General features: G+C 42.7%; 7 protein-coding genes across 7 annotated transcripts; 4 read left to right on the top strand and 3 right to left on the bottom strand.

Moving 5' to 3' along the window:
• Positions 1 to 1,148: 1,148 nt before the first annotated feature.
• On the bottom strand, positions 1,149 to 54,176 carry DNAH3 (dynein axonemal heavy chain 3; the record flags this gene model as incomplete). The annotated part of the gene is made up of 61 exons (XM_084271016.1): positions 1,149 to 1,559; positions 1,741 to 1,878; positions 2,678 to 2,882; positions 3,689 to 3,831; positions 3,999 to 4,166; positions 4,762 to 4,916; positions 5,728 to 5,844; positions 7,242 to 7,486; positions 7,786 to 8,011; positions 8,949 to 11,090; positions 12,012 to 12,210; positions 13,103 to 13,285; positions 14,158 to 14,374; positions 14,674 to 14,839; positions 14,957 to 15,623; positions 16,174 to 16,317; positions 17,234 to 17,390; positions 17,482 to 17,605; positions 18,442 to 18,621; positions 18,906 to 19,200; positions 20,206 to 20,309; positions 20,670 to 20,906; positions 21,406 to 21,535; positions 22,081 to 22,186; positions 22,275 to 22,375; positions 22,963 to 23,204; positions 23,749 to 23,860; positions 24,298 to 24,432; positions 25,050 to 25,269; positions 25,709 to 25,800; positions 26,441 to 26,617; positions 27,262 to 27,375; positions 27,666 to 27,774; positions 28,742 to 28,940; positions 29,275 to 29,389; positions 29,915 to 30,025; positions 30,308 to 30,400; positions 30,892 to 31,093; positions 31,755 to 31,891; positions 33,028 to 33,207; positions 33,630 to 33,746; positions 34,455 to 34,569; positions 34,991 to 35,082; positions 35,400 to 35,611; positions 35,900 to 36,044; positions 37,705 to 37,858; positions 38,415 to 38,538; positions 38,966 to 39,150; positions 40,402 to 40,580; positions 41,123 to 41,228; positions 41,378 to 41,514; positions 41,871 to 42,050; positions 42,582 to 42,777; positions 43,468 to 43,593; positions 44,565 to 44,760; positions 46,458 to 46,647; positions 47,187 to 47,373; positions 48,355 to 48,424; positions 49,893 to 50,118; positions 52,500 to 52,601; positions 54,144 to 54,176. The coding sequence occupies 61 exons, from the start codon at positions 54,174 to 54,176 to the stop codon at positions 1,206 to 1,208; spliced, it is 12,213 nt and encodes a 4,070-aa protein (XP_084127142.1). The 3' UTR covers positions 1,149 to 1,205.
• A 3,911-nt stretch (positions 54,177 to 58,087) lies between these two features.
• On the top strand, positions 58,088 to 62,584 carry LDAF1 (lipid droplet assembly factor 1). Its single transcript, XM_084271097.1, has 5 exons — positions 58,088 to 58,171; positions 58,912 to 59,047; positions 59,926 to 60,094; positions 60,494 to 60,632; positions 61,801 to 62,584. Exons 1-5 carry the CDS (start codon positions 58,149 to 58,151, stop codon positions 61,892 to 61,894), a joined length of 561 nt encoding a protein of 186 aa, XP_084127223.1. The 5' UTR covers positions 58,088 to 58,148; the 3' UTR covers positions 61,895 to 62,584.
• Positions 62,585 to 63,937: 1,353 nt separating this feature from the next.
• LOC311197213 (melanin-concentrating hormone receptor 1-like) lies at positions 63,938 to 65,979 on the top strand (the record flags this gene model as incomplete). Its single annotated transcript, XM_084270943.1, is given in 5 exon segments — positions 63,938 to 64,010; positions 64,750 to 64,841; positions 64,843 to 64,866; positions 64,869 to 65,701; positions 65,703 to 65,979. Coding segments are annotated over 4 exon segments (1,194 nt in total). The 5' UTR covers positions 63,938 to 64,010; positions 64,750 to 64,781.
• A 6,701-nt stretch (positions 65,980 to 72,680) lies between these two features.
• ZP2 (zona pellucida glycoprotein 2) lies at positions 72,681 to 77,825 on the bottom strand (the record flags this gene model as incomplete). Its single annotated transcript, XM_084270942.1, has 18 exons — positions 72,681 to 72,826; positions 72,914 to 73,000; positions 73,087 to 73,183; positions 73,265 to 73,400; positions 73,670 to 73,859; positions 74,123 to 74,247; positions 74,333 to 74,424; positions 74,503 to 74,684; positions 74,866 to 74,995; positions 75,400 to 75,581; positions 75,662 to 75,758; positions 76,122 to 76,283; positions 76,530 to 76,568; positions 76,920 to 77,078; positions 77,203 to 77,297; positions 77,389 to 77,472; positions 77,626 to 77,699; positions 77,779 to 77,825. The coding sequence occupies 18 exons, from the start codon at positions 77,823 to 77,825 to the stop codon at positions 72,681 to 72,683; spliced, it is 2,124 nt and encodes a 707-aa protein (XP_084127068.1).
• A 5,028-nt stretch (positions 77,826 to 82,853) lies between these two features.
• ANKS4B (ankyrin repeat and sterile alpha motif domain containing 4B) lies at positions 82,854 to 87,194 on the top strand (the record flags this gene model as incomplete). The annotated part of the gene is made up of 2 exons (XM_084271225.1): positions 82,854 to 83,017; positions 86,129 to 87,194. 2 exons carry the CDS (start codon positions 82,854 to 82,856, stop codon positions 87,168 to 87,170), a joined length of 1,206 nt encoding a protein of 401 aa, XP_084127351.1. The 3' UTR covers positions 87,171 to 87,194.
• Positions 87,195 to 91,206: 4,012 nt separating this feature from the next.
• CRYM (crystallin mu) lies at positions 91,207 to 98,807 on the bottom strand (the record flags this gene model as incomplete). The annotated part of the gene is made up of 8 exons (XM_084270886.1): positions 91,207 to 91,490; positions 92,128 to 92,212; positions 93,057 to 93,178; positions 94,353 to 94,536; positions 95,068 to 95,169; positions 97,255 to 97,317; positions 98,264 to 98,414; positions 98,635 to 98,807. 8 exons carry the CDS (start codon positions 98,805 to 98,807, stop codon positions 91,426 to 91,428), a joined length of 945 nt encoding a protein of 314 aa, XP_084127012.1. The 3' UTR covers positions 91,207 to 91,425.
• Positions 98,808 to 99,289: 482 nt separating this feature from the next.
• On the top strand, positions 99,290 to 110,805 carry UQCRC2 (ubiquinol-cytochrome c reductase core protein 2). Its single transcript, XM_084270813.1, has 14 exons — positions 99,290 to 99,421; positions 100,678 to 100,770; positions 100,884 to 101,033; positions 102,005 to 102,069; positions 103,011 to 103,067; positions 103,316 to 103,440; positions 104,831 to 104,928; positions 105,346 to 105,403; positions 105,568 to 105,663; positions 106,543 to 106,742; positions 107,014 to 107,094; positions 107,570 to 107,646; positions 109,599 to 109,752; positions 110,560 to 110,805. The coding sequence occupies exons 1-14, from the start codon at positions 99,386 to 99,388 to the stop codon at positions 110,641 to 110,643; spliced, it is 1,374 nt and encodes a 457-aa protein (XP_084126939.1). The 5' UTR covers positions 99,290 to 99,385; the 3' UTR covers positions 110,644 to 110,805.
• The last annotated feature ends 862 nt before the right edge of the window (positions 110,806 to 111,667 follow it).

Below are 111,667 nucleotides of genomic sequence, written 5' to 3'. Positions count from 1 at the left end.
AACCACAAACCAGTGGTTAGTAAAACAGCAGTGAGGGCTGTTTTCATCTGTAACAGCCAAGCACAACACAACAGATCAATTCCAGCATCACTTAATGACTGTAGCAGGATACCAGGGTTGCAGGATTAGAGCTGCAGTTCTGACTTTGGGAGGCCCCAAGTGAGTCATTAAAATGCAGCGATTTGGGCAATGGAAGAGAATAAAAGACCCCAAATTAGTGGATGTTTGTGCAGTGGGTTTTTTTTAAATGTTTGCCTTGATCTTTGTGCTTCTCTTGTGCTGTGCACACACCAAGGCTAATGATCTGTCTGTAGTACCCTCCTGGCATGCTCTGGGGATTTGCTAATGACTGCAGAGCTCTTTGAAGACTGTCAGGCTATTTTAGTTTTAATTAACGTTTGCAAGCTACTCCCAGCTTCTCTGATGAGAGGGCTTGAACATGTACACAATTTCAGGTGGCTCTTAGTCCATCACACAGGAGGGCAAGATGAGGAAGGAAAATGCAACTATGGGAGAAAGGAAACAGCTCCATTTATCAAGCACCTGGGACACACAGGTGAGTAATACTGAAGAGTTTATAAATTATGAGAGAAGCATGCTGCTCTGGGAAGTGGCAGGCTCCCAGAACGTGCTGGCTGGATGTTTTCCACACAGTAACTGTGAGGCACACCTTCAAGGGGTCTCAGTTACTAGAGTTTTACAATCCAGCCCTGAAGTTCCCTCTAGCTGAGGACTGGGTTTACATGTTAACAACAGACTGCTCTCATCTTGCTCCTTGCCATACATACTCCTGGGACACAGAAGTGGTAGACAAATCCACAGAGCCCTATTTGCAAGTGTTGTGGATTACATCCCCATTAAAATCAGCAGCAAAACTCTTTGGGCCCAATTTCAATAAAAATAGCCCTATGAGAGCAGCCTGGGGGTAAAACTAGGACTTCATAAGATTTATAAAGAGGAGAGGCACAAAATTTGATGGAAGTTCTGTTCATTCTGATCTATCACAAGATAAAGTCCAGGCCCTCAGAATAAACTTCTGTTTGCTGTTTTCTCTTGCTCAGTGGCTGATAATGGCTAAAAACCAAAGGAAACTGGGAGCTGCTTGGGAGTCAGCAAGAAATCCTGAGAGTAAAAACCATAAAAGCAGCCAATGGGGAGTAAAGTGTATCTTTTAATAACAACATGTGCGTGGTTTGAGCATCCTCTCAGTCATCTAACTGGCAGAGTGCTGCCACACCTCGATTGATCCAGTGTTTCTGGGGCTTGTCTGAAGGGAGCTCGATTGAGAGGACATAGTTGGTTGAGTGGCCAGTGGTGGATAAGACACCTCTTCTCGCACTTGTCTTGTACACAGGGCATGAATAGATGTTCTGATGAAGGAATCTGGAGCTTTCTCCAGGTTTCAGCCAAATTATAGGCAAAGAATCATAAAGGACCTTTGGAAGTGATTCTCCAATTACCAAGGATTCTCTGTCCCATCGTGCACCTTCCAGAAAAAGGCCTCTCACATAAGCCCCATCTTCTGGCATGTTCTCCATCGTGTGCTCCTCTTTCATCACCTAGAATGATTAAACCATTGCTGGGTTTTATGTTTGTCTGGAGTATATTAAGTCCTCTAAGTGATACTCTAAAATGACTCCTTTAAATACGATGTCTTTTCATTTGAAACTCTATCCCTTGCTGCCCCAGAATGTGTTTCAAGCTTTTCAAGAAAAACAAAACTCCCCTGAGTTTTCTTACCTCAAATTCAAATCCAATATGGTCAATTGGGATGGTGTATTTTCTGGCATAGTTCTGTAAAACACCGGTCAAAAAAGACTGAGTGAAGAAGAATCCTGAGAGCCAAAAGACTGTGGGTGGCCCATTGATGACCCAATCCTGAATACAGAGAGAAAAAAAAAAAACCATAATGATTAAACACAAACTTTTTGTGGCTTCCCTGTGCCAATTCATCAAGAAAGGGATGTCTTTTCAGGTACACTTGAAGAGCACAATGTGATCTAAACCTCGATGGGACCCTCTGGATGCTACCATTTGGTCTGTATTTTTCAGAGACAATAAATCTCAGAAGCCATTACTTATGAGGGCAACAAAAATAATTATTGAAACAACCAGGAATCAGTGCTACTGAGAGAGAGATTTCAGAAAGTAGTGTGAGTGCATTTTGGTAAGTCTAGATACTGGCCAGAAGGAAAAGGAAAAAAGAATTACTGAATTTGGCCACTTCTATCAATCCGCCCTCTCTTACAGGCTGTAAACATCAATCTCCTAAGACTAAAAAGGCCACATTTTCTTACATGGTATCCTCACCCATCCCCATGAGGGCACTCACTACAGCCAGAGCATCAGGTCCTAGCAGAAGAAATTATTCCACTGCAGAGACTCCTGACAAGGAGAGTGTGGTCGGTATCTCTGTCAGATACCACAAAGGCAGCAGGAAAACCAAGGCAAGGGCTGCCTGTCCTCCCACCACTCAAAGCCATTTGGAGGCAGAAGCAGCCCATGTGGTGCTGTGATCCAGCAAACCGCTGCTGGTACACAAGCCTTTCAGACACCTCTTTCTCCTCCTCTGACTTGCACGGGGTTCCACTACACCTCAGCTATTTACAACACCTCTGCAACCTTAAGTAACTTCACCCATTCAGCGCACCCAGTCCTTAGTCTCAGCTCAGCCTACCTGGAAGAAGACCAAGCGAGAGAGGAGATCGGACACATAACTTCCCAGTGGCTTCAGTGATGGATAGGATTTGGCAGCCCACATTGATGGAACTTTGCCCATCAGGATGCTGTTGAAAACCTCTTCAAGTTCAGATGACATCACCACCTGGCCTTTAATGGCTTTGCCTAAATTAATGAGGCTGCTCCGAACAACTTCAGTGAGCCTTAAGAGTAAAAAAAACCCAAACAAACAAAAAAATTGTCATCTCAATTTATTCCTTATTATTTGGGTAAAGATCTGAGTCCAGCTTGAATGAAAGGCCAGTCACAGCCAGTAAGTGTCATGGAATCATAGAATCACAGACTGGTCTGGGTTGGAAGGGACCCCAAGTATCACAGAGCTCCAAGCCCCCTGCCACAGGCAGGGACACCAACCTCCAGGCCTGGAGCTACACAAAGTTGCCCAGGGCTCCAGCCAACCTGGCCTTGAACACCCCAGGGATGGGGCACCCACCCCCTCTCTGGGCAGCCTGTTCCAGCCCCTCACCACTCTCTGTAAAAAACTTCCCCCTAATATCCAATTTAAACCTGTCCTGTCCTAATATCTAATTTGACCTGTCAGAAATTCCTTATCTCACCAATACTTATCAAAACTCTTACTTAATTTCAGAAAAGCAAAGAAAAAACACAGAGAAAAGTGATAAATAGTGAAAATTCCCATTCTAGGCAAGGGAAATCAAGTGACAGGAGCTTTGAAGACTGTAACACTCACTATCATAATGTGCTGTAAAAACTGGGGCCTGGGTATGGCTTAAAAGAATGATGTTGGCTGCCCTACCCCAACACAACAAACTCAAACCTCATTTAAGGTCACACCCCACAAATACAGGTATCATTTTTTAAAATGTTCACCCCAAGAAGAACCTTTCCTGTTAACAGCAATGTACTGTGAAAGGCTTGCATGGTTTAAGGCTTGGGGGTGGCTAATGCTGATGGACAGACGTGGTGCACAGGAACCCCTGAGCGTTACCTGTTAAATCGAATCAGTTCTTGCCTAAGAACTGTATTCATGGACTCTTCATACAGCACTGGGTATGCCTTCATAACCTCCTCAACATCAAAGCTGCTAGGGAGTTTGGATAGGATGTCCTGTGCCAAATCCTCAACAGTTTCCTGAAAACACAAGTTTGCAACAAATGAGGAATGTCCCCTTTTTACACCTAATTTTATTCAGCAAATCCCACAAAACACCAGATTTTATATTTTTTCCGTGCAACCACGTGGGTATTTTAGTCCTTTTTCCCCAAAGAAAGGATGCAATTCATCTTTCTTCCCATTACCTGAGGGGACTTGCCACCTCCTCCTGCTTCTCTAGGCAAAGTCAGGAGCACTCCACTGAAAAGCTGGTTAGTCTCCTGGTTATCCTTGGTAATGTCTGCATTTTCATGAAGTCCAAACACTTCAGGATGTGTTGTAATTGGTAAACTTCGTAAATATTCAATGTAAGACTGTAAAAGAAACATTTAGATACCATAATCATTCAATGATACATTAATTAGTGACCAGTGAACCCCACTTGGACAGAACCATCCCATTTACAATCAAACTCATAAGTTCCCAGTTAAAAGCACCCAGGAATTGACTGGATGTCACAGAAGCAGGGAGGATACTGCATATGCCACCCCTGTAACTGCAAGCTATACAAACAGGCAGGATTTGAGCACGTCTCTTACCTCTATGCAGCTGGTAGAAGGGAGAAAGGGGATGAAAACTGAGTGAGTACCTGCCATCCCACCCCCTCACCCTGATCGCTGCTATCAAGGCAGAAGTGGTTGCAAGAGGGTGCAGAAGCAATGCTGGGAATTCCTGAAGCCTGACTCCTGTTGGCTTTCCAGAGCTGTACTGGAACCAGCACAGGGTGGCTCTTTGTATCAACTAACACCAGAATGATCACTAAATACCTAACTCACCTCAATGAAGTACCAGATTCAGATTTCATACCTAAGATGCATTCTGGCATGGCTTCGTGATCTTAGGGGCATCTCCAAGTACATAGACTTCCCCCAGTAATCCAGAGAGAACGTACATCTGTTATCTTCTCACCTCATATGGACCATGTGGTGGTATGTAGTAGTCATCTCCAGGTGCAAGCATGTACCTGTCCTGTTCTATATCCTTGCTGTACACTATGGAGAGAAGGGACAGGAGCAGGCGCCTGTCTTTGTCATCTGTTACTCTACCTCCATAGTTACATTCCCCTGGGAAAGGACAAAGAAAATCAGGATGAAAAAGCTGAAAGTTAATGAACTAATTGTTTTGCAATAATGTTTTAGCTCCAGTAAGCTGAAGTTCCAAAGCTCCAGATCTTCAGAAGTCCCTATAGTTCAACTAACTCGATGGAAATTAGGCTCTTCAACACCTTTGGAACTGTGGGCCAAATTTGTGTGTCTTGATGATGAAAGGCTTAAGGAACAAGCTCTGAGTAGATCTGAGAAACTGCTACTCGTGCTGGAGTAAATCTCATGTTTTAAGTGACAGCTGTCTTGCTGGAAATTCTTGTTAGTAAGAATTTGTAGAGTTATCAAACCCTGAACAGTGCCATAGAGCTGATCCTCCTCTTGTTCCTCCCATACAAACTTAACTGGCTTCTGTATGTACACAGTAGAAAACAAGAGTTCAGAAACACACAATGCCCCTGCCAGAGGGGGTTGGGGAGGTTTAAGCAATGAGGGGAGGTGTACAGTGACATGAAGCACAGAAAGCAGCTAAAAGCCCACAGTTACTGCTTTCATCCTGACTCCTGAGATTATTTTTCATAAAGCTCATAATATTAACAAAAATCAAGGCCAGGCAGGAGGTTTGCTGGATCATTAGTAATTCTTGTAGCTATATATGAGCCTAGAGAGAAACGACATCTGAGGGTCCAGGATCCAACTTGTCTGCACATGGAAGGCCAAGAGAGTAAACCTGAATGGGATCCACTCTGTTCATCCAGCCTTCATCAGCTGATCCCTGCACCAGCTGAGGGTACAGAGCAAAGGCAGCACGTGGGAGGGTGCAATCCTGTACCTGTTAGATAGGTCAGAGCGTCGAAGGGGATTTCTTCATACTCATTCAGAAACATCTGGATCTGGCGCATGCTGATTCGGAGGTCAGAGTCGTTGAACTCGTAGGGAATATTCCAACCTGTTTGGTTCAGAAAGGACACAGGGGCAGTGCTGGGCTGTACTGGGAACCGCGCTCGGGAACGATGCGAGTGACACGACACCACTGCTGTGGAGCCGACAGCAACAGCTGCCAGGCAGAACCTGGGCACAGCCCTGGCATTTGCCAGGGGTGAATATGACCCCATAACAACACCGTACCCTAAGGCACTGTCACCATCCCTCTATGGAATTAAAACACATGTAGCATTTTGGCATCCCACACTCCTGAAAAAGTCTGTTTTGCCTGACACAGAACACAGACCTGCTCAGCCCCTTCAGCTAACCTGTTGCTATCTGGAGACTATGAGAACCAGAGCTTTAATTCACTAACTGAATTGAATTTTTAACTAACCTGCCCATCCTATTAATGCTGTTTGTATATGACATTCAGAGGAACTATACAATAAAAAGCAACCAGGAGAAGGCTTCTGGTAAGAGATTCCTTCAGAAAGCCTATACCACTAGTGCAAATCAAGAAACAGAGCTAGTGCTGCAAGTCTCCTCCTTCCCCCAGAGAGCTGGTCACAGGAAGCAAGAGATGTTGCTGTTGAAAGTGACCTCTGTCACTGTATAAAAACTGTATTTTTACTTTAAAGCAATAAATTAGCATCTTCATTCTGGCAGCCCAGTCTTTATTCAAGCAGCTGACTATTAAAATAAAGACAGAGATTTTTGGTCAAATCACAACATTTCCTAACTGTCTCTGTTGTGACAAAGGCAGGCTTGGATGGACTGGAAGGCTGAGAACTTCAGCGAGTCTAAGCTCTACACAGTTATAAAAATGGAAACTATAACTCAAATTTCTGCATTTTATGAAAAATTTCAGAACTCTATAGTTTTCTAAATATTTCAAGCTTATAGAAAAAGCTCAACCACAAATCTTCTTGTGAGACATCTCTTTTCACCTCTGCATTATGAACAACACCCTGCAGCTCCATGAATTTCCGTTTCACACCAAACACACACACCAGCTTTGCTAAAACAAAGTGTAGCCAGAAATAACAAAAGCAGAATGGAAGACAACACATCATTAATTATGAAAATTTTAAATGGAACTAGATTTGATGGATAAATTACTGTAGCTAGTATGAATAAATTACTAATTTTGTAAGCTATAATTTGATGTAACTACTCTACAATGTATTTACTTGGAAAACTGGTACTTTCTAGTTCTCCCCTGGGGTAACACTCTGAGTAGCTTTGCCTAAGAATCCCTGCAAATAACAGCTTTTAAACTTTATTGTGTTCTCTGCAATACAGACCACACTCTTGTAGCACCGCTAATAGTAATGCTGCCTCTTTACAGAGAGGCTCCAATAATGCATTTCAAAACCAGTAATCTTCTTGAAATAACCTGCAAAATAACCTAAGCCTTACCCAGTGGGCCAAAGTTTCTCCTTTCCTGCACAATAGCATGAAAAAAGCAAAGGCCAAACAGCAGCTTTTGCCACATTTCTGGTTTTTGGGAGCTGCTGAAGAACACAGGGTCAGAGATGGGGTCATTGAGGTAGGATCGAAGAAGGTTTGCTCTGACTCCCTTGGGAGGCTCGTTCGTCATTTTGATGCCATTCTGGAGGATACTAACTGGAAACTTCTCTGAGGGGTAACTTGTTAACCACAGTCTGAAAAGAATTGTTAAAAGCACATTATCAAACAAATCCTCAATATTGATCTGCAGAAGATGAAGCTTTGTTACTTCCTTAATTATAATGACAACATCTAAATTTGTTCTAAAATGCAGGCACAAAGTAGGTTATACAGGACAGGCAGAGAAGATGACATGCTAATTAACTATCTTTATTTCATCAATGTACCACACTTATGACATGAATGTTACATGTAGCTGTTCACACAAAAGAAGCTGCATTTCTTTTCACTGGTGTACAAATACTCCCATTAAAGAAAGCAAACCAACTCCTACCTGAACTTATCACTGGTATTCTCAGGCACTATAACTTCCTCACAGATTTTTTCCAGATCAGGCATCCAGCTAGTTGCCAGGTGGCAGTTCTGCAACACCACCCAGGTTCCATCCTTAAGAGCCTGATCAATCAGTTTTGCTGCTATGGGCCCCTGGCCCTGTCCAAGCGAAATAGTCTGAGTGCTTGAGCCTCCCATGCCAACATCATCAGCAAATTTTAGCAAACCTAGGATGGCAATTTGCACATGCAAACAAAGACTAATTAGAAGGTAGATCTACATCATGTCCATCATTTTTGTAATGTAAAACAGAATTACAGAGGCAAAAGTCAGCAAGTATTTTACCCAACTGAAAAAAACCCAACAGCCCAGCAGTATCAGACGCTGTACCAGTCACTGTGTTTAAGGCATATATAGAAATATAGGTGCATAAAGTAATACGACAGAAAAAACCACACAAGTCCAGTTAAATGCCTGTCCTCTCCTTCAGCCCTAAGTGCTCCATTCCAGCCTGCACTTCAGCTCTCTCTTGCAGGGGTGCAATTGTTTATGGGGGTTGAGCTGTAAATTGGATCTTTAGATCTGGTTAAAAATAACCCTCCAGCTTTGCCATCAAACCCAGTACCTCCTGGAAACACATCCTTACAGTATGGCTCCACACTATAATTCTTTTGGCAGAAAACCAGGTTTAAAAATAATCTAGGTGGTTATTTTTTAAAGGACATTTACCAGATGTGTTTTTAAGTGTGGTTGTATCCACCATTTAATTAGTAACCAAGAGGGAGGAAACTTTCTGGAGGAGGGCTTGTGACAAAGACTGGGGCAAGTCCCAAACACCCACTGGAAGAATTGTAACACAAGCATAAATTAGAAACTGGTCTGGATCTCACAGGCTGTTAGACCCCTAAATTGCTGCTCAGACCTAGACATTTTATCACCACTACATTCATTCCACCCTCTGGCAATTTTATGATCGTTGGAGATATATATATATATATATATATATATATATATACACGCAGAAGCAAATGTCTGGTATTCTGTCACTGCTGTACTGTACTTTAAAGACAATTTAAAAATGCAATGCAGGGGCCTCCACTATTACCTGTTTAGTCACAGTGACATTTAGCCAGATAAAAAAAGATCTCTGAACACCAATCTCACCTGCCATAGGATCAGCACCTGGTGATAGCACAAAAATCAAAGGAGCACAACAATTTGAATCACTGTAACTTCTTCCAAGGTCAAACGTTGGTGATTCAATAAATGTTCTTCCCATATTTCCCACAATGAACTCCTGCACTGCTGGGATAATTTTGTCAGGTCTCAAACATCTGAGAATAACCAAGCGATCTAACCCCATCAGTGTGTTCCATGCATCTGGGAAGGCTTCTTCATGGGGTCTTACAGAGTCATATATCATTTTCCACTTTGACAAATTCTCTCTCACGTGTTCCATTAGCCCGTGGAGGTTTGTCAGATGAGATGCACGTACGAGCTCAGCCCATGATTTGTCAGACAGCCAATCTGGAGCTGGATTGGGGTGAGGATTATCAAGAGCAACACCACCCGTCAGTAGGAAACGCCAAACCTCATCATCTATCTGGTCTTTGCCCTTCATAATGCCTACTGTTAGAAGGAAGGAGAATAGCAGCTTATGCTTTTCAAACAGCGATCGACAGACGTTATTATAGATGCTCTCTGTGAAATGCTCAGTTATATTTTTAATTCTCTCTTCCAGATCTTCACTCTTTTTGCTTTCAGCAATAGACTGAACGTACAGGTTAATGAACCAAACCAATGAGTACTGGTACATAGGCTCAATGTTTGCCAGATCAGAGATGCAGAAGAAGACAAGGGCTGAATGAATAGCAACTGGTTTATACCCCATTCGAGTAGAATCTATTTGCATCTCAGTTACAGAGGCAGTTTTTTGCTTCTCAGAGATTTCTTCAGATAACACTTTGGATGAAGACAAAATATTAATTGCTGTTTCATCTTCTAAGATGTTTCCTTCTGAACTGGAAAGGACCTCTAGGATTTTATCTTCTATTTCCTTTAGCTGTTTCTTGTTAGCTGCGCTTTCTATGATCAGTTTATTTTTCTTTTCTTCTAGCTCAGGCTTTTCCTTTGCAGCTACAATTCCAAGAAGCTGGTCCTGAAGACCCAAAGGTGTAATCATGAAGTTGAGCAGACAAACTTTCACAGCCACCTCAGGAAGATAATGAGGATTTCTTAAGCGGGTTGTTATGTAAAACCTGAAATCTCTTGAATATTCAATTATATTTTCCCCTAATTTAATGTATTCTACTCCTTGTTGTTTGAATGTTAGCTTTAATAAAACAGGTTCTATGAAAGCATCTAGCTCTTCACCAATGTTTTCTAGCAAGACTGGTGTCCCAAGCTGAATAGCATTTTCTAATGTCCTCACATAATGTGTGTCAGATAATTTGATAACTGACAGCTTGTTAGCCTTCTCCATATTTTTTACCCACTTGTTAGCTTGCCTCTGAGGATCTATCATCAGAGCCCATCTTCTGGAGTTACAAACAATTATGCCATTGTCAACAGAAAAAGAATCAATTGGCAATCCAGCAATCTGCCACGCACGGATTTTGACTGGATCCCCTAATGTGTTGCTTAAAGTGAAGTCCGCAGAGCACGGGATGTTCTTCTCATTGCACAGGATGTGCCATTGCTTTTGGCACTGCAGACGGTAATCCACAGTAAAGGCTCCCAAATAAGCCACAGTTCCTGATGACAGCAACACATCTCCTATAAGGTCTCTGTACCTGAGTCCTAACAATCGTGCAGCTTCTGTCCACCTGTCTTTCTCTCCACCAAGACCACTGATGAGCTGTTCAGCTCTCACAAGCTTTTGTGAGCAGAGTTCAATATTATTTTCTAATTCTCTCTTCCGGTCATTCATGTTGTCAAACTCATCATTCAAAGCTTGGAGACGATCCACTACCTCCTTCAGTTCTGCTTGCTTTGTTTTTAGCTTCTGCATCTGAACCTCCAGGACTGCTTCTGCACCTCTCAAACGTTCACGCTTTGGGGCAACCACCTTTGCAACACGGTCATACACCTCCATGGCTCGTACCCACTTGCACAGTCCTTCACAGGCAGATGAGACGTTTTTTATGACAGCTGGCTGGAAATCTGGATGATCAATAAACCTTTCCCTAATTCTCTTCATTATAGCAGGAGGAATATTATCTTTATCATATGCCTTTAAGCTGTCAAGGAATTTCAGATCTCCAAGAAGTTTTCTAGATGGCCCCCAGTAGTCTTCTACCATTTTACCTATGTTGCAAATAATAGTAAAATCAAGCTTAAAACATGTGAGCAAACTGAAGAAATACTTGAAACATAACATGAGGAATTAACATCAATGATTTTGCAACAGAATTTTAGTATGCAACCACTGTTAACTAGCTTGGGAAAGTCATTACCTAAAGAAATAGAGCCAGGAACTTCAGCATCACTAACCTATGTCATGTTGATTACTTATTAATTCTAAATCAACCAAGCAAAATAAGGTGGGTGTGGGTGTGTAATCACTATACAGGCTCTCTCAGCACAGTTTATTAGATGAAACAGTAACTATGTGAAAGTATTCCTTCCTGATCTAGGTAAGACAGTCTGGGATGAAAGACATTTATAGAATTCTTCTTTTCAATGATGAAGGGTTGAACCATGGGGGCATAAGGTAGAAGAAAAGCAAAAGAAAAAGGTCTCCTCACCTTTCTACTCCTCAAATCCTGTGCAATCCCACAATAACAGCAGAACCCATGCAGAAAGAGCTTGTTGGAGTAATCACTATGGCAGGGCTACAGCTAGAATTCTGCCTCCTGGTGTAAGTGATAATTCGGTAGCAGGGATTAGAGGGGGAAAATACAGGTGAATGGTGCACAGCACAGCTCCAGCTCCCAGAGCTCCTTGGGGCAATGCAGCTCTGGAGACTGGGTCAAAGCAAGCTGAAGGGATGACTTTGCACTAGGAACTGGAATCGTATTTGCAAAGCTTGTACAACAGTGTCGAGCAAGTGCACTCAGTTAAGAGCAGCAAAAGCAGCTCTTTAGCTAGTCAGTGCAGGTATGAGTCATTGCTAGAAAAATGCACTCTTGGCACACAAGGCTGCACCCACCAGAAGCATTTCACTAGTACGACAGAGCAGCACCCTGAGCATTCCTAGAACAGGGATAACAAACACCATATCATTACCACTGCCACTTGGGTCAGGCTTTCTTTCTGGTTTAGTTCCCTTCATGACACAGATACTCTCCATGACGAGCTTAACAGGACCAGGTGGATTCTGCATGGCTTTCACAAGAGAGATGTCTGAGGGATTCAGGGTATCAAGAGCTGCCAGTGCTGCCTCCAAAGCTGGCATGGCCTCAGCAAGGTCTCCTTCACACTCATCCTGTTAAAGACATTGTGCAGAAGTCTGTAAACCTCCATACAACACCTGGTTGCCCTGCTCCAGCACAGCCTCAGAGAACCTTCTCTGCTTATGAGTGCCTAATAAAATGACTCTTCACAACACCATGTTTCTTAAGAGAAAACTGCTTTTGCAATTTGTCTGCACAGTTTAAAAAGAGGCAAGGCTTTTAGAGAAATTAGTAACTTCCACAAGCAGAACTGTTAGTGGAAAAACCCAGACGAGCTTTCAAGATCAAAGTCTCTCTGTTCTGACAGGGAGAATTTGGAAGCCAGGTTAGATACAGTCATTTTAAGTTAAACCTTACAGTGCTGATCAGGTTATAAATATAGACTGTGCAGCTTAAATGCTTTATTACGTACTCAGATCTCAGTAATTATCTATCTTACCTCTCACTGACATTTCCAACTAGTTACAAAAAAAAATACTGAGGAATCCTGCGGTTTCCCACGGGAAATTCTGTGCTACAGACGTCTGGCTATGGCAGTATCTCTTATGTTATGCCTAATAGGGCTTCGTGCAGCACTATGCCAAATTACCTCAGCTAACTCTAAACCAACTGTCTTTAGGCCTGGAAACAGCATAACCTCATTACTCAATCTGTTGAGAAGGAGAAAATATTATTACAGAAATAAAAGCACTACAGCTTTTGGGATGTGAACTAGAAAGGGAAGTTATGCAGTACAGTGAGACACAGTCATATCCAAACAGCCAAAAATTAACTTGTTTATATTAGGAACACCTCATTCATCATCTCTTGCAACTTTATTACCTTAAGAGCTTGGATCATACCATTAACACATCATCACAGCTCCCATTTACTTGGAAAGACTTGGAACCCATCATACTCCAGGCTGAAGCCTTGGTACGCTACCTTAATAGCTTGAGCAACGGCTGCTGCTTCATTGGCCTCCTTTTCATCTGCTGACACCAGTTCCTTCTTTGCATCTACTTCAGTTGTTTCCTTTTCAATCTTGATCATCATCTTGTCTGTTTCTGCTGAAGTTTGGATCAGTTCGGGCTGAAGGTCAGTCAGTTCCTTCTGCATCTCTGCAACCTGATGAACATCAGCCATCATCAAGAAATTTGTCTAAACATCGTGTGCAGATCAGAAGACACCAATAAAGGCAATCTAAACAGGGACATTTGATTTAAATAATTATTAAAACTATATTAATTTTTCATAAGAACTGAATAGATTTTTTTAAAAGGATTTTTATCATCCACACAATACACTTCCTTTTTAAGGAGAGAAATAAACGGATTAATTGAATACATTTTTCTCACAGTCGGATTTGGTTTATAGAACCCCAAATAGTCCTTTACTGCACAGCTGGAAAATGAAACCCAGAAGAAACTCGGAAGGAAACATAAAATTGACAGCAACAGCTGCAAGCTGGATATTCTTCTTCATCCAGCAAGTATTGGACACCTCTTTACTTTGTATCTTGGAAAGATCAACCTCTGGATCATGTGGGTTGAAAAAGAGGGGTGTTCACCTGGAGCCTGATCGGTTTCCTACTGGGACTCAGGAATTAATGTTTATTGTTGACTGACAACATTCTTCAAATTCTCCCCTATTTTGAAAAGGGCCATGGGTACCAGGGTGCTGAGGCATGGATTTGCCATGTAAGGTTTGGAGATAATAATGAAACCTGCAAGGTTTATTCCTTCACCATTTAACTTCTACCATCAATTTCATTCAGCATTCTATTAAATATTATAATCTGAATTTATGTACTATAATTTCTTAAAATGACTAAGCAGTCATCTAACTGTTCCTGCTTGCTTTCTATACACAATTGTCAATAGCATCAGGAATATAGCAAAGAGGGAATTTAATAAGTTTTATTGTTATATGGTTTAAGGGGCTTATACATACCCCACACTAACGTCCACACGTGGTCAGTGTTTGCATCCAAAACCTACCTGTGAAGATGCAAAGTCAAGTTTTTGAAGTCCCCCAAGATAACGAGTTCTCATGGTGTCGACTTCTTGCCTTTTGCTATTCAGCAGAGTCTTATAGGTTAGGATCAGCTCTAGGTATGACATAGGGGTCACGTAGTTGTGTCTTCGCAGCGCAGAGTAGTAGCTGATGGAGAGCTCTCTCACGCTTTCTTGGAAATACTGGCACATTGACACAACCCTAGGGAAAATTTTTCAATATTACTATAAAAATACAATCTGTCTTTACGTTAATTATGAGGAAGTTACTCTATGTTAATGAAATTATATTAATGTTAGTGAAGGCAGAGTTTTTTTCCTCTCATAAGAAATATTTTGGCCTGATTCTCAGAAACAACAGATACATCTATCTAGGTATCTCTGACTTGCACTGAAATCACAGCACTGGCTTAGCCAGTCTCCTGATCAAGTATGTCAGGGGCAAAAAGAGGAGGAGAATGAATATTTGCTTCCTATGTTTCTTGACAAGTAAAGTCATACTCTTTTCTAACACCATCTTCAAGTTCAACATCCTCTAAAAATTTGTTAGCAACCATCTCCAAAGCATCTGTAGGCCAGACTTGGAACCAATCAATGGTGCAGCAGTTTATTAGTGAAGGGAACATCCGTAATCGATTCCGAAATGCGTCTCCAATAGGACTCATGGCTGGGGGGAAAAGAAAATAAATCACAACTGTTATCTAGGTGTGTCTGCAGTCAGGAAGCAGAAAAACAAGTAAGCCAAGAAAAAAACATTCTAAGAAATAACACCTTGTATACAGACCTAAGACAATATGCAAATTTTTCTTCACCCTTTCAGTAAAAAAATTGTACATAGCAAGGGGAGTGGCTTCAACTTTCCTGTTCTCCATCCTTGCAGCACCTTGCATTTTCTCAACAATTTCAGCTTTCTCATCTGCTGCAAAGATATTAGGCACATCACCAGTATTTAAAAGCATGTTAATATCTTCTACAAAAGCTTCATCCTTTATCTGATTATCACAGAACAAAAAGGACACGTTCCTGTTACCAACCCCTGCTCTCCGCATGGCTCGTTTAACATCATCTTTCCACTCACTGATTCCATAGGACTTGGTAATTTCAATTTGAAAGAGTTCAAAGTTATTCATATGGGTGGCAAGCTTGGTGGCACTTTGTCGACCGCTCCCACCAACCCCCACCAGCAAGAGATGTCCGTTATCCTGCTTCAACACCCTGCATATCCTTGAGATATGCTCAATAGCAAACTTGAACATGACTAAGGACATTGGTGCTTTGCTGATGTTGTTGTATTCCTCAAGGTAATGTTCCATCACTGCTGTCAGTTGCTGCAGGTCTGTGATTTCATCATACGCTTTGACATTACTGTCCGGCTTCAAATAGTCTCCAAAGAACAGGCTGCGAATATTGTCATCAGAGATCTTTCCAGTAGGTGAGAGATGACTCAGTACCTAGAGAAAAGACATGAATCAACAGATAATTAAAACTATTAGACAATTATTTTCTTTAAGGTCATAATCACTCCTCCCTACCTATTCTAGGTGTTACCTTTGTCTGGGGAAAACATCACCAAAAATCCCACCTGCATGAGAACACGCTATGGGTTGACATACACGTTTCCACATAAGCATACTTCACAGAGCTTGCTGTCAGATATAGGACAGATTCCCAAAAGGCTTCCCAGAAAAGTACCCACTGTTCCCATTGGCTCATCCAAACATTTAAATAAGGAAACACACAGATAAATACCATGCAAGACGTTTATTCCAGATAGTCCTCTTCCTTCTGAAGTTAAGAATCTTTCTGATACAAAGTAATTTGTATCACCTTGACTAAGGATATGTGTAATGCTCAGTACTGAGTAGAAGACCATCTTTACTTTTTAAATACACTAATTAAAATAATTTAGAATCTATCCAATACTAATGTAATCTCAATGTCCAAGTATTTCTGAAAATGCATCAATCTCATTCTTGGTTCCAGCACATTACCCAAAAATACCTTATCAAAGGTCTGCTTGAAGCAATTTGATGTTGTCTCTTCCACCATCTGGAAGAACACCTTCCTGTCCTCCTCATCAACTAAGCGATCATGGAAGACTCGATAAACCTCATGAATCCAAAGCCTAATCAGTTTGTCTCCATCCTGGAAATGTAAATGCAAGAAAACAGGTAAATATAGCTCAGACAGGATTTGTTTAAAAACAAAAGGATAGAAATGTCCATCTGGACCCAGCTATATCTTGTACTAAACTCAGTGGGAATCTTTCAGTTCCAAGCCATTCAACACATGGTTCAGCATCTGTTAACTGGCTCCCTCAGCTAGTTACCAGCTTGTCCTTCCTGCCAGCACAAACTGGGACTCTTATGTCAAAGCATTTTATCTACTGTACCAAACCTCTGCACCCTTCCAACATCAAGGAAAGGATATACCTTTCAAGATATGGCTCGTGGACTCTAACCCTGGTTAAAAACTGTTGCTGGCTAAGATTTCCCCTGAATAACTTGTAGCTGCTTTGTTCTGTTTCTGCACCAACAACATTCTCTCAACAGAAATAAAAACTTTAATACTCCTTTAACCTGACACTTTACTTAAAATGGATGTAAAAAAGAAAACTAAAAATCATATCCATCTATCAGTATTTATTTGCAGCGTGTGACAAAACTCAGGGCCAAGTTATCTCATCTTGTTCACTGATGAGTTTACCATTTGTAGAAGAGAGAATCTGAGTCTTTTCCATGTTTGATTCCTTTCTATATTTAGTTTGCAAGTTCAAGAGAAGGGACTGTCTGACATGATGTACAGACCTTAACAGATGGGTCTTGGACCTCTGGGCCCAACTGGAATACGTGTGAAGAACATTAACAAAAATGACAGTGCTCTTTCAGAGCCAGAAAATACACAGCAAGTAGGTATTCAGGGACTGTCCTGACTTTAAACCTTTTAACTCTATTGAAGTCACAGCTGATGTATTTTGAGATGTTTACTTATTGATATTATAAAAATAATTTACTTTTCCCATTGTTCTTTCTTACAGCAACATAATGAAGCTACAACTTACTTGCAAATGAGTGTGTGGACAGAGCAGGACTCCTTTAATAACCCTGGAGAAATCACGTAGGTTAAAGACATAATGGGATTTTGAAGGAGTTGGAAGAAAATTATCAACTGCCATTTTATAAATCACCATTGTCGCTTGGACCATCATCTTGCCCAGCCTCAAGAAGGAAAAGAGACACAATTTTAAACCCTGCAGCTAAATTGCAGGAGAAAAATCAACAAAGGTGTTTCAGGAAATAAATCTCATACCTTAGAAACACAGGCTCAAAGCCTTGGCTGAAGTGCCAGTCAGCAACTGCAGTAAAAATCTTGGTTAGAATGTCATCATCAAAGGAACAGATAGACACGATATTCAAGTGCCGTGTGAAGCGCCCTGTAGCACAGACAGAAAGATGCAGAAAGATTTAGGAATGTCCAGACATTCTTCTGCCTTTCAGCTAGCATATTCCAGAACTGGCTGTCACTCACACAACAGCACTTGAATCTGGCTTCAGCTCTACAATTTTGTTTCTGGCAAATTTCTGCCCCAGCAGCTGTGGTTTATATTTTAGATGAGTATTTCACTTAGAATAACTGGTTTTAGTATGAAAATATCAATCTCCAGTACAAGGAGGCCACTATTCTTATCAGATTTCATCTAAAAATATACTTATAAATTTTAAAATTTAGCTGTATCAGAAGAGTATTAGAGCATTTATATGAAGCAAAGTAGCATAGAGTGCTTTGTAAAGGTGTAGCTCTAGCTACATCAGGGCTTCTACTGACAGAACTCTTTCATCAGAAAATAAAACCTCCCTTATGGCGGCATGACAGGAATCATGGACTTGCAGGCAACATGCTTGTAAGAAAATGCAGGCAGCCAATCTTAGCAGCAGATGATGCAATTTCAAAAGAGAACTGCCAGAAAGAGTTGGCAATATGCGTTTCCTCCCTTTTCCAAATAATAGAAAATGGAGAAAGTGTCCAGTTTTCTAGTCTTAGCATTAATTTAACTATTTAATGTTTTTAATGTTGATTAAACTCCCTCTGGAAAAGGTACCTACTTGACCTTGAGCAGAGAGAGCATTTAGTTGGAACGACCCAGACAGAAAATGCATCTGCAGGTTTATAAGTAATAGATAAATGGAGAATTTGTCATCAGCAAAATTGAACCTGCCTCTTGACTTCAGTCAATTAGATAATTACTTGCCATAGCAGTGCATCTCCTACCTGTGATATCATTCCTGCCTCCCCCAGGTGGACCCATAGCTGAAACAAGCAGCACATCTACGATATTAATCTTGGATGTATCTTTCTTGTCATACCAGTGACCATGATCAATCCATTGCCTGAGAAGCTCAATAGGTGGCTGGGCTCCATACACTTCCTTTGCTGGCATGTTTAGGTCATCTACATAGGATGTTGAGTAAAAAAGTCTCAGTGTTTAGGAAATACAGTTTTCTTTAAAAGCTAAGAAGGAAAAATAAGTGAACTAGAGGCAAAAAAAAGGTTGTGTCTTGTTATTCTTGCTTCCTGTTACACTAACCAGGATCAAATGACATGATACAGTGTCCTCAGAGGTGACACTTTAATGTAGCGTGGTTGATGATTTTTTTACTCTACTCTCAGTGAATCGCTTCCTTTGCCTAAAGCCAGAATTAAAACTACATAAAAACCCTGAAAAACTGTCTTACCCACAAACATTATAGCTTTTTTCCCTGAAGGAGGTCCAAATAATCCTTTTCTTCTTCTGTCCAGCTTGGACATAATAATATCCTGGGTTTGGTTAGCGGAGGTTCTTGCAGAGAAGTTGATGAAGCTTGGGATGTATTTTTGCTTTGGAAGTTGTAGCAGAAAATTGTTTGTTATGGCTGATTTTCCAGTGCCAGTGGGACCCACAAAAAGCAAAGGAACATTATGCTCCACATATGTTTTAAGAAAAAACATTTGTCTGGCAGTTTCCATTGTTGGAATGATCAGCTCAGATACCTGTTCACAGACAAGTCAAACAGCACATGAGAATCCAGCACCTAATACCTTAATCAATGTGAGTATTTGCAAGCAGCTACAAGAATCCTGGAGCAAAAATACTTTTTTTTTAAATTGCTTTTCTCTGAAAACTAAGACTACAGCAAGGTTCTGGTAGACAGCATGGCCCCATTTCTTGGTCAATGTTTATACAGTAAATAGCACAACTACTCTATGTATTTTATGGTTCACAGACACTAGTAAAGCCCAGAGGAGGAGCAGAGGGTGAAATATGGCTTAGGGCTCTTTCCCTACTGGAGCAGTGCTATGAACATTTTTTTCTCATCATCACCTTCCACTTACCTTTAGCAGCTATGCCTCTGATAGCAAGGAGAGATTTCAGACAGCAGAACAAAATGCAAACTTACATGTGTCCTGTACTTAGTAGACAAGACTGTATTTGCAGCTATAATGGATTGAAAAGCTGAACAAACATCACTTAAGTTATCTTGACATTTCATCTGCAGAACAGGTACTTCCTGCAGATCCCTGCTGTGCAACACTTCCCTTGAGTTTACAGCTGCCATTCAAAATGTGAGTGCCCCTACTCAGAAATGAGAGATCCAGGACTCTGAGTACTGCTCTCCACACCCCAAAGTAGCAGCAAGTCTCTTTCCTTGCTTTCTCTGACTAGCTCATGCTATAGTATCATGGTATCACCCACAGAAAACAAAACCAAAGGAATGGAAATTCAGGCTTTGGCTTTTTCCTACCAGGATTACAGAGTCAAAAGCAAAACCAAACAGTTTAACCATCAGCAAACTCAGAGCTCCACATTCTCCTGCAGTGCTGAGCTTTCAGTATTAGTGGTACATAAGCATGAAAAGGAGCCTACAGATTAACGAAATGTTGCAGAGTAAACATTAAACAGTCTAATACAGCAAAATTAGAGCGACCTAAGGTAGTTAATTTATACCTCTACACTATTTAGTCAAGTAATTATTTTCTGTAATGAAATATATCAACCTTAGCCCCTCGAGGGATGACTTGATCTTCTGTTGTGATGCACTCAGTCCATGTGTTCCACTGCCCACTGCCATGCTTGTAAAAATAGAAGTCATAAACACTCCCTGTTGATTGAAAAGCACAGCATCAGAAAAAACCCACTGATTCAAGAATAAAAATAAACATTTCAGTGTGAGACACCCAACACTGAGATAATGAAGGCTTTCTAGTATATGAGATACCCAAAGTAATATGGTGATGGCAGAGGCAGAGGAGGGTCAGATTTAGCTATATTGTTTGAGCACAATGAGGCACAGGCTGCTCCTGGTTAAAAGAGACAGGAAAGAACACCCAACTGTGCAGCCCAAACCTCGGCAGATGGTGGCTCTGCTGCAGGCTTAACATCTGCCAAGCACTCTATTCCCCTGGAGGTGCTGAGTTTTCTTACTGCTTTATAAAAGGCCTGGCAAGTTATGAAGAAGCACCTCTTTCTGGGAAGAGACTGTTTCTGGTGAGCTTCACACTCTTAGGGCATGGGTTTTCCTCATTCGTTCCCATTAGCAAGTTGCGGTAAAACACATCAAATTTCCTTCTGCTGTCTGCATCAATGATCCCACCAACCGTCCAGACCAAAGCGAAGAGGAAAAGCCCTTGCAGCCACAAGATGATCTGCTGGCTTGTCATGCTTTCCTTCTCCTCTTCCCCGGATTGCTTTATTTCATCTAAAACACATATTTTGAATTTCAGTTAAATGTCAGTAATAACCATAAATCCCAACTCAAAATTCATTGTTGCAGAAGTGTTCAAGACAAACTTAGAGCATTGTCTTCAGTGGTACAAAGGCAATCTAGAGAGCAAGGGTCCTGTTTGCATAAACAACTGTTTACAAATAAAAAGAAATGAGAGAAGTTGCTTAAAAGGGTCCTAATTCTTTTCTTCAGAGACTAGCAAACAGCAAGCAAAACATATGGGATACACTCACAAGATCATGTTCTGTTTTGTAACAACAAATCTAATTACAAATATTAAAATATGGAAGTCCTTATGCTAGTCAAAGAACTTAAATTAATGCTGATCAGTGAGAAAGGACTTGCGTTGTGTGACCTCAACAGTACAGAATTCCTTTGGTACTTCCTTGCAGCAGAGAACCTGCATCTTGTCATGGGCCACAGCAGGAAAAAAAAGAAAACTGAAACAAAGAGGAAGGCTGAGGGTACTTACCAAGCAGACAGGTATAGAGTTTCATCAGGCTGTAAGTCAGATGAATAGAGGACGTTTGTACAATGGCTTTGCAATGATGGTGAACAAACTCTAAGCAGGGTTGGACTAGCCACATAAACAAGTCATTGACCTACCAGAAGAAAAAGAAGTGTCTTTAAAGCAATGCAGGAGAAGCCACATTTCCCACTGTCCCTCAGTAAAACGTAAGGCATCAGAAATTCTCCAAGTTGACAGAGGGACAATCAGAAAAGGACCTGTGTGATGGCTGTCATTCACACAAGCAATACCATACACCAAAGACTATTTAGCAAGGATTCACAAGGTGACTAAAGCTTTGAAGATCAAACTGGTAATTATAATATTATTCTAAGCATTTCTCAAGATGAATTCTACATCTCCTAGAAAGAATGAGTTCAAAACATTTTGAGTCTTCCAGTTTTTCCCACACTGGATTTCCCATACTCATAGCATCCCCAGCGCTCAGGCACTTTCCTTGCAAAGACATTTGACATTCATCACTACAGAGTAATTTCCAGCAGCCTCTAAAGATATCTGGAACCCTCTAAATCATGAAAGCACTACAAATTCTTCATGCCCACCTTCAAATGGGCAAACTGTGAACATCAGGTTAAAGTTAATCTAAATTAGAGCTATGTGAAAAATGAAGTCTCGCACCAGCTCTCGGTGTTCTTCCTGCAGGTTGGGAGGCAGCGTTTCCAAGTAGGAATCCTTCAGTGGCTCCCAACCTAACTGGTGAGGGTCCATATAGATCATACCACACCTGGGAAGAACAAACAACTGTGGTACAAGAATAGATGTGCAAGGTGGGACAGTTCAATGGTGGGACAGTTGGAACGCTTTCACGTTACCTGCTGACAGTTGCTGGAGATGCCTCCTCTAAGTCTGCCGGCTCAAAGATTAAACTCATTTTTGAATTCATCTGAATTATCTCACCACTCATTAAGCACAGCTAGAAGAAGAGCATCACATAAATATGATCTAGTCATGTCAGTGCTAATCACCCATTCAGAGGAATGCCTGTCATAAACTTCCTGAACATTCTCGTTAGTGTCACTCCTCATTTATATTCTTACGACACGTGGTCTCTTCTGACCTTGTCTCAACTTTTCCATGTGTTACTGTAATGGCTTGCAGAGCCATAGAGAACAATGCTCTATCTTTAAATAACTCCACAAGGAAAAGCAGTTATGACCTGCAGGCTTTTTTTTTTTTGGTTAATTTATTCACTAAGTAATTAAAGCAAGTTCAGTTTTCAGTCACAGAACTGAGTTTATGTATTTCAGTTTCCTAAAAGGGTCAATGAAACAAGCCTCAGTGACCAACCTCATTTCAATTAAGTAGGAGAAAGACAAGGCTTCTAGGGAGAAGTCACAGCTTAATATCATCTACTAAACCCACTCAAAAAAAGCAATGCTTTTAAGCACATCAGGCTTTCCTGTGTCCCACACCTCCTTGGACTAACATGGTATCAATACTGCTACTACTAAACAAAGTGTGTATATTCAAGGAGGAGGTCACTCACAAAACTTAGGCTACCTTTTTATTATCATCCAGCACAGTGTTCATGTTCTCTATCCAAACTGCATCCACTGGGCCATCAAAAATAATCCACTTCCGATCATCTGTGGTAGAAGATGCTTGTTCCCTGAAGGCATTTGCAAGAACTCCATCTGTCCACTCATGGCTTACAGGATCAAAACTGCCATACAGCTGTCCCATAGTAATTGCTTTGGGATTAATAACTTTGTATTCAACAGCAAATTCATCCATGGATTTTGCTGTATAAAGAGACAAATAGATGATCTTGAGAATTTCATGGGTTAGTTTCATTCCACAACCGAACTATGGAACAAGAAGGTACTTGAGGATCCTACTTTAGCTGCCCAAGGCAAAAAAACCCAGACATCTGTCAGCTAGGTAGCACAAATAAGAAATTCCATTACTTGTATGAGGAAAGTACAAGTCCTACGTGCAAAAGCACATGAAAACAACTGAGCGGAACAGATTTTGTATGTTTATGGGAGCTACTTACACTCTCCCTATGAGAGTTAGGTTTTTTCCAAGAGTATTATGCATAAATACAATGCTTAACAAAATTCATAGAAGTGTAAACTCATTAGTATGTTTTACTATTCCATTAAATGCAGATAAAAATACTTCCAGAGAAATATACCCAAGAAAATTAGTTCAACAAATAGAAACTTCCCAGTGAAAAAGCAGAATATAGGACAACTTGCAACCTGGGCATTGCTCTTCAAAGGAGAACCATTAGTCTTAGAATTACCTTCATTTAATGAGAAGGCTGTGGCTGAACAATATTACCTGCACACAGATCACCAAGGGCTCCAGCCAGCACTTTGTACGCACAGGTCTTCCCACTCAGAGGATCTCCAACAATCATGAAACCGTGGCGCACCAGCATCATTTCATATATCTGTGTCAGTGAGGAGATTGGCTCTTTAACACAGCACTGAAGCAAGTATTACATGTATGAAACTAGAGGCATCTCTCCTGCACTCAGACACGACAGGGCGATACATCAGCCAAGTATCTGCACTCTGTTAAGCCTGACCAAAGCCGTCACCCAAATCAGAAAGCAGCCACATTATTATGGCAGTTGCCACTGACAGAATTTAAGAAGTCAATGCCCCAGACATCCTCCCTTTCTCCTTGCTAAATGTCATCCCTCAGCTGCCATAGCATCATTGCAGGCTTTTACACCATGATTTTTACTCTGTAAAAATACACCATTTGTAATATTCTATTAACTGATCGTGGAAACTATTAGCTAGTCATACATGACACAAGGCAGTGAATGAAGAGTGTCTCTGTTCCCATGCTTTCCTTCCCCAGAAGTATGTGAAAATAAACCTGAATAATTTTCCCAATGAACCATGGAACTGGTTGAAGATCCATTTTTTTAATATTTTCAGTTAGTGCCTTGACAAACAGGTCATAGTCTGGTGTAGGAAGAACCACTCCAGGAAACAGGTCAGATATGATGCCCTGTCAAGGAAAGATGGGATCAAACACTACTTAAACACAGATTACAGAAAGGAAAAATTCCCAAAGCATTAAAATATCTACAAGTAAAACAATATGCACACAGGTAACAGGAGCTTAAGAGGAAGCTTAAGAGTTTTGGTGATTAAACAGAAGGGTGTACATTCTGCAACTTCAGGGTCCTGACTCTATGCATGCTTGTACCCTCACTTTCAGGACTTCAATATTCATCACTTTGTAGCTTAACATCGTCTGTATTTTCTAATAAAGCAGCAAACAGAAACTTCATCACTTTAATTCTGACTGAAAATTTCCAATTGGCCATAATTTAGCTGTCCACAGCTCTTTTGCAACACAAAGCCAGAATGCAGACTTCAAAGAATGGCTACCACAAATGAAACAGCACGAAAGGACTTCTAGCACCACTGAAAGTTCAATATTCAAAATAATACTAACAGAACCAGAGAATGCATCCAGACCAGTGGACTGAAGTAATGCTATACTAATAAGAAGGGCATCTAGATCAAACTGTCCTAAATTAAACATAATGAGCCATTTCTGTAGGTTCTTATAATGGCCCTCATCATCACAAAATTAACCACACCAGCCTGACACTTTACCTGAAACAATGGCACATCCTGTGCCAAGAATTTGGCCAAGTTCACATCCAGCAAAGCCCGAAGTAACAATACACTTTCATTTTCATCTGGGTACTTCAGTTTTAAGTTTCCTGCTGCTGTCAGGACAGATTTCACAGCACGCATTCCATAATCATAGTGATGCTGAGATGACAGCTGCTCGGAGCACAAACGGTAAGTGGCAACAATTTTCTGGGCAAGACTGTGGGTATTAAAATATCACATTTAGAATGAAACTAGCTCACCATGCAAAGAAAATAACTGAAGTGCCTATATACATGAAGTAACTACAATGACTGTCAGACATATCAGCTGACAAGATGGCCCAAAACACATAGGAAGCAAAGCTGTGGATTAGGCCATGCCAGAAAATGCGTGCTCCATTCAGGAAGTCTGTTCAATATTCTGATATGTTTTCCAAATGATACTGTGTAGAAGCACAATTCCATAAATATGACATAGTAAATCATCATATATTACACAAAGCAGGAAATTAAAAAGTACTTTCTGGAGAAACACACCACGGATGGCCTTCCAGAGTTACATGTCTCATGCAAATATAGATGAAGCATGTAGATCTGCCTTATAGATGGATGAGGTACATCAGACTCAACTGAGGTGAGAAATTCAGCATGTCTTACCTCCGAGAGTCCAGAAATCCCATTGAATAAAGTGAAATTTCCCCAATCAAAGCATAGTCTGGAACCATCATGGCAACTGTTCGGAACAGGGCCTGCAAGAACAAAAATAAGGTATAAGCTTAGACTGTGGAATATAAGTCACTTGTGGCTGTTTTCTTAGAACAGTATCTCTCAAGTTCCTGAACTCTTCATTTTCATGACTTCAGGAATCAGCTAAAGTCTGAGACTGTATCAGAATTCTATTCTATTCCAATCTTATAAAGAGGTTCAAGAGGTCTGTGCTAAGCACTGTAGAAATAAAGGTTTAGAAAGAGTCACAATTCTAAAGAACAAATAAAAGAGGAAAAGAGAGGTGTCATTCATCTCACTTTCATAATAGAGAAACTAGCACATGGTGAGGTTAGTATCTTGTAAACAGTCGTGCAAAAAACATGGCAAAGCTAGAAAAAGAACTAGGATGATGTCAGCCTATGCAGAGCCTGGGCAACTTGGGAAGTTATAATACATTTAAATAGGGATCTGGCTCACCAAGCCATTGCAAACCAGGAGAATAACTGCTTAGAGAGACCAGTTAAAGCTGTGAACTGGTATCAGCATGATTAGACTGAGAGCTTAACAAAAAGAACAGAATATGCTTGAATGGGTTATTTGATTGTTGCCTTCCTTTTCTTATTCCAACAGAAGTGGCAAATTCTATTTAATTTCTACAGGAAACCAGGCTTCCAGATTTACCTTGAGATTATCAGGCAGCTCTGCCCGTCCTGCATACCCAGGATTCATGGTGATAAACACAGCACAGGTGGGATTAAGGGAGATCTCTGTCCCTTCAAAGATGAATGTTTTGAGTTTGCGAATAATGGCTTGCTGGATGCTAAGTATCTGTTGGGCAACTACAGACAACACTTCAACCTAATACAGACAGAATGAAATGTAAGACACTCAGAGACAACATAAAATGCTTCTGTTTATACATTTTGATGGCTCTATTTACATTCCTTCAGGTGAAAAACACCCTACGTCCAATACCTGAGCCTAAATATTCGCTATTGAAGCAATCCTCTGAAAGTCACTGCCACCATCCCTACCCAGCCAACACAAACAGACCAACTGAGATTTCTGAAAGCCTCCAAAGGGAAATACCATCTGTTAGGTGGACAGGAACTCCCTCTGGAGGCGTCCAAAAGCATTCTCCTTTCACCTCAGCTACAAAATTTCTCTTAATGCCCTAAATGGAGAGTAATGTAAAGAATAGGTAAAGCAGCCTAGTCCTCAGTGCTTTCAGGTATCAGGGTAACAGAGCATTGTAAAATGAGTGGAAATGGCACCAGAACAGTTCTCAGCTAAAATAACCCAGAACACAAGACTTCTGCAACACAGCATAGGCAGGCACGTACAGCAGGCATCTGGGCACCTATTTCTGTGCCAGTGATTATCGAAACAAAGAGGCCAAGACCACAAATAAAAGTAGAAAATTGGCAATAATGCTGTTGTGTCTAAATCTGTAACTTCTTGTGTATTAAAGCTTTATAATTTTGTCTGAGTTAAAGTTTTACCTCAATTCTATTGAACTCATCAAAGCAGGACCATGCACCAGACTGTGCCAGCCCCTTAAAGAACTTCCCCATTGCCTTGTAATCGAGACCATCGGAGCAATTGAAGACCACACACTACAACAAAAACACACAGAGAACATCTCAGTATTTACAGAGAATATCTCTCAGTACACAAAGTCCACTAAAAAATTCTTAGCATCTAAAACGGGAAGGGATTATTATTATGGCTGATTTTGGATTCTAACACTAAGATGCCATGTAGGCACAACCCTAAAAGTGAGCTTCTCACCAACTATTTCTGCAAATAGAATGGGAACAAGCAGCACTTGCTGAAGAATGGTGTTTCAAGAAATATCTACATATTCAAACAAACAATGCAAAGAAAAAAGTCTGAATTTTGGTACCTGCTTAGCCAGTGCTTTGGCTAGATCTTTTGTTGTTTCTGTTTTGCCTGTCCCGGCAGGTCCTTCTGGAGCACCACCAAGATTTAATTTCAAGGCACCCATCAGTGTCCTACATAAACAGGAACACAAGATTGCTGTTTCTAGTGCCTGAGTGGCAGGTTGTTTCTGAAGGGATGGACAAGGATTTTCCTATACATGTTCCCTAGGAACCAAGTAACTTGCTCCCTACTCATTCAAAGGCTTTGCCGCCAAAAGCTCTTATTATGTCGTACTGAATAGAAGCTGCTTGCTCACTGCTTGCACTGAAACTACAGCTGGAGAGCTGACTGTGGAGTCCTAGTTTAGCCTGAGCTAGTGCTCACGACAACCACCCCAGCTTACAGTCAATGCACCAGGTACAGGGCTCTCAACACCACTGTAAATGCCACAAGATGAAGCATTTGCCACTCCACTATGAGTGCCTTCTACACAACCATGAGTTCACAGCTTAGTGCTGAAGGAAAATCTACACATCCTCACCACCTATTTTCCTAGAGGTACTATAATAAAAGCTCTTTGTATCTTAGACCTAAAATTACCTGCTGAGGTGACCTGAGTCTCCAGGGCTCACAAGAAGTGAAATACCAAATGCCCTTGAATACCTCAGCCTTGGGGCATATAGTATTTCCATTTTGATCTCTTGGAAGCAAGTGGTGGAACAGGAAGCTAACTGCAGCCAAACATCTGTGAAGGGCTGTCTAATCACCTTTTATCCCACAGGCAGGCAGACCCTACCCACTTGTCCTATTTCAAGGAAATTGACTGGCACTGTTGTACAGTTCTTTACAGTCCCAGTACCAGGAGCTACCAGCTTTTTTCAGAAGCATGTTCTTGGGTATAAGAGAGACTGTTATTCTACTGGTGTAGAAAGCTGTACCTTGTAAATATTCTATCACATCTGGGCAAAGAAGATGTATAAAATTTGCCTCAAAATATTAGTTGCTGAAGTTCCTGCTATTAACAACTATAACAAATGAAAGTAAACAGAGATCAATCAAAAAAAATTAAAAGGTTCTTCATAGACAACATGGCTTTACCTGTAGCATCGATCTGTCAGTGGGGTGATAACCAGCCGTAGAGAGTTGCCCAGATACTCATAACCATATTTGGCTTCTGTCGTAATCATTCGCACGATGACATCCTCCTCCTCCCAGTAGTACCTGAGCTGAGAAATCCACTGGAAGTCATTCAGATCTGAGACTTTGTCTTCAGCCAGTTTTGCAACCACATCACGAGCTGCAGAGTAAGAGACAGCTTATGTGAAAAAAAATCTAGACACTTCATACTGAGAGCTACATAAATCAACGTTTAGAGGAGTAGGCTGGCTTCCATGTTAGGGATCTCCACCCATTTTGCACAGGGAATCAGCTTAATTTACAACAGTAGACAGGAGGTAGTTGTGCAGGACTGAGCAATCTCTACTTGTCCAAAGACACTGTGCAGTAACTTTGTAATGGCTGTTTCAAGTTAGAGAAAGGACTTCAACTGCCTCTTTCCAGTAGCCCACCCAAGTAAGGGCAGCAGCAGTGCCCCAGTTGAAAACAGTACCAGCATCTGCACATGTACCTACCATGCACATCAATGACAGTAAGAGCTCCAAGTGTCAGCCGGGCTCCACTGGACAGCTTTCCTCTCACCAACTCAACTATGTCCCCAATTTGTTGATTACTCTTCTCCAAGAAATCCTGTCACAGGAACAGAACACAAGCAGTAACATCACGCTGTAGCTAGCAGCTCCTAAACTCCAGCAAGTGCAGTCATTGGAGACAGCCCTTCCAACAACCCATCATCACAGAAGCCTTGGCACTACAGAAACATTTTCAATTCTCTTCATATACTGTTATTTTGTTCTGCTATGAACACTTCAAAAATCTTTATGGCCTGAAAATAGTGTAAGCAAAATCTTTCTTCCCAATAGAACTGACACGATTCTATGATAGGAAATGAGCAGATTCTCTGTTGGGTAAATTTGGCTTATTTTACTACCAATTTACAGAAGAAATCTATGAATTAATAAAATTAAGATTGTCCTAACTTTACCATACATATTTTAAGAACATTTACCCCCTGCTATAACACAAGAAAAAAGGAAATAGAAAATAAAGCACTCTGCATGAGTGATTTGTAACATGTTGCTGATTGAGGATCTTTGCTTTTTATTAATTAGTCAGAGTTTAGTGCTTAGAAAGATATATAGAAAAAAATCTTACTGGTAAAGCTCCTTTCCTTATAGCCTCAGACACTTCTTCTGTCCAGTAAATGGATGAAACACAAATAACCACCTGCCCAGGCCACTGAAGTACCCATGCTTTCCGAGGAACCTTATAAAAAGATCCATTCCAGACACAGAATTAGATTATGACACTGATAAAAATTACTTTCTCCAAATTTCTTTTGCCTCCTGCTGTAAATAAATGAGAATCAGCATGAAAAGCTTTGATGCTTTTTCTTCAAGAAATTCACAGTTAAAACTTGAGGCAGGTACTAAGAGAGCTGGATTACCCAGGGAAACATGTTGGAAGCTAAATGTAAGAATTTGAGCAACCTGTTGATGTCCAGTTGCTTACGAAATCTATGTTATATTATAATTCAGGAATAATTACCTTGCTATATCCTCTCATGCTATCTTGAAGAACATGTTTTACACTGGCCAGCATCATCTCCTCTACTTGCAAGAGCCATTTTTCTACCATACCCTTCAAAAAAGAACACCAATGAAGAGTCAATACACACTTCCAATTATATTCCTCTTAAAGGACAAACACTTTTAAATGCGTAAGGCTTAAATATAGTTCCTTCTGATCTAGGTGTGGTACATGAGAGGAATAAAGGTTGAAATGCCCCAAATTCTGGCAGGCAGTGCTGCAGTTTAACACTGTCTGGAGGCAGGTAAATCTAGCTAACTCTAAAGACAATGCAGCTGAAGAAACAGCTGGGTAAGTTTCACATAACCATAAACAAAAAATGCCAATCACAGCTTGCATGGTCAGTTAAACTCACTAAGTCTTACTCCTTTTTGTAAGAAATCCTCTTTTTCTAGAATATCAGCCTGGACTCTCACTTCCTAAACACCTTTCATGATTTGAATCTAAATGTTTTAAACCTCATTCTCCCAAAAACATTCACTGTAGGCAAAGTATTAATGTAATGTCACATAGTTTAAAAAAAAAAAAGGGAAAAAAAATACTTTTGCATTTGCTGGATAAATTTTATCAATGAAAGGAACAATTTCCTTCTCTGAACTGATCATGCCCACTATCTCCAGATCTTCTGTGAACTCCAGTTTAGCAATTCCTTCAAAACACTTCTTTAAGTGTGGTTGCACTCGAAGGGGATCCTTTGTTTCAGACAGTATTTCAAGCAGCTCATCATTAGACAGGAAAAAGAATCTGTTAGAAAAATACAATTAATCAACATACTTCAATTAGGCAAATCATCATTGCTAATCAATTAAAACAAGACAGACGGATTTGGTTTTATTGTTTCTTAGGAAACTGGTATAAGAGAGAGGAAATTATCACCTCAAATCCCTTTTCTTACATAATTTTTAACATTACAAAACATCACAGCTTTTCAGAATTTCAATATGACCATCCTTTTCTGCAGAGGAAGAAATAAGTGGTCTCCATCTGACACAGAGAAGACCATGTGTACAGATGCAGCCAATAAGCACCTGTTTCTCAGGTTCATATGTAACTCCTACATACCACACACCCCTGCACAACTAAAGAGGGTAGGGCTGAGACATAATTGCAAATCAGCCACGGGAAGGTAGCAAGTTCCTTCAAAAATACCCTATAAGTAATAATGTCTTTCTAATTATAGGTTTATGCTGTGCTAGACAGATTTTGCATCCCCACCTCTGCCTGTCCCTGGCACTGCAAATTTAACTGGAGCTGAGGAAAATGAATCATGTCTGAGAAAAGAGAAGGTTTTCAGTTTTGGGTGCATGGGACTGTGTCCCACATGCATTGATAGGACTTTTCACTTCAGTAGAAATGGTTTGAAAGGGCATATGACTCCTTGCCTTATCAGGCCTGTTTAATTTACCTTGGGAAAAATAATCTTTTCTTCTCCAAGTAAGTATTCAACCCCTTTTGAATGTCTTCTAAGAGGGTATTTGCTTCCTGAAGTCTGTCTAACATCTTCGGTTGTTCAGTTGCTACAAGAACCTTTGTGTCTTTCACCTTTGTAAAAACAAATACACAGCACAAACTGTGAAAAGCTGTGACAGGTTTGTACACTGAAATGATCATCAATCACACACACTGCAGCAAGCTGAAAAGCTACATGCTCTTCTCTGCAATGTGCTTTCATGATGTTTAACATGTATGCATTATTTGTTAGCTCTTATGTGCAGACTGTCAGTTTTACTGAGTTGAACTTTACAGACAATAATGCAACAAGAAAACACCCTCAGGAATTAAAACCTTTGGCACTTGGTCCTGTGTCTAGGCTTGCTACATTTTTTTCCACTCACAAATAAGTTCTGTCAAACAGAGCCACAGCACCTGACATTATTCTCTGCTCTTGCTATCCAGGTCACATTTCTTTCTGCTAACACTCCAACTCCAAAGCATACACCTATTTCAGAACAGGCTTCATCATTCACAGAGTCTGAGCTGTTAAGACAGGTCTCAACTTCTATTTCGTCACATTGATTATTTCAACATCTTTATCACACAATCACACGTTCCCAGTGTTTTTGTCAAACAGCTCAGCTCACATTACCACTAAATATCTGGCCTCTTACCCAACTTTTTACTTATAGGGCACTGAACAGGATACCAAATTGCACTTCCTATCCCCATTATCTTACCCTGACATACTACCATCTCCATACATATTCTGAATAACCAAACTACCACAACAATCATATGCAAAAAACCTCATTAGTTGCTCTAATAATGCATATGCCTGAATAGCCTCATGCAAAATCTAACCATAGCCAGGGAAGACTTTGTATGGATTGTCAGTGAACTCTGAAACAGACCCTGAAAGCACAGATCACTCTTCTTTCTACCTAATTCTGATCATTTAACCACAAAAAAGGCAGAAAATTTAGAATTATAGTGTTACTTGAGTTCTAATTCATCGCCCAATATTCAGCCTTTACAGAAACCTGAAAGCAATAATGATATAATCTACCACTTTTAGTGCAAGACTAGATTTTGGTGGGCTTTAAAGGATCTTCTACTCTGTTATACCCTCTTGTAACTTAAATACAAATATCTAACTCCAGAAAAGCTAGTGTATCTTCATAATAGTAACAATCATGTTACCAGATGTGCAAAAAAATATACTATTAAATGCAAGCACTTACCACCTGTGCCATAATGTCCTTCCAGTATGCATCCACAACCCCAAACTTTCTGCCCTCTTCTGGCATTTGAGCTATAATGTCTTCTGAACTAAAAATTGGTTCCAAATACAGCCACGTTGCCTGACATGTTAACCAGCTATCTAGAATATTCTGCATTAAACACAGCTTATCTTCCCAAGCCTGTAATGAAAGAAATTCATGTTTAAGGAAAATTGTATCAAGAATTAATCCACACTGAGGAATCAAAGAGCCTGAGTTATTAATGAAAGGATAAAAGCTTAGTAAAGTATTCAGCACACTGAGAAAATGTCAGTTCTTATACAGAAATAGGCTTTATACAGAAATAACTGACCCATTTCCAAGTCGTTTGACTAAAGCCCCATGCTCATACAGAGAGATTAGCAATGCAATTACAGTTAATTTAGCTGTAAAGCAAGTGTTGCATGCCTCAGTCTGGAAACCATTAACTCAAAGCTCTTGAAGATAACTGTGAATGTGCATCCTTAGACAAAGTTTAAAACTATATAACTTCTTATCATGCCAAAATACCTGAAATCACTTAGGGAAAGCATATTATGTCAGTCAAACCAGCTCTTCCTTACCCGGCATTCAGCTTCTATTGGTTTGATGAAGGGCGAGCCACACATTGTCTGAGTCTTAACGATGTGATCATCCAGCAAAAGCTGGATGTCATCAACTGCTGACAGAATGCTGGAGTCCTGTAAATACATCATATTTCAATGAGGCAGAGTAGTTGCTTTAATTCGCTGCTCTTCAACCCGACCTCCATTTGGCTTCCTGTTCCCCCTTCTTTATGGGCAACCTGGGCAACCTTGTGTAGCTCCAGGCCTGGAGGTTGGTGTCCCTGCCTGTGGCAGGGGGGTTGGAGCTCTGTGATCCTTGGGGTTCCTTCCAACCCAGACCAGTCTATGATTCTATGATTCTTTATGGCAGTTGAAGGTAAGGAAACAACAAGGCATTGAGAAAGCCTGCAAAGTGTTTCAAGCTATGAAATGATGTTGCCACTGTACATCTCTGTTTCAAAGTTCAATACATTGGTTTGTCAATGGGAAGGCAGCCAGGGATGGTGGTGACTTCTGACTCAGTCTTTTGGACTGCACATGATTTCTAGTTTCTCCTGGGCCAGATAAAATTGCAGTACTGCCCAGCTTTCCACACAGCACTGCAGAAGCTCTCAGGCTTACAGATGTTAGGATAAGTATATTCCGACTACAAGTTATCCCAATACTAAGTTCCAAATATAAGGATATATAGTAAAGGAGCCTTGCCAGGCTCTGGGCTATGATATCACTTTCCATCATTCACAACAAATCACCAGTAACTTCCCTCTAGTATTTCTCATTTGGTATTCAGAATAAAGTAATTCTTTCCAATAATATGTTTATATTGATTTGGTATTTACTCACAGTATCCCTGTATTTCACCAGACTGAAGTGCACATTGACCCACTCTGATTTCATTTTCTCTATTGATTTCTCCAAGGAATGCTCCTTACTTGCAGCTGCTCCAATAGGTTCCAGTCTAAATTGAAATGAAACGTCTTTGAAGTGTTTTTGCAACAAGGCTGAACAGTAAAAATAAGCAGTTGTAGGCAGAAATTGCGTATCAGACTCCCTTTCAGATGGACTTAATAATGTCATAGACTCGTACTACAGGGAATATTTTTGCAATTTCAGACTCACCAAGTTCGAGATATTAGTATTAATTTGGAGATAAATACAGACAGAAAATTCTGAATGTACAAATGAAGTGGTTTAGGAACATGACTCTCTTTTTTTGTGCCTTTGTGCTACAAAACTAACTAACAGTTCCATCGGTAGCTTGGTAAAATACAGCTGATTTTACAGCAGGGTCTAATGGCACACAAAACCCCCCAAACTAATATTTGGCACCTGAAATACAGTGTTTGTCTAAAAAGAAGAGAATAGAATACACTTCTTACTGATCAATATATTTTGAGAGTCCAAATTCCAGTATGTGGTTAAGAGTTGTAGTTTCATCAGGTCTAATCTCACATCCTACAATTTTACTAATCTGAAAATAAAGAAAAGCTACTCTCAGGGTGCATGTTTATAAGAGACTTCTCAAACAGCAAGAAATAAATGCAAAGAAATATTAATGCAACCCCCCACCCCCCGAATTTGCTTTTCCTCTATGAATTATTAATTCCAAGAATTCCTGCCAATATCATTACAAATTTCAAAACTGGATCTATCATATGACAGGATAAAGGATCTTCTTATTGTGAAAACCAGAAGTATTATTGTGTTTCACAGCATGGAATATATGAATCTGGAACTGTCAGCTCCTGTGGTAGAATGCTCCCACAGTTAAAGCAGAGTTTAAGGTACCTGCTCCCAGTGTCTCTCCTTCATTCCACGATTGCAGGCAATGGACAGGACAGGAAGATGCTGTTTAAATTTATCAAGCTTATATTTCATGGTTTCTGCTAAGCGTCTCGGCCCAGCCAGATCTTGAAAACTCTTACTGAGTTTGTACATGGTCCTCCACATATCTCCAATTTCTTCAGTAATTTCATCAGCATTCAACTTCTGGAGAGGTTCTGAATACAACAGTTTTAAAAAGAAAAACAGCACAGCAGAAACATCAGCAGAAGGAAATTTCCAGGGTGGTTTATTTACAGGTATTTCTAATCCTTTTTCTTTAACTGGAAATCATTTGTGTTACAAAAATTTACCTTAATGCAAAAATCCAGGTCAACAACTGCACTTCCCACTGCTTAAGAGCATTTATTTCTTCAAAATTATCTTCTTATACTAATCAGCCCTTTCAGCTTCTACTTAACTAACTGCAAATGACACATTTCATCAAAGGAACACCACAGCCTCACCATTCATCCATTCCTCAGATTTGGTATGGAAATTATATGCTGTTAACCAAAGTTGCTCAAAGGGTTGTTTGTTTGCGATAACAGTTTGCAGTAGAGGAAACTGACTCTTCTCCTGTTCAAGTAACTCCTCTTCTTTATTAATAGCCTTGAAGGAAAAGGAAAAAAATATCTTATTTCCATTGAAAACTCCCACTATTCTTATAACTTTTAGGCAGGTAATATTGAATACAACTTTTTCACATGTCTCAAAGCCAGCCAGGTTTGCAGACATAGCCCTGTGGATTTTAGGTAAATACAGTAACTGCACACTTGAAAAATTCCTAGTTATTTATTGGTCTCTCTTATTACTCCACCAATTTCAAAGGTCTCTATTTTCGAACTAGGTAATGCACTGTGGCATTCACTAGTTAACAACCCACACTGAAACCTGAATGTAAGCTCCTCAGTCAAAGGCTTGCAGGACTTGTTTTTACCTGTTACTTTTTCTTTCTCTTACAGAAACATCTTGGAAGCTCCAACAAAACCAGATATTAAATGCTGGGTTTATTCATGGTAAGATACTGTCTTTGTCCAGAAGACCTTATGGTACAAATCAATGCACAAATATATAGATTTAAAAGGAAAACAATACATTGCCTTCTTTATTTTACAGGTAGGGCAGTGAAGCACAGAGAAATGCTGTCTGAAAGGCAGACAGGGCATGCAGAGTGAGTCCCAAGCCTGTGTTTTTACAAGCCAAACAGGCCTTTCATAAAATTTTGACTCACTCAGTACGAGATGCAAGCAGAGAAACTTCAAAATCCACATTCCAAGATAATTTTTAACTTCACCTATTCACTACACTGACACATTGAAATTGTGTGGATACACCCTTCATTATGATCATGTATTAAGAAACCTAAATTTAATTACTTCTCCTGATCTACCTATAAAAACTTATCAGTGCTGTTAACTCACACTGATTATATATACCAGATGCCTTCAAATGAGATTAAGAGTGTTGATATGTAGGACTATCAATTTATCTAAATCCTAAACTCACTTAATTAGTTCAATTTTTCTCTTTTGAGTGGGACTTAATTAAAATCTTGATCCTTAAGGCTCCACATATGCAGAAATCTCATTTTCTTACTGTGATTAGAAGATTAATTAAGCTACACAAAGCCTGTGAGATTTCTCAAAGGTAACCATTCTCATTCTCCTGCAGAGACACAACTAAGACAAACTACTGAACCCAGAATCACACAGTAAACTGGATGAAGAGCCCTGAAGAGAACCTGGAACCTTCATTTTCAGCTTCCTTCTAGCATCTGAAACTTCCTTTTCCACAAAGTAACACATATTTAAGACCTATAGGCAACTTTTGCAAATGACAGAAATGGTTGAAAAAACATTCAGCTTCAATTAGAGGACAGGCAGAGGGACTGAAAACCCAGCTCTGGCAGCACAAACCACTGTGTGGGGCAAGTGCCATCTCCCTAACATTCTGCTCCTGCCAATTCTGCTGGAAGAATTCTGGGTTTTGTGGAGAGCACCCAGATACTGCTCAGAAACTCTGAAATTCAGTATTGCCATTACAGAAACTCCCTAAGCTTTTTTCCTCCAATAATATGCTCTTCAACTCAGCAGTAATATTGCATATTGGGACAAGAAGGGAGGTTGCCACATGTTTGGGAATTTGGATACTTTAAAGCCATCTTGACAATACATGGCCAAATCCCTGGGTGAGGGGAAAGGATATGAACCAAGCTTTTGCTCATCCAGCACACTGCAACCCAATCCATACTTGACTAATAAATACTAACCTCATATTCTGTCACTGCATTATCCAGATTCTTATTCAACTCCTTAAATTTCTCAGCATTGTTCTTCATTTCTTCTACAGTCATGATATCCCGCTTCTTGTAGCTTTCTACTTCTCTGTTATAGCCTTCAAGTGTTTCCTCAAACTGAGAGCACCTGAGATGAAGATAGAACTATCATGTTCTGTTTCATTCATTTTCAGGTTTTATTTCTGTGTTCTATGAATTATATGAAGCATTGTCAAATGATATCTGAGCTCAATACTGGTGTAAAGTAAATAGAACTGCCAGTGCAAACCCATTAATCAGTTATATCAACACTGTGCAGTTCACAGGATTAGAACTGAAGGTTCATTTTCAAACTTCCCAATTGATTTAGATCACTTATATTTGTTACTTTTAATACCTGGAGGAAATAAAGAAAGAGTGAAAACAATGAAATTAAATAAAATTATATGTAACTCTAAGTATTCCAGCAACATCCTTCATTCCTCCTCCTTTCAGGCCTATCTAAGCATAGGGATATTCTAATCCACCCTCATCAGCAGTGTTTTTCTGAAATCTCCATAATACTTAAAATCAGGTTTCTTCATTACTTCCTCATCTCCCTTCCAAGTTTTCCTCCTTTCACATTATCTCCCTTCTACTGATAACAAGTTTTGTTTTCATTCCTTTAAAAATACCCCAAGAAAGAAACTGCCCTCATGCCATACCTCTCAAGCAAAGCCATCTCTGCACGATTCCTCCTGTTACACAGCTCATCTCTACTGCTTTCAAAGATTATCTCAATCTGGTCAGGCCAATGGAAAACTCTGCTATTCAGGTTTATGTCATCATCTAAAATAAAACACACACAGGTACCTTTAAGGAAATACCTTTTAACCAATGACCTAATAGAACAGCTGTTGTGAGGAGAAAGCAAAATAGCAAGAAGTACATTAAGGAATAAGCTGTCTAAGCAGCTATGCATTTCAACTGCTGGCTGAATTATCTTCAGTGCAGAGAGAACTGTTCCCTAAAACAAATCAGATTGATGGTGAAACTCTCAAGTCAAATTAAGAATGTGAAGTTCTGAGTAAGACCTTAGCTAGAAAAACAGTAAGAGCAGTTACTCCAGAATACCGATTTCACTCAACTACACACAGAAACCAATTCCTCCTAACTAAATATATATAATAAAAAATCTAAATCATTTTTTGGAGCCCAAAATCTCTACATAAATATTTTTGCGTGGAGACTTTCATAATCTGTAATTAAGACATACAAGAAAGATCAGCATACTCCATGAGGAATTCCAGTCTGTGTGCTGCCTCAGCAACCTCCTGTCTCAGGTTAAAAACAGTAACTTCACTGGATTCCTTTAAGTAATCCTCAAGTTCCACAAGCTCTTCAGTGTTTAGAGGCACCTCACTCAGTCTCTCTGCAATTGAGTGATATTCACTGCAAATTCTACAAGAAGAAGAAAACAGACATGTCACTGGGATCAGAAGTGAAGAGAGATGCAGGATCATCAATGCAGTCTTTTAAACAAGACTATTACTTTTCTTCATAAATTTAGCATCCAGATTGAATACACGCAGCAGACAGGCATTTATAAAGGATGTCATTTTATCCTCTACAATCAGTTATATTGTTCTACTATGTTTACAAGAATTGATGTATAAATTGATTGCTAAATTGTTTCCAAATTACCATTGACAGCATATTAACCATTTTGTTCCTATAGGTTTAGGGTTTCCTTTTCAAGACCAAATCCGCTGCAGAAAGAAGTGTTTGAAAGCAGTAAGCAAGAGAGCACTTAAATCACCCCACATCAATAAAATCAAATGCATGGTATGAAACAAAGTTATAAAGAGAAAAAAGTATTAAACAGTCAAGTTTATTTTATATTGTATGTAGGAACAGAAAATACAGGCAGGAAAGAATAATCCTGCTGCTTTCTTTATTCCCAGCAACAAGTCTTCTTGTTCCAGAATCCAGTTCAGTCCTGCAAACATCTACACAGACACAGGTGGGCAAGCAGCAGTCACACACAAAGGGAGGTTCATTTAAACCACCTCAAGCCTGCCAGATGTCAGGTGTTTGGTGCAAGCTCATTGTCTATCCCCTCCATCATAAATGGAGGCAGAGCCCCCCCCTACATTGTGGTTCATTTCCACCTGGAGATGCTTTTCAGATAAGTGGGTTGGATCATTTCTTTAAAGTGATTGTCTCTCTCCATTCACTGGGGAAGTACTTTTGGTTTTCAGTACTTTTTTGTTCACAGAACCAGGATTATCCCATTACATTGGAGTCAAATTATATCTTCAAGGTCCCTTTTTTAAGTGTCTCTTTTTGATTTAAACTTGCCAAAACATGACATCAGGACCATTCCTTTGCTAAGGTTAAGAATACAAATTAAAAGAAGTCAGGGATGAGACAAACATCGAGCTGTGGAATACATTCTTCATGTCCCTTTAGCCAGACACCTGCAGAGGAAGCAAGGACCTCAACACAAATCCTTGAAGGTCAGTAAAGGAGGAAAGAAAAATGGGCTACTTCCGGTCTAATCTCTACGAATACCCTATACAGACTGCATTAGATATTTATTTACAAATATTTTTGTTCTTATTTGTTTAAAACACTGAAGAAAGAGTTATCCACAGGTACACAGCATCAGTCACGCAGACAGCAAGAACTAAGCACACTAACATCACACACCTTTTATTTAACTCTCTGTTTTCCATCACTTCGAATTCAATCAATCTGTCTTTGAGATTTTGGGTCCGACTGCAGAGTTCCTCATTCAGTTGTTCAGCATCCAGACAGAACATGGCCAGAGGGACAGTGACATGCATGGAAGCAATCTCTTTTTTCAGTTGTGTTAAGCTGTCAATCTTCTACAAATGGAAAATAATACAGCTGTTATTTTTCCTTCAATTCCATAGATGAAAAATGCTGCACAACTAATTAGTTCCCATCCAGCAAATGGATACTATATTCCAAACAGAAGAAAGAACAACTATTTCTCCATCTTTCCAGAGCTCAGCCCCTACCCACAGATTCCAGGGCTGAAAGTTTTGCACAGTAATACACCATACTAAGGAACACCACGAGTTGCTTGAAGGAACACAGAGAGGAAAGTACACAGGGATGACTATGGACAAGACACTCAAAAGACCAGCATGATGAAGGTTCACCAGACACTCTGGGAAGCCTTCTGCTGGATTTCTACTAGGACCCAACAAAACCCATAGAACAAAACTCCTTCTATATTTGTACAGCAGCCCTACAGTAAGGGGCTATGGAAACTGAGACAGCTTCCCTACAATTCCCAAGGGTAAAACAAGTGATTTGAATGGGAGTTCTTTAGGCAAAGTATTAGGAAGTCGTGTGACATGTTAGCTGCTGTAGGAACTTGCAGTTGTTGGTTACATGTTACCTCTGTTAAGGCTTGTAAAGAATGGCCTTCTTTCAAGAAATCTGTGACATCTTGCTGTGCATTGTTGTTCAGAAGATTGATGTATTTCCTGTACACGTTTAAATACCTGAAACACAGAAAAGCCCAAAACCAAATCTTAGATTCCCAAGTGCAGATTCTCTACAACAGTAAACAAATGAAACTATTTGTTCGAGTCAAATAGTCTTATGAATCTGAGGGTTTGGATGGGCAATGGCATTAACCACTGAAACTTACTTCTGCGGCCCAAGTATGTTGCTCTTAAAGATCTTTTCAAGTTCGTTCACATACTCTGAAAACAATGATTCATCTGGTTTGACTGTACTGAGAGTGAGATCATCTCTCTTTAATTCCGGAAACAGAAATCTTTCTACCTAAAGGGAACCATTGCAAAGACTGTAATAACACAGAAGAAACAGGGTATTTATTACCTATTCACCCCCCTCTTCAGAGAAATGTATTATTGAGTACAAACACCACAGTGTGAAAAGGCTCTGATTCATAATTAACATTCAGCTACACACTGAGTTTGGTTGCAAAAACTACACAAAAATCTGAGAAAGAGTAATTCTTCGTTATATTCTCTAATCACAAAAGTTCACAGTAGGTGATACACATCCCTCATTTCCATCTTCTATTTGTCAGTTTTCTGCTTCATTCATAACTTTTTATATCATAGGCAGCTTTTATCCATGTTGTATTTTGTAAGCAGCTGTAACTTATGCAGTACCTTTGGAAGTTGCTCAGCACTGTGCAGGATCTCCCTGAAGCAATCACTGATTAAATCCCAACATTCTTTCAAAGATGGCTCAAAGACAATCCTGGGCTCTTCCACACAGAGTCTGACTATCAGTATCTGAGGTACAAAGAACTGTCTTTCTTGATAGGGTTCTGAGAAATCACTTCCATCCTTAGGGAGAAGAATGAAAATTGTATGTGCCAAAGAAATCAGCTAAAACTATAATAATTTTTAAAAGATTCAGACTCCCACAAATCTCTTAACTGTACAGCACTAAGGGCATCTTCATCCCTGATTTTTATTGAAAACACTGATGCCCAGCACACAAGATGTTAAGGTGCCAAGCCCTAAATGAATCTATAAAAGTTAGAATTAGGTAACTGGATTTAAGCCTAAGTCCCCTGAATTAAAAAAAAAAAAAAATAAATTTAGAAAAACACAGACTCACTCAAGACAGAGTTGAAAATTCCTATAAACTGCCAGTTGTAACCCTAGGCCTGCAAAGGATTATTCAAGTGAGCAGTTCTTGACCATGCAAAGAAAATTCTACTGAGCATGCACAGTTTTGAAGGATCCAGCCATTTTTCACTGAGGCAAGTGCAACCTGGGGTACTTTTAGCCTTCAAAGAGCATTACATTCCATGGCTATGTGAATTGTTATCTCAAAGCTACAGATACTGAAAAATACTTCACAGCATATACCTTGTGGATCATAAAAAAAGCAAAGAGATCTTCTAAGGAGTTAACAACCATCTCCCTTAACTGTAATGACATCAGAGCTGCCACAGAATGAAAATAGCTTTCAACTCGCTGAGAAGAATCAGAGTCCTTTTCAGGAGCAAGATGAAGCCATTTCCTTCTCTGATCCAGGAAAATGGATGCACAAGTTGGGATCCACCTACAATAAAATAATATGGAGATGTTTTTAAAAGTTTATTAGTCTTACTTTGCTCCTTGCAATGAAATGGAAGCTCAGAAGTTTCTCCAAGAATGAGCAACTTTCAGAGGGCTAGCAGAGAATTGTTAACTAGATGAAAACAAAACTGCACCTACTAGGACTTAGAGAAAACCCGAGTTGTTAAGCTAAGGATTCTTTTTACAAAGGGCCCCTACTATTATTTTAAATTAGTATTAATAGACAAAATACTAGTGACAGTATTAAATTGTTAGCATCAAATGGGAAACTTGAGCCTGGAAGAGATCTGTGGTGGCAGAATGCAGTCACCTAATATCATGGGCTATTACCTGCTGTCATCTCTTTCTTAAATTGACCAATTTCCATAGTTAAAAGAGTTAGGTTCTCTGTCACCATTTTAATGGATTTAGACTCCACTCCTCTTACACTTAGAAACCTAATTTCTTTTCTACCCTGATTCATACTCAGTTTATTCCCATTTGCCCTTATGCAAGCACTCTTTCAGTTTCAGTATCTCTTTCGGCATCCAGATGTTTATTCCTCTCCACATATTTTCCCCTTTGTGGTTGGAACTACATCATCTCAGTCTAAGATCTGTTTTAAAGAGGGAGTTCCATGTAAATCAGACTCCAGATAGTCTATTTATCCACTGTTCCTACAGCTGGCACTGACTTGTCCAGCAGAACGCTGTGGGCTTCCGCACAGTGCCTTCGAATGACCTCCTCAAATTCAGTAGGCAACAGGGGCAGGTCTGCACAAAGCATTTCTTCAATGCGAACAAATCTTAGGTGACTATACCTATGGAAGTAAACCAAAGAGTAAATAGTTTAAGTAAACCAAAGAGTAGATACTTTGTAGAATTCTGTTCTTGAAAAAAAGAAATATAGTCAGGAAGGCATCATATATAAATACTAATAATCAAATCTCACTTCATTGCTAAACTGTCCAACAATTGCACTTCTAATTATTTTTTTGCTATTTGCAAACATAAAAGGCTTCCCAAATTTCATATTTTACTTGTTATATTTGAACTTGTGTTGATTTTTTTTTCTTCTAAAATGGTCAGAATAATTCTTTGATCTTTTCCTAGACTCACTAATGTATCCAGGCATTAAAGACCATACAGAATGATGCCTAATGCTTCTATTCCATACTAATAGTAGTAAGTACCTATCCTGGTTACTCTGCAGGGAAAAAGCTACAATTTCATCAGCATGACCTGTGTCACACTCTGTAACAGACAAGAACTTAAATTCCAGAAAATGTTACTTAAATGCAAAAGGAGTTCTCAGGATTGCTAACTACCAGATTTAACTTTGGAAGAAAATGTTTCTCAATATTCAAAAGTCCCCAGAACTCCCATCTACATCTGAAAGAGACACGATTTTAAGAGTTAAATTCAGGAATCAAGATGAGAATTCCAAATCACTATTTACTTGAGCATTGAAATTTAATTTAGGCATAACACCTTTCAACAAAGGGGATTATCTTTTATTAGCACAGAGTTATGCATTCTTCACTGTGGCCTTGTAAAACACAGGCACATTTGCATTCCACGTCTGCAGGAAACAACTATTTTATATTGAAATTTTTAAAGGCTCAGAAACAAAAATATCTTTAGAAAACAGAACGTATTTTGCCACTTTGTCTCTACTGGCTCCCCTGGACCTCCATAGGATACGTAGAGAATTCAGCAGATGCACTGTTTAACCAAGCCACGCAATAAACATTCTCAGTTTCATGATGATCGTCCAAACAAGACCTCTTACTGAGAAAGCCAGAGCTGCTGCAAAGTGAGCATCAACGGATTCACTATGAATAGATTGTTTTCATTCCAGCTTTTCACTTCCTTATAAGAGCTGTGCCATGGGACTGGTGCACGGATAGTTCTCTGGGGGAAAGGGCGTGGGGTGCTTCCAATAAACAGCCTCTCTCCCTCAGCTGGATCCATCAAGATGTAATCAACTAGAATAAATCATATATATCATGTTAAGACTGTATGGATGGTCAACAGCTACATATGAAAACACAGTTGTCTCCACAGCTCTGGAAGTCGTAGAATTCTACACACTGAAAACTTGGACGCTGTCATATAGTTACTTGCAGGTTTGTAGGATTAAATACAGCATAATAATCAAATTACCATTTTGGCTATAAAACTATTTCAGAAAAAGAAAATAAGAATTGGTCCTGGTTCTACAAATGGGAAGCAGGAAACAGTTTTTCATCCTGTCTTTCCAGTAGAAGCACATTTATTTCAACCTTCAATTCCTCATCCATAAACCAGGGGTAGACTGTTTTCAGAAGGCTTCTTTAATGTTTGGAAAACACAGAAATCTTAGGATCATCTGTTGCATCTAGGAAGCATATGACATTCAAAGGGCTGATATGTGATCAGCTAAATGCTAAAACTCATGTTCTACCAGTTCCAACCCATGGCCTCATTCAATTTGGGATTACAAAAGCTGGGAAGCAGACTCCCTACCCCTTTGTGACATTAGTGTTACCACAGAAAGGGACTGCAAACACTAAAATTGTGGTCTTGATAAAAGGCAAATTAAAGAGTACTTAAAGATATCACAGACTACAGAAGGCAGAGTGAAAACTGTTCAATCTCTCCTTTATATGCTGCCGAGAATGAGAGGCCACACCTACTTACCAGTCCATGTATTTAAGAAAACTGAAAGGAATTATTTCACATGTGGAAAGCCCATGAAAACTGTAAAACTGCTGGAAAGCTAGTAAAACAAAGTATGTTCTACTGAGACAGTTTGCTTTCAGACAGTTCTGTAGTAATGCCCGCTTTCAGATGGGCATTATTTAATCTCAAAGATAACATCATCCTTTTCTAGATATTTATACATTCTGATTGTCTATATGTTGAAGATGAGCAGTGTAATCATGCACATTAATATAGAATCAAGTTTCCCTTAATCCTGTAATGTCTTAAATGAAATTCTTTGAACTCGTGACATGACCCCAGTGTAACACCTGCCTTCACTGCAGTTAAAGCACAGATGAATTTGACTGTAAATGGATATCACTGATTTACTGCAGAGCAACAGATAAATCAGTCCAGGGAGTACCCATTAAAACAGCCTGGTTTACCCACTCCCCACAGCAGGCTCAAATCTACTCATGCTGCTGTTGAGAGACGTCTCTATCACAGATTTCAAAGCATCATTCACCAATGAATCAAAGCACAGTCATCAATGAATGATCTGCTGCAGTGCTTCACGATCTCTGTAGTCACAATGTCTTTCTGATTTCTTACCTAATTTATTTCACTACAAATTAAGATGATCACTCCCGTCCATCATCACTTGATCATACATCTGATGAGATCATTCCAAATTATGCATTTTGAGTGTAATTTGGATTTGAATTACGGATGGGAAGTTGTATAAGGATGTACAAAATTATTCTATACACTGAGAACTACCAAAATAACTATATTGAAATGATGGGACGTAGATTTTAGTGAACAGGTATTTGTTGAAACTGGAACGTTATGTGGCATGATGACAGATTATATTCTCTCAGGTATCTACTGCTGTTCTACTGACCCCAAAGGAATTCTCCATGGGTGCTAAGAATAGAATGCAGACTTGCATTCAAAGTGCAATAAATGTCTTCATTTACTGAGAGATTTTGCGTCTTACCAATGGCCTTCATGAGACTGATACGATAGTCTGCCTTAATCTCCTCTTTTAATCTTGCAAGTAAATTCTCCAGGCCTGGATTAGCCAAAATGTGAGTTGGAATATGCTTTAAAATTACACTCATCACTTCCTCTTCCTGAGGTGCCAGCATGTCTTCCTGCACTCCGTTATATATGTAGTAACAGTACCGCTAAAAAGTAATGTTAAAAGGTTATTCTTGTTGTATGAATATTCTGAGAGACAAGGAATTACTACAAAGTATTTTTAGCTTTTCTGTCACTTGAATTTCTTCCACAATTGAGAGGTGTTTGAATATAATGGGTTTTGGCTATCTATGTCTTGGTTCTTTTTAAAGCACTGCCAAGGCCTGACATTTGTACAATACTCCATCTGTTCTGGTGCAAGCATATATGCTGACAGAACTGAGCACAGCAAATTAAATTACTGAGCTCTGAAGTATTAGCAAACATCTCAGAGGTGAAGAATTTGGGAAGATTCTTCCGCTTGCAAACCCATTAGGAGAAAAATCAGACTGATTGGGTAGGAAGAAAACAATGGAAAAGGAGTCAACAGTATTTAACAGCAGTTTGCTATATTGAATATTTACACCTCCTAAACCTCACCTACTGCCTTCTTTTAACTACTTCTACAGATTTGTGTAGTTTACAGATATATATTGCAGATTATTACTGCTGCTACTTTTATCATAAAAAGAAATTCTATAAATACCTCTATATCAGTTCTTGAAGGTGACTTCTCTCTCTTACTTGTCTCCTCATGTAAGTGCATGACAACAAATTGTTCTTCTGGGGTCAGTGGCTTGCTGCCTGTGTAATCTATGACACGTAATTCTGGCATGTGAGCAGGTGCACACAGTGAAATGGGATCCAAACTGTTCAATAAAGCTGGTGTACCTCTGGGAAAATAAAACCAACACATGAATACATGTTTAGTGAATAAAGAAGCTGTAACAGATTCTTAAATCAATATGGACAAATGACAAGCATATAAACCACTTACACTAACTGAAATACTTCACAGGTGATAGTTGTCTTCAGTATACCCATTAAAAATCCTCAGAAAAGTGTATAACTCAGCATACTACTTTAGCAGGAAGAGTATCACTGAGACAGGCTGGAACTTACAAGCAATTCTATCAGTCAGACCTACTAGCACTATTATTTAGGTTGCCCAAGCTCTCCACTTATTATCTTTACAATGTGAGCCAAAAGTTCAGACTGGCTCATTGGTGTAAGTGTTACATCTCAACTGTCCTCTGTCACACTGCTCAGGATGAGCAACACAAGGCCAAGAAGCTTCCATTGCACAGGGGATTTACTTCACACTGTCAAGTCCTTTGTTTAAGCGCATTTAAATATCCCCTTTTGGCTTTTTATGGTAATCATCCCCGTGATATCTCAACAAGGGGTGTGGAAGTTACTGTCACAGTACTTTCATACATAACTATTTCCTTGTTTTATAATAAAACAAGCAGATAAAAAGAAACATTCACTACAGCAGAAAAGCCAATCTGACACAACTCCAGGAGCCGTAGGACACAGCAAATGTGACAGACTTCATTTCCACAGTCTGCATCTCTCCTAACTAAACTCTGGGTTCTCAAATGAGTAATTATGAAAGGAAGACCTTTCCTTTAGCTCACCTAAGACTGAAATTTGTCCTGCTACAAAGAAGCAGTTAAAGGCAGTCACTAAGCTCACCACTGGATTTCAGTCTTGAGGCACATGCCTTTTTTTTGTTAAAGACTTAACATTTCATGCTGGGATGCTTAATGTAGCATCCAAGCACGAAGAAACATTAAATCACAACTCAGATATCTAGACTGATTGTAGCCATCTGTATCTTTGTAAGATTACAGAACATTGCAGTACATTACCTATCAGAATTCCAATGACTTCTTTCTGTACGTCTGAGTTTTTTGCTAGAAGGCTCAAATTCTTTTGAAGCTTTAGACACTAATTAAGGAAATCACATACAGGAATAGTTTTCAAATATGATACTAGTTCAGATTGGTGAAAAACAGAGCTAAGTCAATTAATCACATAGTAACAGAACACTACAATGTCAGAAAGAAACCTTTAGTTTTGACTTAACATTTAGCAAGGCATTAAAATCAGGTGTTAAATAATCTTGCTGACTCTGCAAGTACAAACTAAACTCAGGAAAGCATTCAGCTCATGCTTAAGACTTCAGTGCTTACTCATCTCCCTGCACAAACCATATTTTCTTTCTATTTTGAACAGAAAAGCACTTCTAACACACGCGTGGTTCCACCAAACACACTGCACATGAAAAATCCACAAAGTGCAAACTATTACCATGTGCTTTTCAGAGTACAAATAAACAGGCCTTTTAACAAAATTGATTCATCATGCTTTTCCACCAACAAAAGTGCCATGACCTGCCTCCCACATCCCACTCACGTTCTGGAGGAGTACACAGAGTAGAAGAATCAGATGTATGATAAAGAAATGCTGAGGAGACCAAATAAACAAAGGCAAACCCTTCTTAAATAGCATACAGGGGACTAAGCAGATATTGAAACTATAACGTCTCATCTATCCCAGGGAATAAAAACAATTTTTAACAGAAGGAAAGTAACAATGCAGGATGAGTATATTCAGAGACATGGTTTATGAATGTCTTAATGTTGATACAGAGGACACTTAACTAGATAATTAGGAAATAAAGCTCATTAATAACTTACTTTGGAATTTTCAGACCAAGCAATAGAGTTAATTTGATACCTACAACTGGTAAGATAATGCCTAAATGCCTTGGTTTTGTAACATGTTTGATATATACATACTGGCAAACTTAAATAGCAAGGAAATAGAGCTCTTAACCTTATTTGCTTTCTATTACAATCTCATGCTGAATCAACAGCATCTAATACCTCATGTTGCAGGCTTTTCATATGTCTGCCCTACTAACAAATACATCAATTATATGGTTTAGACATAAACAGTGTATTAAGCAACATTTCTTGGATTTGAACCTCAAGTAAACATCTGAATGCCTACCCCTCCATCTTGTTCTGCTATGCAAGCCCTAACAGGGGAGCACACCGAATTTGGGTCTGTTTTTCTGTTGGTACTAACTCTTACTCCTGGCAGTCATATGAACTAACTTGTATTTTGTTTATTTTCTACTTTGCAAACAATCCCCTCCAAATAGCTGCATGTGACTGTTTGGAGGGATGAACCTGCCTAAGAGCAAGCAGAAATGGACCTTAGCTTTATTAAGGTTATGCATGCTTGTGGACCTTTGTCTATACTGACCCTGAGGTGATTGGCTTGTGAGGCTTTCCTAGGCATAAGTGGTTTTTCCAGGGAGGATAACAGATAAGCAATTAGAAATCTAAATGTATAGAACAGGCAAGGATAAACTTATAAGCACATTCAATATGGATACACAGTGAGGCTGATCTCTGCTCTGCTGAGCCCAGTGATGTCCCTGTCCTGGAAGAGGCCTTTAATCTGTGCAGGTTCTTCAGTGTCAAATCCCGTGCTGTGAGCGTGTAGTTATTGGCTATGGAGTCACTCGGGCTTCGGAAGTACCTCTGTTCTTTGAATGGAGCTGCCAAAGTCCGGGATGCTTGTTGCATCAAAGGAGGGTAAGAGCTGCTCTTAAGGACAAGCTGAAGTTGAGAAAAAAAAAAAAAACCACAACAAACAAAACCCAACAGTTTTACACAGCACAGTAATTTACAGGGTCTTCTTGGAGCTAGAACAGGGTTAAAGATGGGTTAGTGTAAGGAGCAAACACAGAACTCTGACTTAAGAGTCATTTGACCACCAATCTTTTTTTAGATCCTGATGTTCCACACAGGTTTAAGAATAATTTTACACAATACTTCAGTAGGAGCACTCATGCATTTTTTTTGCATAATCAAGGTCTTTTTTTATAAACAAGAGAAGGCATTAGCACATTATCTACTACTCTCTACTCCCCCTCATCTCCATTTTGCTTTTCTTCTCCTTACATTTGCTTAAATTTAGAAAATTCTTATTCCTCAAGCCTTCCTTAATGACATGCCTACTTTTAACACTCAATCCTTTTAATAGCTGAACAATAATACAATTTAAGAAATTCAGCTCCCATCTCTCTCTCCCACATCAGTAGAGGTTTGTGATAGATGTCTTCTGTCTGTTCACTCCATGCTTTCTCAGGTGGCCTGGTATCTCACATTTGGCTTGTCATCTGCCCTGATATATCTAACCTGTAAGGAGACAGCTCAGAGGCACAAGGGATGTGGGATCAAGAAGTACATTTCTTACCAAAATACCCTCAGAGAAAAAACATATACGTAAGACAGAGTCATGAATGTACTTCATGCCATGGTTCCTAAAGCTCTTAGTCTAAATTAATAGTTGATTTGTTTTTGTATTACATCTTGTTTAATCATTTTTTTACTTCATTGGACAACTATATCCTTGTTAGTCATTTCTTCATCTTTCTAATGCACAATTACCATCACCAGTTTTAGATAAATCTCAAAAAAGGCTTCTGAATACATCCACAACCTCCCATCTGTGGTTCCCTCACTTCACTTGTCCTTCCCATAGGAGCTGCAGTTCAACTCAGTTCCTCAGCATTTTATGACCTCTGAACACAAAGCAGCTTCTTTTCATTTAACCTATAGATGCAGCTATGAATTATTTGGTTTTACTTTATCATGAGCTGCAGCAAGAAAACACCACAGTTTGTCAATCTGAAACACACGCTAATGCAAGATTAGTATATCTGCTTTGGATTTTCTTCTGACTGGCAGGGTTAATCTTACCAGCAAAGAAAAAGGCATTCACACTACTGCTGCAATCATGCTCAAATTAGCTTCTGTAAGCTCAGAGAATCTTTTCCGTTCCATTTTTTTCCACAGCACACACTGGACAAGTATGTAAGTCCCTACAGTTTCAGGGAAAAAACTGATAGAAGAATTAAAAATAATTCAGAGATTTTTATATTTTCCCCCAGAAATTCATTCTGTATCTTTAGAAACTGCTGGAGTTGGCATAAACTCAGAAATCTCATTTCCTCTCTTAATCAGGCCCATTTTGTAAACTATATTCTTTGTTCCTTACCAGGTAGAACAACTTTCTAGGTGCAGAGCAGGTGCCCTGCTAACAGTGATACCACTGGGAAGCCCTGGGGCAAAAAGTTGGTGGGAGAGAGCAGCTGTTTCTGGGGAAGGAAGTCACCTGGCAAAATCTACTGCTTATGCGACACACAAACATTCAGGACTTGCTAAGTCAGCTCTTACATAAACCCTTAACATATTCCCAGAAGTCCAACTGATTTTTGGATGAAAAGATTTATGTAAATCTTCGCTGAATAATTGTAACTTTTTATCATTATTTTAGAGCATACATTTCACTTAAAAATTCCTATTTTCAAACAAAGGCCCAAATAACCCATTTTCCATTGGAAACTACTTCAGTTTCTTAATGAACAGCATCTTTTTAAAGAAAACTATCTTAGAAGAACTGAAATACTGACAAAAATAGCCACATGAGCAAAGTATGAGGGTAGGGAAAGCCATCTCTCTCTCCTGCCTCCCCCTAAGTGCTGTCATACACAATTTTCATGTGTGTCACAGCACAGGCTGAAGTCGTGCAGCTGGACAAGTTCTCTGTTCAGATCAATGCTGCACCTGTCAAGCTCTCAGCTGGGTTTAGAATAGCAGTATAACTTCTTTCTTTTGGCTCTGCCAGAAGGTGTTGGGGGGGAGGAATATACAAAAAAAAAATAATCACAGTATTTAATCCAACAACAAATAATTACCTATGAATTTAAAGAACAGATATAAACAGCCAAGGTTTAATATCCAAATTATAATAGAAGCTGTGACAACACTTCTCTAAATAAGGGCAGCTCTAATGAAGTACCTGACAATCCACTTAGTACTTTGTGATTTAAATAACTTTTTCTATCTTTACTTCATCTGCCCAAGGCCTAAAACCGTGCTAGCACGTGTCCTTTAATAATGTCTACCCTGACACAAGGGGAGGGAGTACAGACCTGGTACAATTCTGAAGGTGTAGCTGAAGCAGAAGCAGGTAGGGGCGGCAGCTCCGGTAACCGTTTTGCATGACTCATGTTATACACAGAATCATTTTGTGACTAGAGAGAAATAAAAACAACTTCAGTGACATTTAAGAAATACTTTGCTTTGGAAAAGATTCATTCAGAAAGAACAGAGACTTTAATTTTTCTTTTAAAATGACATATTGTGACTTTACTGATTTTAAGGAAATGGATGTTCTGTGGAGTGGGCTCCTCAGCAAACAGGGGTTCAGATGGTGCTGTTCTTTGTAGTCATCTGATAAAGCTTCTAATCACCAATAAATATCAGATTAAAAAAACCAAACCACAACATTTTTCTATCACTGAAAACAATTCAAACTAGTTTATGTCTTTTTGGTTATACTAACACATTGTGTGGAGTTTGTAACGGTATAAACACCAGATATTACAATACTAAAGCCTACCAGGCTGCCAGATTGACAGTGAAGCAGCCCAAGTTGTGTGAACTGCAGAAGAGAAATTCAGAGCATTACTGGGGATGAAAAAGCTCACTACATTTTTTCATGTCTATAATGACCCAGTTCCAGAAGCAGCTGCATTGCCAGGGTGCCACTGGAAGAAGAGAAGCTCACAAGGACTCTGCAAAGTGTTTTAATACAAGTGTCAGAAAACCTAACATGGCTTAGGACTATGTTCCACTCAATGCAACAACACTCTGAGGTGGCCTTCCAGGACTCCATGCAAAGTTCTCTGAGGACACTTTCTCCAAAATCTTTAACCTCACCGTGTTTTTAGATGGTGTTGAATGGCAATTTTCCTTACTATAGGCCAAAACTTCAACCCTAGTCTGCTCAGAGCTTGCTAAATCAAAATTTTTTTAGGAGATTCATGAAGAGCAAATTCCCAAACACATGGTGACACTATCAGAAAGGAGGTGGAAGTATGTGGTATTGGAACAGCAGTGAAAGAAGTTATTACCAAATACAACTATGTTTAATTAATGTATAATCATTTTAATAACATTTTAAATACATTTTTAGCAAGAGGTTATTGCTTTCTGATACATAACTGGAAAACTACACTGCCCAAACCTAGTTTTGCAGCAGATAAATGTGTTCCCTCCTCAATATCAAAGTAGAGCTCATTTAGAAACAAAATTTGAGCAAGGACTGATCTGATTTAGCTCCTTGGTATTCCCCAGCATGTCTGAACGCAGACACACAGAACTCAAAGACATTATCACTGGCAGGTATGTTTCATTAAACACAGCATGAATTGTTCTTGATCAGTGACTAAATGATTGGGCCTTAGGGTACTCAAAAATAATTAATAAAACATGCAGTTTATCAGCAGATTTGATCATTCCTAAAGGTACAAGAGTTATTAAGAAAGCCATTGTACATTCTAAGGCAGCTCTTAATTTATATGCCACCTAACCTTTCAAAAAGTTAAGTATCTGAGCAAAGGAATTCTTAATATGAAATATATTATAAATAATTAGGTCCAGAGATTATTCAACAAGTGTCTTGAAATAAGAGTTCCTCCAATACCAAACCACTAGCCACCAGTAGTGGTGGCGTTCTTCTACAGCTCTGAAGAAGTTACCCACCTCTCACAGTCACTGCAGAAACAACTTACCCTCAGGGGCCTCGGCTTCTGGGTTGGCTTCATTTTGCTTTAGGTTTTGCTTGCTTAGAAGTTCTTGGTCCTCCCCCTCAACATAAGCATCTTTGTCATCACATGCACTGGAAAAGAAGGAGAGTCTCATTTCAGGTACTGCACGAGATGTCAAAACAGTCAGCTTCCTATCCCAACTGCCAGGGAGAAGAAAAATCTGTCCCCCAGCTCCTTCTTCCTTGTTTGTAACACTGAGCTTTCTTCCCCTCCAAACCACAAGCTCTCTCTCTTTTTATTCCTCTTCAAGCTCATTTTTCACCTTAATCTTTCTAACTCTCTCTGAATGTCTTCCAAACAAGATTTTTTTCACTCTGTTCTTTCCACTTTCTCCAAATCCAGTGTCCTTCCCACCACCTGTCCTCTTCTAACACCCCAGGGACTCTGGGTCCTGAACTGTGCTTTACAGAAATGCATTAATTGCCATGAGAAATAAACACATCAAAAAGAATGGGAAAAGAGAGAGAGATGCTCAACATGCCTTACATATCCACAGAGTGCATAAGCAAGCAAGGTAAGACCTGGTACTACCTGCAGACACCCTTGTTACCAGTCCCTCTGCCTGTTCCAGGTTGGTGAGCTTCTCTGACACTCTGCCTTTCAGTCCTCAGCTTTGTTGCCCCAGTTACAGCGGAGCTGGAGCGTGGAGACAGGAACTTCCTCCTCCCTCTCCTGCCCAAGCAGAAAAACACCAGCCCCTTTCAGCACAGTGTTGTGCCAAGCTGTGATCAGGGAGATTCAGTTCTGAAACCAATGAGCAACTGTACAGGTTCGTTTTCCCTTCAAAAGCTACTGCAAATGCAGTCCTGAGACATCTGAGATATTCTGACTTGTGTGTGAAAACACTGCACACAGCAAGCCAGCTCCCAGAACCACAAAGACTATACAAACCCAAACTCTCTTAGGAAGAGCTAGAAAAAAAAACTATTAAAGATTTAAAATCTTCAACCTGAACATCTCCATCAGTTTGCCACCCTTCAGAATCAAACTCCCTGAAGATCCAAAGACAGCAGGTGGGATACTTGTACTCCCAATTCCTCTACACCTGCTTGTTTGCATTTGCCTCCCACTCAGTCATCCCTATGTCCTGATAGAGTCCTCCATCCACTTCTTCACGGGAATATCACCATCTGACATGAGATCTAGCACAGTCTCCTTGTACCAACCACCAAGAGAGGCCTTGCACATGTTCTGCCAACACAGCAAACCTTCTATTTTAACTTTCCCAACATCTTTGGATGCTATTTTTCATACAATTTTCTCTAACTGTGAGAATGGCTGAGAGCCCTGATCTAACAGCACTGTTTTCCTTGTATCTTGACCTAATACCAAGTACAAAGGGAACATTGTTCTTGCCTGGCCACACATGAAACTTCCTACCATAAACTAAGCTGCTCTTTAAACACAAGCCAAAAGTGTGGGGTAAAGAACCAGAGCTGCTACTACCAGAACTGGCAAGTGCTCTGCTAGTGTGTGTAGTAACTCTCCAAATACCTCAGCGCTGGTTTGCAACATGAGTATTTTCCTGCTAATTTAAGCTGATGCTGGCATGAGGACAAGCTCAATTAAGCAACTGTTATGGTAACTATTATTCCTCAGCACACACTATCTCAGAAGCTTTTATATGTGTGCCCCTTAAAGTTAAAATAAATTACTTGTGCTGCTTGTGAAACACTAAAAGCAGTTATTTTACACAGAAAGCAATGTTAATTTTTAGTAGAAGAAATAATTATGCATAGCAGGAAAATAATTTACTAAAATGTACAAGACTATCTCCAAAACCACAGCTACAGCACATTTTGAAAATGGCCAGAAACTGTAAATCTCCAATATACTTCTAAACTCGGTGGAGGCATTAAACTTTATAGTGCCATTATGACAGGATTCTGTCAAAGTATAATTCTATGAGTTAAAGTCTTTCCCATGCTCACTTAAAATAAAATAAAGATTTTTAAAAAGTTAACAAATTGAAACTTAATTCTATATACACAGGTCTACTAGGAATACCAATACACTGCACTTTAATGATATAAGCTGTAAGAGTTCAAGGAAAGTAAACCTGCCCTCACCAGCCTCGTCTTCCAAGTATCACATTGGGCTTTTAGAGCCTGTGGTCCAAATCTGTATTAATATACAAATCTCTATTACATCCTCTGTCTACACAGACATTATATCTGCAGAGCTCAACAAAATCAGCACCTCAAAGACATTGAGCTCTGACAGTTTGATAAAGCCCCCACACTTTACAAAACCTCTTTGCATTGTAACCTGAGCATGTTCCAAATTAAACTTACTGTATGTTTCCTTGTCTTTAAAATATAATCACAAAACCATTAACATTCAGTTTTGCAATACTCTCATGGGTGGCACCAAAGAAAAGAGAGAGTCCTGAGAAACATGAGTATTTTACTAATTTCTGACTGCAATTTACATCATGAAATATTCTCCATAGTAAAAGCCCAGGAATGAACTAAAGCTTCATGCTTGCACACTGCACTGTCACGATGGCTCTGGAAAGCCGCTGGGGCAACTTATGCTACAACACGCCTCACTGAGCATCACTTCTGAGATGAATGGGCCCATCTGCCTGCCGACCCTCTGCCACATGGTCTTGCTGAACGTAGCCCTTCATAATGCCACCACAAGTACTGGGAGGACACACTGGACACACTGGTCTTGCTGAAAACACCACAGACTCAAGTGGAACACCTCCCTGAGCAGGTTTGCCACGTGTCCGCCCAAACACCCGTGGTGGCAACAGGGCAGGGTAAAAACATGCAGGAACAAGCAACCGGAGACAGGGAAGGTGGTTACGCTAGCTGAACTGTTTCACAGCTGCCATCCTACTCTGCAACACGGCGTGACCACCTGAACAGTCACAGTTCACTGAAAGCTGCCTTTGTAGCCTCCCACTCCAAAGGCAGCAACCCCTCCAGCTAGGGCTAGTGGGATTATAGCCACACATCAGTGCAATTTCTGGTACACGGAGTCGTAGCTCCGAAGTGAGGCGGGCAGCAGTGCCCTACCCAGGGCCCCCAGCCACTGCTCCCACCCGGGCCTGTGGCACCCCAGTCTCTGGGGCTGAGGGTGCCTCAGCGTGCCCGTGTGGAGGAACTGCGTGGCTATCACAAATACCCTCATTTTCTATCCTTCATTCAAAAAAGCTGAAGGCTGCATGTCCTAAAGTCACACAAAACCCTGGGCTGATCCTTGAAGGTGCCCAGACCTGAGGCCGGGCCCAGAGATCAAGGCAGGGCACGAAGGGGAGAATGAAGGCACAGAATGAAAATAAATAAAAGCCCCATAAACCTCGAGTGGTCTGTGGGAACTTTCTGAGTCCCTTTCTGGCCACACACGGGTAACCCTGCCCCGGCCCTCGCCCCTCTTCAGCCTCCCGGCCCTGCCCGCCGCGCCGCCGGCCCCCGCGGGGAGGAGACAGTAGCAGGAGGGCGGCGGCGCTTCCCTCATCCCCGGCAGGCTCAGCCCGGGCTGCGCCGGGCGTTGCATCGAGAGGGCGAGCCGCCGAGAGGGGCTGCAGCCCGGCGGGCAGCAGCCGCAGGTGAGCGGAACGGCCCTGGCTCGGCAGAAGGCGGGCGGGGAACGGCGCCGCCCTGCTCCGCCTGGCCGGGGACCGCGGGGCGGCCTGTCAGCTCTGGCCGCAGCTCGGTTGCAGCGGGAGGGCCGGCGCCGGCAGCGCGGCTCAGCCCCGCAGAACGGGAACCGTTCCTCCATTACCTCCCTCGGCTCGGGCGGGCAGCCCTCCCCAGTCCGCCGCGGCGAGGCCCTCCTGGCCGCCACCGGGGAGGCCCGCGGCGGGGCAGCAGGGCCCCCTCGGGCCTCCGAGGAGGGGTGCGGAGAGACCCGCGCTACAGGTCGGGGGAAGCCAAAGTGACAGCCCAGTCACTGCCTTTGGGTTATTAGCGGCTGGGGACACGCTTTATAAGGGCAGCGGCGGCACAGTGGGGCGTGATGAGTCGGCTTCTGACCTCGATGTAAGCGCCCGGTGGAGGCCTGGTGCGGGGGCGGTAACGGACCGGGGCGCTGCCTGGCTCGGGGGAGCGGTTTCGGTGCGGTGGCTTCTGCCGGCTGCTGGCCGCTGAAGTCAGACGCAGCTGTGTGAAAAGACTGTGTCAGAGAAGGGAGGGACCGCGTCTCTAGGCCGAGTACCGAGTAGTACTATCGCCACGGCGACTATGTTGATTTACAAGCGGGAAACTACCATCTGCCCGTGTAAGGGTCTCGCCAGCAAGAGCAGGTGGCATTTTCCTTGGGTATGGCAGACTTCTGAGGCCATACTGCCTTTAAATGGTCACAGTTAGTGGGTTTGAAGGTGTTTTGCCTTTATATCCAGTGTTTTGAAGCTGTACAGACTATGGTGTCAATTCTGAACATGTGGTTGCTTGCAAAACAAGTCTCTGTGTGGAAAATTGTCCATGTGGGTAGTTAGAATTGACCTTTTTACTGGTAATTCATCACCCTCATGGTTAAACATGCGGTTAATATTATAAAGGAAGGGAGTGAGAGTCCTCACCTTGTATGTTGATCCTTGGCTTTGGGAGTTTGAGAAGTTTTCAGGGACCAGCCCTCTACATGGGATGTACTTCTGCAGGAGTCATGTTTTAGGCTCTGGATCACATTAACATCTGAAATCCATGTTCTCTGTTTTTGAAAAAGACTTCATTTTCACAAAGCATCCGTATGAGCCAGTTACTAATTGTACCTTAATTTTAAGGGAAATTGGATGGCTCTGTGAGACCTGGTTGTTCACAAGATTCACGATCGTGGCGGATTACAACATGTCTAAAGAATTGCAGGAGCTGCAGAAGCAGTGGCACTCCGTGGTGGATTCCATCCACAGCAACTCTAATGTGGGTTTGCATTATAATTTTATATATTAGATTTATAAAGATACTCCTTTCACAACTTGGTGATATCACACCCTGATTTATTTAAATGCAATTTCCAAACTTTTTTTTTTTAAGACAGTTGACACTCCCTTTTTTAAGTGAAGGCTGAGGAGCCTCTGGGAAGGGCTGTCCTCCCACACCTTCAGCAATCAAGGAAAAGGGAAGCCTGTTCTGCTTTTCTGTGTTTTACTGCTATAACCAGCTCAGATACTAGAGTGGTATTTTAGTAATTGGTTGTGCTGCTATAAAAAGAACTAAAACGGTACTACATATTTCCTTCAGGGAAGGGAAATTTCTTTACTACTGTAAAATTCCAGTGTACAGGTATGAGTCCCTCTGTAAAAAGGGGCTTTTTTGTTGTTTTTTCCTACCAGTAACATTAACATTAAATTCCCAAGAACTTTGTGGTACAGACACAGCTGTACTTATGATCAGTAAATGAGCAGGTTGCAGATATTACTGAGGCATGGAAAAAAGAAAAATCATTGTAATTTTTATATATCTTACAGCATTTTTTTTTCTCAACAAATAACAGTTCTCCAGCTGAAAATCATAGCTGTCGAGACCCCACTGAAATCTGCACAGCTAAACTGTGATCAGGTTTTTATAGGCTTATACTGTAAATTTGTGCAAGAATTGAACTGGGAAATCCAAGGCGAATGTGTCTGCTGTTGGTAGAAGTATATTTGCTGTGCAGTTAGCAAAATTTGTGATAAATCCTCATGCTTTTGAAATACAGAGGCAGCAGCTGCCCTCTGTTCAAGCTGCAGACAACCTTCAGAAGTTCTCCATGATAAGAGATAAAAACAAAACCTGAAATGTTTTTCTTTCATCCACAGGTGGTCGCCTTTGTGAATTCCCCTGTTGGCCAGTATTTAGATGACCATCCTTTTGTTGCCTTGTCACTCCTGGTGTTTATTGCAGTGTCTGCTATCCCTATTGCATTCTTCCTGATTTTTGTTGTTCTAACAGCCATAATGGCCTGTATCGGTGTGATAGTTATGGAAGGTACTGTACGCATGTGTGCCTGTACTTACTTACACCCTTTTAAGGCATGATGTCTTTTGCCTTTTTTCTTCTTCCTCCTGGAGCTCCCAGCTCAAGCAATTGAGGATTTCAGTGCTTAGTCCTCAGGTCTCAGCAGTAGTGAAACTCTTAATGCAAGAATAGTAATCTGATTAACTGTAGTCTCTACAGTGGAAGTCCTATTTCCCTTTCTAATCCCAGCCACCAGGATACAGATAAACCAGTTATCCTCACCCTGCGTGGCTCTTCTAGCAGCCAGCTAGATGTCTGCAGGCTGTTTTTCCTACATGGTTTGAATTTGGGGTTGCAATAGAATGTCATTTCTTCTATTTTACTTGTACACAAAGTTGTTTAAATAACAACCTGCCTTTCTTTTCTTAGGTGTTGTGATAACCATAGGTGGCATAGCCCTCCTTTGTGTGCTCTGCTGCCTGGGTGCGCTTTCACTGGGAGTTTCTGGAGTACTGAGCGTTGGTTATGTTGTTCTTTCCACTCTGGTTAACTACTGGTATGCTTCAAGGTGAGCATTGATGTCTTGGGCCAGGCTTGGATTTCAAACTCTGTGGCTGTACAGATGTGTCTCTTTGAAGTGAGATGGTGTTGTGTAGTTGAGCAAATGTTTCTTGGATGCTAGAGTATCTCTGGCCACCCTCGTGGCTTAGTGTGCAGCATATGCATGTCCGGTCTTCAGTATATATTTTAATGGGAGTTAACAATTTCCTATTTAGGAAAGAGGAAATGTTCATCTTTAGGTGAGTATATGCTATCATGGTATGACATCAAGCAGTAAGATATAATTTTGTCTCCCTCAGTATTTGCTGCTTTAAATGTCATTAAATCACACTTAAAAATTGGACTGTGCCTCGAAGAGGAATCTTTTGCAGTTCTTCCTGCGTTATGAGCCAGCTACCTCTGCTTACCTGCATTTGTCATGGACCAAAATTAGTTGTAGATCTGGGATAAGCAGAGGCAGCGTGGCCAAAATAGGAACTACAGATTTTGCTGTTTGCCCGTCAGATCTCCCAGTACCTGAGGGGTGGAGGCCTGTTTTAGTAAGCATTGCTTAGCTGTGCTTTTACCACAGCTCTCGAACAGAGAGGGTGCTGGGGTTCTCTCTGGCTGAGAGCAGGAGGCACCAGCAGGTTGTGCTGGAGTGCCACCTATTGCCCGCTTGAATATCCACCGGGATGAGTGATGGGAATCGCTTCTGGAGCCCGGGGAAGGAAGAGCAAGGAAAAAAAACGATAGCTGCTCCCTCCTCGACTTGCTCAGTGTGTTCCTTCCTTACCGCTGTGCTGCTTACACAGCTCTCAGGGACACAAAAACTGCCTGCGGAGCCCACCATGTTGTCAGGGTGACAAGACAGTCCTGGTGTGCTTCTGCTGTCAGGTCTGTAACACTGCCACCAATTCCAGAAAAGACTTCTTTTTTCCCCATAGTGTATCTGAATACACAACCCAACCTACAGACCAGGCATACTGACTCTCAGCTCTGATGTTAAAGCAGTAATACCTGCTTTTTCTGCATACCTGTCTTTTGAGAGAAGCTCTGGTAGAGCAGCTATGGGTATTCCTGGACTCTCAGATGGGTTCACATCTCATGTTACTCAGCTGCTTCGAGCAAAAGTTAAGAGACAATAATCTTGTAGAAGGACAGACTGTAAAACCATTTTTTTCTTCTGTACATAGGGGGCAGATGATGAAGCAAGAAGGTAGTGGAAGTTTGCTGCAGAAGACTGCTCCTGTCTTGGATCTTTCAGCCAGTAATGGAAAGAACGAATAAGTGGGTTTCTCCTCATTCCTTCGCAGGCACCTAACTGTACTACTCTGACCTTTGTAATGTAATTGTTTACTCATTGAGCATTCAAACTTCACACTCCTTAAAAGGACTGAAAAACCCACTGTGCACCTTGCATTGTTGCTCTAAAACTAATCAATAAGAACAACCATTAAGCAGCAGTGCATTGTGATGCTGTGTCTGTGTGCATAGCAGAATGTTCCACAGAATTTGGTGAAGGGATGTGATAGCAACAGCTACTGTTAAGTCAGGGAGGATTAGGAGAAAGAAAGGGGGGGAAGGTGTTTGGCTGCTGTTGGTTACTGGAGTTCTGGATGTGTTGTCCTCTGAAACTTGTATGCAGCAGGTGGTCATTTTGATACGTAAGTGTCAAAGCTCAGAACATCACAAATGGGGTTTGAATGTTAAAAGATATTTTTAAGCCTTAACAGCCTTCATTAAAATAGCATGAGGACACCATGCTAATGCTTTATTATAAGAGGAAAATTGGGTGTTACTGTATGTTCTGGTATAAGCTTTCTGTATACCTTTAGGTGTTGTGTTATTCTGAAGGGATATTTTCCTGCTGGCATTACCTCATCCCATCAATGGTAATGTAACTAGGTCTTAGATGTAGTCATATTTGTTTAGGTATGTAAATGACCTGTTTCTCAGTTGTAACTCCTTGTATATTATTTAAACTTCATTCATTTTTGCAAATGCTATAGCATTTCTAAGCATTAAGTATCTAACTATATTAGTTTAATAAAGCACTGTTTGTTTAACCATCTTGTCTCATTATTTGACAGTAAAAACAAGTTTTTATACACCCTGAAAGCAAATTCCCCAGTGCAGTCACTGGACTGCAAAGCTAAAAAAAGGAAAGATAGTGGTGCCAGCAAAGGAAGAGACTCAAATAGGCAGGATGCTGGGGAAAATGAGGCATTCTGCATGGGCTGGTAAATGGAGTATGTTATCCCTTGTGCAAGTGGACATCATAAAATTCTTTCGAGATCTGTGAAATACAGAAATAACTATTTCTAAGTGCTAGAGAGCCTTAGTCAGCCTTGAAATGGTCTTCTAGTGATTTCAGGATCCTTCCTGCCTTTCACCAGACTACTGATCCCCATCATCAGGATGCAGCTTGAGTCTACTCTTACTAATGGTTACTCAGACTGATGGTGATGAGGAAAATAAGACAGATCAGTGCAACTTCATTACAACAGTCAGCACAGCCTCGTGGTATTTAACATTGCCAGAGGCTTGCCTGTTTTACATACCACACAGCTGCAATTCCAAACACCTTGAAAATAAATCCCTTGTTTCTCTCCTCTTACCAAGTCTACCTAAGAGGAAACACAAGACTTATTACTGTGCACTAGACCACAAAATTAATTGAAAAGGAGACAGTGCTCTGCAGGAGGGAACTGATGATGCTGTTAATCATGTGGGTTGCAACTTAGCAGGCATAACCAGAAAACACCAGATGCCCACAGCCTTCCTCAGACAGTTTGTGCCTTTCCCTTTTAAGAGGGCCTTGCTTCAGAATCTCAAGTGATTGACCCCCATCTACACTTGCAAACCTTGCTACAGAAAGATGATTCACTGCAGAGCTGTATCAGGATATTTATACCCAATCAGACCCTGAAAGTAAAACATGCTCTCAGTGCCATCTGCCCCGCACTTTACTTCGCAGTTTTTATTTTTGTGGATCCCATTTGCCTCTCTGGAGCACAAATGCAGTGCTTCATGTACCAGGATATCCTGATTCACTGCCTTCAGCATGAAAACAAAACTCTGCTCTCCCTGTGAGCATCTTTCCATTACTGCTGCCAGGCACTGCCTCCTCACACCTTGTCGATGTCAGTGTTACCAGCTGGTGCTCCAGGGAGCAGAGGAGCACATGTCAACCTGTAGCCGCTGCTGATGCTCAGAGCACTCACTGGCTTTGGAGCAGCCCTACAGATCTACAAGGAACTGGCAGTTTAAACACTTAACATCTTCTGGAAAAAACAGTTCCCAGCAGCAGCTTTACAGATAGAGTTTGAAACAAATCACAGGGAGAGCCCACCCAGCTGCATCCCCAACAGCTCACAGGCTGCTCAGAACTTCTGCCTGGTAAGTACAATGAACAGGTAAGTGAAAAGACACATTAGTGTATGAACTGCAATGGGTGTGGGCAGGAGGGGGAGAAAGTCAGTTATGTAATGTAACTTCCAAGGAAGCCTTCATTTGAATATTAATATCCATATATTGAGCAACATATGGATCAGAGATACGTATATAGCTCTTGAAGTATATTCAGTATAGATGTATGGGTTTGAAAGGGTCCACCTGCACATAGATAGGGTGATACACACATGGGTGCTGTTTTCATCTATTATTAATCTGTGTTTGTGCTCACACCCAGGGAAGGAAGAGCAGGTGTATACTCATTGGATTAGACACATGGTTTAATGTATACATTTGTGAAAACTGCTGAGAAAGTGCCTGTGTGTGGTTAGGTGCTGCCCCCCACACACCCCTAGGTGCTTTTCTCAGCCGCAGCAGCACTCACTTCAAAACATGCCAAACAAAGCAATAGCTCTCAAACTGAAGGAGCCAGGAGTGAAAGACATACTTCGTCTGAAACCTCCCCAGGGAGCTCACAAGTAGCCCCTGGCATCAGGGGTCTGAGGGCTTTCATTTGCCAGGCAACACTCCAACTAGCTCCCTAGGTGCTTTTCTCAGCTGCAGCATCACTCACTTCAAAACATGCCAAATGTCCAGCAAGAGCTTCCAAACCAAAGGAGCCAGGACTGAAAGACATACCCTTCCTCATATCACATGTGCCTAAGAAATCTGCTATCACTTGTGTTCAGAGCACTTGCTGTCTGTTAGAAGTGGAATATCCATGAGACCTGCCCTCACCAGTGCTCCTGGCGCAGCTGACCTTTTCCTGCCTACACTTGTTCTCTGCAAGTGACCCCAGCAGAATTGGGGGGTCAGCAGCTTCATCATGCCCACCCTGTTTGACATTATCTTTCTGTTGGGTATTATCGGTAACAGCCTGGTTATCTGCACAGTCTTAAAGAAATCCAGCCCCAGCAGCAGTGTCCCAGGTATCTTCACCATCAGCCTCTCCATGGTGGACCTGCTCTTCCTCCTGGGTATGCCCTTCCCTGTCCACCAGCTGCTGGGGAACGGAGCCTGGCGCTTTGGGGAGACCATGTGCACAATCATCACTTCCCTGGATGCCAACAGCCAGTTCACCAGCACCTACATCCTCACTGCTATGTTCATTGACCGCTACCTGGCCGCTGTCTACCCCTTCACCTCCACTCGCTTCAGGAAGCGCCCTGTGGCAATCCTCATCATGTGCCTGCTCTGGGCCCTCTTTTTCCTTAGCATTACACCTGTGTGGATGTACATTCAGCTCATCCCTTTGCCTGGAGGTCTACTAGGCTGTGGAATTCACCTGCCAGACCCCCAGAGGAACATTTACTGGTACACTGTCTACCAGTTCTTCCTGGTCTTTGCCATCCCTTTTGCCATCATCACAGTAGCTTACAGGGGGATCCTGCTCAAGATGGCCAGATGCTCAGAAGTGCTGATGAGCCAAAGAGACAACGGGGCACGAACAAGAAAGCTGACCCGCACAGCAATTGCCATTTGCATGGCCGTCTTCATTTGCTGGGCACCTTTCCACATCCTGCAGCTGGCCCAGCTCACCATGACTCACCCCACACTGCCTTTCTACTACGCCTACAATATGGCTATCAGCCTGGGTTATACCAACAGTTGCCTGAACCCCTTTATCTACATCCTGCTGGGTCCCAATAAGGTCAGCAGATGCAGGACAGGCTTCCCCACATGGGAGCAAAAGCTTTCAGGGGGACACAACTGAATGTGCCCCCCAAGCCAGCTATTCTCCTTTCCCAACCAAAGCACCACACACCCCATCTCTTGCAGGATGGATCTTTACCTGGCCTGGAGATGAAGTAATCATAGTGACAATGCCACTGTTAGAAGCCTGGGGAGTTTCAAGCTTGTTTCTTGCTTTAAGGAGAAGAGGAGATTGGACTGGTCTAGAGAATTTTCCCCCCCTCTGAAACAGAATTAAAGAGCATTACACACCATATGAGCATTTTAAATAAGATAACCACATTTTCGTCTCCTGACACATCAGCTCCATGACACCTTTAACTGCAGGTGAGACATCAATCATTTCATGTCACTTTAAAGCCAGCAAAACAACCTGTTTTCCAGAATAAACAATTGTCAAGAAGTCCAATAAATGTTCTCAAATGCTGTTATTCTACTAACAGTAGGTACCTACAGCCAGAAAAATGGTCTAACACAAAGGTTCTGCATATTTCAATTTTAAAGGAACATTTGCCTCTTAATGGTAAGAGGCTTAAAAAGTGCTGTTATATTTCAAAAGGTCTGAAAGGCCAGATTAAATTCTTTATCAAGCGTGTCCAGTAGCTAGGACACACAACCTACTTCAATAAAAAGTTAAAGACATCATTGTACCTTGATTTATTCCTGCTCCTATAAGTTAACCAAACATCAACACCAAACAGAGTGTGCCCGTGATTATTTATACGCCGTATATAACCTGGAGGATCTTTATCCCCAAGTCCTCAGATCCACAGGACCTATTCATTTTACTTCAATGGCACACTAACGCAAGAAAAAACTCCACAGCCATCAGTCCCTGAGGCAAGGCCACCTCCAGTAACTTCAGGTACACAGGAGGGATCTGTTCTTCTCCCCTGGATTTCCTTTACACCCTCATCTTTTGCTGAGGGGAGCAGTCACTGCTTAATAAGCTCAGAAGACATTGAAGCAAGTGGATGTATCCCAGCTCAGAGCCTGACCTTACATAAACCCCTTCCTTTGACATTTTAAATTGATTTCTCATTATGCAATTCATTCATCATCAGCACTTACCAGGAGGTAAAGCTGTGAGTTCTCAATTAGCAGCAGGTAAACATGGAGCAGCCTCACTCCTGCTGCCCTGACCTTCACAGGTCTGTCAGTCACTGCCACACTGAGACTTCTCACCGCAGCCTTCAAGAGCCACTCTGCATGCTGCACCATGAGGCAGGAACAGCCTTCCCTTGGAGTGGAGACTGTCACCAGCACACCCTTCATGTCTCACCTCCCCAAAGAGGTCAGAGAGAAGTAAAGCTCTTATCCCTGTCCTTAAAGATAAGCACCCAGGTCTCCAAATCCCCGTGTACAAGCTACATAAATATTTTAGTTCATGGGGACAGTGACTAGTATTTATCTTCCACAAATTATGGGACAGCTAATGTAGTTATTTTACTAGATGCCAGCCTTCCTGGGCTGGAGGTTTGAACTCCATCCAGCAATAAGAAACAAGGAAATACTTTTCTGTCTGAACATACACCTATCTTTTCCCATGCTTTGGAAGGAAAGGAGGGAGAGCAGGGAATATTAAGAGTATCAGCCCCACTTGGCTCAGAAGAGCTGAACACGATAACAGGGAAGTACAAGGTGCTGTCAAGTACATAAAACCTCCTCATCAAGCACCACTTCTCCAGCATTTACAGAAACACTTCATATCTCATCCAAGTTACAGGTCAACAGGGCTCCATTAGAATGGGAGGTTTGCTGGGCAACAGCCTAAGCAATTACCTCAACTCTGACCTCTGTCAGGCTGATAGCAGCAAGAGGGAGTTGCAAATAAGCTGTTCAGATGTGAAATCCATAGTTTGGGTGTACGTCTGGGGCACTATAACTGATTAACAGCATGAAGCCTGCCTCATGGCCACGTTCTTAGTACTGCATGCTCTCCTTGGGCAGAATTTACATGAATACTTAGAAAGTATACCCTGAGATCTGTTGTATTAAGTGTTATTAATAAGCTCTTAAGTGAAGCAAGGGTGGAGGCCAAGTAGCAGCAGCAGAGTCTGGCCCTGACTTGGTCTGAGCAGGGAACCAGACCCAACTCCTGATGATCACCGCCCTGTTTACAGGCTCACCAATGTTTAACCCAAGGTTATTACACTCTATGTGCAGAGCACTCTCACCCCTTTCCATTGTTACGTGCAAGTGTACATTTACACCTCAACTCCTCAGCTGCATAAGACAGTGTGTACAGAATAACCTAGACTAAACTGCAACTGCAAGGTCAAAGCTGCCTCCCTTCAGAGGGACTCTGATACGTCTACAGCTGGCACTGCCCTTGGCTACAGCGATAGCTGAAATGAAAGACTGCAGGAACATTTAAAAACCCTGACCTTTTAGCTTCCTGGCCATGCAGAAGCTCTTAGTACTACACCTTCAGTGCAGGGTTAAAGAGGCTTACTGTCCCACAATTCAAAGGTAGAGATCCAAGATATTCACGCACCTCAAATGCACAACAGATCCTCAGTGACTCAGCACTGTTGCTCCTGTACCAGCTCCGGGACAGAGAACTTTAATCTATTTGCTTTGGATGCACTTCAGACCTTGGTTTAGAGGGAAAATACATCCAAGCCTTGCCCACCCCAGCACTTCAGGGCTGTCACCATTTGGTTTAATGCTGAGCAAGTCACATTCTTCACCTATGACTACAGAAGTGGAGTTTCCCCTGAAGAAATGATAACTTTGTCATAAGACAAAGGAAACACTACCATAGAAGTGAAGGCACAAGGCCCAGAAGCTCTAATACCAGCTACCACAGCAGGGGTAGGCAAAGGTGTAGTAAGTTAGCATTCAGTTTAACAAAACTGGCCCTGTGAGCAAGCCCTAGAGGACTAGAGATGAGTTGTTAGAACCTAGGAGAAGATGAGGAACCCACAGGTCAAAGTTTAGTTTGTCTGGTCACACAGTCATTTCCTTGAGTGTTACTTGAATTTGGAAAATGTGCCTTTAGAGAGAGGAAGGGCAGCTCAGGGTGGGGAAGAATAGCTTGAAAGTGTGACCCAGGAAGCCTTTAAACCCTCTTCTGGCACACTAAACAATTGGAAAAAGGTCTCCCCATTTTTATACAGATTAGGCAGACATGCATCTAAAGAAAATTTAGGCCAGCACTAACAAGTGATGCATTGCTACACAAGCCTTTGTAATCCATGTGCCTCTTGGGTAGGTGAAGAGAACAGGTATAATGAGTAGCTTCTCTTCAAAACAAAACACAACCCTTACTTCAGTGGGCAACCATTACAGGCAAGAACTTTGTTACTCACAACCCTTTCCCCCCTGCCCTTCCAAGACCACAATAAAACCCCACAACAAACCAAAAATACCCCAAAATCCCAAACTAAAAACCCCCAATAAATAGAAGAGATAAAATTAAAACGGGGGACGGGAGCAAACTGCATTTGTATAGTAGTGGAAACAAACATACAACTAACAGCTTAACTTTTACTGATCCTAAAACACCCCATGATGCAGTCAATGTTAACTGGCATCAACCACTTCAGCCTGTCCTTGAAAAGCTGGAAAAAAGCGGAGCGGGCAACGGCATGCCCTGCTGGGAAAGGGTCTGCAGAACTGCCCACCTGAAAACCCACTGAGAGAGAAACTGCCTATATGAAGAATCACCAACTAAGGCACAGAGCAATGTTGCCCCCATGGACAAGGAACCGCAGCAGTGGGACAAGAATCCTACAGAGATGGACAACTATCAGCTTCGACAACCATCAGATCAGGGGCACATTTCATTTCAATATCCACTGCTCCCACCCACACCTCATCAATCCCCAGCAAACTCATCAATAAACACATCACTGTCTCCTGACACCCGAGAGACTCTGCAGAGGCTGTTCATCCCAGCCGTAAGATGGCGTCAGAATGGGAAAAATGGTGACATCAGGGTATTTTGATTCCTACTCACTTGCGGAACTTACTGGGGAAAAGTTTATGTGGGAATGAGCGGGTGGTGGAGAGAGTTAATAGTGGGCCGGTGGGAGGTGGACGGAACACGGAGACTGTGCGGCGAGTCCTTGCGCTCCACCAGGTCCTAGTGCTCACTCAGGGCTCGGCCCCGGTGAGCGTCGGGGTTGCGCTGTGGTTCACAGCACGGGGAGAAGGGCGCTGCGGGCAGCAGCCGACAGCACTGACACCATGCTGCGCAGCCGAGGGCTTTGGCAGAATTGCCATAGAAGTGGGAGAACTGGCCCCCCCCTCACCCACACAGACTGGATGTGACAGCTCGTGTCTTTCAATGTCATTTGTTTGATGACTTGCTTTGCAGCGTTTATTTGTATGTGCTGCATGTTCAGGGATGCGTTTCTCCACTGAGAGCAAGGGTCCTTGCTTAGCAGAAGGATTTTTGATAGCGATCATTGAACTTGGGGAGCTTACTTTAGAATTTCAACTTGAAAAACAGAAAATCCCGATTTGGGCTGATTACTAGCTACTTACTTGGACAAAAATACTGCCCATTTGCAATGTTTAAGTCAGTTACTCCTGTATAAGGGGCATATAAAGCCTTCCGCAAGTTTGTGGACCATGCAAAAATTTTAAGAGAGGGGGGTTTTGGTTTTTTTTTTCCTTTTCAAAACATAGTATTGGGTCTTGCTTCCACAAGGCATAGAAATTCACTGACTATGTGCCAGACTTATGTACCCTGGACACTTGCTCTGGTAGGAAAGATGTATCCTGATCTAATCTTTTATCACTACACAGATAAGAACTTGATTACAGAAAAAACTCGGACATTGAAAGTTTGATTCATGAGTTACCAGTGCAAGGGATTAGGGATTATTGTGTTTTCTGGCAGTGTGAGCTACTGCACAAATGGGAGAATCCAGGAACTGTGCTCTGCTTTAGCAGCACTTGACTACCCTGTGAAATCAAACCGCACAACAGCTCAGAAGATATGTCACAAACATTGCCTACATTACAGGGACACCACATTTGCCTACAGGCAAAGCCATGGTAGAATGTATGAATCAAGCTCTCACAAAGCTCTTTATGTTTTGAACCAGTTGTCTCTCTCAGAACAGTTAGGTACCTCCAATGGTGAACCATGCAGTAGGTTTAAAAGAAGGTTTGAGAAAAAAATAAAAAGGGGGGGAGGAAGGGAAAGAAAAGTCAATGTCAAGTGTTATTAAGAATGAAGTTACAGGTACTAACTTGAGAAGGAGATCTGCATGTGTCATTACAGATACAGGAGCCAAGCGGATAAAGCCGGGGATCCAGAAGAACTCAAGCTTGCACAAACCAGGACAAGATCCTGATCTCAGTAACTGAAGTCAAGTGTTCCAACTGCAGCCACAGTGGACTATGAATTTTGCTGTGGGATATTTTGAATGATCTGAGTCATTGAAAAAAGCATGCGTTTGTACTTAATGAAAATTAGGGAAATGGTGATTTCTGAACAGCCTAAGGTCAGAGTGCAATCAGTGCCTGCAGGAAAACGTGAGGCTGATGCTATCTGCACTTCTGACACTCCTGGTTGGCAAAGCAAACAAATGCAACAGCAAAGGTATCAAGGCACTACAATTGGTTTCATGACTGGGGAATTTCAGGATGGATATTGTCAATGGTCAAATTTGGATTATTTGATTTGGTAATTACGGCATTTTTCTTACATTTACTGTCACATTCATTGAGCTTTCTGCAAAGGGCCCTTGCAGAGACCTCAAAAAGCAGTTTTTGCAACACAGATACTAAAAAGGAAAAAATTGGCAAAGAGGACAGTGGGCCTGCCCATGGCCTAGCTCTCCTCAGAGAAGACAATATCCTTGAATTCCCATAAGACAGGAAAATTACTCATGTTGAGAGGTATTTGGTAATTACATTCTCAGATATAGTGACCTTGAAGACAGAGGTACACACTGCCTCAAACCAAGAAGGAGGTGTAGGAAAGTATTTGGAAGTAAGTGAACCAGCCATAATAAGATGGACAAAACACAGCAGGTGTGCAGATAACTTTTAGACATCAAAGGTAAACTAAACTAGTTACAATTAGCTATAAGATATGCTTCTCAAAAATTGTTGTAAGTACTAATTAATCACTTTGTGCGCAGTATGTGTAGCCATTTAGCAGTTTTTAGCTTGCCACGTTTTACAGTGTGGTTTTCTGTTTATGGGATGGTTTTTAGATTTAGTTAAACAACGACTTATTTTTTTGTCAGTTATTTTTGCCTTAGTATTATTTTTTCCTAAAGCACACCATTATCTCTGGCTGACCACTACTGCAACACAGCATAACCCAGAATAAAAAAGCATTAGATGAGGACTCAAGGAGCCCATGTTTCAACTTTAAGCATAAAAATTGTTTTAATTTGCTCAGTCACCACAAACAGGTTCCCTCTTTTTTTAAACCCACTGGTAGCTGCATTACCTTCCCCACTGGGCAAGGTTGAGGCCTACAAACCAGGAGCAAGGTGTCACTGGGGACTGGTCCTACTCTTTGCCTGGGCCAGGTGGGCTAATAACAGCTTAAGAGTGAGGTAAGTGATAGTAGAACAGTGTGTTCTGGTCAGGGTAACATTTAAGGAAAACTGATTTACCTTAAAAAAGAACTCTATGGAGTCATAAGCAACCAGATCTCACCGTATTAGAGGCAAATTGTACCCTGTCACTCACCCCATGATGTGAATTAAGGATAGGAGGAAACCATCCAGTACAGGAAAAACTGCCATTGTCCCTTGAGTTTTAACCCAGAGGTTTGAGCTTTTAAAAGCTTCACTTAGAGCACCCTGGTCAGGGACATCAGAAGCAGTGGTCAGCAAGACGGACATCCCTTTGTCCAGTCTCATTCCTCAGCATTACACAGCAACAACTCTAGAGCTTCACAACTCATCCAGAAGCTTTGCAATTCAAGTTTATTTGTAAAAAAAAAAATATGCTAGTGTACCACATTTACCAGAAGTGTTCTTCTCTTCAGGCATTTAAGAAATGCCAAGGTTAGCAGCGTTATGGTCACCAGTGAAAGAACACCAACAGCAGTCATTGTAATGCCAGCCCATACTTCCTTACTCAGGAGAGTGCTCCCTACAAACACAAGCAGAGCAATACAGTTTGACAATAGCTCCTCAGTAAACCTGAGCAGCACCCATGAGCACCATGCTTGCTTAGTACCTTGGGCTGCAGACCATCCTTCTGGCACAAGGAGGACAGGACCACCCAAGCTCACCACTGCAGAGTTCACACCTGGCATCCCACTCTCTACAATAATAATGTGGTAGATTAGAACCCTCCCATACAGTGGGTTATCTTGGATCAGTACAACCCAACACCTGGTTATACCTTACCTCTCTTGCTTCTAGATGGCCTTGGGCACCTGGTGATACACAGAAGGGAGTCTGGTTGAAAGCGGTCACAGATCAGGACACTGCAATGGAAGTACACCTAGGACAAAGCAAGAGGTCCATTCATTTTGTGACAGTAACTGCTTGCTCTTACTGCTCCAAGATAGCAGGTGTCACCTACCAGGCCAGGGAGAGCTTTGTCACCAGAGGTAAAGGCAAAAGTCTTCACTTCCAGTCTCTGGCGATAGTTTGGGTAGCTGACACCATGCCCCACAGGGTGAAACACAGTCCTGTAGTCATCCAGGTCATACTCACAGCTGATGAAGGGCAAGAAGTAGTCAGAACAGCAAGGTGGAGGTCAGCAGTTTGTTCACAAGCTTTAAGGTTTTGTGGTTTTTAGGTGGCAAGCTAGAGTTTGAGGTAGAGGTGCTGCCACCCTCCTTTACATTCCATCATACCAGGATAGTGCCACGAAAATACCTTTAAGACCACTTAAAGTGAAGCCCTTGTACCCAAGGGAGGCACAGGGGAATTGGGGAACCCCTCACTGCCAGAAGTGCTTTAGTTTCTCTAGCAGGACACTCACCCATCAACAACAATATTCCACCGGGGAAAGGAGCTTGGGTCTTGTGAGGCTGTTGCCCAACAGTCATCCAACACCAGATGGAGGTTGGGATCATTGCGGTTCAGGACCTGAACTTCCAGGAAGATGGGCTGCCGTAGGTACCTTACTAATGGGTACTGATCATCACGGTACGGCTGCCTGTACGAGTCCTCTGCAAAAGCCAAAGCCTTGTTAGATAAGTCACTGTACAAAAGGAGTCCTGAAGCAGCTCTGGTCTAGAGCTCTTCAGCAGCAGCCAGTCCACCAGTTGAGGTAGATGCTTTAAATCTGTGGCTAGGACAAGCTGCAAGTAGCATGGGGAGGAAAGAGAAGGAAGTACATCAGGTCACTAGAAGCCCATGCAGCAGAGCAGTTCAGTCCTATATCTCCCCCCCCCCCCCCCCCCAATCTCAGTTGCTTCCCAGCCAACTTTACCTGGGTAGCTTAGAAGAATTAAGGAGAGTGGACCATGGTTCACTGAGGCAGCCAGAGGAGGAAGGTCATCTACCTTTATAGTGAGGGAGGCATCACCATTGCTGAAGGAGCACAAGACTGTTAGCCTGGAACAGGGAAGGAAGAGAAGACTTAGTCCTGGATATCCTGTATAGGAACATAAGGACTCCCCAGAAAGGTTTACAGACAGACCTGAGTTCACTGTCCCTTGAGATCCTGCGCAGTGGATGGTCTGCCCATGATGCCCGCACCTCATTCTCATAAACAATCCTCTCCCCATCAAACTGCAGAGAAACAACAGCGCTAGTGAGGGCATCCCCAATGCAAGAAGCCCTCCCTATCACCCCTGGCTGCACACTTACCCAGTACCGGGTTCCACATCCATTCAGTGGGATGTGAAACCAAACCCTGTCATTCAAAGCAGACCTAAAGGCTGGCCGGCACACGGGATCCCTGAGCCTGAGCGTATCCAAGTCCAGTGGTGGGGTAGTACTGTCAGCAAGAACCTCAAAATCCATGTACCCATCCTGGGTGCACACAGCAGCTGCAACAGAGGCTTGAGGTGAGTTGTCATGCTGGTCAACAGCTCAGTCTGCCAAGAGCTGTTGTGATATGGCTGGAGGTGAACTAGCTCTTCACAGGAGAGGGGAGGAACAAGCCCTGCTAAGGAGTTACCAGTCTGAGCAGCACACAGGCCAGGTCAGCTGCAGAGATCATTCACTTACATATTGGTTTGCGCTGGTCACAGGGGCACTCAGGATGCATCACCATTGACACAGTCTCCCCATGGAAGTGAAAAGCCAGTTTCAGAGAGGACATGTAGGACTGAAGTCCTAAGCAGCTCGCCCTGTGTAGCTGCAAGACAAGAGTTACTCTCCTGGAGCATAACTAGAGGGGCTGACACATGTGTTCAAGCATTTCCCTCACCCTGGGAGCATGCTGCTCTACACAGCAGCTAGTTTGGTCATGTGCATTGCTACAAGCACACCAAATACCAGTTTGCTCCAAGAAGAACATTTCCACCTCCAGCTGTTTTTGCCAAGAGGTCTCACAAGACCTGAGTTAACCTTTGATGAACACAAACCTACTACACAGCTATCACTCAATCACAACTGCCCTCAGCCAGCCACAAGGCATATGGCTGACTATTAGGTGCCTGGCCAAGGTCAGAGCCACTGTACTCTGGTTCCTCTGCTTCTCAGGAAGGATCAAGGAACTGCAATCACACCAACACCTGTGACTTGAGGATCAAGACTCACCCTGGATTTCAGGACTGCCCTGCTAATATACAGCTTGACCCCACTCTTTGTGTCCAGAGAAATCCCATGTTCCTGAAGCTGGTCCATGGGGACAGTCTTATCCTCTACACCCACTGCCGTTAGGTTTCCTGGGAAGGCTGGGATGGCAACAGTCATGTGTGTTGCATTACAGGTTGCTGGGCCTGCAACAACATCTCTGTTAATAGACCACCAGTTTCCCCAGCACAGAGCAGACCAGGTTCTTACTTTCCCCATACATTACCTGGTGCACAAATCATTCTTGATTCCACTGTCAGCCTGTGTTCCAGAAGGCCATACATGAGCTTCAGTGCCACAGTGTGGAGCACTTTATCATTGTGCTGACAAAGATGATAAAGGTCTATCAGAAAGTGCTCAGTTCATGATCCATCACAAGACCAACCCCACAGGATCATGCACTGCGTGGTTCAGGACTGTGCTGTTCACATCTGCAACAGTTTCTTCCCATCAACACCCATTCAAAGAGGATCTGCTCACAAGATGTGAGCATCTGACTAGCAAAGACAGGCTAGAGCTAGGATCCTGCTGACATAGATGCCCATCAGCTGTGCTGCCAAGGTGCATACTGTGCTTCCCTATTTTATAAGGCTGGGCAGCTCACAGGTTCCCAAAGGTCTACAAGAGGGAGATACCCAGCCTCTGTGACAGCAGCACTGTCTCCTCAGTGCCAATTCTTCTCCTACCTTGTAGGTAACAACTCCAGTGGCAGTGAAGGCCACTTGAAAGGTCAGGTTATGGCCATCAGTTAGAAGGCTGTAGCCTTGCTGCATGGCTTGCTGATGGCTCAGATGATATATTCTTGTTCCATTATCAATTGACAGGGTCCAGGTCGCCACTGCTGGAACCTGTAAAGCAGGAGATCCTTCCTTAGGAAGGGAAGGCACAACCTCACAATGGCAGCAAGGCATTCCAGCTCCTCACCCCACAGGTTTCACATTCAAGCTCCCTATACTGATAGCATAGAATTAGTCTTCCCACAAGATGTAATTACTCCAGAAGAGGGAACTTCTCCAGCTTGGAGACATCAGACCCTTTAGATCTAACCCCCAGACATCCCCACACTCTCCCTTCACAATGCAGAAGGCACTCACCACATACTCAGAGCTGGGAACAAGCCTTGGGAAAGTAACCTGGAACACAGCAGAAAGGTCAGACCATAAAACAGTGGTCAGAGCCCTACAGCTTTCTAAGAAAGATCTCCACTGTTATTTTCTCAAGCCAACAGCTGGCACTGGCACCCCAGTTTCCCTTGCAGTAGGCCTGGAGCCAGACCATGTGCACCATTAACAACCATTTTCAAGCTAGCTCTTCAAAGAGCTGGCAGTCATGCCAAGATGAATGTGCAGCCAACAAGACCTCCCTGAAGCTAGCTGGAGCTTTCCCCATCTTCTGCAGGTCCCAGCCATGAAGTTCCAGAGGTCTACCATCCCACCTTGCAAGCCTCCACACAGGATGTACAGCACTGCCATTCCTCTACTTACTGCCATGAAGTCTTTTGTGCAGTTTGTTACACCAGCAAAGAAAGGAACAGTGATTTCATCTGTGTGAACAGCATCACAGTGAGTACTGTAGGTAATGTTCTTCTCCTCTCCTGCTGTGTCATTCACCATCAGCCTCAACCTCAGCTGGTGCTGACCATGCTACAGGGAAAGAAAGAAGCATTTCTACTCTTGAAGAAAGCTGAGTTAGAAACCCTCTTAAACCCAGCCCTGGCCAGGAAAGACACCATCCATCTCAGGATCTTACCAGAGCAGATCCCCTTACCTCCAGACTAGTGCAATTGACAAACAGAACCCCGAGCAAGAGCCTCTCATCATCCACAGTGTGATTACAGGACATAATCTCCTCACCACTGGCATCTGAGGAGAAGGTGTAAGATTAGTCCTGCAGCAGGCATCTGCTTTCCAGCTACAACAGAAAGGACTGAGCCAGACCAGCAGCCATACCTACCTACAACACACACATGCCAGGAGTAGTTACTAAGTTCTCTGGAAAACTCCACTTCTATCCCATCACTGTGACAGGTCACGTTCTCTGCAGAGGAAAGACCACAACCAAGTCCATCACCCTCCTGCAAGCCCTCCAGCTAACTAGCCCTGCTTCAAAGAGCCCTTCCACACCACCCCAGAGGGAAGCAACCCAAAAGCTCACCCCCACCCCTCCACCAGCCCAGAGAGCCCTCATTACCCATGAGATCTGGACCCCCCAGACCAGCAGCACAAGGGGCTAAGGGCAGCAAAAAGCCAAACAGGAGCAGCAACCTGCAAGAAACACAGGAGTAAATGAGAGAGCAGCAAGGGAAGGACCCAGCTCCCCATCCCACACCCAGACCTCACTCACCACATTCTTGAGGTGCTCCAGCACTGCTGCTCCATAACCAAGCCCATGTCTTCACTGCCACCACCAGCCTTACTCCTTAAATGCCTGGGAGGATTATATAGTGCCTGGTGCAGGCTGCTCACAGCTGCAGCCTTTCTGCTGCCAGGGGGGCTGAGTGCCTGCACCTGCCTCCCCCAGGAAGCTATCTCCTTAAGGAGATACCAAGTCTTTGGCACAGATTGTTGTTTGCTTCTCTTTTTCAGGCATTTTTTTCTTGTTTTGATATTCTCTCCCTTCGTCCCCTCCTCAGGTGTTGCACACACAAAACAAGCCTGTCACCTGGCAGCCATTTTTCAAACAGGAGATTTTCTGATGGCTTGAAACAAATCCAGCTGTAGATTTGTCGGGAACAGGATATTCTGTCACCCTGTATGGGAAAATCTGCAGTGCTGATATGGATCTAATTAGGAGGAAAACATGAGTGGTGGGTTAAGGCCTGAAGGCCTGGATTGCATCTTTAGACCAAAAGATCTCTGGAGGCTTAGGTGGGATTGTCAGTGTTCAAAGCTGTGGGGAAGAAGCCTGGGAAGAAAAAAAATAAATGTCCTATTTGTAGCATGTTTCAGCTTCCCCGATGCTTTTGAATTCAGGCAGGTTTGTAAAAAGACCCCAAAGACCCATGTTTTTAGAAGGAATTGAATTCTAGAGATGTGAGGAAGCAAAAAAGAGAAAAAGATCAGAGGAGCAGAAGAAAATTAATATTATGGAATAATAATTTAGGAACAGGATATTAATTTGGGCTTTAGGGAATAATAAATGTTGTATTAATGTACCATGTATTCATGTAAAATGTATTTGTTTGTGTTTCTTTTGGCAGCTGCAGGCCTAACGCCTAGAACAGAGTTTAGAGTTTCTGGGCCCAAAAGGCAGTAACCTCGATTCTCTTACAGTTTGAGAGTTGTGAGAATGAGCTTGTCCATCAGCTGCTGGGTGGTGCCAAAGTGCTGGGATGCCGGATGGGATGGCAGCATCGCTGGCCATGAAATTGCTATCAGTGCCCTGTGTAGCAGAGCAGATGACTCGTGTAAATCATTTTAAAATGCTCCCTCCTTAGAAGCACCTCTTGAACTCCCATCTTTGTCTGAACGCAGCCAATATGGAGTGAAAGCTGTTATGTGAGTGGGAACAGCAAGCGTGCAGTGTCGCTCATGGCAGTAAGAGGGGCACTAGCTTGGATTCACCACTGTGCCAGAGGAAACAGCACATGATGTTCAAGGCAGGAGAAATCGCACTTCCGTGTTTGCCATCAGTAGGATGAGCGTGCAGACAGCCTTTGGCAAGGGCTTAACTTCCCAGAGCCTCCTGGGAACATGCTTCTTGTACCTTTTGTTCCCTCTTTTTTTAGTATATAAAACGTGATTCATCATTTGCAAACATAATGATTTTATGGAAAAAGAATGACATGAATTCCAAAGCCAGGCACAAATTTATTGTATACTCCCAGTATGGCCGGGTGTTGAGGTGTGTGGGTGAGGAGAGACAGGGCTCTGGTAGAGCTGGCTTTGCTGCTTTTCAGTTTTACTGCCTTCCGCAGTTGATAAGGGATGCTGCTGAGAGTGTACACGCAGGCTGCGAGGGCTGCCCTTGGATCCCCGACCCGAGGTCACACCTGAACAAAGATCATGCCAGGACAGGCCTCAAGCAGCACTGACATGGCTCACACAACCTCACAGTGGGAACGGGGCTGCTCAGGGGAACATCCAGCCACAGTGCCCTCGGCCATGGCAGTTCTGCCTGTCTAAGGAATGGAGAAATAAGCTTTTGCTGTTGTTTAAATGTTGCCATCATCTCTGAATTGCGTAGCCACAATTACCCTGCGTGACTAATTTCATTCTTCTCTAAGCCTGTTTGGTTCAAGGGTCTCATTAGACAAGCAGAGGCCTACTTGCCTCCCCTCCTGTGGCCTTTTCCATACCATATCTGGTGCTGCAGAAAGTGGCAGTGAGGAAACATTGTGCTGGATAATACCACGTGCAAAACAGCCAGCACGACAACATCGCCAGTCAGACCGGGCTCCGAGTTGCCTAGAATAACGTAACTAATGATGCTCACTAATAACTTCAAGCTAAATAGATTCTTTAACTGGTAATATTTTATTTAAGACAGAGCAATAATCAGAGACACAGCAAAATCCAGTGACAAATAAAAACCACTAATTAAATAATTCATTAGATTACACCACCTCATACCATCACAACAGAGTTTCTCCTGAGCCTTGTGAGATGTTTCAATTGCAAGTAGAAAGGTTTTGAAGTTCTTTTCAAGCCCCCAAAGAAAAGCTTCATTCTAACTACTCAGGGTGTTTTAAAAGTCCACAATTTTGAGCTTTAGTCTCAAAAGAAAAAATCTCCATTCAGGCTGAGAAATTTACCTCATTTGATGCTGAATCATTTATCGCATTTTAAGTTGAGGGCTTTGGATGGAACAAAGATGAACAAATACCAGGAGTTTAGAAACAGATTTTGTTTGGTCTTTTTTATTTCTTTTCTGTGATGCCCACTCTCATGGCATAAATAATAATAAAGCTTGCAAAGTCCTGGAGCTTCTCTCCAATTGACGTGAGTTTTGCTTTACCTCTAATTAAAACTTGGAACAATAATTTCCCACTTAGCATCATACTGAATAACTTTAAAAATCAGTATTTTCAGGTGCTACATGATAAAAATCACACTGGGATCAACATTTTGTGTGCTCAATTAACAGAAAAGTAAATTAATTTACTCTTTGGAGACTTAACTTTAAAAAAACCCCAACCCTAAAAGGTGTCTTCTGCCACCAACCCTCTTTCATGGATGTAGCTAACTATGCAAAATGTCAGCATAGGAGGAAAATGCCACCTCTCTCCCTCCTTCCAGGCACGGAGGGGATATGCAGTACATGGCTTGGTGGTCATTTCACACTCTTGAGAGGAAATGAAATTCAATGGCGTCAAGAAACAGGTGTGTGTGTCACCCATCCTTGTTCTGCAGCAAACAGCTGGTTGTTTTCTAGCAGCTGTAAATTTATCTCAGCCTGGTTGAATAGAAAATGGGTTAAATGACTGTGGTTTTGATTAGAAAAGCATTCATGGCAATGCAGGGAGCTTGAAGGGGGCTAAGGGCAAGCCTGTCTTCTGCTGCAGGGATGGAGGTGGACTGGGTGAGGCACAGCCCTGCCTCCTTGCCCTGAGATGCAGGATGGCACGCGGATGGCTGTACCTGTGGATGACACGAAGGACAACCAGGCCTTTGCTAAACTCCCACCTTGTCTGGCTTATCCAGAGGTTCAGAGATGTCCTGGGACCTGGCTGACTCTCCTTGTCCTCATGGAGGAGAAATGCAGTGAGAGTTTGTTCCTGAAGAGCTCTTCAATCCCTGTCTGAGAAAATAATTAGGAGAGAAAGCCTGTTTGGAGAGGTTTCAGAGGATTACATGGGTGGCATTGTGGGATGGATGTAAATGAGGTGGCACTCCATTCTGTGATTGCACCAGCTCTGGACAATGAGGTGGTTTGCAATTCCTACTGCGCCTGTGACAGGGGCATAATAAGCAACAAAACCCCACTGCTAATTGCTGAGGGCAGGTTCTCTGAGGTACAGGTTAATTCAGTTAGTCACAGAAAACAGCTTGACAAAAAAGTAACGTTTATTTGGCAGGGCTCATGAAGGGAATGGGGTAACAGGGAGCCTGCAGCATTTTGTCCAGCAGCAAGTAGTCTCTCATTTGTTTTTCCCAGTAATGATTTTAAAACTTACCTTTCCTGTGGTTTTCTCTCAGTAATTCTTTTGCACCTAAAAATTAGAATTACGGTCTGACTCTATGAGCTTCTACTCACAGAGGTAGCCCTTAGCACCACCGAAATCGGGGGGGGGGAATCGTTTCCGAAGCAAGAGGTGGTTATGTGAGTTGGGGACCGGGACCCATCTGGCCCAGACAAGGACCACGGTGCCCAGGTTGGGGCACAGGCTCAGGCCCATCATATTTCACAGAATCACAGAGCTGTAGGGGTTGGAAGGGACCTCCAGAGATCATCAGGTCCAACCCCCTGCCAAAGCAGGGTCCCTAGGAGAGGTCACACAGGTTGGCATCCAGATGGGTCTGGAATATCTCCAGAGAAGGAGACTCCACACCCCCCTGGGCAGCCTGTCCCACGGCTCTGTCACCCTCACCAGGAAGAAGTTCTTCCCCAGATTGGTGTGGAACTTCCGTACTCCAACTTGAGGCCATCGCCCCTCGTCCTGTCCCCAAATATTTATGTTTCTCAAATTTCCCTGTGCTATCCTGAGGAAATCCTGCACATGTTTTGCAGCTAAACCAGAGGTTACAGTGCCTGTCAGATCAATTTGGATTTGCCAAGTGCCTTAAGACCTGCTGATGAAATGGAACTTGCTGTTTAAAGGGTTGCACAGTAGGCTGTGGTTTTGCCTGCCGTGACCTGCCAAGCATCACCCTGGTCCTGACAGGCCTGTTCCCATCCACACATCAGCCTGTGTGCATGAAACGGCGCCATGGATGTGCCTGGTTTGGTGGGGCAGAGCTTAGTTTCAATTGCAGCCACCCAGTAAATGACAGGTTCCAAAGGATTTCACCAGTAAAGACAAATGTGTATCTATTTATCCTATCAAAACTCAGGGGCACTTTATTACTCAGGACGAAATTTGGTTCCACTAACATTTCTTGCCTTTTGAAGGTTTTTGGAAGCTTTTGAAGGGTTTTTTTTTGAAGCTCAAGGTCCTTTTGAAATTGTCCCAGAAGAGTTAGGCGGAGACACAGAGATGATGGATGAATCCCCTCTACATTTAAATAGGCAAACACACAACAAGTGGTAAATGGAAGAGCCACCTCACAGAAAATGAAAGCATTCAGCACACCATCACCTAATTACCTATGCAGAGCTCCAGATAGGTTGTCTGCTAGGATGAACTTTGCCTCCTCCTTTACATCCTCACGGGGACGTCTCAACTTGTAATCATTAATGAACTATCCCTGTAATGGAAGGGTGACTGCATAGTCTGGAAAGCACTCAGAGCTGCTTTGGGGAACCAGAAGTTACTGAAAATGTCCAGCAGGTATCACAAAGCAGCAGCTGATGGCAATTTGGACCTCTTGAAGGAAGCCACTAGGAAAGACCTCAACACCACAGATGAAGATGGGATGACGCCCACCCTTCTGGCGGCATACCATGGGTATCTGGAAGCTCTGGAAGTCATATGCCGGAGGGGGTAAGTCAACCAACCTCCATTGTTTAAAGCTTGTGGCTTAAAACTTGAATTAGTGTGTCATTTTTCTAATGTCCCAGTGGCCTCAGACCCAAAAGGCTGAAAATCAGGGTCGTTTCTATCAGCACGTTGCCAAGAACTATTTATCTTTGGAATGGCCCAAAACCTGTGAGCAGGTCTGTACGTGTGGTCAGTGAGGCTGCATCCCCATCAGCACCACGTCGTGTACATGGAGTCTGTGGGGAGCGGTTGGTAAGAGCAGAGCCCTGGGACCTCACCTCGCTGTAATGGAGGAGATGTTGGCCAAGGGCCTTTGGTGGTAGCTATCTCTGAAACTAGAATGCATTGTTTGAAATCTTTATAGCAAAAAAACCTTTTCCATTTGCTTCCAAGGTGCAGTGAGGGGACACATGGGAACATTTAACCCTTTCCAGGGGCAAGTCACAACTGAGTTTTGAGAGAGTAACGTCTGCTATCATTATTTGTCTGCTTGTTCTAGTATGAGCAGCCACTGTCGTGGTGAGAATGATCCTGCTCTTTCAGAAGCTGGGGTATGATACTTGCAGACCTGGAAACAAAAAGTAAAGGGAAGGTTTCCACAGGCTTCTTTTCTAATAGCAGGATTTCTGTCTGGTACCATTTCAATGTACTACATGCTTACAATGAGCAATTGAAATGGCAATTAGCTCCTCACCTTCTGTCCACTCTTGCTCTCTACCTTTTAAGCTGTGATTCTGTAATAAGGTCTTATGAAAGAAACTCTGCCCTTGTGTACAGGTAATGAAACTCCTTCCGGGCTGAGATGAAGATGAGGTTGACCTGTATTGTCAATCCTAACAGTTAAGGAAGATTGGAGGGAGAAATTGGATAACTATTTGGATGTGTATGAGTTTTCTTTTATTTAAAAAAATGGAACTGAAAGTATGGCATAAAAATGGGGTTTCGTAGGCGTGCTCTGTAGCTCATTGAGCTCAGGTGTGGCTGTAATAACGCAATAAAAAAGCCCTTTGGACTGCACAGTTATTGCTGTGTCTCCAGGAAAAGCAAAAATAGATTGACAGCTTTTCAATGTGTATAATTAAGGCAGCTCCAAGGAAGGAGTTACAGTCAATAAAGGTTTGTCCCTGAACACCTAGAAACAGAAACTAGCTAAGGAACAAATAAGAAAATAACTTTTTACAAAATATGAGTGGGGGAAAAAAGATTTCTACCATGTAAGCTAAAAGGAGGCACCGACGGTCTCACAGAGATCAGAATTTCTCTGTGTTTATTTAATGTATTTCTAAATCTTTTCATGGTAGAGGACAGTCTCACCGGTGTGCTTGGGAGAGGCTGAATTTTGGAAGGGGTTCAATCGGTTCTGCAGCCAGTTAATGTTTTCTTGTGAGAAAGTATTTTAATTGTTAACAAATTCATCTTGAAGCAGTTTCCTGACAACAGCTCTGAGATACAGGGTGGTTTTCTTTAGAGCAGCTCCAGATTTTAGGACTCTCAAGCTTGCGACATGCTCAGCCCTTGGAAAATGTAGCAATGCAGACAATGAACCCTTTTCATCTTGAAATAATTTATCTTCCCAGGCATCAAGAGACCTTTTCTCCTCTTGCTTCACAGGTACATGAATAAAGGCAAGACTGAGTAGCAGATCTGCTCTCTTCTGTGTGAGCCTTTTCTTGGGAAGGCAGGGAAAAGAGGAGTCTGAGAACCCAGAGTAGATGTCAAACCTTATCCAGAGGCCTGCTGGGCAGGGAACAGACGCTCTGGTCTGTCAATTGTTTGAGGCTCAAAGGCTGGCAGGCTCTCAGGGGGGAAAGAGACCACAAGCAGCTGTGAAAGGACCTGGGGGAGGATGGATGACCCAGCTCTCCCCAGGCTCTGGGTAATGCAGCCCGTTTGCTGATGTGGCAGTGAAGGAAGGCTGCACGCTTGGCCGCAGTCGGGCAGCTCCCCAGGGCAGAGCCACAGAAGCAGAAATGTGTACTCATGGTTTCCATATGTCTGTGTGGAGAAGCTTTGATCCTCAGCTGCCACCTCCCTGCCGAAATGCCTGCACTCTGGCAGCCCGGTGCTGAGGCTTGCCACAGCTCCTCAGTGGGAGCAGCTCCATGGCTCAGCTCTGTGGGAACCCCTGGCCTCTCTCTTGCCCATGGCATTTCAGGCTGAGGGATGCTGTCAGATTTGGCCCTCAACAGCTATGTTAGTGCTTTACTTCAGAGATACTTGCAGGCAGAGATCAGTGCCTGGGGGAGATTTTGCGATAGGGTGTACCATTTCATCTACAGCGCAGCCGCTGTGGACACTGACTAAGAGCAGAAACCCTCCCTGCAAATCTGGCTCTGCAGGTATTAAAGGTTTTGGGCTACTGAGGGTGCCCTGGTTACTGGCCACAGGTGACTCAAGCTCTATTCCAACACTTGCTGCCTCTGATCCTGCCACATACAAACTAAAGGGCTCCAGGTGGTTCTTGCCAGTGGGCAGCAAGTGCAAGAGTTAAAAAGAAAGCAGTGCTTTCCACTGGTGTCAGATTCCGTTGGGCAGACGTGGTATTTCACTTTCGAATGAGTTTCTGCTTTTCAAACCCCAAGAGCAATAGCAGCTGTGGAGAACAAAAGAGCTGAATTAAAACAAGGACATCTATCTGAGCTTAAACTAAAACCAGTGGAGACAAATGTGTACTTGGGGCTTTACTCCTCATCGTTTACCTATTGCCTACTAAAAACGTTACTGCTCGGGCTCATTAAAAGTGTGTCATAGTGGCCAGGGAAGAATCCATCTAATGTTGTCCCTGCATTTAACATGCAAAAGGGAAGTTGCCCAAAGGCCCTTAAAATGTTCCACCCAGCAGCTATTGGAACAGTTTTGCCATCAACTCCTGAAAGTTGAAGCCTGAGCCCACAGGCAGGCAGGAACTGGAGTTTCTGCCACACACAGGGCCTAGCTCAGGGCCCATATAAGTGGGTGCAGCACCATTCCAGAGGATGGAGCTAAGCTGGCTCACTTTCATTGGGCTGTACTCCTCACAGCAACGCTGAGCTTAACATTTAGATCCCGTTCAGTCTCCACTGCAGTGCTACGCTTCAGTATGCCCAGCTCACTGTGTGCTGTTTTCCTTCGCAGAGGTGATCCGGATAAACGTGACATCTGGGGGAACACTCCTCTCCACCATGCTGCCTGCAACGGCCACGTCCATTGTGTTTCCTTTTTGATCAACTTTGGGGCCAATATATTCGCCCTGGACAACGACCTCCGCACTCCCCTCGAGGTGGCTGCCAGCAGGGACCGCAACGAGTGCGTCCGAATCCTGGACAAAGCTGCCACCGAGCAGAACATCCTGAACCCAAAGAAGGTCTCCAAACTCAAAGCGCAGGCCCAGAAGAACGTGGGGAAACAAATCAAGGAATGTGAGAAGCGCCAGGAGAAGCACCAGCATGAAATGAACCGCACTTACATGAAAGAGAAAGTCGGCACAGAAAGCTCTTCCAAAGGGACACACTCCAGAGTGAAGCTGCCTAGTCTCTTTGCTTCGAATACAACAAGTCCTTTCTCCAAAAACCTGAAAGACACCTTGAAGCTGAAGGCAAAAAAGACAGCAGGCAGCACAAGAAGCCAGGAAACACAAAGCAGTGACGGAGAGAATGGTACAGGCAGGAGAACCGTGATGCATTTCTTTGATGAGAAAGAGGAGGATGAATTACTGAATGACCTTGGAGAGAGAAATAATGACAGTCAGCTCTCCATTTTCAAGCGGCCAGGTCTCGGCAAGATTGTGTTTGGAAGGAATTTGGCTGCGGATGTAAGCCCTTCTGAGCAAGGAGTTATAAGCTTTAAAATGTCCAGAGAGCTCTTTCAGCCTGAGGGCAGGGAAGATGATGCTGATAACGATGCTGATATCCCCTGGGATGAGGAAGAAGTCACTTGGGATGATGAGGAAACAGAGAACACGCCTCTTGAGGTATTTCTGGCATCGCAAATGCTGGATGAGTTTCTTCCAGTCTTTATGAGGGAAAAAATTGATTTAGATGCCCTGATGCTGTGTTCTGATGAAGATCTACAGAGCATCCAGATGGAGCTTGGGCCAAGAAAGAAAGTCCTGAATGCCGTGAATAAAAGGAAACAAGCACTCAGGGACCCTGGGAAGACTGTAGATACCTCCTTGTAAACTAACCTGACCTGTTGCTGTAACCTGCTGCCAGTTCGCTCTTTTCCTCTTGCCAAAGAGCACACAATCCTTCCCAGACACCTGCTAAAGCAAGAGAGGTTACTGATTGCTTTGGAGAGTACAGCAAGGACAAAGATGTTTCTCTCTGGATAGATTGCCGTGGTGCACAGGATATTAACTCAAGGACATTGTGCCAGAATGAACAAATGTGAAGTTAAAACCCCCAAAAGCTAGAAATTAATGCCTGTTTCTCCCTAAACTGGTTACAGGCATTGGATTGGTTCTCACCAGAATAATTTACAGGATGAATGAAGACCAGCCAGGCAACATTCCTTAATAGAACCCTTCCCTTCTCCAAAACCACAATGCCAAGAGCCTTCCCAAAGCTTGAGAGCATTGAGGTTTCTCCATTCTCTCCTGTTCAGATGCAGCAACCACCCTCCTTCCTGGTACTGTGTGCATCTTAGAAAACACACCTGTATCTTGATTTCAGCTATGGCTTGTTGACTCCAACAGGCTCTGAATGCATGTAAATAAGGCTAATTACCAGCAAGTTTCATGTTCTTGTCAGTAAGTGTTTTGCTACTGTATTAATGTTAATTTAAAAATAGATGGACCGCCTTGCCAGATGTTGGGTGTGAGTTGTGTGTTCTTTTCTCCTGTCTCATTTCACTGGACCCATGTCCCACCACCCATCACATCCGAAGTGGCATCAAGACTACAATCCTTTGACCTACAAGAAACTGAGGCTTTATTTTCAATGTTTGGTGCAGTTCAGTACACCCTCACCAGGGTTCCTACAGGTGTATTTACCGTATGAAGTCCCAGGAACCAGCACTCCCAGCGATGGCCACTGGTTCTTGTCAGGCTAAAGACTGCACAGAACTGAGCACACACACACACTTAGCTGGTGGTGAGAGGAAGAAAAGGAGGCCATGTCTTTATGGAAGCTCCTGTTTGGTCTGTCCAGAAGCATTCACAGCAAGGTTCCCAGGGAAAGACAGTGCTATCCCACACGAATTAATCACTGAGGTGGGATTGTGTGGATCTGATCCAGTGCTTGGAGCAGTCTCGCTCTGCCAGAGCTGAGATGTGAGTCCTGTACAATTATTAACAGGACTTTCAGCTTTAAATCTCTTTTTACAGCTTTCCATTAGTCAGCAACCATTTCTGCTGCATTCATGGACATTGATCCCAGTTAATAATCTACTTTGTCATGTGTCCTTCTTTCCACCTCTTCTCGTTACTCCACTTTCTCCACCGTAACTCCTTTTCTTGGCTGGACTTTATACCACATTCCATCCTCCTCAGATTCCCATACTTGCCCAGGTTGGTATTTTCTCCTAGTAAACAGTCACATCTGAGTCCTGCCCTGTGCAACCCGCAGTGCTCAGCACAGCGATTAAACCAGACAGCAGCCCCCTGGCTCTGTGAGCAGCCTCCTGGGCTGACTTCAGTAAGGCAAAGGAACCCCCCAAGGTTTAACAGAGCAAGAAGGAAATGATGAATCTCAGGGAGTTGATCAGGAGCCACAGTAACGCTGTGTGACTGCATCTAGAGACTGAGCAAGACCCCAAGATCCAGATACACACACCCCATCTGAGAATTAAAACAATGAAGTGGGTAGAGCCAGTCCCTTTCTTGCAGGGTGGTCCTGGGAAGTGGCCGGTGGCATGAAACAGATCTGTGCAACAACTGGTTGGGGGAGAACCAGTAACAATACAAAAGGCAACTCCCATTTCAGCTTTTTCCACTGATGTGTTTCCCAAATTTCTTCCCCACCTCCTTTGTCTCTTATAATTTACAGTAGTGGGTCCCAGTTCTCACTCCTCAGCAGCACTCACACAGTGCAGTTCAGCTGCAGACACTTTATGTACCACATTTACAGCTCAATCCCAACCATAAACCCATGGGAGCTCACTGCCATGTATGAATCCCTCCTCCCTTAAGGATGTAATACTCTGCACTGGGCAGGCATCAAGAGGAGGGAACAGGCAGCCTGGGACAACTGCACAGCCAAGTACAACAGGCAAGCAAAGCAGTCTCAATTTACTGCCCCCTTTATATTCAGTGATCAGTCACTGAGAAAGGAATCACACAAGTTGAATGCTTTCTTCCTCATCTTCAAAAATACCCCACAAACCTGACAGACCCACCCAAGCCAGAAATAACAGACAACATGAAATTCAGACAGCATTATCTATTTAATTTTAGTGTTAAGTGCAAGTTACAAATCAAGAGTTTCAAGAAATAGTGCAAGAGAAGGAAACATGGAAATCAAGCCTATTATTTCCCCTCAGAGAAACCTCAAGACTCCCACTGTAATTGAACTGAATCATTTTCATGAATTCAGAGGTCCATGGCTGAAGCTGGGCTCCCAGACCCTCCTATTGCCAACAAAAGCAGAGAACACTGCAGGTTTTCAGAACCAGCTTTTGAACCAGCTCTATCTACTTCAGAAGTGCACAGCCAGCAGAAGAGGACAGAGCTTATTTTCACGTGTGTTCTTCCCAAGCACTATGCCTCAGACTCCAAACCTCATTCCACCCAGCACAGATCTGGGATAACACTGCCATAAATAGTAAGCACAGGTTCCCATACAGCTCCTGAGTTGTAGGGAACCATACAACAGGAGCACCGATGATCTCCGTGGTTGTCTCACACTAGAGGAGGTCTCTCTTGCTGAAGTGGCCAGCTAAGTCAACACACCCATTTCTGAACACTTCAGCAGTGACACAGAAGGAAACACACTTGCAGAAGCAGAAGGGTAATTTTACTACAGCTGAAAAATGCAAAAGCCTACAGAGAAGTTTCTGCTGATGCAAAGCAAGGTCAGTGGAGTTCACTGTCCATCTGCACACACAGCCTTTGGCCCTGTTAACTTATGGGTCAGGTCCCCTTCCACACTAAAACTCTGCAAATTACAGACTCTGCCACTTACTACTTTTTTCCAACTAGTTTACACCAAGCTTACAGCTATTTACATCACACCTGCACTGTACTCATTAACCTCTTCTATACTTACTTCTGCACCATCAAGGGCTTTAACACTAGCTGCTTGCCAACCTTTGCTGTAGTCTACTGGCAGCAATGCAGGATGCCCCTATCATCTAACCCTTCAGAGAGTGAGGAAACACTGCACAGCCTACACACACCAGCACTGGAGTGACAATAATGCTCCATAAGGCACAGCTCCAGCCCCAGACAGGAATTTGTTTCCAGGGCAATAGCCATTTTCCAGCAGATGCTCAGCCTTTTGTAAGGCAGTTGCATAACAGCCCAAAACTGGAACTTTTCCTTATGCAGAACATCACTGGGCTCCTCTGCCAAGAAAGGATTGTGGCAATTCCTGCCCCAGCAAACCCCCACTGGGATAAAAGAACAATTACCAGTCCATGCATAGCACAGCCAAGGCAGAAATGTTTGCCTGCAGAGAGGAAGCTTATCCTACTGAAATTGAGTTGCAGAAGCTTAGAAAGGGCTTACAAACACCAGTCATAGGAAAATCTCCCCAGAGTATAGGTAAGTTAAAAGCAAACCCCACTTTGTGCTCACATTTTAGGTGACTCCTTGTAACATGAAAATGGCCACACACACAAAGGAGGTTGTTTCCTCTCAGTTAAAACATATGTAATACCAGCTCTGATCTTGTGCACTCTTTTAATGAAAAACCCTGGATCTGAGGGCAGAGAAGGTGGGTTGGTGTGAGGTGAAAGTGGGGACTACAACTTCCAAATCCCAGCATGAGCTGGAAGGGAAGGGGAGGTGTTCAGGAGAGACAGAGGATTAGGTTACCAACAGTGTGGCACTGAAACCCACAGCTGCATTTAAAGTACCAGCACGGTTAAATATGATACCAGAGCCCATTTTCCAAGCCACTATCGTTCACTCTGGTAGGACTTACCTCTCTAAAACCCACAAAATATACCCACAGAGTTCTGCTGTGTAAATAATTCAGGAGGAAAAGCTTGATTCCAGAATTATACCAAAAATACATAAAGATACCCTTGTTAGCATCACTGCAAACACCAATACCTGCCCTTACACAAGATACATTTATTAGCAATACTGCAGGGATCTAATACTTGACATTAGAAAACAGTAAAAATTAGTCTTTTGCTGGAATTTTACTTTTCATTCTTGAATGTTCTAGAAGTGCCATGTTTAAATAAGACTGGTGCCTTTCTTGTTAGCAGCAGACCCAAGGAAGCTAAGTGCAAACAGTTTTCTGGCCTGGTTGGCACTGTGGACTTCTCTAGTTACCAGCTGACCACGAGTCATAAACAAACTTTGCTGCTACTGTATCCTCAACTGCCATGCCTGGGAAAATGAAAAAGAGAAGAAAAAAGAATAATGAAAGTCACCTTCAAACTGTTCTTCAGCTGTGCAAAATAATGTAGCTTCATGAGGGCACAGGAGGGCTCAGGAAATGATTTAACTGGACAGAAATCACTCTCCACCCCAGCACCTACAGCGCTACATTCCAAGCTTGCAGCCATCGTGTAACTGTTTGCTGTGACAAATGAACTTCACTGGATAGCATGAGTCTAATTCTCAGTATTCATATCAGAACTCAGCCCTCTGGGACCTCTTTTTTCCTCCCAAACATCAAGCCCACAGCTGTCTGCTGGTCAGACAGACATCAGGGTGTAACAGCAGGGCAGTCAGAGCTGAACCAGTAAGCGCTACTGTCATGTGTGGAGCAATGAGGAAATGGAAAGTGTACCTCTTCCCATCGGTCATTTGCTTCCCTATCACTTCTCAACACATCAGTCCTGCTAGATAAATAACAGGGAAGCAGACAGGGAAGAGGCAAATCATATTCTGGTTTCTTCTGGCCAGTGCACTGCCCCAGCAGATCTGAAGATGATCAGCAGCTTTCCCACACGCAGGGAACCTCCTAAAGAACAAGGCATTGTTTCCTCCCAGGGTCGTACACAGGAGGGGGTGTTCTTACCCAGAGATTTAAACACTGTTGTTTTCTCAGGCAAGGCTGGTTTTGTACCCTTCAATACCTCTCCCAGCTCAGCAAAAATCTCTGCCTGTAAAACACACATAGATTTAGGCAAAGCCATAATATCCAATACATAGGTGAAGAGAAATGCTGAGTAACCTCAAAACAAAGAGCTCCTCCAGTTCTGCTGTCCCAGAACCAGTTCCTTTTCCATGCTGAAGCAGATCAGTATCCTGACAAATACAGAAACTGGACAGAAATCAGAGGAGTGGAATGGTTTTCAGAGAAAACTAGCTGACAGACTTTCCTCATTCGGGCAATTACAGAGGAGAGCTCGTTACCCAACAAAACACATGGGGTTCCACACACCTTCCTGTGTCTTGACCTTGACATTAAACCTCAAAAGTGGAAACTGACATTTTTCCAGAAAAAAGATAGAATAAATAAAAGAGGAAAACCCCCTTCATTAAACCCAAGAGGGTCCCTGCCATCAGATCCCTGCAGCTCCCTGCCAGCTTGGCTTCTGCCACCCATTCGACAGAGGCTCCATGTCTGTCATCCACAATGAAATATTATGGGAAGAAAGTTAGAGGTCTTAAATGTTTTTTTGAAATCTATTTGTTAACACAGAGTAGAGGAAACACAGGTCTGTCAAAAACCAGTATGTTGTCAGCGTGCCTGGAGGCCACTGCTGAAAACCTGCTACTGTGATGTGGTGCCCTGCAGTGGCTGATGTGGAGTTGTATGGTTTGGGCACAGATGTATAGAAGTCTGTTTGAAAACCCTTTCTCTTTCAGTCTGTGCCTGGAGAGCATTAATCACTACAAATGATGCTCTAAAAGCTTTCAGGGCAGCACATCCTCAGTAGTAATTCATTTCAAATGCAAGCCAACTGCCACAAAAACCAAGTCCACAGTGTAAGAAAGCCTTACCCCTGATAATATAACATCTCCTGACTCTGTGAGAGCAGCTTCTCTGGAATCCACAAACAGAACTGAGTTCTTCATCAGCTCATCATCCAGTTCCCTCCAGTCTGGTCTGCTTGCTCCAACAGCTACGACAGCAAAACCAGTGAACTCAGAAGGAATGTTTAAAACCAATTCAAGCCACATTTCATGCAAAAGTAGTTCAGAGTTCAGTGTTACTAATTAGGATTTTTAAATCTAGAGCCTCCTAATACTCCTTGTAACTTTATAAGCACTACCAGTTGAGCAAGTTATGGGCTTTCACTTATCAAGGAGCTTAACTCTGTAAATAGAGCAAGATCACTATCAACTAGTTATGGGCTAAAAGACCCAAACCAGTTATACCACAGTCAAATGCTTTGGAAAAGTGTCCAACTGTGATGGAATAATAAATTCCATGTTGTTTAAATGCCTCAATGGAGAGAAAACAAGCAGGCAAGTAAAGGAGAGAGCATTCTGTATGTGTCGCCCCAGTGACTGTAGACCTTAATTGATTTGGGTTGTGCTGCTGGCTTCCATCCCATGACATAACACAGACAACGACATTCAATGACAAAGGACTAAATTGAGTTTGAAAAATTGGTGGGATGCTGCTGGAATGTGGGACCTTCCTTTGACAAGTCCCTTTTGTTCTATTACCCTGCCAGTGGGGTAATAAATGGGCCCACAATTCATACAATAAGCTAACATGGGCTGGCCCACAGGCTCCAAACAATAGTGTGGCAACATCATGACATGGTAGTAAAAGGCCCCCCAACCTCCCCCCACCAAACCTCACCATAAGACATTCACAATTTGACCTCTAACACAGTTGCTGCATCTTTTTAACTCAAGGGAAATAAAATCAATTTTATCAGCCCAAAGAAGAACAAACAGAGGAGCTTACAAAAGCAGGTGAAGATGACAGCTACCAGGGAAAGAGTAGAATGAGCAGGAATCACTTTGGGAATAAAGTGTTTGTGCAGGTTATGGAAGTGGAGAGCAAGGTGAACATTAAGGGACAGCACAGTAGCAAAGATGATGTACAACTAGGGGAAAACAGCATGTCCCATGCTCTGGCAAACATCCAGGGCTGGAATATGCTGGAGTCCTGGCTTCAGACAAGCAGGACAGGGCTGGGATGGGTGGTCCTCACTAAGAGGGAAAAAGTCAAGTGGGAAGAGGGCCCATCCCAAGAAGCACCAAGTATTGTTTAGCATCAGAACCAGCTGGAAAGCAATGTGATATGAAGTGGATCCTTTAAACAGTGAGCACACAGCGTACCGTTGATATGGGCACCTGGTTTTACCCAGTCTCCAAATAAAATCGGTGTTGTTGCCATAGTGACTGTGACAATGACATCAGCCCCAGTAACTGCCTCCTGAGCAGAGGAGCAGACCCGCACCGGCCCATTCACCGCATCAGCAAACTTCACTGCTCTCTCTTCGGTGCGATTCCACACCCTGACCTTCAAGGGAGAAAAAACACCCAAGCAAACCCCCGCCCCCCCAAAACCCCAAACAAGCAGATTAGCTGATCAGCAGATTTCCTTGCTGAAAAATAACATTTCCCTAAGCATGTCTCCTCCCCCCTCCCCCTCAATGTTCCCATCATACAAGTGACATACTGAGTTTCATGTGTGGGCAGTTATATTTGAATGGCAGTTTAGAGAAGCCAGAATAACAGCTCCTTGTAGTGCTGCATTTATAAAATAGATATTTATTGGAAATATTCATAAGGAAGGGTCACAGAAAGCTTATCCAAGCATGACATAGACAGCAGCATTTTCTCAGAGACAAAAAAACATCTGAAACTTGACTTTGTGACCTTTTTTTGACCATCATTTGAAATTCTAGAGCTGTTCAGAGTATTCTTGGCTTCTGTAGAAATAGAATCAAAGTATGATTAATCTCTCAGCTTAATTGGCTGTAGTGTATTAATTGGCTGTAGTGTATTAATAGAGAAAAATAGCTGTATCCTGTGAAGATGTGTCTGTTACCTCCTTAAACGTGAACAGCTCCATGAAGATATCATAATGGCTGTATGCTTGAACACCAGCTCCCAAAATGCACAGCACTTCTGCCAAAGCTGGCATTAACAGCTAAACAGCAGCAAATATTAAACGTGTAAGGACATTAGATTAATAGATGTGACACACATATATCAAAATACTGTAAAATGAAGCAGTTTCCTTAGCCCTTTTACACGGAAAATCATTTTAATGTGAAAACTAGCATTGATTCATTTTAAATATAAAACAACAGTCAATTACCACTATAGGTATATAAGTTTTCAAAACACAAAGACCAGTGTCACCACAGTACCTCTCGGATTCTAGTTTTCTATTGTCTGCCTCTTGAATTGTTAACATTCAACAGAAATTCTGGGGCTCCAGCACACGCTAATATAAGCGTAAGAAAACAATTAAGTGTAAAGCCATAGTGCTGATGTTCTGCACTGGCTGGAAACCAGGCTCATAATACCAAAAGCTACTGATTCTGGAAGCAGTAGCTGCAGGAATAAACTGGTCCCAAGAGCCCCAAATTAAACCCTCATTTGCAATCCAGTGAAGCCACAGGTCATGCTACAAGCTGACCTTGTGCTTTAAGAGCCAGGATACGTATGCATCAGGTATTGTAAAAACAGGGATGGTTCTGAAGAACAAGCATTAAAATTCAGTTCTACAGTTGTTTTTGGTTTGGGGGGGGTCTTTTTGTTGGTTGTTGTTTGCTTTGTTCAGTTTCTGCCTGTGATTCCCCAGTACTTGGCTAAGGTGAAGAGAGGGCTGCTGGCACATGACCCAAAGGTATCCTTCTGTCTTGTTTATGCATTTGCTGTGGCCACTCACTTGTGTATAAAAAGCTTTAGAATTGTCTAGGCTCTCAACAAGTTATTTTGCAGCAAATAAATTGAACAAAAATCTCACTGATCCCATTTTTCAGTAGCAAGAACTCTTTGTAATGTTCCTTTGAAAGGCTCTGAAGCACCAGTTTCAAAGGTTCCTTGCATAAAAACATGGGTCTTTGAAAAGCAAGTGCCATAAAGAAGACAAGATGAAAACTATGAGCTCAACTCAAACACTACTGAAACTCTCCCCAAACAGCAGACGACAATGAAGGATCTGAAGTCCCTTCAGCAGCCAAGCTCCTTTGAGGCCAGCAGAGCCTCAACTGTGTAAAAACTGTCACAACTGCCCAAGCAGAGAATGGGTGAGATGAATGAGGCCCTATAACCTCACATCCAAGGAATTCATTGGAAATTGTTCTGCCCCTTGGACCAGGGGAAGCTCTTGGGGACAGGTTCTTCACTCCAATTTTATGTCAGTTTAGCTCTATTGCCAGGGATAGAATCACAGGGGCACGAAGAGTGCCGCTAATGAAGCGGTGAGATCAGCCTTCCAAGCTGATGGGTGAAAAACAGCTCTGGCCCTCTTCTTGTTGCCTCATCCTTTGAGGTGCGGGCTAAAACCCTGCTGTGCAACGGATGGTGACTTGCTCTGCTCCCACTGTTAGCCAAACATCACCTCCAACCAAAACTGAAGTGATATAAAGCAACACACAGGAAGGGGCACCTCACCTGCTTCAGATGCTGAATTTTACAGCTGTAGTCAGGGATAGTCATCTGGATATCTTCCAGTGACAAGAGAAAAACCAAAGGGCTACAGAAACAGACAGCCACCTCTGGACAAGTCATCCATCTCTCTCAGGCACCATGTATCTTACAAGGACCCACACTGCCCCTGGAAACATGTTTTTCCCCCCTTTTTCTCCAGGTCCAGTAAAACCCACCTGGCCCAGCCTTACAGCAGAAGATGTATGTCTAAAGCTGAATTATCCCTCAAGCTGCACCAGCCAAAGCAGTACAGGAACATGTTAACACAAGATAAAGAAGATCAGAGGAAGACACCTCAGTGAATTCCCACAAGAGCATGCAGAACAGGCTGCAAGAACATGGCTCAGGCTCCTTCCCCAATCGCACTGGGAGTGTTCAGCCAGGTGTGACTTGCTCAAAGTGTAAGACTGAGCTTTTAAATCTTCCCTGAAGATACATACATTATCATAAATCCAGTTGAAAGCTGTATTTGATGACAATTCACCTGGACTGAAAGCTGCTGACATCACTCCCTCTAGTTACCTCAGACACCCCACCACTGATTGCATCCCGATTTAGGAGGCAGCAGACATACCTTGGTAGCGATTGCAGAAACTGCAGCTGTTCGCTTTGCTGTAATGACACTGCCATCCAGGACCTTGAAAAAACCACAACACACTGAAATGAGCACTGACAACACATGTATTCTCATCCAGTTCATGAGTTATGTGACATTACAGGGCACAAACATATTAAAGTTTGCAATTACTATTCTAGCAACCACAAGCCACATTTAAACTGGGCAGATTCTGTGTCTAGTCCAGTTCTTCCCTGTCATTCCACCAGCACAAACCAGTGAAAACCAGTCCTAACACCCCAAATGGACATAGCTCCTTGTGCCCTGCCCTTCTCTTGCTCTCCCACACATCCCACAGTGTCTAACTGTGATACTCCACACACCAGTAAGACCAGGTGTACATGCTGACAGTGTTTCACCAGCCTGCACGAGGGGCTGACAGGCTCAGGGAATGACCTCAGTGTGCATCACAGAGCAGGGGGCTCCTGTCTCCACGTGCTACTGTGTGCAAATGAATTACGAGGATTAAAAAGCTGACCTGTTTCCTGAGACAGTTTAGGAATAAAGGCCCAACAGAGTTTCTTTGGCCAGTTTTGTCCCTTTAAGAACCAATAATACTGGTTAATACCCTAAAAAAATTTCTTAAATTCTTTAAAACAAACAAAAATCAGTCTCTGAACACTGTTCCCTGTTACACCAACTACAGAGCTCCTTAGATGTAAATTAAGAGGATTCCAGATCAACTCTTCTATTTAGAATTGTCTCCTTTTGAATGCAAGCTGAACTTTTCCCTATCAGGTCTCTGCCAGTCACCCGGGGAGCTGGCAGAGCCCCTTCAAATCACACCCAGCAGCTTGAACAGGTACAAGAGACAGGATGCTCTAGGCCCAACCTTCACCTGGTTTGCCTCCATCATCACGTTTCCATTGATGCCATAAGTAAACTCAGAGCTATTTACACCGGGCTGGGCTTCCACAGGCCTGGGGAGAGCTGCGGGAGCACGAAGAGGGGCACGCAGGAAACTCACAGCCTTTAAGGAGCCGTTCCTCGGGTCAAACAAGAGGACGGTGGCTTGGTGAGAAGGGACGGAGGGATCCTCCTGGTGCTCGTAGAAAGTGACCAGCTTGGTAGTCAGGGCATCCTCCGCAGCGCTGTACGCCGGCATGACGCCCAGGAACCTTGGCGGAGAAGGACCGGTATTACCGCACCAAGCCGCAGGCCCCGGGGGATGAACGCGGACGGCTGCCGAGCTGTTAACCGGGAAATCGCCGCCCAACGCCTTCCCCGACGCTCCCACTCCCCGCTACGGGCCCGACCCCCTCCCGCCCCGCACACCCTCCCGCCGGCGGCATTCCACCCCCCCCTCCCGCCGGGAAGCGGCCCCGCCGCCCGCCTCACCCGCCGTGCGGGCGCACCGGCACCACGGTGCGCACCGGCTGCACGACGCCTCCCGCCGCGCCGGCCGAGAAGTTGGCCAGGGCAACCTCCAGCGCCGGGAGCAAGAGGCTGGCGCGGTGCAGGTGCTTCTCCACCTCCTCGGCACTGATGAAGGCGGGCGGAGCGGAGCCCATGGCGAGCACCGGGCGGGCGAGACAGCCCCGCGCACCGTCCCGGGCCGCCCCTAAGTACTCGGCGGGGCGCCCCCGCCCATCGGCCCGGCCCCCGCTGCCCACCGGTGCCGCCCCGCGGGCCGCCCACCCCCTCCCTTCCCCCGCACGGGTACGGCGGACACCCCCGGTGAGGGCTGTGCCGCTGCGGGAGGCGAGCTCCGGCCTCCGGGAACGGCCACTGCCCTTCCTTGGGCATTGCCGCGGGGGAAGGCGGCCACGAACGCCACGAAATGGCTCTGCCGTGGTTCATTTACGGCTCGCTATCAGCCCCGAGCCCACCGGGACCCCCTGCCTCGGCGGACCGGAGAGGCCCTGCCCGGTAACCGGGAGGCAGCGTCTCTCTGCGCATGCGCTTGTGTGCCCTGCAGCCCGCTAGGTGTCGCTGTGTCCTCCAGACGCGACTCTGCCCCGGCAGCCGAGATCGTGCGTTCGTTCGCTAGAAAGTCGCTGCGGCGCGGGGCGTGCCGGGAAGGCGGAGTCCTCCTCCGGGACAGACATCTTGTTCTCTTCGCCAGGGCTGAGCTACGGGGCGCGGAAGGATGAAGGGATTCCCGGTGGTTGCGCGCTCCCTCTCAGTGAGTGGGACGTGGTGGTGTCGGGGGGAGGCGGCAGGCAGCGGCGCCGGCGGGGATAACGGTTGTCTTAGCGCCGGGCGAGGAGACCGACCAGCTGGCCGCAGCCAGCCCCGGGGCGGCGAGCCGGGCCGGCGGGCAGCGGGCGGGCGGGCAGGCAGGCGGTCGAGAGAGCTCTCGCGTTCGTGCTTGTGGGGCCGTCGGCGAGGGGCGGGAGTGGGGGCTGGAGGCCGGCCGGGCGGGTGGCAGAGCGCCGCGGCGGGGCTGAAGGTCAGATAGGCCGCGGGCTGGGCCCGGGGGGTGTCCGCAGAGCTCCGCGGCTGGGGTGAGCGGCTCCCCCCGGGGGCGGCACCCGCGGAGCTCCTGGGAGGAGGAGCGGTCGCTGAGGGGGTCCTTCCTCGCCGGGGACGCTTCAGCTGGTTGTGCCCTTGGCAAGCGGGACTCGGCTCGTCCCGGAGGGGCGGAGGATCCGGTGGAGCCGGCGGAGGGCTGAGCAAGCGCAGCCTGCGCTGGGTCCCCGCTGGCCGGGCTCGCTCGGCAAGGTGGCGTCTCTCGAAAGTCAGTTTCAGAGGAGCGGTGGCGGCTCGTCGGGATGGGGTTAGCAGCGGGCGTCCGAACGGGCTTGCGGGGGGGAAGGAAGGAGTTTTTCCTGGGCGCCTCCGGGGAACGGCCTGCGGCAGAGCCAGGGGAGGCCCGGCAGTGCTGTCCCGCAGCTGAGAGCAGCAGCGCAGCGTCACTCGGCTTTTTTGAGATGTAAGGGAGTTGAGAAGAGTAATGAGTAAAGTTATGTTACAAGAAGCTTCCCAAAAGGGTGGAAGGGAATAGCGTTTCAGATCTGAAATCCATAGTCTTGTCACTTCTGTGCTGGCTGCTGAAGGGGAGGCTCTTGCCAATAACTCTGGTTATTACCCCACAGTCTGGGGGGTGACATGTCCTCTTTGTATGCAGCAAGAACCGCTGTATGGATACGGTGGCCCTACAGACTCTGTAGTGTGAGTAGAGATTCCCCCTGTACAGCAGCAAGAGAAGGGAAATAAAAGCTTTCATACAGTGCTGTTTGTTGAGCTTCCAGAGACCTCGTGTAAATCACTGCACAGGTTCCAACAGCGATGTGAGAAAACAGTCGCTGCAATTACAAGGGGATCACTTTTTACTCTGGGGCTGGAAGTCATTCACTGTATTGCTGCTTTTTCAGTGTGTAGTGGAACATGCAGTGAACCAATTCAGGAAATCCATTCTCTTATGCTTTTTCCCTCTAGAAGAGACTTTACTCCCTTAAAGTAGCTCCTAAAGTTAAAACATCAGCAACTGCAGAACGAGTGAAATTATCCCCAGAGTCTGAGGATCTTGAGGTCAGTACAAATACCACTACTTTTTCTCTCTCCTTTTTATTGTTTTTTTTTATTTTAAACTCAGAACTGTGACAGTGAATGACAAAAGCATTTTTTTTTTCGTTTTACTGCAGATCACAAAGTTACCAAATGGGTTAGTTATTGCCTCTCTGGAAAACTTCTCACCAGCTTCAAGAATTGGTGTGTTCATTAAAGCAGGCAGCAGATATGAAACCGCTGGTAACTTGGGAACTGCTCACTTGCTTCGTCTTGCATCTACTTTGGTAGGTGTTCATGCTGTTGGTGGCTGTGTTGGCAGGAGATGAAATGATGGCAGGTTTGAGATTGTGAAAAGGAATGGTATAGTAAAATTTAATGTAAGAGATCTTATAAAGTGGAACATGATGTACATTGATTTTTGGCTACCTGGTTCAAGTGCCTGAGAAATGACATTACTTCCTGGAAGACAAAGTGATATTTATTTAGAATTACCCTCTCCTGTGGTGTCTTACACTATATACACGTATCAAGCTGTGCATGGAGCTCGTGTTGTTTAAGCTGCAGTAGAATTTAATTTGGCTGCCTGATATGAACTTGATTACGGTTGCTGAAAGGAGTAACTCCTGTAGGTGCTGCAGGAATACTGTTGTGCGATGCTGTGTTTAAACAGGTCGGGATGTGGGGCTACATGTCCGTGGGTGTGACCTATGGTGGCCATTCCACTTGTTCCCATTCATCCCACTTGCTGCCTGGCTCTGGCTGCAGATGGACACGTGGCCTCTCTCGCATGCCAGCCAGGCAGTGACCGCAGGAGCTGTGCAGCACCACTGACAGGCCTTTGGCTGCTGTTGGACAGGCTCAGTGTCAGGCAGGAAAAAAATACCCCTCCTTCATTACCTCCTCCCCAACTGCTGCCTGAAGTTCTTTTCCCCAGACTGCCATCAGTGAAATAGTTCGTGTGGGCATTCCTTGCCCTGGGTTTGTCAAGCTTACCTAATTCACAGAACCCTATTAAATGCTCAGGCAAACCTGGATCATTCTAGAATGGGGCTGGAGAGCAAATCCATGAGCAAGTGTGGTGGAAAATCAGAAGGGATGGCAGAAAGAATAGGGAGTAAGGATACATGTATCACCTGGCTCAGCTTTTCAGAGTAGCTTCGGTATAAATGAATACACAGATACTGTTTCAGCTTTGAGCAGGCCTGTTCTGAAAACAGCTAGAATTTTAAGTTGGCTTTTGTTTTGTTTTAAATAGACTACTAAAGGAGCATCTTCTTTCCGGATTACTCGTGGGATTGAGGCTGTTGGGGGTAGCCTAAGGTTTGTAACCTCATATAAAGATAATCTTGGTAAGATGCAAACCAGCTGAATGACTGAAGGAAACACAAAACACTAAATGTAACGGTATGTAGGTTGGTAAGCTCGGTGTGGTTGTGGTACTTGAATAGTGAACATTGGCAAGGAACTTCTTTTTCTGCTTCTTCTGTTAAGGTTCATGTGTGCTGCTGTAGTTTATATTTCAAAAACACCTTTCAGTTCAACTATAAATGTGTACCTGGAAGAAACAGAATATGTCCAAGAAGTTTAATGTTCTTTCTGCCTCTTCAGGGTTTAAACTTCCTGAAGTCAGGAGATGTTTTTTCCTCCATCTTTTGCGAATAGATACCACTCACCATACTGTGATTTTGGGAACAATGCAGACAGTAGTTGGCTTTCGTGATTTGAGAGTTTAAAGTCTGAGAGAAGTAGAAGAGGGAACTTGCTGTGCCTGATTTCTTGCAGTGTAACTTGAAATCACCCAGTAGGATTGGTTTGTATAGAATTTGGTTAAAAGGAGGGGTTTTTATAACTGAAGACTCTGCTGTTTTTTGTTCTGTTAATCACAAATGTGTTGAAGTGAGTGGAAAAGACTGACTATGTTTACTGCCCAAAGAGAGTAATTTCTAAATTGCCTTTGTTAATACATCTCTCTGTTTTTCATTAAGTTTTGCTATTCAGCCTTATTTGTTGTGTTACTTTGAATTATCATGGTATCTTATTCCAGTGGTCACAAGACACTTGTTCCTACTTAAGATACAAGTTTTAGTCGTAACTGTTTCTGCTGTATGTGTATTATCACTCCTGTAAAGAGTCATCTCAAGCACAGATCACCTAGATATTCCAGTCCATACCTTGCTGACAGATTCAAGCAGTGAGGAATATCTGTGCAAATCCAGTTCTGTGTTCCCTGCTGAAATGGATTCTTATTTTTTTTTATTTAGCGTCTACTCAACGAGAGAGAAAATGACTTACTCTGTTGAATGCCTGCGGGACTATGTGTAGGTATCTAGATAAGCTCTAAATTGGTCTAGTAGAGACCTGTCCTTTTACAGGCAGGAGTAATACTTACTTTTCATGTCTTTGTAATAAATGAATAAATGACTGCATAAATATTCAGCTATTAACTGCACTGGCTTGAGTGATATATTTTGTTGCTAACAGACCAGTTTGCATTGCTTCCAATTCTTCAGTTGCTTCCAATCCTAATCCTACCTGTGTTTAATGCCTTTGTAACTTCTTCATGCAGTGATACTGTAATGGAGTACCTCCTTAATGTCACCACAGCACCAGAGTTCAGACCATGGGAAGTAACTGACCTGCAGCCACAACTAAAAGTTGACAAAGCAATCGCGTTTCAGAACCCTCAAGTTGGTAAGTGTATTTTCTGATCCGCTGCGTTGGCTTCTTGGGAGTTTCTTCAGAATTAAAAGCTTTGGAAAAAGAGTTTCCCTTTTGCTTTGTCATATGGCCATTTCATTTGGCACCTTTTCCCTGTTGATTAGCTGTGGTCTGTCTGTCTGTTAGATTTATTTATTTTATAAATCCACAGTTTTTTTCCAGCCTGTGCATAACAACATTTAGCAAGTAATGTGTGAAGTAACAAGCTGAGTGCTCACACCATTCTCCTCTAGAGCTTCTGTTTTACCTTTTTTTTTAAATTTTGAAATAGAATGTGAAAGTCATGACTATTGTTGACAACATATTTGCAGCAGCTTGTGTTCTGTAAACAGTACTTAGATATCATCCATCAGTGCGGAAACAGTGTTCTACAAAAGGCTGCCTGAATTTGTAGTGTATTTTGGTATAAAAACAGTATGTGTTTTCCTTACACTGAAAATGGATTCCAGTTTTAGATTTGTGGGCTTAAAGTAAACAGGCAAACACAAAGCTGCAGCCATATCAAGTCCAATGTATCTTATGTTACTTAACTCCAGTCATCCAGGTAGTTCTGCACAATAAACATCATTTGTCCTACTCTGTGAAGTTTTACAACTCATTAAAGGTGACAACATAACGTTGGACTTTGGAATATCTTTGCCTTATATTGAAGCACAACTATTTGTTCTTGATTCTGATTAAAACATCTTTGCTGTATTTTTTTTAAGCTTGTATCAACTTACAGGCTGTTTCATAGTAGTTTAGTGTTTCCAATTAGTTCAGAATCAGAACTACAAAGAAAGGACGGTCATCTTTCTTTTAAGGATATTTGGAGAATATCCAACAGGAATGAGCAGGGTGCTGTTGGATGCAAGAAAAATCTAATGACAAGGGAATTGAGGACACTGGCATCCCGCATCTGAACAGGGGGATAGGTGAGACGTCCCACAAAGCTACAGACAGCATTGTAAACAGATGGTTCTTTCTTAAGCTCAAGAACAAGAGATGGTTGCAGTGAAAAGGATGATGATTCTGAAACTAATTAAAAAGATGTTGGGCTTTGCTGTTATTAACTGCTCCCATAAACACCACTGCATTTAGAGCTGCTTGTTGAGGCCAAAAAGTGTTGATCATGTGCAAGTTACTACTTCCTTTTTTAGTAAGTTACGAAGAGTAGAAGCCCTTAGACCAGATTCTGTTTCCAAGGATTTGGATGGAATTTCCTCAAGTATTAGATTTTTCCAGACCTGCTTTTGCAGATCTTGTGGTCCTTAAAGTGGACCACAACTCTCTGTCAACTGGGGTAACATTTAGTTTCATTCATTATTTTCATTAAAGTGGGCTCTTATATTAATCATTATCATGGATACTTTGTTGCTCTCAGGAGTGCTGGAAAACCTGCACGCTGCAGCTTATAAAAATGCTCTGGCAAACCCCCTGTACTGTCCGGACTACAGAATTGGAAAAATCACTTCTGAGCAGGTAGGATTGTTTGTGGTGTGTTCTGAGCCTATTTCAGTTTCTCTGTCAAGAATTAAGGACAGAGAAAATTAATTTAGTAAATATACAGTCAGTATACATTATTATATGGTGTTAAAATAGTTTATTTCTGTGCAGCTGTTACTATTGGCTACAGAGCTTGCATTCATGTTTAAAGAGGTGGTTAATGTTGGTGGCTTTCTGCTGATAGGAAGGTGGTCAGTGAAATACAACTGTTCTTGTATAAAAGGGATTTGTAGCTGTCATGGGAAAATGCCTAATATGTTACTCTGTAGTACTTGGGAAGTACTGGGGCTTGCTGCATGAAGAAGTGCAAGGCTGAATGGGGGATGTCAGAAGCACAGCTGCCATTTATGTTCTTGATACCAAACACCCTAAAATGTGAATTTCCTGTTGCAGCTTCACCATTTTGTACAGAACAATTTCACAAGTGCAAGAATGGCCCTTGTAGGAATAGGTATGTATGCTCTTCAACAGACACTGCAAGTACTAAGGGGAAACCACTGTAGGAATGGGAGTTCTCTAGAAGTAAAATGTTGGGGTACCCTTAGAGCACTTGGATGTAACTGGTGTAGCTTTTCAGTGCCATTACATTATTTGGAATGAGCTGTTGTATTGCAGGGGTGAAGCACGCTGACTTAAAGCAAGTCGCAGAGCACTTCCTGAACATCCGAAGCGGGGCTGGCATTTCTAGTGCCAAGGCTGTCTATCGAGGGGGTAAGTGTGCGTCTCCTGTCTGCTCCGACTGACTGACACTCTTTGTTGTAAGTGTTCTCAGACACATCTGAAAACTCTGTGGTTGTACTAAACGCTGCTGTACATGGAAAGTGACAATTCAGAGGCATCTCCCATCTAAATAAGCAGAGCCTGTTCCCCACCGTGGGAAGTTCTGGGATAAAACTGAGCCCGTGCCACCAGCAAAGCTTCACCTGCAAGATCATTTCAAGTGAAAAACAAGCTGGCATATGGTTTCTCTTTAAGAGTTTTGGGAAAATTCCTGTAAGAATAGATTGAAAACTGTTGAGAAGTGGCAGTAAGCTTTCTAACAGATCTTCCCTAAAAAGAAGGTTGTCATAAAAAGCAAGAGCACGATCTTGTATAAATGTCAATAGCTGTTCTTTAGTTGGTGTATCAGATCAGATGGCTGTAAACAGGTGGGGGGAATAGTTTCTAGCATTTAATATTTGAGTGGAATAACTTCAGTTTCTATAAACCAGGATAAATATTACTGTTAGCAGATCATAGAATCATAGACGTGATGATGAGATACTTTTCTGGATGTTTGTTATCTGGAGACTTCCTGAGTTTTATCATCTCATATTATGTATGGTTTAGGCTCAGGATCAGTAAGGCTAAGTGAGGTGCTTGGTTTTGTGCTTGTGAGAGAATTTTTGAATGTAAAGGACTTTTTAAAATGCCGTGCAGGCTACTAACAGCTGCTTGCTTTCTTTGTGACCTGACATGGAATAACTTCATGCCCTGGCTTCTCTCCCCTGAAACTAGCTCCTGACGAGAAGTATTTCCTTTCCACACCTCCAAACGTACTGTAGTTTCTAACTGAATGCTGCATTACTTTTTATTCTGTTGTATTTTTAGGAGAAATCAGAGAACAGAATGGTGATAGCCTTGTCCACGCTGCTGTTGTAACAGAAGGAGCTGCTGTTGGAAGCGCAGAAGCCAATGCGTTCAGTATTCTTCAGCATGTTTTGGGTGCTGGACCCCTTATCAAGAGGGGAAGCAATGTAACCAGCAAATTGTGCCAGGGTATTGCTAAAGTATCTACCCAGCCATTTGATGTAAGTGCAAAGGGTTACAGTACTCTAATGTTTGAAGTAAAATACAATAACCTTTGAGAGGTTACTACCTCCAGCTCGGATCATGATTAGTTCCTTCTTGTGCAAGTGGCAGTATTTGCAAGCAGCGTTCCAATCTGATCTTCCCTCTGCACAGATGGAGTTTAGCTTCCCAAATTACAATATTTTAGATCCAAATAGTGATTATTTTCCAATGCTCGATGCTGTCTTGTTTGGATACTTGTAACAGCTGATGATCATGTTTGTTTTACAGGCTTCTGCATTTAATGTTAATTACTCTGATTCTGGGCTCTTTGGGATTTATACCATATCCCAGGCTTCAAACGCTGGGGAGGTGAGTTGCTGATCAGAATTTAAGTATTAATAATATAACCCTCAAACCAGTGTTCTGATTTGAAATAGTGACTGATTGATGTAAACAAAGTCAGTTCACCTGGTTTCTAGTATAAGAATGCCACGTGTTCAGCTATGCCTTAGCTCTCTGGAGGGAGACTTGTGGTTGGTTCCTGGAAGTATAAATTCCTGATACAAACTGGAGCTAGTAAAATACCTTGAGTTGCTGATTTACACCTGTAAGCCTAAGCGTATGGTGAGGAAAGTGCTGGCTCTCAGAGCTGCCAGAACCAAACACACTCACAAAAATGGTGTTGCAATTTAAGTGCACACTGTGGATGACTGTTTTTAGCTGTGTTATAAAGCTGTCCAGAATTGAGTTCAGGCAGACTGAAGTTTATAAGATGTCAGATAATGGAAATAACATGTTGAAAATCAATGTAGGAAGAAGTCTTAAAAGATTTAATTTTCTTCAGGTAATTAAAGCTGCTTTGAACCAGATAAAGGCAATTGCTCAGGGCAGTGTCACCGATGAGGATGTCACAAGGGCAAAGTAAGTGCATAAAGAACTGTCTTGTGTGTTGTGAAGAGAAGTTTCTTAACATGTAGCTACTTGTCAAACAAACTGTTCTGTGCAGCAAAGCTTATTGCTGTTCTTGTAATTATTTCCATGGGGAGCTGCTCACTTTCCTAAGTTAAAATGGAAGTGCTGTTAATAGTTTTGTTGGGGTTTTTTTTCCAAAGCTATACTGATTCTCTGCTAGGGATAATTTCCTAATGAAAACTTGCTAAACAAATGTTCATGCTTTCTGAAAACACTTTCAATGAAAAAAATGAGCCACTATCAGCAGATGTTCCTGTTTTAATCATGCTCTGTAGTATTAAAATGTATTAAAATTAGAATCCTAAGTTGCATTATTTGGGTAATTCCCTTTACAGTTGCACTGCAGCAATTCCCCAAACAATTCTATTAAGCCATCTTCTGCATTTTCAAAGAAGAGTGGTAATGAGGGTCTGGGAGTGTAATGACTTGAATTAGTGAAGTTGCATCCAAGCATTCAAAATACATGCCCCAGGAATATTTGTGATGGGGGGAAATTATGATCAGAGATGCTGTTAATACCAACAAAGTTTGAGTTCCTGACTTATAGAGGGTTGTACATGTTAGTTGGTGCTTGACCTACACCAAACCCCTAAGACTGTAGTCCTGCAGTACAGTGGCATATAGATTTGCTCAAGCAGCTACAATAAAATATACCGCCTGTTGCATATATGGAATACAAGACTCCACATACAGCTTGACTATGCAGGACACAACAACCCAGATTGGTTGTGCCTTAGTCACTAGTAACTAAGTGGGGAATTCTGGACCTTTATATTTGGCTTATTAGTGTTGTGGGGTGGGTTTTTCTGTGGTGGTTTTGGGGGCTTTTTGTTTTGTTTTTTAACAAAGCTGCCTGGTATTAGGGAGTTATACACAGTGCTGTGGCTTTTTATTTTTTCCTTGAAGTTTCCTTTCTGGAAGAGCTTCACATGTTTTCTATACTGAGTTTTTTCCTTTAGTGACCAAAAAATCCCCAAACACTGCCACAAAATCCAAATTCAAGGTCAGTGACATCTGTAGCATCTTGAAGTTGAAAATACCAAACAACTTAATTATATTTGATTGGAATAAACCATTTTCTGACTTTGACTTTTAAAAAGAAGGCCTATCTTATAAAAATAAGATTTACATATGTAGCTGTGTGACTGCATGAAAGGGAAGAACTTGCTATCTTGTAAGAGAAACAGAACTGTTGCACGTGGAGCCTAACCATTTATATTTGTTGCTGCTCTGTCACTTAGAACAAAATTGCTCTGTGTAAATCTTGTTCTTGATGGGAAACTAGAATAAATTTTAAACCTATTTTTTAAACTTGATAGATTAGTTTGTCTAATGTCTGGGGTACCTGCCTTAGTTATTTCAAACAAAGACACATTCTGAGTGGGGACAGGACTAGGGGCAATGGCTGTAAACTGGAGCATAGGAAATTCCGCACTGACATGCGGAAGAACTTTTTCACAGTGAGGGTGACAGAGCCCTGGGACAGGCTGCCCAGGGAGGTGGTGGAGTCTCCTTCACTGGAGATATTCAAGTCTCGTCCGGACGCCTATCTGAGTGACATGTCCTAGGGAGCTGCTTTGGCAGGGGGGTTGGACCCAATGATCTCTTGAGGTCCCTTTCAACCCCTGCAATTCTGTGATTCTGTGATCTGAGCGGGGTGGCTGATCACTCCAGGGCAGCAGGTGTTTTAAGTACCCTGTCATTTTCATGCTTGAACTGTTTGTGATGCCTCTTTCCTAACAAAGAACCGTTCCATACTTGAAAAGGAAAATGGTTCCTAATAGAGAGGAATCTTGAAAACATAGAAAGCACCAAGACCTTCTTGTGCTTATGGGGGCGGTGGGGAATGTAATCACAGGGCTTGCACACTCAGTCATCTGTGATGCTCTGTTTGATGGCAGAAATCAGCTGAAAGCCACCTATTTGATGTCAGTGGAGACTGCAGAAGGGTTACTGAATGAAATTGGCTCCGAGTCGTTGGTTTCTGGCACACACACATCACCATCTGTTGTTGCTCAAAAAATCGACTCTGTAACCACTGCTGATGTGGTGAATGTAAGTATGTGTTGGCATCTCCAGGTGTTCCTCAATTGCTGTGTAAGATGGTTTATACAAAACCTGTGCTCACTTGTGCCTGTGTTTATAAACACACATACACTGGCTTTTAAAAAAACAAATCATTTACGAATCCCAGCTGGCTATCTTTTTATGTCTTTGCTTACTTGATGAACAGAAGACCCTTTAATCCAGTACACTGTAAGGCTAGTGGAATTGGAAGTATGTGCTATTCTTGTCTACTTCCGTTTACCAAAACTGCCCACCAGTATTCATGGAAAACTTGGTGGTAGTTCCAGTGTGGGAACTTCTGTGTTAAGGCTTCTAGGATTCCCAAGTCAGGAATATTTGGTGTGCTTAATAAAAGAGTTAGGCTTTCAGTGATAAATTGACATAACTGCATGGCTACTCTAAATTACCTTGTTGCTTATACTTGAAGCAGACTTCATACAGAAATCCATCAGAAATCCGAAGGTAGAAGTCTTGGTTTTCCCCAGTCACCACTAATTTGTGTTGCAGTAGCAGCTAGCAATAGCTTTAGTAATAAGAAAAGGTCCAGTGTATCTTGTGGCATAGTAATTATTCTAGTAATAACTTTTTTCAAAGAGTTTATGCCTTTTATATCCAACTGTCACACTGCCATTCCTGTTTAGACAATAAAGTAATGAAGAGCTGGATTAGAACCAAGTGAGTTTAGACAGTGAAAGGAAAATTGGTAGTGTTGGGATTTGCTTGTTTTAATAACAGCAATGTAAACTCAGGTGTAGCAATTATTTCCTTATATCCATCTTTCTGATTTATTTTCAGGCTGCAAAGAAGTTTGTCAGTGGGAAGAAATCAATGGCAGCTAGTGGGGATCTGGGAAATACTCCTTTTCTTGATGAGTTGTAAAAACAGAACTGAGATGTGGATTCAAGATGGACCTGAACTCTTAAGTCGTCTGTGTTCTGTATAAGTTGCTACTAACTTGTTATTTATCAGTTAAATTCTTTCAGAAATTTAATCTGGAGTAATTGTGGGCTTGTGGTCATCAAATAAAGAGTTCATATCTTTTGTGTCGTGTTTTTTTCCCACTGAAAATATTACCTAAACTGCTGAGAAGTCGGGCTCTGGACACTGAAGGTAAAACCTTCTCACTGTAGTAAGGTGCATTTGAGACTCTATAAAAGGTAGATGTATGGAAAGGGATGAGACTGTAATTGCCAGTAGTGGTCCATGTATTCCCATAGGCACAGGAAAAACTTGATAATCTCTCTGGAGCATCCTTATCTCAAGTAACTGAAGAAACTTACCTTCAAGTGAAGGTGAATATATTAGACCTGCTGCTTGTCTGGGCCGAGCAGAGGTAGTGTTTCTGTCTGTCTCCACAAGTAGCACTGACGGACAGCTTTAAGGGGAGGGAGGGCACTGCTAAAACTCTATTTGGCTAATAAGTAATTTAAAATATCTTGAGACATTGAGATTTTTTTGGAAGTCTGGGCTTGTATTAAGAAAACATGTAACTTCAGAAATGGAGGTTTTGAAGAAGTCACATTTTGAGCTACTCTGAAACAAAGGTAAAATCTTCCAGATAAGATGTATGGGATATAGAAGGGCAGGAGGATGAGAAGCTGGTCTTGTTTTCCAGAGCCCAGGGTGAAGGAGGTCTAACAGCACTATCATCAGATTTAGGATTGTGCAGTGCATTTTCATGATGAAGTTCAGCATCACAGCCAGTGCCTGTGCTTAGTGCCTGGCCTGTATCAGATACCTGCCCAATTCAATGGTAACTCACAATATGATGGGACGGAGTTACACCAAAAAGTTTCCATGTCTCCATCGTTGCTACTGGACTCAGTGTTGTCGTCATCATCATCCTCCTCACCATCTTCACTTGTGCTGAAAATACAGAGCATGGTATTACCTTAACATGATG

This window comes from Gallinula chloropus, assembly GCF_964237585.1.
Source record: "Gallinula chloropus genome assembly, chromosome: 15".
NCBI classification, from domain to species: Eukaryota; Metazoa; Chordata; class Aves; order Gruiformes; family Rallidae; genus Gallinula; species Gallinula chloropus.
Note: the sequence above shows the minus strand (reverse complement) of the source record. Positions and strands in the feature narration are given on the sequence as shown.

Bases quoted from the DNA above. Each gene is read 5' to 3' on its own strand.
- LDAF1 (XM_084271097.1), top strand. From the start codon at position 58,149: ATGAGTCGGCTTCTGACCTCGAT. The intron at 58,172-58,911 runs GTAAGCGCCCGG...CTTAATTTTAAG, and splicing joins AGTCGGCTTCTGACCTCGAT to GGAAATTGGATGGCTCTGTG. The intron at 60,095-60,493 runs GTACTGTACGCA...TTCTTTTCTTAG, and splicing joins CGGTGTGATAGTTATGGAAG to GTGTTGTGATAACCATAGGT.
- UQCRC2 (XM_084270813.1), top strand. From the start codon at position 99,386: ATGAAGGGATTCCCGGTGGTTGCGCGCTCCCTCTCA. The intron at 100,771-100,883 runs GTCAGTACAAAT...GTTTTACTGCAG, and splicing joins CAGAGTCTGAGGATCTTGAG to ATCACAAAGTTACCAAATGG. The intron at 105,664-106,542 runs GTAAGTGTGCGT...TTGTATTTTTAG, and splicing joins CAAGGCTGTCTATCGAGGGG to GAGAAATCAGAGAACAGAAT.